The 116,919-nt window shown below is 40.6% G+C and overlaps 1 protein-coding gene, 1 long non-coding RNA gene and 1 other non-coding gene across 3 annotated transcripts; 1 reads left to right on the top strand and 2 right to left on the bottom strand.

The window, feature by feature from the left end:
- The first annotated feature begins 1,426 nt into the window (after positions 1–1,426).
- On the top strand, positions 1,427–65,520 carry FER1L6 (fer-1 like family member 6). Its single transcript, XM_048940253.1, has 41 exons — positions 1,427–1,527; positions 5,983–6,065; positions 9,304–9,430; positions 10,391–10,445; positions 10,520–10,651; positions 10,969–11,031; positions 14,818–14,896; positions 15,922–16,078; positions 17,176–17,362; positions 20,518–20,710; positions 21,674–22,020; positions 24,090–24,198; positions 25,489–25,669; positions 28,927–29,047; positions 29,591–29,691; positions 30,360–30,450; positions 31,209–31,325; positions 32,253–32,405; positions 33,670–33,856; positions 34,636–34,760; positions 36,431–36,565; positions 37,133–37,282; positions 40,717–40,827; positions 41,995–42,156; positions 43,519–43,702; positions 43,916–44,097; positions 45,644–45,766; positions 45,872–45,911; positions 46,705–46,820; positions 47,717–47,848; positions 48,877–49,002; positions 50,096–50,223; positions 52,037–52,207; positions 53,012–53,172; positions 53,848–53,990; positions 54,573–54,661; positions 56,894–56,992; positions 59,614–59,855; positions 60,189–60,352; positions 62,031–62,131; positions 64,805–65,520. Exons 1-41 carry the CDS (start codon positions 1,493–1,495, stop codon positions 64,989–64,991), a joined length of 5,589 nt encoding a protein of 1,862 aa, XP_048796210.1. The 5' UTR covers positions 1,427–1,492; the 3' UTR covers positions 64,992–65,520.
- Positions 65,521–90,084: 24,564 nt separating this feature from the next.
- TRNAS-GCU (transfer RNA serine (anticodon GCU)) lies at positions 90,085–90,166 on the bottom strand. Its single transcript has one exon. It is a non-coding gene; the product is annotated as a tRNA-Ser (tRNA).
- An 18,424-nt stretch (positions 90,167–108,590) lies between these two features.
- Positions 108,591–109,569, bottom strand: LOC125691220 (uncharacterized). Its single transcript, XR_007376043.1, has 2 exons — positions 109,472–109,569; positions 108,591–108,879 (listed from the first exon to the last, which is right to left on the bottom strand). It is a non-coding gene; the product is annotated as an uncharacterized LOC125691220 (long non-coding RNA).
- Positions 109,570–116,919: the final 7,350 nt, after the last annotated feature.

Here is a 116,919-nt window from a genome sequence, read left to right as displayed (position 1 = left end):
GCTTTTTAGAGATGCAGGATTGTATGAGATAGCTGATTTAGGAAGCATTTTTCCTCCTAGCCATGCTTTGCCCATCTGCTCAAGTCAAGTGAGTCTGACTGCTGCCACTGGAAGACAAGGCAGATTCCTGACTAAAAGCTTGAACCTCATTGAACCAAAAAAGATAAAATAACAGGCCTGCAGAGGCAGCCATTTCCCTAAATCATCCAAGAGAAGCGAGAGGATGTAGCTCCCTTCCAGTAATTAAAGGGAGTGTATAAACTGGAGGGGGAAGAACTGTTTACATGGGTTGATAGTGATAGGACAAGGAGGAATTGTTTTAAACTAAGACAGGGGAAGTTTAGGGTAGATATTAGGAGGAAGTTTTTCACGCAGAGGGTGGTGAGGCACTGGAACAGGTTGCCCAAGGAGGCTGTGGATGCCCCATCCCTGGAGGCATTCAAGGCCAGGCTGGATGTGGCTCTGGGCAGCCTGGTCTGCTGGTTGGCGATCCTACACATAGCAGGGGGTTGAAACTAGATGATCTTTGAGATCCTTTTCAACCCAGGCCATTCTATAATTCTATACAATATGAACCCGGCCAATCATTTGCATCAAACTGCACAAAGCTCTTTAATTTGTCTGCTGCATTTTGCACTCCCATAAAACTGTAGTTGCTTCAAATGCTATGGATACTTCATCACAGCAGTGAACTTAGGTATGTATCTTCAGATGAGTCAAATGCAGTTTCAAATGTGCCCTTGAAGAGAGGTACAGCTTCATGCCAATAGCCCTTCATCTCTGTGGGTCAGTTCTGTCTCATTTGCATCAGGAAAAGTTAAGAACAGTGTGAAAATGGAACTTATGGAACTGCAGAACAAAACAGGTCTTGTGCATCTTTAACGTGTTCTCTGTAAGGACTGGAGCACGGTCAAGAGGAAGTGTTGAAGAAACATAGTTACAAGTTACATATACAAGATTGGAGGAAGGAAATATGAGTAATTTGTTAAGGTTAGTAACTAAAATTGGCATGCATTATTAACTGGGGAGGTGGGAGGAGAACAGGGAGACACAATCCACAGCCCTGTATGTTGGGCTGCAGTAAAAAGATGAGAAAATCACAGGTGAAAAGAGTAGGAAAATGGAGAAAATGAAGTTCTTATTTAATTACAGCAGAGTATAAATTCGCAGAAAGTTCAAACAAGACTAGTGTTCCAGAGGGTGATAACTCAGTCTGGAAGCCAGCCCCTTCCATGGTCTCTTGGTGAGGTGAAGAGGCTGACGTTCTTCTAGCTCAGAGCTGCTGGAGGAGAGCAGTGTGTGGCTTGCTGGCTTCTCCTGCAGATCTCCCCAGAGCAAGAGTTAATGTTTGCATAGGGAAAAGGCTTTGTTCCGGTTCAGTGTTTACCAACTGGAGCGACCAGGCACAAAGTAGATGAGTCTTAGTTAAAAATATAAGCTTGGAGAACCTGTTCACAATGTAAGAGGCAACATTTGGAAGTAAAAAACCAGGATGGAGGCCACAGCAGTGGCACCTCAGGCTCACAGGTATGTCTGATACTCTGGGGGGACTTTTCCAGGGGTTGATTTTAATTCGGCTGGTTGCTTTTGAAGTATTCTTCCAGAAGAAAAAGAAAATACACAAATCCTCTTTTTCAGGTTTATCTGCTCATGTCAAAAGTGATTATTATTGCCTCTCTTTTTATAATCCATACTGTCTTGTGTCTCATCACTTCTACATGCATGAGGTCAGGGTAGTGTTTTACTGGAAGATGAAACTAAGTTTAAACTTACTGCAGAAAAAAATCAAAGAAAATTCAGTGTATGGTAAAGTTACTTGTACTCTTATGCTGTCAAATCTGAAGTGTTCTTTTCTGTGATCTTTCCCTTAAATTATGTTGCAAATAGCAATTATGGGATATCTGAGAGAACATCATGCGGTGCACGATGTGAACACGAAGCCTCTGTGATAACAGGACAGCTTAAATGAAAAAGAAGGGGCATGAAAGGATGTTTTTGAAAAATTGACAAGCTCAAAAGCTGGAAGCTGTAATGGGTAAATGTTGATGAGAGGGGAATACAATTTGTGAGTATTTCAAGAAGTATGATAATGAAGTCAGAACCCCAATGGACCTGTGGCAATGATAGAGGGAAATGAACTCATAAATCGAACACATTCTTGCTATAATCAAATGCTATTGAGCAGTTGGTGAACCACTCTTACATACTACTTATGCTGGGGAAACTTCAATTAATTGCGGTCAGACTAAGACTCCTGTTGTCACTGTACATGTGCAGAAGAAAAAAGACTATCCTTACTCCAGATTTTCACAATCCCCATGCAGAGATAACTGAGAGATCCTATCTATCTATTTATTTATTTATTTATTTATTAAATTAAGCAATGTTCTCAATTAGCTGAGATGGCAAATTTCTAATTGCTTCTTTTTAAGGTAATTATAACAGGAAAATTCCAAGGTAAGCATGTCTGTAACCTGTAGAAACTAATTTCTTCTCTGTGGAAATGAATTTGTTCCACTGTACCTTAAATCTTGTTGGTTCCAAGAAAGAACAAAATCCTCCTCTGTCTTAATGCATTGTGTAACATATGGGGACTGAACCTTCACTGCAGTCTGTCAGTGCTACCTTCAGCCTCACCACATTCCAAAGACGGATGAAAGACTTTTTCTGCACCCCAACTAATCTGCACCCTACATGCATCCCAATTCACCAGATTCTCACACTGCCATATTTGTTCCTTACTGACAGCCAGGAGATTTCCTTCAGGGCACTGGAGAAACTTTTTCACGATATATGTCCCTCAATATGGCTTTTAAATATTATCAGCTTCCCATTCTGGTTTGCTGCAAATTTTCTTCACAATTAAATGCACATTGAGTTTGCAGGTAATTTACGGTGTTTGAGCACTGACTGGCATCAGATTTGCCCAGCTTGTGGGTGCTGTTTGTCTGAGCTGGCTGGACTGTATTTCTCCCAGGAAACCTATTTTTATTTATACAGCAATTTAGGCAAACAAATCCTTTGATGATAGGGGAATAAAATGTTGCCATTGTAATAAATGGTTTGCTTTCACTCTTACCACTGGCATTACTAGCAGAAAATTCTCAAGTGGTATAGATTTTTTCTCCCCTGAAATATGAGGCATATTTGTTTCCTTGGAAAAACTGTAATATGAAATCATGCCCATGGAGATATCTTCTTGAACTAATGCTACCAGTAATTGGGAAAATGATGGAGAACAGTCAGTTGTTAGATACCACTGCTCACAGATTCGTGTGGGTTCCAGTGAATGCTTCAGTTTTAAAAAAGAGATGTAGAGAACTATATTTTGAAAATATAAAAGCATGTGATTTCAACATTTCAAGATGAAATGTTTTGGCTATGCTAATATGTGTTCTTTGTAACTTTTCACAGTGCCTGCAAACAGAACCGTTTATTCCACTCTAAGTACAAAGAATGTGAACACTGAGCAAAGCTGAGTGTGTGGGCAGGGGAGATCTGAAAGAATATGACTTACATTTTCACCATGAAGTAAAGCAAAATGAATTATTAGCAGCAACTTTGGATTTCTGATTATACGTTAGAGTGGTACGATTAATTCAAAATAAGTCTATAGGGTTTTATCTAATAAAAATAACTTCCCAAATCTGTTTTTGTTCTATTATTTTGCTCCCTTCTTTCCTCCCTCTTCCCTTCCCCCACTTCCCCCTCCCCCCCATCTTATTTTTGGTCTCAGTTTTGGCCCTCAAAGTGCAGAGTCCATTATTGCCCACTCCTGTCCCAAGCTCTGTTCAGTTTATCATTAAAGAGGAACTCCTGTGTGTGGCTCCTATATTCTTGTAACTGTTTTGCCAAACCTTGATTGGCTCCACGATGTGATGCATGCAGACTGTAAGGGTCATTATTAAACACTGGCTTAAACCTCTCGAAAACCAGAAAAAATGAAATGATACACTCCAGTGCTCAGTGGTTTGATTGCTGCTCCCCAGTCTCCTCTCAAACACTGAATCATGTAGCTTAAAATCATCCTTTTTGTTAAGGGAAGAAAAGATAAGAAAACCATGAGATCAATAAAAACCAACCAGTCCTTTCCCAAAGTGTGAGAACAGCTGTGTCTCTCAGGGAACCAAATGCAGGATAGCAAGTATGTCCATCCCACTGCTCAGAACTTTGGGTTAAAAGGAGAAATCTGGCAGTTTTAGCACAAAAACCTTCCATGTTGCTGAGGACAGATTCTGTGCTAATCTCTCCTCAAAGACAGTGGGGTGAGGTCCCATATTCTGTTGGAACTTGATGATCTGGAATTGGAAGTAGATGATCTTTTGAAGTCCCTTTCAACCCAAGCCTTTCTGTGCATCGATGATCTTCCCCCCTTGGCTTTTCTCTGCAGTATATGCACTCCTACCTTGACTCTGGAGTATGAAGAATCAGAAGTTGGAGCAGGAGGTCAGGTTGGAAATGGAGATTGTTAAATTTCTTAGTTTTGTAGTCATACTTTGTTCTTTGCCTGTAAAATGATGGAACAGCCTCAATGCTCCATTCCAGGGCCAGTGCTCCTGGATCCACAGTGCAAACAAAGGAGATTTGATGGGATTATTCTATCTGGCCACCAAGAAGCATTCCTTGGAGTAGATATGAAAGGAATAAGAATCACAGAATCATAAAATCATTTAGGTTGGAAAAGACCATTAAGATCATCTAGTCTAACCATCAACCCGCCACAACCCTGCCTACTGAACTATGCCCCTCTGTGTGACATCTATTCTTTTCTTGAAAATCTTCAGGGATTGTGACTCCATCACCTCCCTTTTCAAGTACCTTGCCAAGAAGATTCTTTGTTGATGGGAAAGCACTGTATGACTTATAGAGATGTTTCCTTTTGTCTTCTTCTGTGAAACTAACTGCAAAACAAAGTTCTCTGTCTCTCTACTCGCTAAAAAGCTGTAGGAGCAATGGGAAGGTAAAATAGGAAAAGGCAGAACAGCACAAAGCTCTGAATAACCAACCTGGCTCCTTGCTGTTGCTTGAAGAATGCTTTAACTTAGTTCAGCAGCTGAACTGCTTGCTGCCACAGGGAGATTTGCAATGGGTCCCTAATGAATGTCTTATCATGTTTTCTCTGTTATGGCAGCCAGCCCAGGTCTGTGCTGGCCTGCCTGGATCTCACCCTATCAATGCCTGCTGCTCCCAGATAACTGTGCTAGGCTCCTGGCTGTGGTTAAAATAGAATGAATGCAAGAAGTAAGAAATCCTTAATGAAGGCAAAGCCACTTTAACCCATGATCGTAGAAATGACTGTAGAAAGCTTTGTTTTAAGTTGCTGAATTCCCTTATTCAGTATGGGGAGGAGTGGGAGGCAGAAAAGCCGCAAGCAGTGGTAGCTGGGGTTGGTGCTAGGCTAAACTGTCCCCATAAAACAGCTTGAGGAAGATCTCTTGTCCAGCTCTGCTTGTAGCTTTGCTGCTGGGGGGAATGAGAACTAATTAAATAAAAGGCAAAAGCTGTTGTGGTGAATATGCCACCAGCACTGTGCACATCCACACCAAAGAAGTTTAAATAAATGCTTTTATGTTTATCTTAATTCACTGTAAAATGGCTTTTGGACTGGAACCTAAAATCTGTAGGAAGTTTTTGTTTCTAGTATTGCCACAGGAGTGGGAATTATGTGTGGGCAAGTCAGTAGAACTGGAACCTTGAACTTCCTTTTTTCGCCTCTTCCTGCTGTCTTGGTTTGAAAAGAAGCTCTGGCTCTCTGTCAGCATGCTTGCCTGTACACTGCCAAATTTTTAAAATAAACTAAGTTAGATGAAGCATGAAACTGGAGAATTCTCTTGTTTGTTTTCAATAAAAGGCAAATCAGAATATAATGATATCACTTGGAAATCAAAATGCCCTCTCAGCAGGTCTTTGAATTAAATCAGAGTCCAGCACAGAAAAGGGCTGGAAGCTGTTACAATGATTGTTTTTCTTTAATTTTTTCAGAAAGGGGCTGTTTGGTGGCATGAAGCTGAAGAAGAAGAAAAAAGGCGAGAAAGGGTTGACTATTGCAAACAAAGACGCTCTGGGTAAGGCCTCATAAATCAGTACTGCAACTGGTGAGAGCAGGTTGGGGATCGTGTTATACCTCATTTCATGTGAACTCATTTGAATTGTGTCTTACAATTGCTGCCTTAGTTTTGATAAAATGGGCAGTAAATTCTTTATCACTCTTAGGTAAACAAAGAGATTACTCTTTTTGCATGAAGTATTTTGTTAAATCCACCTTCGGATCCTGCAAGTTCAAACTACTGTCTCTAATAGAGAACAAAAATAGGCAGGTGGCAGGATTTTAACAGTTTTTTCTGTTCTGGTGGAAACATCATTTCACAGTTCCTCCTGAAGATCTACTTCTAGAAACCTACAGAATGGTGCCTGGATAGGCTGGATAGATCAAGCAATTTTCCACTTATGTATATGGTGGAGTGGGTTTTGTTTGCTTCCTTCCTCTTTTGTTTTTGCTTTTGTATTTTATCTTTAACAGCTTTAAGTGCATTCATAAGACATGCAGAGTCTTTTGTTTCTTACCCTGGAACACATAATTGTTTTCCAAGCTAAGGAGATGCTCTCCAGCATTCCTACCACTGCCATTTTCCTCCTCTCCCCATAGTCCTCTCATTCAGCTCCACAAAAACTCACATTTCAGCCACAAAAAATTCTTTGCTTTCTGTGATGTTATGTTACAGTTTCATGCCTCAAATTTAATGAGACATTTAAAATGTGGACTCCTTAGTGTTTAGTGCAGCCTGTGAATTACAGTGCTGCCATAAACCAGCCATGTGTATCTTGGCTCACTGTTGGGCAGAAACAGGAACACTTATTTTGTGTCATAAATACTATTTAGCTAAAGGGCACTGTTTTAAACAAAATACTCTCTTCTGGTCCTTACAGCAAGGAAACTCCACTTCGGAGAAGAGAGACCAACACCATTAAACTTCTCAGTAATGACAGTTATGTTAGAGTTTATTTACCTTATGCTCTATAAAATATGCTGTGCTCTACGAGATAAACTACATGGTAACTTTAGTTTACTGTGTAATCACTTGTATCTATATAACTGCTTATTTCAAATGATTATGTCTTTGAGATATTGGATGGATCAGGGTCCTTATGCTGCTTCTTCATATATATCATTACTGTTTTGTGGAAGAGTTGAAACTAGCAAAGATGCAGATATTACCATCTCTTTCTTGTGTTAAATGGGAATTTGGGCTTAGGAGACCTAGCAGAGAAGTGTGCAATGAGGGAGTGTGGTGATTCATTAAACCACTTGCTGTATGTACACAAGGGAATAATTCCTGCTGTTATGTGCAACATATATACAGTTATTGAGTAAAAAAGGATATTGATTCAGATACTAAAATGTCAAGAGAATGGAACTGTAAAGCAAAAGTGTTTCAAAGAGTTTACATCTCAACAGAAGCGTGGACCTTGCAGAGAGTGGCCCAGGCAGGACGTCACACTGGCACACGCCTGTTCCCAGCTGTGGGGTGGAGGGGAAGATTTTTCTGCTTTAGCCTACAAAGCAAACAGCACGGAGTACTACAAGCCCCTAATCAAACAGCATGCTCTAGAGTAAATAGGATTTGGGGAGTAGTCATGGGGACTTGGTACTACAGATGCAAAACTCTGGACAGACACCTTTCACTCAAGCACTGTAAATCAAGTCATGTCTACATGGATACAGACAACTCACTCTCCCTGTTCCGGACAGAATAAACAAGAGCCAGAGGGGCAGTCAGAGAACATATATAGTATATGAGATTGCCCCATCAAGAGACTGGGTATGTCAGCTCAAGCACAGAGCTGCATAACAGGGCAGTAGGGCACCCAGGCTGGCTTCTCTGCTGGCTCATGTCTGATCACCTTCCAGCACAACCAAAAGTCCTGTCTCTTTACCTGTCTGGTGGTTTGCTGGGAACAGGGGCTTGTGGAATCCAGCTGCAGAAGGACCACATTCACACCTGATAAGTGCGCTAATTAGAAAGTGAGTTTTACTGTATGGTGGATGGTCCTTTGCTATCATCAGCAATTTCTAAGTACTACTCAAATCACCATACCTTTGCAAAGGGATGAGGAAGCAGTATTAAAATCCTTTACAGAATCAAATAATTGCCTCAGTTGGAAAGTACCTCAAAGATCACCCAATTCCAACCCCCTTGCCATGGCAGGCTGCCACTCCCCAGATCAGGCTGCCCAGGGCCCCATACAACCTGGCCTCAAATGCCTCCAGGGATGGGGCACCACAGCTTCTCTGGGCAATCTTTATCTAGTTTTGCAGTTGGGATACAGTGCCACAGAACTCTTGCAAAAGATACATTTGGATGTATTTCCTTTCATTTGATGCAAGGATTTCTCCACAAGGTTGTCTAAGCCTCTAAGCCTCTAAGCTGAGCAAGTCAGTTTAACTTTTGTGGATGCCATCTGACATTTAGACCAGAAATAGCTCAAGTCCAGAGTCACTGAACATTTCTTGCTTATCTGTATATATTAGAACCAATGACAGGCAACCAATAACTAAACTTTCACCTAAACTGGACAGGTCCCTTCCCAAGGCGGATGCTGAATACAAACACACTCAGCAAGGGGCAAAGATGCTGGCAGAACTTCTGTTGGGCCAGGAGGACTAAGCAGAGCAGTATGAGAAAGGCCAAACTGTCCAAATGTAGATACGTACCTCTGAGCTGGTTACTAGGACTCAGGAGAGTGAGGAAGAAAAATAGGCACTTCTGAAAGCAATTTGTCTCGTCTGAGCAGAGCTGTCTACAAGAGATACAGTGAATCATGTTCAACTCTTTTTTTGTCCTTGATCTACCACTCGTCATCTCTGCAGCAGGTAAAGGTGAGCAATGATTTCAAAACTAGGCTCCAAATTGGTAACTTAGAGGGAAATGGAGGGTGTTGGATTGAATGATAGATTCATTGCTGCAAATACAGGCAAGTAACGGTGATTATCTGTCCCACCATCTTTCTAGTAGATGAGAGATGAGGCAGTCAGGTGCCACTGGTATATGTGCCTGTTGTGAATGCACACGGTGTGATGAGAAGAGCTGTACCCTCAGTTTATGTGTAGTATAATTTTTTTGCACAGAACCTGCTGTTGTCATCAGTGCTGCTCAGTACGAATCCTCATTGTGACCACTGTGATACCCAAATAAATAAAATATGCACATCATACTGATGAATTCACTGCTCTTCTCCAAGTTAGCTTTTTTCTGGCAGAAATCAGAGACTGGGTTTATTTTCTTGATTGTTTTTACTCACCAGGTGATCAAGATGAAAGTGAAAATCTTCAACCTGACACTCTTGGAAGACAAGAAGAGGGAGAGCAAGACCTGATGAACAGCAATGCATTGTCCAGTGCTTTTGGATCCTTAACCCCAGAGAGGAAAAGGTTCTCGTTGGCATATTTTATGTCCCTTAAAACACCTTTTCCATCTTTCTCAGGAATGGTATTGGCATAGGACAATACATCTGTTGACAGAAAATCCATTTACTGACAGCGGTGATCCCTTCACTCCTTCCACAAGACAGAGTGGATGTGCTTGTCAGCAAAATATTATCAGCTCAAGGCAGATTGTCACCAGATGCTGTCTAGTTCAGGGAGAGATTGAAACGGATACTAGAGGGCCTGAACTCTGCTGCTAATGAAAATGAGCTAAATTGGCCAGCAGTCTCTATAACCAGGTGTTTTATGTAGTTGTTTTTCAAGAGGGGGAGGAAAGGAATCAAGTTTGATGGGATCAATGGGTGAGATCATTTGCTTGAATAGCAGGTAGCTGTTATGGGCTGTTCAGATGCTAAGCATTTCCCTATTACCAAATGCATGAAAGACAGAGAGATCTAAGTGGGATGTCATGTAAATCCAGGTATGAAATTTTATAGTATTCAAGGAGTCTGCCACTTGAACTAGAGAAGAAATGTGCCATCCTATTTTCATGTCTTATGAAAAGCAATAGGAAAAAGGAATAGACCAGTTGCCCTGTGGCACAGTTCTGCATGAAACTAGTGTTGCACCTTGCATGTTCTAATGAGAGGCACGAGCAGAGCAGTGCTTGTACCCATCTTCCAACAGGAGAGGAGGGGATATGTTGATTTCCATGTGCATGGCCCTTGCCCATGGACAGCTGCAGTGGTTCAGATTGTGATGCAGCTGCCATCTGATCACAGGTCTGAGCCCTTGGAGCCACACATGTCCTTCTGATGGTGCTTGAATGACTGCTGGTGAAATCAAGTCTAACAAAGCTACGTGCCAAAAACAATAACAGCTTAGTGACAAAAACTCTTTGCAACATGCATCCAAGTAGTAGGTCTAGCCAGAGATGCCTAATGAACTATTTTGTGGTTGATACAGGGCAAAGCTGGTGCCCAGAATTCATGAAGAGGAGATGAAAACCCAGAATTACCAGGTGAGCAGGGGGTGGCAGCCTTTACACACCTTTACGTGAGCTGGGAAAATATGTGTTGTCCTTGCTCCCCACAGATTGCCATCACGATCACTGAGGCCAGGCAGCTGGTGGGTGAGAACATCGACCCCATAGTAATCATTGAGATCGGTGATGAGAAGAAGCAAACAACAGTGAAAGAAGGCACAAATGCTCCCTTCTACAATGAGGTTGGTGCTTTCTTTTGAGGAAGACATTTTCTTCAATGGCTCTGAGATATCTCCACTTGGTGGCTTGAACTGGAATGGACAAGTTGGTAGAATCTGCATATCTGAGCAGGAATGTCTGTTCAGTAGCAAAGGGGTCTGGGCTTTCCCTTTTGTCCTGGGAACAAGGAAAGCTCTTTGCCATGCCCACCACCACCTCTCCAACTCCCAGATTTTATTCTCAAGGCTCTGTGGGGTAACTGAAAAAGCTAATCCATGATGCTGACAGTGCTGCTACCAGCACAAAGAGGATTCTGACCTGCTGTCCCCTTCTCCCACAGTACTTTGTGTTTGATTTCGTTGGACCACAGGTGTTCCTGTTCGACAAAATAATCAACATCTCTGTAAGTACCTAGGAAAGCCCAGTACAGTAATAGTATCTGTGTCATTTTGGCTCTGAATGTTTCTTCCTAATGCAATTAAAAAGAGAAATAACGTTTGGTACCAAGGGTGCTATGAAAGCAATAGAAAGTGTTGGAAGAGGAAAGGAGAATGGAGAGGAAAAGTAGGAAAGGCAGCTGGCAATTATTTGAATGAAAGCAAAGCTAAACTTAAAGGAAGATGAGGTGTGGATTTTCAGGGACACACATTGCTGGCTTGGCACTCTGTGAGACAGAAAGATAAACTTCACCTTAGAAACTTTACAAGATCATAGAATCATAGAATCATAGAATCATAGAGGTTGGAAGGGACCTCTGGAGATGAAGGCCAACCCCCTGCTAAAAGCAGCTTACCTACATCAATTTGAGTAGGAAAACATCCAGAACCTTACATGCTCTGTTGGTTTTTTTTGTTTGTTTTTGTTTTTTCCCCATTTCTACTACCAGAAGTCCTACCACTTGGGATGAACAGTGAGTTGTTGTCCTAGTCCCAAATCACTGATTTTCCTAAAGTGCCTTGTCCATTTCAAGAAGTACACCAGGAAATGGTGTGTTAGCTATGCTTGACAAAGTCAGGCGATGCTCAGGAGCTACAGGAAAGCACAAGAGCAAAACCTTCTTGAGATGTTCAAAATGTTCTTGCTTTGCAGAGCTCATTATGAAATGACTTTTCCCGCTACGAAAACCAAAAATTTTCATTTAAAAATGACCATCTGGACATCTGGAATCCCAGTGCTGGTAGTAAATTGAAAGAATCCTAAGCTCAGATCCACTCAATCACTTACACACCTCAAATACATGAAATTCATACCTATGCAGGATATCTGCAGATCTGACCTTCACATATCCCCAAGGACAGAGTTTATTACAGGCTGACATTGTTTCCTCTTCTGTTTGGGAGTAGATATTGTATAACTGTTAAGATTATATCACAGCATGTGGCCTTCATAAGTTCTTCTGATGTGATAGCATATAAGGGCAATACTGACACATCAAATATTGTGAACTACAGCATTTTGGGAATGTATAGTAATTTTTCTACAAGGTATAGTCAGTCTTCTGGAACTCATATTCTTTACATACTACTTACATATCTCCAGTGATGGACAGGAATATGCCAGCTTTCTGAGTGTGTTGATATGTGGGGGATGTGACAGCATTAACTGGTGTCAATCTGCATAGCTTCATAGGGCTCAGAAAACATTTTGATATAAACCTGGTGAAGGTGAAATTAAAGAAGGCATCCTAGATAAAAATGCCATTTTAAAAAGAGAATATTAACATAGTACAATGCTCACTGATGCTACTGAAATGAGAAATTCATTACTTTTCAGCACAGTTTCAAAGAATGCGACATGTTGGGATAGAAATAAATAAGAAAGGAAATATACACTGGGAGAGATGGAAAGCTTCAAGGCACTTGCTTAGCATGAATATGACTTAAAGAAAAACAAAGATTAGTAGCTGCCATTATCAGCAATCACTCATGCAGTGAATCCACATAATCTGTGAAAACAAATTCACATTCACATGCATCTGGAAGCTCAAGGAAAGCAAAAAAGATTAGTGCTATTTTTTTGAGTTCAGCCTTTCAGCTGCATTCAGACTCTGAATTTGAGAAGAAAATGAGATTTTCCATTTCCGAGCACCTACTAGTGAACAAATACTTTTCTCCTTTCATATTTTCCAGTACATTTTAGAAACCTTGCAGTAATGTTACGGTGCGATTGAGATGCCCCTTATGCTGCAATACTGAAATACTCCTCAGTTTAACACTCTTTATACTTGTCCTCATTCAGAAAATCTAAAGAAAATTGTCTCTAGTCTGGAAAGATACAAACCTTTAATGTGAAGTGCAGATGTGATGCTCCCTTCCAGGGAAGGCGAGGCGTTTGCTATAAACTTAATGCTTGCATACTTTGCTATCATAAAAAAAACCCCTATGCTTGAAAAAGTACCAGGAGAAATACAGAGCACTTAACAGAAGCATTAAGGTATTCCCTCAGCGGTTAGAAGTGCCATAGAGGGCATTCATCCAAGGACAATCATGTTTCACACAGCAAACCTCCAGATAGAGTAGTGAGGGTTACACATCTGCTGTTTGAATACCTTGCCATACCCTGGAAAGAAAATACAAAGAGCAGTGAGACAACATCATGTCAGACTTAGGCACACCCCCTCCTCTTGTTTCCAAAGTCATAAAGCAACTTCAATGTCTTGATCACGGAAAGCCTACGTCCTACTTCCCCATTCCACCTACCCTTCCTGGTGGGACAGTAGATATGGGCAAGCTTCTGTTCCCATGCAGTTCTTCCAAAACTATAATCTTGTCACATGGCAAGATGAAACCCACCAGTTTTCATGGCTTACTCCTCCATGGGTACCTTAGTCCAGCCTTGTCAGAGCAAGGCTGCAGCACTGTGATGGGACCTGGTGGCATAAGGGATTGAGAAAAGCAGCACCTGTGCATGAAGCACTGGCTTCACATCGACCCCTCTCCTACACAAAGTTCAATTAGTTTTTAAGCTTTAATCATAGGGTTGAATAAAATTTCTCCTTTGTCTTTTGATTTTTCTGTCCTACTTCAACACCTTCCATGATGAAGTGAGGTTTTACCAAGGACAGGTGAATGTGATCCCAAAATCACAGTGGCACACTAAAGGGTAACACAGAAAATGAAGTCACATGATAAATCCAATGAAAAATCGCTGAAGTCCAGTGTCCCTGACATAGATGTGCAACTCCAAAGTCAAAGTATGAAGTCTTTCAAATTCCTAAAATGCTCTCAGATATGTGAATATTTATCTCCAAATTCTCAATTTCACTTTTGTGAAACTAAGCCCAGGGATTAATTTGCAGTTGGGCCAAGATTTTCTAGATGACTCAGGCTGTTTTCAGAAAGCATTTCACAATTGAGGAGTGAATTCTAACCTTGTCAGCTATTCTGGTGAGAGGCATATTTTTTAAAAAATGCACTTCCAGAGCCAGTCTTCCCTTAGAATATGTTACTAGCATCTGCCTTGCCTGTAAGATGGAGCACACAGACGTATTTGAAAACCAAACACAAAAGTACAGAGATGTAGGAATTATCTGACAAAGGAAAGTTATTAATCAAATTTGAGTTCAACTGAACTAAATGAAATGCATTACTTGCCAGGAAGGCTAAGGAGACAGACTCACTGGGACCTGCTGCCATCTCATTTACATCCACATCACTTCTCTGACTTCATTAATATGGTGGGGGTTAAATAAGGACTGAGTCTCTTTGTTTAATACATGTTGAACTGCTGCAAAGGCACACTTTAATTCTTTCTCCTGTGGGTGTACTTGGTTCATATGGCAATTCATAGCTGAACTGCCATATGACACAGTTTCTGCAGCCTAATGTGGAACCAGCTGTGCCCCATGTGTCTATCCTTATTATGATTTATTTAAATTTACTGAGATAAGTAATGTAACTACATCTACTCTGAAGACATATCCATCTGATTCCTCATCTGGGAATAAACCTTCTTACACATCCTGGGATGAACCTGGGTGATTCCAAATGAATGCAACTGAATTGATTTCAAAATCTGCACAAGGCATGAGGGAAGAAATTCCAAATGCTCCCTGTATCTGCAGCTATAAGCAATCATCTTCATGTGCTGCTGACTGTCACTGTTTACTACCTCTAAACCAAATGTGATCTTTAAATTGCTTGTATGTTGATAGAAAAAAAGAGGCAGTAACACTGCATTTTCATGACAGGTGATGCACCATAAACTGATTGGGAGTGTGCTGATAGGCTCCTTTAAGGTAGATCTGGGGATGGTGTATGCTCAGCCAGGTAAGTGGATTCCTGCCTGTTAAACCTGTTAAATCAGTTGGAAGGAAGGAAGGGGGAGGTGTGTTGCTTTTCCACTTATATGCTTGAGGTGTATATCAAGGGACAAACTCAGCTGGATTTCTGGAAGGTTTGTCTTCCTATATGGATGACAGATAACCAGACAAAGCTGGTTCTCTGGAAGGAAGAAAGTTCAGCACTGATAACATCTTGACGATCTGTCCTTTGCTAGAGTCAGCATTTAATTATGGGGTCAGAGTGGGCAGCTCAGTGTTTACAAAATCTGAACCTACCTGTTCGTTACCACCTGTGATGGCAAAAGGGGTGGGGAGGTGGGGAGAGAGGAGAAAGTGTGGAAAAAATCGTGAGGAGAGCACATGGTAAAAGGAGAGGCAGACCAGAAAGGGGGAGAGAAGAAGGAAGTGGCAAAGAGCTGACCATAGCTCCACTCCATCTTCAGAGATGTCCAGAACTTACTGAAATTTGTAGTTAAGGAATGATTACCATTTTTGTCCTGTTTTTACAGCCAGCTACAAAGTATATGTCTTTTTCTCTTCCACAATTACTCAGGGACCTCTTTAAAGTCCTTTCTAACCTAAGCCATTCTATGACCTGATCTCTCCTAAATGGATGCATTTAGACCACTTGCTGTAGGTGTTACACAGATACAGCATCTAGAGATGTAACAGCAGAGCCATTCAGGCCACCCTCTTGCTGCAGGAGAGTACTGAAATCTTCAGACAGTTCTCAACAGAAATCAGGTCATTCTTAAAGCTTCAGCCTTAGTTCAGCTGCTGAAACCTTACCTAGCCTTCCCCTGGTCTTCAGTCATTGATCCTAGTAAACACTGATGAAAATAACCTTGTTCCCAGTGAGACCTACATCAATTCTCTTGTCTTCCTTTTTGGTCACATAACGTTTTATATCCTCAAATCCAGCTGAAAACACAAATGATTGCAGTGCCCTTGATGCAAATGGAAAGGAGCAAGTTTTGCATGTTTTGGTGTTTAAGTTTGTCCATCTTACAGGTCATCAATTTTGCGACAAGTGGGCGCTTCTCACAGATCCTGCTGATATTAGGACAGGAACCAAGGGATACCTGAAGTGTGACATCAGTGTGACTGGGAAAGGCGATACGATACAAGCCACACAAAAAACAGCTGATACTGAGGAGCAGATTGAAAAGTACTGCCAATAGTTTCTTTCTTACTGCATCCTTCTTTACTAAGTACCTGAAAAGTCCTCTGCTCTCTTTTCACTTCTGTCATTGCTAATACAGGGTTAATAGCTGAAGTTATCATATGCCTGGCTGTTCTGATGTACTGAAAGAGAGAAGTTTTTATAATCCTCTCAAATAAATTGTAGTCATAGTCACTTATCTGTAGCTGACAGAGCTGACCAGAACCTGTGGCTAAGTGCCAGATTATCCTTGATAGAAGATTCATTGATTTGATCAGTTGAAATATTTTTGAAAAGCAATGAAATAAGAAGAAAAGGCATGAGAAGCTATTACTTCTTATCTATCAGATATGTGCATATTGTATTTTCCACATTCTTAAATAAACTCACATGCACTCTCCATGTAAAATACAGAAATTAAGGTGGTAACAAGCTGCCAGTATACTTTAGATTTTACAAAAGCAATGTTAATACTGACATATAGGACCAAGCTCATGAAGGGCCACCAAGATATGGAATTGGATTGCATAATCTACAAGGAGAGCTGGGAAGATTCATTAGTTGAGCCTTATGAAAACGAAGGGGGATCTTACTGCTGTCTCCAGCTGTATAATGAAGAGGACAAAACTGGATTATTTTCAGAGTAGAAGAATTAGAGGCTTTGGATACAAGTTAGAACAAGGGAATTGCTGAACATAAATAAATAAATTTATATATTTTGTACCATGAAGGTGGTTAAATGTAGCAGAGGCCAAGAGAGAGCAGGTGGAAATACTCAGAATTTATCAGACACAGTGCTGAGCAACCTGATCCAGCTAGACCTGTTCTGAGAAGGGTGTTGAAATAGGTAATATCCAGAGGTCACCTACAGATGATGTTTTCTGTGCTTTTAGAAGCACATATATGTCACACAGATATGTTTGCTGAATAATGGTGTATTATTTTCTCATAGTAACCAGAAAATGCTGTGGTTCTGGAGATCCAGAAACAAATTTATACCCCCTTTTTTATTTATACTCAGAATGCAGGCTAACTTGGGATAACAATTTTGGAAAAAAAAAATCACTTTCAATTTTAAAGAAGTGTCTTCTCTTTCCTTTCAGGAATCTCTTGATCCCCAAAGGATTTCCATCTGAAAGACCATGGGCCAGGTTTTATGTGAGAATTTACAAAGCAGAAGGACTTCCAAAGATGAACTCTAGCATCATGGCAAATGTCACGAAAGCGTTCATAGGCGACAGTAAGGACCTTGTGGATCCCTATGTGGTGGTCATGTTTGCAGGTCAAATGGTAATTGGGATCCTCTTGATCACAAATGTAGGCCTTCTTTCTTGCTAGCTGTATAGTAAGCAGGCAGTAGAGCAGATGTCCTTTAATTTTTTGTTGTGTAAAATAAGGAAAACACAGATTTATTTCAAAGAAGGAAATTTTTCAGTTCTTAAATTATTCAGGAAAAAAGAGTAAAATAAACTCTTGATGTCAGCAGAAGAAATAGTATCATTCTCGCAGCAGTAGGTTGGAGTCAGGCAGCAGTAGGGGAAAGCAAATTCTGCAGATTTTTTACAAAAGCATCAAGTTACAAAACAGCAAATTGTGCAGTGTGGTATTAAGTCAGTCCAATATTCTGATCTCCTTAAAGTGAAAAAAATGAAACAGGATTGAAATCAGTAAAGTAGGTTTAAACTGGATTAAATTGAGGGATCCAGTTCCCCTGTTACAACCATGACGGATCATGTCAAGGAGCTTGTTTTGATTATTGACGTTTTGATTATTGACCTAAACAATGAAAGAACCTAACTGAAAATGATGTGAAAGCAGCAATACTTTCTGTGTGCAAGGAATCCCTGGGGAGAGAGAGGAGGAGTATATTTTATCCTCTAAAGGTTTTAGGCATGAGAATGAGGACTTTTGTGCTGAGTTCATGTTTTGCTGTGAATCCAAATGGTGAAAGTCTGAAACTAGTATGGGTTAAAATGATTGGTCAGATGTGTGCGGTTAGTTCAGGGTTAATAGAGATCTGAAGAAAACACAGGAATGGGTCATCAATGTGAGTCTGCATGCTAGCATGTCAAATATGGGTGTAGCTCATTTGGACTTCCTTCCTTAGTTGTTTTCATCAAATGTGAAAACAGAAGGCTTGTTGCTGCTGTGATATGGTCCTGCCATCTTTTACAGGCTAGGAGAAGCTCTAGTTTATATCTGTAGCACACAGATATGTGCCTAGAGCATGAGCCACAGTAATCATATTTTAAACTAGATAAATCACCTCAATTAAGGTAATACCACTGATACATACAGCCTGGCAGCAGTAATGAATTTAAGCTTTTATGAGATAAAATGAGTGGCATTACCACCACCAAGATATTTCAAAAGCCATTTTAAGATGTGCATTTTATAGCATAAACATAAATGTCTGGCTTCACAGATATGTTTTGGGCATAAGGGTCCCAAGAATTAGGAAAGGGAAGGAAGGGAAGAGAAAGAATTAAGAATTAAAGAAAGGAAGAATTAAGAAAAGGAAAGTCTAGAAGGGCATATCTGGAAGAAGACTGAGGTATTAAACAATTTTTTTGCCTCAGTTTTCACTAGCAACTACTCTACACACTGCCCTCAAGCAGATGGTACAGAAGGTGGGAACTAGGGGCACAATGCCTCTCCCACTGTGAAGATCAGGTTTATGAGTGCCTGGGAACCTGAACATCCAAAAGTCTATAGGTACTGATGAGATACATCCCAGTGTCTTGAGGGTATTGGTTCATGTAATCACCAAGACATTCTTGATGATATCTGAAAACTCATAAGCAGTCAGGTGAAGTCCTTGGTGACTGGAAAAAAGGCCAAGAAGATGACCCAGGGAACCACTGACCTATTTGTTTCAACTCACCTCAGTGCCAGGGAAGATCAAGATTCTAGGAGGATAACTCCTGGAAGCTGTGCTAAGGCACATGGAAGTGAGGGAGGTGATATGGGATAATCAGCATGACTTGAACAAGGGCAGGTCCCGCATGACTTGCTGCTTTTTTTGATGGTGTAACCATGTTGGTGGACAAGGGAAGAGCCACTGACATCCTCTGTCTGGACTTCGGTAAGGCCTTTGACATGGTCCCTCATAATGTCATTCTCTCCAAATTGGAAAGATATGAATTTGATGTGTAGACTGTTTGATGGATGAAGAACTGGTTGAGAGATTGTACCCAGAGAGTGTTGGTCAATGGCTCAATGTCTGAACAGAGATTGATGCTGAGTGGTGTCCCTCAGGGATTAGTACTGGCACTGGTGTTCTTTAACATCTTCATCAACAACATTGACAGTGGGATCAAGTGTACCCTCAACAAGTTTGCTGATGACACAAAGCTGTGTGGTGTGGTCAACATATCCAAAGAATGGGGTGACATCCAGAGGGGCCTAGACAGGCTTGAGCATTGAACCAAGGAGACCCTCATAAGGTTCAACAAATTCAAGTGAATTGTTGTGTCCTTGCACCCGGGTTGTAGCAACCCCCACTATCAGTATAAGCTGGGGAATGAGAGGATAGACCACAGCTCTGATGAAAAGGACTTGGGGGTACTGGTGGATGGGAAGCTGGACATGAGCCAGCAATGTGCCCTTGTAGCACAGAAGATCAACTGTATCCTGGACTGCATCAACAGAAACGTGACCAGCAGGTCAAGGGAGGTGATCCTGCCCCTCTGTTCTGCACTAGTGAGGCCTCACCTGGAGTACTGCATCCAGATGTGGAATCCTCAACACATGAGAGACATAGACCTGTTGGAGTGTGTCCATAGGAGGGTAAAAACAATCTAAGGGTGGAACACCTTCCCTTTGAGAACAGAGAGCTGTGGCTGTTCAATCTGGAGAAGACTCCAGGTAGAGCTGATAGCAAATTTTCAGTATCTAAAGGGGAGCTGTAAGAAAAAAGTGGACAGACTCTTTAGCAGTGTCTGCTGTGGCAGGATGAGGGAAAATTATTTCAAATGAGAAGAGGGGAGATTTAGACTGCATGTAAGGAAGAATTTTTTTTATGATAAGGGTAGTGAACACTGGAAGTGCCTTAAGAGTGGTGGATGCCCCACCCTTGGAGCCACTCAAGGTCAGGCTGGACCAGGCTCTGAGCAACCTGATCTAGCTGTAGGGTCCCTGCAGGGGAGTTGGACTAGATTGCCTTTAAAGGTCTCTTCTAACTCAGAAGATTCCATAATTCTATGAATTAGATTTCATTCTAAGGTGTGCTGTGTGCAGCTAAGAATCCTTAAGCCATAATGTGGTCTGTTATTAGATACTGAGGGAAGAAAAAAGCTAATAGAAAAAGCAGAAGTAATTTCAACACAGGATATTAGTGCTTAAAAATTAACTGGTGAAATGTTGATGAGTGCAATTAAAATACTCATTGCTGTTCTCAAGAGTCTAATCCCTGCAGAGTTACATATGCTGGACTTTCATTTCAGGGTCGGACAACTGTGCAAAAGAATTGTGCAGATCCTGTATGGCATGAACAGATTATCTTCAAGGAAATGTTCCCCCCACTTTGCCGAAGAGTCAAAATCCAGGTCTGGGATGAGGGCAGCATGAACGATGTGGCCTTAGCCACCCACTTCATTGACTTGAAGAAAATATCCAATGAACAAGATGGTGACAAAGGTAAAGGAAAAACGGCTATTCCAGAATATGCCCTTATGGTAAAATCCAGTTGTTTGAGATCTGAGCACTGATTAATTCCATTTAGGGATTCCCAGTGTTCAAGTAAACATCCATGTCTTTTGTTGTTCTCAAAGTCCTTTTCTTTGTTTAATTCAAAGTTCTAGGTGTATGGTAGTGTGCTACTTCCTTACTTGGCATTAATTGGTACCTTCTTTGTGACTGGCAAGAATTTTTTCCAGACCATTAGGGATAAGCTGATGTAAGTTTACAGTTTGTACCAGTATCTCTTCGGCAATGAAAGCAAAAAGTGCACATCATAGGCAGAACAGGCTTCTATCCTGGAAGAGAAACGTGTTTTTGTTAGCACTCAGATGGGTGCTACCACAGCTCAAAGCGGGATCATAAACAACTATGTAAACCCTCATGTATGTGAAACTCACTGCCTTGAGTCTTTTCACAGATGACTGAGCACATGTCTCCAGCCTAATTTATACTGTGTTATCACAGTATGGAACACAGTCAGTTGTCTTTGGCAATTCAAATTTGTACCTGACTCTTTCAACCAAAGTCATATGATAAATCATATAAGGTGAGAAGTGACGTGTGCCTGTGAACAGCAAGGCGAGAAAGCCTCTGCTACCATGTCCCAGTCCTCATCCTTTGGGAGCGAGGTATTTTCTTCCAAGAAGTTTGATAGGTCCTATGTTCCCAGCACATGAAGCATGAATATCTGCTGATAAAGAACTTCAGATTAACAGAGTCCCTGGTTGAGTATTAACAGCAGCTACTGGGTGCCTAAGATTTGCCCTACAAAACAATGATCTATAGAAATTGGTCCATACCTGCATAGAAATGGACCCAGGCTTGGCTTTTGGAGCATGAGAGGCAAACTTCATTGAACAGACTGCCAGGAATGTGTGCTAATGCCTAATGGAGATGCCATAAAATGTGCTTTATTCCCAGGGTTCTTGCCTACCTTTGGGCCTGCCTGGATCAATCTCTATGGCTCAGCCAGGAATAACAGCCTCATGGATGACCACCAGGATCTTAATGAAGGTTTTGGAGAAGGGGCATCTTTCAGGGGGCGTCTCTTCATTGAGATTGCTGTGGAGATACTTTCAGGAGGAGCTCGTGAGTCAAAACTTTCAAGAATCATCAAGGATATCAAGTTGCCAGCTAAAGATAAAGATAAAGCAGCCAAAGGAAAAGACAAAACTGACAAAACAGGAGAGGATGGAAAGTCAGCTTCTCCTTCAGATAAGACGAACTCAACTGAAGTGGAAGTTGAGCCATTTGATGTGCCTTCAGAGGTTGGTGTGATATTAAGAGAGTGATTGACACATACCCCTGAACTTCTGAGGATGGCTTTGATTTCTACAGTTACATTTAGATCGTGTAGTACTGCTGTTATATGCTCCCCTCTTGCTGCCCCCATAGTCTTGCTATCTTCTGATAATAAAGCAATTCAAATGGAACATTAATGTGTATCCGAAACTCAGAGAAAAGTACTGCTTAGGACTCAGTTTCCATAAAACTTACCTTCTGTATTATAAGTTCTTCTGCACTGTCTATATCTATGTATTCCTATTAGAAACATATGAGGTAAAAGCTGCTAAATGACACAAGTCAAGGAGTGTGTTGTCAGAGAAGTTGGATGGATAACTGCAGGCCAACATGTAAGTCTGGGCCCTGGTCTTGCTTTATGTACCTATCTAGCCTTAAATTGCCGTGGCCCCTCTGTTCTTCTCTGAAGACTGTAAAAGCAATGACATGAGAAGAAATTTATTTTCGTATAGATTTTCCTCCACACAGAAGAAATCCATTACTGTAAGAGGCTCAAACAGTGTGGCTTTAGCTGCTAGCTAAATACTCCAGGTAGAGGAACAAGCCCTGCGGTATCACAAATAAATATTAATTGCAGTAATAAGGATTTCTTTCTAGCAACTGTGTCTCAATTTCCAGTATGCAATGAGTAAGAAGTAGCAACGTAACGCAGTGCTGCTAGATATTCTTTTGTTTCAGCAATATTTCATGCTATAATAGACAAAGTAATTGTATTTCATCTCTCTGAAAAGAAAAGCGGAAAAAGGAGCCGTTACAAATAAGTTGGAAAATGTCTCATAGAGCCTCTGGGACAACAGAGGCAAATTACCTGGCTCCATGGGTGAACTTTGCTGACTGATTCCAACAGCAAGAAGACATTAAACATTTGTTATTTGCTTTCTTTGTAATGGGAGGTAAATGTGTGTCACAGTCTCTGAGCCTCAGCGTTAGTAGGCACACTTTGCTCCGGGTTCATACCGAAAACAATCAAGGTGCAGAGAAGCTTCTCTGGAGCTGCAATCTGCATGTGAAGTTGTGTTTGGTTTGAAATGCTGCTAATTCTTTTGTTGGAAACATACACCCTGTTGCTGTGGATAGCAAAGAGTTATTTTCAAAAAGAAGAGACTGTGGGCTATGTCAAAAGCTGTTTCTGCTTTGCAAAAGGCAGGGAAACTAACATTCATATATATATGATTTTTTAATCATTTCCTCACTCTGTTCAAAAAGATCCTCATTCTGATCTTGCCTGATGGGCTTCAATAACTGATATTCATTTGAGGAGATCAGTAGTGTTTGTACTGGGGAGATTGTGGCAGTCAGTATATGAACCTGGGAGAAGAGAACGTAAGCCATAAAATTCAATTCATTTGAGTTTAGTCTTGACTTGAGGTTAATAGCTTGCTTTGTTGACGTCCCAAGGGGACTCAGCTGGCTTTCCTTGAAAGGATCTTGAATGAGTTTATATAGAATAAAACTGAGTCTCAAAACTTCTCAAGAAGTGACATTTTTTAGTGCCTGCTTCTGTGTCATGATTGTTTGGTTCCTGTGCTTCCCTTTATGTGAAAAGCTGACAACACAGTTACCAGTGTCTGTGCTGTGATGCTAGGGAAGGCAAATAACCCACCAGGTCAACACCTTGATAATGCAAACACAAGAGCAGTAGGTTGAAGTCACTCCTGAGGAACAGAGCTGGGCAAGCAGCAAAAAGTGCCCTTGAATTACCAGAAACTTACAGGTGGAATGGTGGTTTAAGTGTATGTGGAAATAAAGGAACTGTGTAAGAGACTATTGGTGAAGAAGGACATGAAGTGAGAAGAAATTACTTTTATGTGACCAACTAATATTACTGGACACTGTTGATACAACCAAAGTTATTCATGTTTTTCTCTTTTTCCAGTAAGAGCAGAGTGGTATTACTTCTCACTGACAATCTCAGGCTGCTAGATCTACAACAGTTAACACAGCTGCTGGATACTTGTGAAGTCTCTGTGCTGCAAAAGAAGAGTAGAAAGTAAAATAAATATCATTTTTTTTCTGCCTCCTTCTTCTCCAACAGATCTATGGAGAAAAATCTGAAGAGTTCCTCCTCTTCGGGACATTTTTTGAAGCCACAATGATTGATAGGAAGATTGGAGACAAGCCAATAACCTTTGAGGTTTCTGTTGGTAAGTGTGTTAAGTCTTCTCTAAAGAAGAGAGGATTTCTCACCTGCATGTGGACACTATGTGCTACAGAGTGCTGTATCTCAAGTATCACCCTCAGAACAAGGCTTACAAGTTGGAATTAAACCCTGATTATCAGGGCAGTACATGGGTAGTGCCATGCTCATTCCAGACTTAGAGTCTTATTGCAAAGTAGCACCCTGACACTTGCCATCTTTGTGCCTGTGTACCTTGGTGTGCTCAGCAGTAAGGATAATTGTGCAGGGAGAGATTGCTCTCACTAATAGAGCAATCAATGAGTGATATTGATTCATGCTGAAACTTAGCAGGAAGCAGTGCTAGGAATAACAAGAAACTCATTTTGTATAATTGGTTGAGAAATGATACTGATTTTTGTATTCTTGTTTGAATTACTGCTAAAGATGAGTCTGGTTCTGATCTCAGGATATGAACATCTGCCAGATACATGTGCAGTTGAAATTTGGATCCAAATTTGGCAAATGATCTTTAGTTACATGAAGGGCTGAATCCAGAATCCAGACAGGGATGCTGTGTGGGGTGACTCAGCACATCCCTCTCCTTCAGTGAATCTGTTCTGCCTTTCTTTAAGCTGTAATTACCACTTTCATGGATACACAACTTTCCCAGTGCTGATAACTGCCTTTTAAGGAAAAATCTTATCGGAGAAGATGATTGTGTTACTGGCAGAGTATTCTAGTGTCAAGCATGAGGCTGTGGCCTCAAGGTGTTGTTCTTACTAAAGGTCCCTTTGCAACCCTTACTTAACAAAAATTGCTTGGCTGAAAATGAGCTATAACGCTTCTGAGATCAGGTTCTGTAATTATCATCCACATGTTGCAAAAGAGACATACAGTTACTATTTGAGACAAATATACTCAGGGTCCTGGGTCTAGAAATATTAGTGACAGTATTGATTTTGTTCTGAGTTTCTTTAGTAAAAGAATTCCAAAAGAAAATTGTCGTCCTTCTGCGGTGTTCCTGTGGGTTAGGTGTTAGCAGGCAGAGGATCTCTCAGTGATGGGCCTTGGTATTCTAGATGCCTATTGGGTAGGGTTGGTAATGGAAGCATGGTTCTGGAATCTGAACAGACATTGGGATGAACATAATCAGTCAGGACCTTTCTATGCTTTGGTATGTCAGGAGCAGATAATGATAAGAGTGGAGGGACAAAGAAGTTTCACTAGTATGAATATTCTTCCTCGTTTTTAAACCTCATTCAGGTTTACCATCTCCTTGCTAGTCATCTCCTCACTTGTAATCCTGTGTCTCTAGGTAACTTTGGCAAAGTTACTGATGCAGTGTCAGCAGGAGCTGGAGGGAAAAAGAAGGCACGTGATGAAGAAATGGAAGAAAGCCTACTACATGATAAGGACGATGAAATGTGTCATAAGCTTGGAATACCTCTGGCATCCACCACACACCCTGAGAGGCCACTAATCACAGGTGGGAACAGGTGAGGATCTGTGTTTTAAGGCCTCATCGTACACAAACTTTGTTCCTCTTTTATAATCCTGTGGGACTAATTAATAAACTATAACAGCATTAAAATGATTCTGTGGAATTAAGGCTTTCAAAGAAGATCTTTGTGCATCTTTGATTACATCTTTCATGATAATAAATTTGCCAGGCTTCACTGCAGTGGTCTGTATCCAATTTTTCAGTATTTTCTGATCTTGGCTTCATGGGTTCTTCAACTTCTGGTGATTTTTAAAAGAGCTGTGTTATGCCAATTATACTTCAGAAAGCCATAAGAAAGAATTTATCTTCTTCAGTGCTGTCTCTGGTTTAGGATGCATATCATGATCGCAAGAAGCACCTATCGTGCCATCTCCAGCAGTAGAATAACACATCGGAAATATTGACATGTGGTCAAGACAGAAATAGTTTCCCAAAACACTTTTGAGAGCTAATAGTGATAAATGTAGATTAAAATAGCAGGTAGTAACAAAAGAAGAATGGAATGGTCCTCTTAAAAAGAAAAAAGAAAAAAAAAAAAAAGAAGAAGGATGGAGCAATGGGTAAATATATGCAGAATTCTTCTTGTTTATGAACAGAAATGAAAATGTTTAATTCATTTCAAGGATGCCAATAAAAAGTATTATTTTCTTTGTTACTTTGGTAGGTAGAACAATCCATGAGACTGGTGTATGCCAAGACTAGATGGTATCTCCATGTGTAGAAAGCCATGCACTGACAAGTTTACAGATAAAAGGACCAGGTGGGAAATTTGAACCTGGATCTGTTTGGTTTCTGGGCTTCCCTAGAGTTGAGAAGTGCTTTAATACTTTCCTTTGATTGGAAGTTCAGACAAATTAAATAAGATGTAGTGGAACAAAACAAATAAGAAAATATAGGAAAATATCGTAGCAGAATTTTTGTTTCTGTAGCTAATGAATAAATTAAAATTGCAGACAATTTTTTGATATAAAGATAGTTGTCTCTCCTTGTTAAAAAGACTGCAGATTTTTCTACATGCCAGGTTATTTATCCTCCATGAAAGACTTTGGGACTTTTAGTTTTCCCTTAACAAGAATTTAAAGAATTGTTGAAAAAGAATGAATAATTCTTCAAATATGCTATTTTCTTTAGGCAGTATTAACCAAGTTTCTCTCATTAAAAGTCTCTGTTTCTCAAATTTATATAAAATGCAGCACTTTTTTCCCCTTCTGTTCTATCTAAAGCAGTTTGGCCAGCCAAACAGATACTAAATACTGACTTTATGTCTGTCACCTTTTGCTGGAATTTTACTGATCTCATCATTGAATGTTTTTAGCATTAATCAGTATTTAATGGGATATCCAATATTTTAAATAAATTCTGTGTCTTAGAATCATAAATGAACAATAAATGAACAATAATCATAAATGAGCGAAAAAACGATAGCAAATGTGTGCTTTGGAGAACAAACCACTCTCTAAGCATGAAGAACAATAAGACTTATAATGTAGACATCACAAAATTGCCAGGAATTTTCTACACTTCTGTTAAAACGTGTGAGATGGGTACACTGAAAAATCAGTTCCCTCAAATTCTCATTGAACAGGTAATAGACAAGAGAGTTTTAATTTCCATATGAGTGATTTCATGCACATATAATTTTCTTAATAAATTCCATGAAAGGACTCGTGAGCTCTGAGAATTTCTGGTTGAGAAGTTCTGACATTGAGTGATAGTTGAAATTTTGTTTCTATTCAATATCCCATAGGACAGTAAAATTGTAGAGGTCATCTTCACATTTTTTGAACAAAAAGCTCATACACAAAACTGCTAGGGTTATGTAGAATGTAGAGTTTATGGATAGGGTTATCAGGAGTGACAGGTGATTTGGTTCCTGTGGTTAGGTTTAATGCTTAAACTCGTGGGTGCAATTCTTTCTGAAATGGTATCTGAGGCACCCACAGAAGTAAATGTGGGAGACCCAGACCATTCTGGGCCTACAGGAGCATGCCTAAGTTTGGGCAACTGAGAGTCTGGGGTTCTGGATTTCAAGCACAGGTGGTCAGAATTTTCTAAAAATTTGGTTGTGCTCATATGGATGGAAGAAGTCAAGTCTTCCTACCAAGTACAATCTCCTTTCTGGGTACCACAGCCTCTCCCAAAGGAGAGGAAATGGAAAATGCAACCATTTATTTTCTGCCAGTTACTGAACACGGTGAAGAGCAGAGGGCTCTGGAGATTTTGTTCTTTATTATGTGGAGAATTAAATTTGGTGGAAAAATTCTTCAGGGTCACAAGATGAGTACACACCTGAAAATAACTCTTTGTTACAGCCTTTTCTAACTGCAGAGAATGTATTGGTGGCACTGGATTGAAGCCAGTCCCAAAAGAACATAAATCAATTTACAGAGTTTTATTTCCATTAAAAAGCTCTTTGCTGTCCTATTGTTAATTGCTAAAGTGATGAGGCCTCTGGTGTAATGTCCAGTATGGCTAAATGTGATGTTTCATAGCACTATAACATTATATAAAGTGAGGACAATGTGCTCATCAGATACGTAGCTTTGGCATTGTGGCTACCACAACTCTAATCAAAACACCAGGCACTGTGCAGGGCATGTGTTAGTTTGCAGAGACCCTATTTGTGCTGGTAACTTGCTCATCTTTTAGTACAAGACACTCTTTTAAGTAACCACCAAAAGAATGTAGCTCTACAAAAGAAAAGAAAGCCAATACCACAACTTGGCCCTAAGATTGAAAGTGGGAAAAGAGGGAGCTCTATCACTGAGTTATGAGCTAGGTATCGCCTTTACTAAGGATTTGCCAAGATATGTCAATATTCAATAGCTATTCATTCTGAAGAAACTGTCCCATGAAATGAAAATGGCATTGAGTCCCTGCCATGCCTTTCCTGCCAGGCAGTGCACAGTTTTTATTTTTGCCCTTGGTTTTGCTGTACGTTGCACCCACAAATGTAACAATGAAACTGTGGCTTCCCACCGTTATCCAAGTTTTTCAGACCTCTGCATGCCTCTTTGCCTGGCTTTTCTCTCACTCTGGAAAGTACTGAAGTTAGAGCCATTAACTTCAAGTTTTTCTTTTCAGGGATCTCACAGGTAGCGTGTGATCTTGTGAGTAAGTGGTACTTTGTTTGTTCTTCCTACCTATTTACTGCATAGCTCATGAGAGGAAACCAAATAGCTTCTCATTCCATCGCCTTGCCCTGAACTCCTTTCTCACTTTTATGTTCCACCCTGTACTTTACTTCTACAGGAACTATCAGTACTTGCCATATGATGAGAGGAAGCCCTGCATCTGTGTCAGGAGTTACTGGGGTGACCAGACCTTTCGTCTGTACTCTTCTAACACTCTTGAAAATATGGCAGATCACCTGGTAAGTAGCAACCAAATTCCCAGGCTTAGGTGTTCAGCAGAGCATGACAGTGAGATGTCACTTCCCCCAGAACAGGCCTCTGCAATTTACCCTAGCTGTGTTTCTTGCCATTCAGCCATTTATCTTAGGCAGTGAGGACTGACTGCAATTCTCAGTGGCAGTGGATGTGAGAGTAGACTTGTGCCCAATAATTTTTGAGAAGTTAACTCCAGCATCTTGCTAAATTTAAGCAGCAAGGCTGCAAACATAGCAAAGGAGAACTATAGATTTTCCTCCTAAATAGTGGATAGTTTCCCACCAACAGTCAAAGAGTGGAAACAGATCAGCTTCCAGCAGTAGAAGCAGGTTGTGGAGGCTGGGGAAAGGTCAAAGCAAGCCATGCTGTGCACCAAGCTTGTTGTACATCAAAGGTCCTGTTTTATCACGTTACAAACTCACCTCTCTCATTCTTGCTAGTGGTACAGTGAATAATGATGTCACAAGAACAGCAGAATGACAAAGAACCCTATTTTGCATAACAACATTTTCATGTATTTTTCTTAGGAGGAATCATTACTGCAGGTAAAGGATTTGATCAAGATTTCAGAGATTGAAGCTGAGGAGAAAATGAGGATGACCCTAAGTGATTTCATCAGTCAGAGCAGGTAAGTACATTTACTAAAGGAATATTGAAAATTGGCCTTATATGTTGGCCACAAATTCAAGACTAGACAAGGAGACTGATGATAATAATAGCAAAAATAGTACAATAAACTTGCTGGGACGTATATATTTGTTTGGCAAAGGGCTTCCCAAATTGTAGTTTCTATTTACACAAAGAAAAGATTTTATTGCTACAGTCAATATTCAGTATTTACAGGAGACTACTCCAGTCACATACATATTATTTTGGCCTTGTGGACATGATAAAACATGTGGGAATAAACAAAACTTACTACAGTGTGTGATAGATTTTCTGCAAAAATGTGCAAAGTTAAGATAAAAACAAAGGATTTCACATGTTGGGATAAATCCTCCAGTGGGTTCTGTGTCAGACAGTATGATTTGACTCAAAATAGATATAAACCTTAACTTATTAATTCTGTGAGGTCTGGTGAAGAGCCTGGAGACTCTATTCTTTGAATCCTGTAGGCACTTGTTATTTATTTTAGACAGAATTTCAGTGTCTCTGTCTTCTGAATCATGCACTGCAGCAGGCAGGGAGCATTTCATTAACATCTATGCTAGCAACTCATGTAAAAAAAACAAACAAACAACCCAACTCAAACCAAAGAAACACACATTCAAAACAACTGTTATTGTTGTGTCCTAGGGCCTTCATGAGCGTTGTTGAAAAGAAGCCCAAAGGGTTGAACTACACTACTTTGGACAAAAAAAGACTCATGCTGTTCAGGCAAGAGCTGGTACGAGTATTTTTACTACAAGCACTGATGCAATGATGCTAACTGGAAGCTCATGGGTTCTATGAATATTAATTTCTATTTGATTTCAACCACAGAGGAGTGCTTTATAATTAACATGAATATATAGTCTTAGAACATTTTTTTTTAATAAAGCTTGTTCCCACTGTGCTTTGTTGTAAGACAGCCTGAAATAATTCAGGGCATGTTTTTAAATACAAATAAGACATCATAATAATGAATTGACTTTTCTTTACTCTTTAAATGGGATGATGCTGAGTTCGGTAGAATAATACTAATCAACATTGCTGTTGGATTTTTAATTATTGTGGTGGGGCTGAGCTTCAACACTAGTAGAGCCTGGCATTTGTTATACCTGGACATCTACAAACAGGCATCAGCTTCGGCGTGTTCTTGTGTGTTCTTTCCATCCGTTCTACATGTGTTGTTTTGGTCATTTCTACATTTAAAATTTTCCTTTACATTTACCCTCCCTTGGGTGTTAGAGGGACGTTAGTATAAGTGAACATCTGGATTAGGCTAAGCAGAGCACAAGAATCACCTATGTGTTTTTCCAGATTGAATCTATTGCCTATGAAGACGTACTTAGAGCCATATTTTGGCAAAGTACATACATAAAATAAGCTCTATCTTTGTGTCTATCTTGTCTTTCTGAATTGCATCTAAGACTGTTTTTGTCGTCTGTGTCCTGTTCAAAATACTTTATGAATAAAAACACATGTTGTCATTCCTGATTGCAGGAAGCAATGTCCAGTGATGCCAAAGGAATTGTTCAGCAACAGAAAAAGATGTCATTGGATGAAATGATACGTGCAACTCAGATCTTTATAGATAAAATACGATTCTTGGTTGATGAGGTAATCCATACAGAAACTGAGATAAATTTAAAATTTAATTTTTGTAATCCAATGTTATTAACAAATCCTCATCTGACCAAAGAGTCCTCCTTTGGATGATTGACCTTAATTCTGTTTTGCAATTCATGGAGCTGTTAATAAGCTGGAGTAGGAAACACTGAGTTAAGTGGTATTGAGAAGATTTGGTACACTGATTTCATTGTTTTAAAAAATGGCCATCCCATTTGTGCCCTTTCCTGGTAGAGACAGCCTGCTTTCTGATCCAAGTTCATGTCTCCACTTGTATGGCATAGTGATTTGAACTCAATGGTCTCCATATTATACTTGACTGTGCAGATACTGTTTAGACATACTAATAAGCCTTAGAATAATAGAAGGACAGCTGCATTTGGTCAGGCCAAATCCAGCCAGTCGAGCATTCTTTCTGCATGCTGTCAATGCTAGTAAGCCAAACAGGACTATGGATATTCCAGAGCTCATAGAATCATAGAGCCATGGAATTTCTCAGCTTGGTAAAGGCTTTAAAGATCATCAAGTCCAACCGCAACCTAACCATACTACCCTAACAGGGCTTGTGTTTGGCTTTGGACCTCTTTTTTTGTCTTGTAAGATGAAGTTGATGACATTCCCATGAAAGGCACTTTCAGCTTAAACAGTTATGGGTTAGTGGCTTCCTGCAGTTTTAGTTTCCTCTGGAATGATCTGCAGAGTGGGTGCTCCTTAGACACCCTGCAAAGCTCTCTACTTTTAGGTCTGCTTATGAGTGAAAATACAGCTTGCAAAGCATGAAGTGACAGCCTTGTTTATTCAGGGTATACACAAGAGAGGTAGGGGATCTGCACTGGGTAGAGTATTTTGACAAAAAATAATAGCGGTGGCTCACAGACAGAAGTCCAATTTAGTTCACTATTCCATGTTGTGTAACAGCCACAGAATACAGTGCCTGATGTGTTCATCTGGATGCTCAGCAACAACAAGAGAGTCGCATATGCAAGAATCCCTGCAAAATCCATACTTTATTCCCCGGAGAAAGATCAGAAAGGCAAGGACTGTGGGAAGATCAAAACCCATTTCCTAAAAGTAAGTCTGGGGTATCCTTTGATCATAGCTAATGGCTGAGGAGACTTTGGTATTCAGGTTTCACCCAGGGAGCCTGTATTTTACTTGTTTATTTTTGTAATATACTAAAAACGTATACATGTTTATACATGCCTTCTGTTAATATTTACTTACGTTTATGCTTGCCCTTCTTTAAGCACTGCATTATTTCCAAGCTTTTGGTGTCAGAGTAATTCACCATTACTACTTGTCAGACTGATTTTACAGCACTGTTTATCTGTAGCTATATGCATAAATAGACACTTCTTGGCTGGCAAAGACATCACAATGCAGTGCATGGAAGTTAGGAAGAGAATGGTGAGAGCCCAGCAGGCATGCAACTTAGTAGAAGGGAACTAGGTATTCTGAGCTAAAAGAGCAGTTGCTGTTGAAAATATGACTAACTTTGTGCAATATATATATATATGAGTATATATATATAATTATTCTGGAATTACTCATCTTGAAGGGAAGTCAGAGTGGATATTATACATCTACAAAAGCTGTGTGCCTAATAATGTCCAACAGTGGAATATTATGCAGTGGAATTGTTACTATGGCCAGAAGGAGAAGTCTGAACACAGAAGGCAATAGGGATGCAGTACAATTATTTTTTTGTGCTTGTTTTTTTTTTTTTTTTTTCTCCAACTGGGGCAGCTGGGAACACACCTATAAAGCATAGCTAAAAAGCAGCTGGATAGAAATATCTAAGCTCCTGATAGTTGTCACAGGAATTTGTTAAACACAATACTATTTGCCTACATAAACAAGCAAACAAAAAACGAAGTACTATAATTCACCTTGCAGCTCCTACAATATCAAGAACGACCTTAGGAATAGATAATAATAAATACTGAGCAAAGCTAGATGTAGTGAGTAAGGTAAGGAAATAGTCCTTGCTTGTCAAGACTAGTAATGTTTTATGCTGGAATATGCGTTCTGATTTGCCCAGTGAGATAATATTTTTATGAAGACATGGGAATATCTACTGGAGGCCAGCAAAACTACATGTAATGTGAAGTGGGCTGAAATTTGGGAAAAGTAGGTTATCAACTAGCACTAGTGTGCTTACAGCTATTCTGCACAAACGCGGTAGTAACCAGTACATCTTCTACAAAGTTTCAAGCAACTACTTCTTTCTTCCCTAGGAATCACAGAAATTACTTGTGCTAAATGGGTCTTAGGGCCATTCATAGTGAAGAAATGCCATTTTTTTAATTTTTAATTTTTAATTTTTATTTTTAAGCTACCTGGCAAGCGCCCATTGGGCTGGACAGTGCAGGCAAAAGTGGACATCTACCTATGGCTTGGACCTGCCAGCTACACCCAAAACATCATGGATAATTTACCTGTAGGATATGAGACTGAAATACCATCCAGTGCCAGCTCAGGGCACAGCATGGTGCCCTCCCCTGCCTGCCTGCGGTATAAAAGTGAGACACTTTTTATTCTCCCTAACAGTAGTGAAAGAGGTCTTGTAAAGAAACAGGTGGTCCCCAAAAGCTCTGATTCAGAGGGATGGAAGACCTCTATTTAAAGCAACTGCTCTGAATTAATCTCAGCTCAACAAGTTTTGGTTAAAAAAAACACTTGTTTTATTGCTGCCTCCTTGGTTCTACCACTTCCAATTTGCAAGTGTCAGGGAAAGAAAGGACCTATTTCCTAACACTTTCTATTCCCTGTACTATCAGTCTGTTTCCTTGCAGTGAGGAAGCATCCCTTAGTTAATAGAATCGTAGAATTATAAAAGTTGAAAAAGACCTTTAAGATCATCTAGTCCATCCCTACCATGCCCACTGATCCATGTCCCTCAGTGCCACTTCTTCACATTTCCTGAACACCTCTAGGGATGGTGACTCCACCACCTTCCTGGGAAGTCTGTTCCAATGTCTCACTACTCTTTCCGAGAATAATTGTTTTCCAAATATCCAGCCTGAACCTCCCCTGGGGCGACTTGAAACCATTACCTCTCATGCAACCACAGTTACATAGGAGGAAAGACAGATCCCCACCTCGCTACAACCTCCTTTCAGGGAGTTGTAGACAAGGATCCTTTTCAGAAGGATCTGCCTTTTCCCACCCTCTTCTACATGGACTGCATTTCTGAGGGTGCTGGCTGAAATAGTCGCATGGCAAGTGCTGGATCTTCCCCTATGTGCTGCCTCATTTTCATGATGCTGATGTTGCTGGTTTTTTTTTTGCAATGATGCAGCCGTGCACCTCTTCCAGCTGAGAGCCCACATGTATCAGGCGAGGGGGCTCATCGCAGCTGACAGCACCGGACTTTCTGATCCTTTTGCAAAAGTTACTTTCATGTCACACTGCCAAACCACAAAGGTGAGTTGCAAAGTCCTCTGTAGTAAATGAAAACTCTTTAGTTGGATGGTTATTTTTTGTTCAGTTAAGGTACAAAAAGGAAAAATCTTGGTTTTGCAAAGAGATGCCTAGCAAGAAAAGTTAGATGTCTGCCATTAAAAGACAGTTTCTGAGAGTTCACTTTAAGCAAAGCAAAAGCATAGGTGTACTCACTGCTCAAACATGAGGTGCAGTAATACTTGTTTATTTTAGCTCCTTCAGACATCAGATTGTCTGGAGTTACTGGGCCTTTGCAGCAAGCAAACATCTTTTTCTGTATATTTTCACTTTGAGCCTTTGTCATTGCTTGATATGAGTATGAAAAAATATCTTTCCTTACAGATTTAGTGTAATAATTAATCAAACAGTGAAGAAGACCTTTGTATGACTTCCGTAGCCATGTGTGGCTTAAATGCTGCAAAGATGTGCCCATAGGAAGTGATCCCACTTATTCCTCAGGCATTTTGGGGTGCAAGTGGTTGCCCATGGACATCTGAAGAAGCATCTAAAGAGAAGTGGGAACTTCTTCACAGCTTCAGCTAGAAGAGTTGAAGTACAACCTTGAAAATGATCAAGGTCCTAGAACGTAAGGAGTGACTTTCAGAAGTCCTAAGCCCTCTACATCTGTCTTAAAGTAGGGCCTGGAGTTCTGAAACCTGTGACACAACCAGAATTTACCTCAGCAAATATGGTATCTCTGGGATAGAAATGTTTAAAATCTTCTTCTCGTTTGAATTCTTCCCCCAAAAAATTCCTCAGAAGACTGACAAGAAGTAATTAGCAGGTGCCATAAATACTTCTATTGAATGCAAGAGTGCAGGCTGATCACCAGAAGGCAAGCAGAGTAGTGCAAGTATAAAAGGGCATCTATTTCCCCTGTGGTCTTTTGAGTTTGCTGACCCTGTGCTAGATGGGAAGACCTTGGCCTAGAAGATAACCAATGTTCATTTCCTGAACCAAGATGACTGACCTAAAGTTCTCTGACACCTTCTCTTAGGAAGAAAGTGCTGTAGCACATGCTTAAGGGAGAGGGAAGTAAAAAGCTTTCTGTGCTTTAAGCACCTGTTTGTGCTCCTCTTGCCTCAAGGATATAAATTGATTTTTTCCTGTAATGTGATTCTAACTTCTAATAGAAGCTTATGAGTGAAGTCAGTGAGGTTAGTGTTTATATGCAACGAGTTCAGGAAAGTAGAAGTTGGCCAAGGGAAGCAGTAGTTTACAGGCACAGAATCGTTATTTATTCACTGCTTGAATAAAATATTGTAGCCAATAAATTAACTTGCATGTATTTAGAAGACTTTCAGCCAAGGATCAATAAAATGGAGTCAAGAGCCTTTTTTCCATCTAAAAGAGCAATAGCAGGATATGAATAGTTCTGTGGTTGGCATTTTTTTTTTCCTCTTTAAATATTGTCTTTGTTAAATACATTTCCCTCTAAGCCAGTTAAAACATTTCAAGTGATGAAATGCTATAAGCATCCCTGTAAGTCAAATTACTACAAATTAAAAATTATTATTATCTGTGATTAAAGTGTTACATGTTATTACATTGAAGCAAAACAAGGTTGAAAAAGGTGCACCCTGCAGAAGTGAAAGCTGTTCTCAGTTTTGATGTAATGTATAAGTTACTGAACAGTTCTTCTTTTTCATTAGATCATTTCTCAGACATTGTCCCCTACTTGGAACCAGATGCTGCTCTTCAATGGCATTGTGCTTCATGGGGATGGGGAGGAAATCGCTCAGTTCCCTCCAGAGATCGTCATTGAGCTGTATGATGACGATGCAGTGGTAAACCTGAACTTCTTCTTAGGAAGAAACCCAGACTGTTCCATCTTTCTGTCAGTGTAAAGGCAAAGCTGCGCCACTGTAAAGACATTAAAAGGCAAATTGTCAAATAACGTGGTTAACCTTGCTGAATGGAGCTCAGTGCTACAATAGTTTGCAGTTTAACATGCGAAAACAGCCCTGAGACTCAACTTTATGCCCTTGCAAAGCTATGACTTCGTTTTTCCCAAGGGAGGACTGCTTCCAAAAACTGGTTTAGAGCAATAAGAAGAATCTTCTTCTCTACTGTCCTTGCACACATCTGTAAATATTGTAACTGTGTCTGTGGAAATGTGAGTTTATCTCTGGCCATGCAACTCTGGCACAGTCTCACTGGCTAAATGTAGCTGAGAAACCTTGGATGCCTTGAAGAGCTATTGACTACTCAGCACCACCCATACCCCCATTGTCATAGCTGCCTTGAATTTTCACTGCTGTTTACTTCAAGAGGAAAGCATTATTTTTACGAACATTAATGTCTATATCATTTTCATTTCATGTGTCTTTGACACCTGTATTTCCTTTTTCTAGGGTAAAGCAGAATATATTGGGTCTACAGTGGCTGCGCCAGTGGTGAGACTTGCTGACCACAAGTATGAACCACCTAAGCTCTCTTACCACCCAGTGTACTGTGGGAGTCTTTCTGGAGGAGACATTCTTGCTGCATTTGAGCTCTTAGAGGTAAACTAGACTTCCTGGACCATTGGATTTTATACCATGGGAATTAGGGGAAAGCAGCTGGAAAAGCAGTTCATAAGCAGTCTTTATCACTCCCTCTGTCATGCCAGGAAACAGGGGACACTGCCCATGTACAGTGACCAACTCCTCCTGTGCTCTGTGCATCATTTGCCTCTCAGTTGCCCTGCCCTAAACTGGACTCCAACGAGAGAAACAAATATTAAACTATCACCACCATTGCAATTACCAGCTCTTTGGAGAAATGTGTGGCACTGACTTAACAGCTTGAAAACACTCTCAGTATTGCTCTCTCACTTAGAAGAAGAAAGCAGTGAACAACAATAATTGGATAAGGGAAACTGAGTTTCCTGATTCTCGTACATAGTGGGAGAAATGTTACACTGTTTTCCCAATAAGTCGGAATAACACTGGGGCTGGCCCAGCAAATACACAAGTGTGGTGTAACATGCCTGGGATTTCAGGCCCCAGAGTATTTGCAGAGCCACTGATTACATCAAACTTTTCTCTGCTATGAACCTATGACAGTTGAATCTCAAATCGGAAATGGGAAAGATGTGAAGCTCTGCGATACTTTAACAGATATTCCCAGGATAAAACAGGCTTTTAAGCATGATGGGCTGATTGTGTTCTTCATGAAAGCCTGTGATATGATACCACTGAGACCATATCCTCATTATGATGGGTACCTAGAGGTAGCCTAGTGCCCTGGCAATAATTTTCCCTCTTTTTTATTGAAATCCATTTATTTGTGAACACAGAGAGTACTGTGTTTTGTTTTGCTATCTTTCGGGACATGAAAAGCAGTACTGCACAGGGGACATATCCGACTATACCTCTAGGACATCTCCAGAGAGCAGAGAAGAATCATAAGCAAAGACCCTATAGTCCTCATATTATTCTTTACTGTGACAGCTTTCCCAAGCATCTCACATGGCAGGTATCAGCAATATGAGCATTAAAGAAATTTTCAGGAAAAAGAACATATAAACATCTGCCAGGTTCCAAAGCACTTCCAGAACTGTTGTGCCAGTGGTTCCTTCCTGTATCTGATTACACTCTGTCTGAGCATGGAAATGAATAACTCTAATCATCAACTCATTTTCTTCATCCAAACCCAGAATCCTTCTTGTGACATATTGCACTCCATAACTGATTTGTGGTTGATTCAGTTGAAAGAGTGGAGTATGAAAAGTGAGCACTCAAAATGAAAGTTGTTATGCTAGAAGGCTCACTTGGTTCTTGTGATATAACATCTTGTCATTAAAAAAAAAATTAGCCATAACTCAAAGCTCTCTGTGTTCTACCAACTGAATTCCCCTGAAATTAATGGATTTTCACTATGTAATACAGAAGTAGTCTCAACTCTACTATAGGTTGTTAGATCCTTCAAAAAAAACTTCAATACCTTGCAATACAATGCAGAGTTGTTCATTTAACTCCAATATTTAAACAGAACAAAAGAAGATCCAAGGATTCTTGGTTTGATGTCGGTCTTATTTCATCAAATGTCATGATGTAGGCAGGCTTTGCAGTCCTCAAATGCATGGGATGGTTTAATGAATTTAATAAAACTCTATGAGGAAATTCTGCTCTTTAAAAGTGAGATCTCTGATGTAGTGCTTGATCCAGTAGTTGGCAACACTGTCCGTAGCAAGGGGTTTGGAACTTAATGATCTTTGAGATCCCTTCCAACCCAAGCCATTCTCTAATTCTCTGATTTTCTGATGTCTCTAGTCTTCCAGTCCTAAGTTGTATCTTTGAAAGTTAGTCCTTTCTCATAGCTACACAAATAGCTAAGCATTTTCTAGTTTAATGAAAACGATAATAAATTGAGCAGTTTAGAAATTACATTTTCATTAGACACTGTATATACATGAGCATACTTTTCTTGATCACTTGTCATCAGTACACAAGTCAAATAGCACAATGAAAGAGGGGCAAATTATATATAGGGGCATAGTATCTGATATATGTTCTAGTACATGTGGTCTTTGCCTCTCTTATTCGTTTACTGTGTTTTTCATAGTACTATATGGATCAATAACCTATTGTCAAACAATTTTTGGAATGCTAGGTGTCAATTTATTGAGAATGAAAAACTGGAGCAACTGTAATTAAAGCCAAACAGCTGTCTTTCTAGCCAGGCAGGTATTGTTCACAAATTTGTGTGTTTCTGTTTGGCTTTTTAAACGTCAGCACAGAGGTGACTGATATAAACCAGATATATTGGAAGAAAACAAGGCCTATATCTCTGGTCTTAAGCTCCATGAAATCTACACAGTGATTTGCTTTGGACTCTTACAGTTAAGAGTAAGAATCCATAGCCATAGCCATAAGCATGTTAACATGAATTATTGCTTTTATGTTATTACTAGCTTATGCTGCAAGTGCTATAGAGTCATAGAATATAGAATGGCTTGGGTTGAAAAGGACCTCAAAGATCATCTAGTTCCAACCCCCTGCTACAGGCAGGGACCCTCTGGACCAGGTTGCTCAAAGCCCCATCCAACCTGGCCTTGAATGCTTCCAGGAAGGGGGGATCCACAGCCTTGCTGAGCAACCTGTTCCAGTGCTTTCTGGGCAACCTGTTCCTATACTACAAGACATGCTTTCCACCAATCTCCTCTTTCACCTATGAGGTTCTGGGGAACAAATAATTTCTCCCTTAGGCATATTAAACTCCCAAGCAACAGTATATATCTCTACACGCAGATGGCCAGGTTAAAACAAGCAGAAGACTTCAAATTTACAGGTCTTTTGAGAACTATTTCTCAGATGCTTCACCTTTCAACAGCGACAAGTTAGCCTGGGAGTGATGAAGCTCTCCAGAGAGTGTGTTTATCCCAGAAGCCGTATGTAGTTTACAAGTTCTAAAAAGCTGACAGCATGCTGTGGTGCAGTACTATTACATTTAAGTATAATGCTGAAGAGCGCTAGCATTATCTCTGGCTGGCAAATGTATAGCTTAGCTCATGTGGACTGTCTGTACACCAACCTTTTTCAGCTAGAATAAGATCTATACTTTTCCTGTGAAAGTCTTCTAGGCAGTTTTGTGCAAAAATTTTATGACATAGAGTTACCATGCTTTGCATTTTTAGTAAATAGAATTACCATACTTGGATGGATGCATGTCTTTAGGGCAGACTACGTCTTGCTATGACAGCAGAGAGTATTATTTCCAGCAAGGTGCATAACCCCAATCTATTGAACACACTCCCTGCCAAGTGTTTTAGCATCACAGCAGGACAGATAGCAATCCAAGTCACATTGCTCTTTCCTCACAACCAGTCTGTTTTGCAACATGTTGTGCAAAACTGCATCAGATAGATGTGTTCAACATACTAAACACGGATGCTTCTGATACCGTTTTCATTCTTCCGAAACTTGGCCTGATACATGACTGCTGAATTTTTCAGATTCCTGACTCTGATCCAGACAGACTTCCTCCTGTGGATCCACCAGATGTTAGCCAGATCTATCCAGTTCCAGCCAACATTCGACCTGTTTTAAGCAAGTACAGAGTAGAGGTGAGTCACTTAGAACATATCCATTTGCAAATCTCAGCTTCTTTTATTCTATTACTGAACTGTAAAGTTTTAATTACCTGTGATGATGACTTTAAAATTCTAATCTATAGGAATGACATGAATGGTTCCCATATTTCAATCAAGTACAGTCTTCTGCCTGCTTGTAAATGATTGCACCTTAAAATCAGGGAAATTACATATGGATCTGGATAGTTTGCCACCAGAACAGACTTGTGGTTGAACTGTGCATTTAGTAGAATATGAATCACGAATTCATATTCTAGCAAGGACATGACAACACCAGATAAAGATAACTGTTTTTGTCAAGATCTCATGATCTATATCCTACAGTGGTAGAAATGGCCACAGAGACATTGCATTTCAACTCGGAACCCCTGGCAGTAGAGTAGAATCTCACTGGTCCTCACCCTCTGTCACTGAAATAGCTTTAATGGGCCTGGTGAGACTTACACATATCTCCAGCCCTGCTAGTGTTCAATCTGTCCACAAAGTCCCTCATGGTCCCTTTTGGTCCCAATAATCTTTTCAGTGTCATAAGACTCATGGCTTCCCTCGCCAACTGTAATGAAAACATCCCTCGTTGCCCAGCCCTATCTTTCAGGTTCCTCCTGTGTGTCCTGTATAGTCCCACTTTTCCTGCAGACCCCTCATTCACAGATCCAGTCTCCTTTTTGTCTTCCAGATCAGAATCGTAGTTCTTTGAAAGAAGCTTCTTGGAGGCTTCATGCTATCTACTGCAGATGTAATGGCCAGCTCAGCTGGCAAACCTCTGTTAATCACCTCTGCTCATATTGGGAATTTTTACTTCTCCAAGAGCTCAGACACCTCAAACAAACCAAGACTCTGCTGTTCAGACTGATAGTCCCTTTGCCCTTCTGAAAGTATGACATCACCATTCATGATCAGTTGCTGTTGGTAATAAATCCTTCATAATAATCCAATATTACTGCCTGCATTAACTTTAATTTCCACCATAAACATGATGGATAATAGTTATGAGATTTAGGTTACGGAGTTTTCTTGTTTGTTGTTTTCTTTTCTAACCAGCATTCCCAAGTGGATACAGGGGGATGGGATCCCAGCAGTGACTTCCTACTGATTGGGGGATCTCATTGGGCAACTGATGTTCTTCTCTGCCCACCACAGGTCCTGTTCTGGGGTGTTCGAGAACTTAAGAAAGTCCAGCTTCTCTCTGTTGATCGTCCCCAAGTTTTCATTGAGTGTGCAGGAAGAGGAGTGAAATCCTCTGTCATCCAGAGCTACAAGAAAAATCCCAATTTCAATGTCCTTGCGGACTGGTTTGAAGTGGTGCGTACAGTATGCTGCTTCTCAACTATCCACTCTCTCTAGGCAAGGTGTTAATTACTAATTTCCCTCTTTTCCTGTCAAATTATTTCCTCTGTCTCTTGCATAAATACTAAGGCACACGAGTTCTCAGGGAAAAAGATAATGATTTGAAGGTGTTTTAAAAAGACTGCTGCTACAAATGTGTGATAAAAGAAAAAGATATTACTCGTTATGTCTCAAGTAGGCAAGGAAATACTTTGCAATCAGGTTTTTACTGATAGAATGGATCTTGTTGGCAGGTAATGGCTGCTTTTAGAACGTTTTTCCTCCTTATCTCCCATTTTTTCAGGGTACAGCTCTGTTTGTTTGTTTGTTTGTTTGTTTTTTGTTTTGTTTTGTTTTGTTTTTTTTAATTTATTTCAGTTCATTTAATTGCCCCAGTGTCTTACTGGACTATTCATAGGATTGTTCATTTCTTGCTCATGAACTCTGGACCTTTTCACATTATAACCTTTGTTGCTATGGTCTGGTGATTTAATTATGGCGTATTTCCTGAGTTGTAAGAGCTGGTAGTTTCAGTAGGAAAAGGTCAACATCAGAAAAAATATTGTGTCCAATTTGTTCTGCTTGGCAGCATTAACAAAGGTGAAAGTTTATTTATAAGTCAGAAGAATATAAAAACATTACCTTGGATATTGAAGTACAATTACTGCAGCATTTTTACCTTCCATTGTATATCACATGTCCCAAAGAGCTGTTTTCCCTGTTGTAACTCATTCTGTAAAACATGCAACCACAGTGTTCCCATCTCATGGTTGGGCAGGCTAAGACAAGCAGGTTTAATAGCTTTGGGCAAAGCAGTGGTGGCATTAGGACTCACAGTCTCCAGTACTATGTTCATTCACTTAGAACATTCCTGATTCTCCTCATTTAACCTTACAAGATATGCTTGCTTATGACAGCATGCAACTGGACTATGTAAGAAAGTTCATATGGCTTACTCTGTATTCTAAGGACAAGGATTTCATAGAATCATATAATTGATTGGGGGAAAAAAAACCTGAGATCATCTAGTCCAATCATCAACCCACCATCACCATATCCATTAAGTCATGTCCCTCAGTACTGCATCTACCCTGTTCTTGAGCGCCTCTGGGGACAGTGACTTCATCATCTCCCTGGAACTTTACATCAGATATTGCAGAAACCTGTGGCTAGAATTATGTTGCTTGTGCTACATGCATTTTGTCTTTGAGTTACTAAATAGATGTGGTGGAGAAAGGAGGGAAAAGTGTCAACCTCACTGAGGTGCATCACAAATATGTGACAGGTGAGCTATATTCTCTAGCACGTCTCATACTGCTGTCTGTCCTTCTCCACTAGGAACTGCCAGAAAACGAACTCTTGCATCCCCCACTAAGCATCTGCGTAGTTGACTGGAGAGCTTTTGGGAGGAGCACTCTTGTTGGAACACACACCATCAATTGCCTTAAGCAATTCCTATTTAAGCCCCAGTTGGATCTTCAAGCCACACCAAGCAGACTTGATATTACAGAAACAGAGAAAGGTAAACGAACAAACCAGATCCCAAATAGAAAGACTAAGCAGTGTTTTGTGAAAATAGTGAAGCAGCTGCTCAGAGGCTTCACACCAGGTACATACTTAGGTTTGTTTTATTGAGTTTAGCATAGAGGCAAACACTGAATGATTTGTCCATCATCATATGTGATGATAGCATTTCTAGCAGAATCTTACCTAAGCTGCAAAGTTTTAATTTCAGCTTCACCTGAGTCATCCCAGCCTCCTGACTTATCCCAGGAACCTTGTTTAGCTGATCACATCTACGCTGAGGTGGAGCAGGGTAAATGTACGGTGATAGAGCTAGAACCAGGTCCTGCAACACCTCCTGCTGCTGAACCAGAGCACTCCATCTCTGAACCAAAGAAAGACAGAAAACAGAAGGTAAGTATCTCTGAGACTGCCAGCTGTCTGCTGCAGTCTTGCAGACTTCATCCCTTCCTTATAAAATGGTAATGTCTTGTTTGAACTCAGGATTAGCCAGATCCTTAGATGTTGTAGCAGTAGAATGGTATTTTCGAGATAACAACTTACTAGAAATTCTGGGTTCTAACGTTAGCACCCACCCTTCTGACTGGACCTTAATAGGACTGGTTATCAATGCTGCTTTGACTCCGTGTAATTTAATTCATTCCATTAATAGATACTGCCTTTCTTCCCTTTTGTGCTCATCCCATGGTACTGTTACAGTAGGATTTTTGCTTCTGGTCTTGAATGATCTACTTAATTACAAAATTGTCACTATGAACAACTGTTTCTATGTTGATGGTGTGTAAGCATGGATGAAAGTCACATTGTGTTAGATGTTGTATACAAATAGAGAGGAAAGTCTGTTTTCAAAACATTTTACAGTTGAAGTATGAAGCTGTAGTGTGTGGATATAAAGAGACAGTTATGAAATCTAGAAAAGCACAAAGAAGCAAGGCAGTTATTGCCAGCACGGCCCGTGCTGTACAGTATGTGCACTGTACTATATTATTATAACGTTATATTACTGTACAGTATATAACGTGAACATTATATTTTGTTCATGCGCACATATTCTTCATTTCTCTGCAGTTTTTGCCACCACAGTCACTGGTTTATTAGCAAAACTAAAAACAGAGGCCACAGGAATGAATTTCCTTTCACATGTTATTTCTGCAGCTGCACAAAGCATGTTTCTTCAAACCATGATGATTCAGTGAGATGCTTCCATAAGCCTTCATAGTTAGGAGGTCAAAAAAAATGAAGGAGTTTCTCATACCTACATGTACACCCCCCCTGAATCTTTCATTTCTTACAGATCAATTTTAATGTATTATAACAAATATAGTAAGAAAGGATTCCTAGAGGGAAATCTGTAAATTAACTCTCCATTTCATATTAGATATTATCCCTACTTTCTATGCATGATCCTACTCCTGCAACCAAATAAACAGTTCTCCATGAGGGTGTGGGATGAAGCTACTTGAGAAGGCCGTAGGCTTCTTAAACAACAATGAAGCTACTAAGATTTGCTGCATGTTTTTAATTTTTAGCTTGTTTGTTCGCTTTTAATGAAGAAAACAGCTGATCTGATCTTCAAAAGGCAGCGAAGAGTTCTTAGAATATTTAGGAACATGAAATTTGTACCTGCATGTTTATATCCTTTAAAATGTTATTACTTATGACTCTGTATTCTTACCTGTTTTATGGATTGATTCTTTCACAGAATCTCTAATATTCAAAATTTTGTCATCATAAGTAGGTAACACAGGGATTGCTTTATTAATACGATGACCATCATGAAGTGTCTTGGAATAAAAGACAGAGATGCTAATTCATACTGCATTTTACGTGGCTCTTGGAGGTGGAGATTTTTTCCCATATGCATCTGTTCATTCTTGATGTCATGTATAAGGGATTAACTTGAATCCATTCTAGAGTTCAATTGTGAATTCTTCGGTAGGACAGGAAAAAATCCTTGCGGCGGTCAACAAAGAGGAAAAAAAGAACAATTGCAGATGAATCAGCTGAGAATGTTATTGACTGGTGGTCAAAATACTATGCATCCATGCTCAAAATGCAAAAAGTAAGTCATGCAGTAAGCCCTAACTCATAACGTAAAACTAGATGAATATGATATTGCATTCATACTGAGGAGTTTGTCCATTGTCTTTTCTTTTTCCTTGAAAAGATGAAAGAAATTTTTCCCAGTGAGGGGAAAGCTGAAGACTGTAAGTAAATTCTTTGCATTTTTCTATTATTTTGTATTTCTAAAACTGTTCTTATCTGTTGCTTTACTGCTAACCTTTAATGTCTGATAACAGAAGTCTGCTGGTATAGGGGATTCTTTCCTCTACAGATGATCAAATGGTGAGTAGGTTAAAATTTCACAAATAGTGTTGGTTAAACATGAGTTTTTTGTTGTTCCAGTACTATGCTCAAAGATTTTTAATGTCAAAATTATAATGATAGAAAATGAACATCATCCTAATCTTATACTGCATTTGTAACAGAAAAGGAGCTTCTCTCAATTTTGAATCCAATTAAGGATCAATAATATAGGAACAGATTCTGCTGATAGAGTCCATGATCATATTTGTAACTTTCATAATTGTTAAATTTTAGTTGTTGATCATGTTCAGGAGAAATTATTTTGCACAAAATTCCTAAAAGAATTGGCCAGAAATAGGCACTAAATGTTATATGAAAGATGTTAAGATCTGTGAGGAGTGAGAGAAAAAGCAACAGTGTTCTGGGAGGTGGCCAGCATGGAAGCAGTTGTGTAGGGCATCATCATTCTTTGTCCACCAAGCTAATCATGAAGATAGTCAGCCACAGACAGTACAAATTGCCACATCTCTGTCTGCAGTACTGGGAAAAGAGGGGATCTTCTGCTTCATAGCAGAAGGATGAATGAGGAACGAGCAAGGGGGGAATCTTCAAAACGTATTTTGCGTTTTTATCTGGAGAACTTGATATGCATTACTGAGCAGAAACCTACATGATGTCATGAAATCTCTGCAGGTAAGCAAACTTCAGACTATATTGCGCTGACCCTAGAAGAGGAGCCAAACAAAAAGAAGGATAAGACATTCAAAAGGAAACAGCAAGAAACAACTCCAAACCTAGCAACACTGCAGGTGAGAGAGAAATAAGGTTGCTATTCAGTCTGTTTGAATTCACTTAACCCCAGGGACAGAGTTTACCCAAACAAATTTATTTCAGACACTTTGACATCGATATAACACATGCAATAATAGTGTATTACAACCTATTAAGGATGACTTAAAAAAGAGTGTAGAAAACATTACTGCAACTGCCAGTGCACCTTCCCTGCTGAGGTGGTAATGTCTAGCTTGCGTTGGTTGGGTAAGGACAGAAGGAATTCAAAGAAAAAGATATAAGTCACAAAGAGATGAGGAGATATGAAAAGGTTAGGACACTTTGGATTACATTCTAGCTGAATAAAGGGAAATTTGAAACTGCTGTTTCCAAATTTTGGGAGATAATTAAGCTAACCCCTTCTCTTTCACACTGAATAATGCTTCATAAACTACAGGATAGGAGGAAAAGAATGTTTTTTTTAAACAGTTTGATCTTGTCACCTGTCCTGAAGCTCTGTCCCCATGGCACTTTATTGTTGTCTACTTTGCTCTCATGTGATACTGAACAGCAGTTAAAAAGCATCAGTACATCAAAGGCACACTGCAGAGAGTAAGCAGTGCATCCACACTGTTTTTCCCCTACATCAGTACTTATAAAATGTTCATTGTGGCTCTTCAAGAGCCACTTCAACCCACTGCATTAATGTGCTGTTTTCAGTCCTTCAGAAAGACTTTGATTGAGGACAAAACTGTTCCTGTTTCAAGTTGGGAATTAACTTTTTTTTCCCTCAAGGAGTTTTGCAAAAACTTTGGTGTTATTACAATCTGTAGTTTGAATCAAAATGGATTTTAAATCATCCTGTAATAAAAAAAGTTGCTATAAATATATTCACTGCACCACAAAAAAAATAAGCATTCTTTTATTTTCAAAGATTTATGAAGGAGACTTGGAGAGTGAATTTAATAACTTTGAGGATTGGGTGAAAACTTTCCAGCTCTTAAGAGGAAAATCTAATGATGAAGTTCATGCCGACTCTGAAGACAGAATAATAGGAAAATTTAAGGTGAGCTCTCATGTTAAATAGGTAATAATTTAGAGACTGTATGTTTTCATGTGCATTTTGGACGTATCAGAAATGCAAGAAAGGAGTAATTGTAGTCTGTTATAAGTAGAATCATCTCTTTTATTGGATCCAGTCATATTTTTCCTTTTCCAATAGATGAAAGTAGCATCCAGGACCAAGTGTTCACTGATGATTTGAAACAAGGAATACAAAATGTTTTAAATCATAGGAGAGGACAAGAGACATTTTATGTCGTTCAGATTCCATTTATGCAACTTCTGTTACTACACTGCCAGTCACATCTCCTTATATGTTATTTTGAATAGTTTAACTGGAGGCCCTTTTATATGCTCCATGTGAAATCAATTGCATGGTCTCATCCAGAGCACCATTAGGCAATCTGAAAATGCAGTTCAAAGCCTGAATAATATCAGTAGAATTCCAAGCACTTCGTACTTCAGAGGAATTGATTAAACTCACTGATACTTTTGTTACTTTGCAATGCAAATTTCTGTTCAAATGACTTACCAATTGCTTTCAGGCTGTATGAGCTACTTAGCAGCATGACTTAATATTGATTTATATAAGTTGTAACGTGGCTTCAAAAACATATAGCAAGCTGGGTTCCAGTCACACTGCTGTGAAACTGTCTCACTGTAATTATCATTTTGCAAATATGTAGACAAGATCAAAATCTTGTATATACAGTATTAATACTAAGAAAAACAGACCTAGAGCATCCCGAGGTCTTTAAATAATACAATGGACATCTAAGAGCATGCATGTATTTCTTGCAGTCATCTAGGTAAAATGAGTACGATGTTATAGAGGAAAAGCATTTTAACAGATGATGTTCAGCGCACTGAATCCTGTGTTCCTTTGGAGTGGTTCCACAAAACATGATGTGTGTATGTATGTGCTGCAGAATGTGCTGCATGATGTTTTGCTTGCATTTGAAGGGTCATTTCTGCATTGCACTTGATCTGTTTGGAGGATAGATAAGGACAGTGTATTACCTGTATTACCAGGGCTCCTTCTGCATATACCCAAGTCATGAGGATGGCAGCTTGCTGGACGGAGGGCAGCCCCACATCCTGCAAGGGATACCACCAAACCATTCCGTCAATGTCCTTATCAGGGTGTATATTGTGGCAGTAAGTAGATAGCTGCTCTTTTAACCCAGAAGTAACTGGGATGCTGCTTTTCAACTTGATTTAGCTCCAGTGTTTTGCTCTGAAGCTTCTGAAAGTCCTCATCCACGTGGTAGTTTTTTATTGTTATTTTAGACAACATTTCATGCTGTAGAAAAGAGTGTTCAAAATAGGAAACTTTCCACATTCCTCGTGATGAATCACAAGACAGAAGAATCACTTTATTTGTTACAACTGAAAGGGCGGGGGGTAAAAGTAACATATAATAGACAAGTTCTTCTAGACACGTTATGCGAATTTGGTAAGTCTCAATCAGTAGAGTTGTGTCAAAATCACACAAATGTAAATATAGCCTTCTCAGTGAAGAGGAAAATAACATTTTGTAAGAGCTGTGTGTTGGGTGTAGTCAGAGTGGTAGATATTATAGAAAAAGTATGGGAAAGAGAAAGACATAAAAATACAGATGACAAGATAATGAGGGAGTGCAATGTGAGAAATGAAACAGAAAGAGCTGGTATTTAAGAGCTGCAGGTGACCAAGGAAGGAAAGTATGCCATACAACAAGACAGTGACAAAACTGAAGAGTAAGAAGTGATTGCGTTATTTCCTTGATATAAAGAGGACTTGTATTGCACTGTCCAAGGATCTCATCCACTCTTTTTGGGAAACCTTTTCTGAATCCAGCCTGCACTACTGCAGCCAGCTTCTTCCTCAGCACTGACTCTCTTGCCTATCTCTTTTCCCATCTTAGATATACTTAGAGATTATAGAATCATAGAATCATAGAATCACAAGGTTGGAAACGACCTGTAAGATCATCTAGTAACATCTACTGTAACATCATCTAGTCCAACCATCTCCTTATCACCATTGCCACCACAAGCACTATACTTCCACCTGCTCCATCTTTGGAAATCCTCCTCTCATCCAAATTTTCTTTTCCCAACTTGAAATACTAAATAACAAACTAATTAACAAACTAAGGCTCCTGAATCCCCAGAGCATGTGCGGACCAGGCAGGGAACCCACAGAGTTGTGCTGTGACCATATTATGTTTAGAAAAGCTTCCTGAGGTTGTAGTCTTTCTTCCTAACAGGCATTTAACCTCAGCCCAGCTGATCCAGATGGCAAGTCAGATCCCTACATTGTGCTGAGACTGGGCAACACAGAAATTAAAGACAGAGAAAACTACATTCCCAAGCAGCTGAACCCAGTGTTTGGAAGGTCGGTGAAGGCTTCTTTTCATTTTCATTGGAGGTTTCTCTTTTGTCCTTTGTCTTGCTATAACCATTACAAAGTGTTTGTTGTATGCTGATGTCGGCCTGTTTGACAGTTCTACTAATTAAAATGTTGAAAATTTATGTCACCCTGTATAATTACAAATTATTTCATTTTCATCACAATCAATTCATCTTGAAATGCAATCTGTGAAAGGTTTCTTGAAGTGATGTATAAGAGGAAGTGAAGCAACAAATAATCTTGTCTCAGCAAATTAATACAAAGTTTAAAGGGAAATAAATATGCACAGAAGAGTGTGATTTCAAAATCTGTTTCCATTTCAGGTTGAACAGAATGCTAAATAAATGTCATCATTAAAGGACTAGTTTTAACATGCCCCGGTCTTCTGAATGGGGGTTCAGACTCTCAGAAAACATCAAATTAGTATTATCAAGGTGTTATACTTACTTAATGTTGTTAATTCCAATAGCCATCATTTTATTACAGTAAGTTTCCTTGTTTTAAGATGAATTAAAATGTTTTGAGTTGGGATGGAGGTGATCTAGAAGAACATTAAGACAGAGAAACTGTACTCCGTTGTACTGAAAGCCTAATTAGTCACACTAGGGTCGAGTCTACAACAGCAGAGACTTGAAGTAAAAGAGAAAGAAGACAAGAAAAGAGTGATCCCTCCACTGCACACCATCTCAGTCTCTGTGACTGAAGCTCTCCTTTAGTAGAGGTATAATCTTCAGGGTTTAGCAAAATAAAGGCTGAGCCTTCATTTTGCTAAACGCTGAAGATTATAGATGCATATAGATAGAAGGGAAATCACTACTATATTTGCTTAGATAAGAACTGGCTAATTCACTTGAATAATACTTGCTGCTGCTACCAGAAGCTGTAGTGGAGTGACTGCCCAGCAAGTGTTCTACAGCAGTAGTATCAGTCATGGTAATCATCTTTCACCATCGTTAACAGTCCTGGTCAGCAGAGCATCACCAACTCCAGAGCAACCCCAGAGCTTTCCTGAACTTCTCTTTCCTTCCAAAATTGCTCTGTTGTTGCTACAGATTAGACTTTGGTCACTTCGAGAAGAAACTTTGAGATAAAATTTGACAGCAATCAGTTTTTCTTCAGAGGAATCTGGAGCCAGTGATGTGCTGATGCGGATATCCTATCTTCCAACAATTTATCAAACCCCTCTTAAGTATACTTCCAGCTTATCAAAATATCTCACAACAATTATTATTATCCCTTAAAATTTGCACTCAATGAAAAGAGACTTCTTGTTTTTGCTTTTTTCCTTTCTTCCTTTTTTTAATTCTTGTGAAGCTTTTACCTGATCGTTTTGTGCCCCCAAATCCTATATTCAATATTTAATCCAGCAGGTATGGAATAAAACAGAAAAGACTCATGTATTCCTTTAAAGCCTTCTGAAGATTCTGAAAAGTGTATAAAAACTGTCACATATACAGTTTCTTTAGCTCCATAATTTCTATGTGTTCATCTATGATAGATTAAAGAAAAATCTTTGCAACAGTTCCACTACTTGCCATTGTTCTGTCTATTATAGGTGAGAACAATCTTAGAACAGCACAGGAGGTGGTAGGGGAGTGGAATAAAAGTATTTTTCCAGTATATTCAGACATTTCATTAAAACAAAAAATACAAGCAAAAAAAAATCCGTTTTTTATTAGAAGAGAAAATTTGCAAGTTGAACAAACTATCCACACATTATTTACATTATATTCATTAAGTTACCTTTTTAGATATCAAAACTAATTTGACTTCATGTTCTGCCCAATTTTTGCCATAGGTCATTTGAAATCCAGGCTACATTTCCCAAGGATTCCTTGCTTACAGTTCTGATCTATGACCATGACTTTGTGGGAACTGATGATCTGATTGGAGAAACTAAAATTGATTTGGAAAATCGTTTCTACAGCAGGCATAGAGCTACCTGTGGGTTACAAAGTCGCTATGAAATGTAAGTACCTCTTCAGATAGCCACAGAGAGCAGCATGTGGTAAATTAATGTTTTGAAGGAGAAATTCCAGATGTGGCCAAAAATTAAAATTTCTCCAGGACAAAAGTCACAGGAGGTATTTTAATTAAGTTCCACCACAGAGCTTAGCAGTAGCTCTACGTACCTGTCAGCCTAAGCAGGAAGTGAGTAGTTTAAAATTAACAACACTGTTTGTTCACCAAGTGTTTTAGGTAATAAACAGCTTCTGTATGGCGTATCTGCTTCATAAATTGCCTTTGGACAGGCATATAGGGCCACTGTAGTGAAAATGACTCACAAGGCAGTGACACTGAGCTCCTGATCCCAATCACGCAGCTGGACTCTCAAGGTTGTTGTTGTGTGCAAAGATTAATCAGTATGGAGAAAAACAAACTAAAATAACCCCATTGCCCTGGGGTGGGGCATTTGCCTTAGAGATGAGAATTTGGGGTTCTTGTTCCACGATCGTTTCACTATTTTATCTACAAAATGTGGAAAATGTAAAAAAAAAAAAAGAGACTGAAACCCAAGCCCTTGCTAGCTGTAGTATGAAGTATTTCTTTATGTCCTTGTTCCAGGCCCCAGACAATCTCAGCTTCTCCCTCTGCACAAGGGAGCAACAGAATGCATCTTCCTTAAATGTCATTCTGGAGATAAACATGTACATTTGAATCCTTCAGGTAGAACAAAGAATAATCTCTAGTCCTTCCCTTCTCTTCTCTTGGCTGCCCATTTTTCTGAGGGAAAATCTCAGCTATTTCTCTCAATTCTGTTCCCTCCTTGCAGAGAAGGGTACAATGCATGGCGAGATGCAACCAAGCCAAGTGAGATCCTCACTAAGCTGTGTAAGGACAACAGAATAAATGGGCCTTTCATGCGGCCAGGAGAGATACAAGTAGGAACAAAAGTCTTCAAGGGACAGACAGTCTTCACTGAAGATGAGAATGGTAATGAAGTACTTTATCATTCTTTGACTAATATAGTAAACCTATAGCTAGGAACTTCTTGTGCTATGTATCTATGTACTGTCCTTAGAGTAAGGAAAAGAGGAGTGAGGATGAAGACAAGCTGGAACCAAAGGAAGTAGTCTTGGAGATAGTAGAGAACATTCTCCTCACTTCTCCGTGTTTATTCATCTTGGAGCAAATTCCTTTTGGCATCAGAAAAAATATAGCTCACTCCTCCAGTGGAATGCTGTTCATGCAGCACTGTTAGAGAGAGAAGTGCTGGTCCATTTTCAGTTTGTTGGCCTGAGAGAGTTTCCAAGATTGCTGCTTGTTTTCCTCACTGGAACATGAACAAATGTGACTCCCTGATCTAGATCAAAATCTGGTTCAGTAAAATGAGAATCAGAACAATCAAAGGTATAATTTCTTGTGAAATGATTTGCTGTATGCATAAAAAAACTGTTGCCTAAGTTCTACTGTTCTATCTATCACAGTGAGTACGCTCATTTACAAGAGTTAAATGCGCTTTAAGACTCTCCTTAACTGAGGTACATAAAATCTTCCTTTTAATTTGACTTTCAATGACCATATTTAATACTTAATGGAACATGTTACACAGGGGTTTGGCATGCTAATTTTGTTCTGGTTGTTCTTTTTGTTTTACTTTTCCTATAGAGGAGCCAGTTGAATCGTATGAACATCTTTCCTTAAAGGTTTTACGTTCTTGGGAAGAAATCCCTGAAGTTGGATACAAACTGGTCCCAGAGCATATTGAAACTCGGCCTCTCTACCATAAGGATAAGCCAGGCATGGAACAGGTAGAGCAGTTCAGAGATGGTAGGGTGATGGTAGACCCAGGAGAAGTTTTTCTTTCCTCCAGGTACTGTGACTTCAATTTTTATCTGCAAACTTGCAGAGAAAGCATTCAGGTGTTGTACCATACATGAGAATTTGTAAGTATCAACCTGGAAATTGTTACACATCTGTATACAGTGAGCTACCCAAATATCCAGTATTGTACATTGTACAGTATCACAATGTATAACTGCAGAGCTTACTTATTTTAAATTTAGCTTTAGTTTGTTAATCTAACACAAGCGCTGTTCGTGTTTGGTATTTGGTTCTTTTTAAATTTTCATTATGCACTATTTTTGTGTGGATTTTACCTGAAGTCACCAATGTTTGAACTCAATTCCAACTTCACCAAACTACTGAGCAGTTGCTAGAATGTACGTATGAAAAAAATACATTGTGTAGATAGCTTATGGATGAGATCGTTACAGAGTATGAACGGCTTGGTGACTAGAGAGGGAGCAGTGGTTTTATAATACAGAATTACACTAAAAACCTTCAGAAGTCTCAATAGATAGAGTTACAGAAATGTTTTTCTTTTTTTCAAGGGTCGTTTACAGATGTGGGTTGACATGTTTCCAAAACATATGCCTCTGCCAGGACCCCCCGTGGACATTTCACCAAGAAAACCCAAAGGGTAATAGTCTACGCTTTCCTCCAAACATGGTGGCATAAGTCTTCAGAGACTGAGTCTTAAGTTTCTGGAAAGAACTAGCAGAAGAACTATCATAACAAATTTCTGCGATCCTGAGAGAAGTTTTTGTAGATTCACATAACTGTAGTCAAAGAAGTATGCTTAATTTTGTCTCTTTTATTAAATGAGTCAAAGAACTGCTGGTGATTTTTACATCCAAGGCTACCACACCTCTTCTAGAAAGACATCCCTCTTTTCACATTGAAATTTCAGGAGCCTACAGGCAATAATTTTGTAATTCTCTTCCATTTGCAAAACGGAAAGAAGTAATTCTGTTTTCAGCACTTCCTCCAGTTATGTAATGTGCTTAGCAACTGAGTGAGATCGTTACTGTGATGCAGTACTGTACCTATTGGATTTTCAGTACTTGGTTCAAAGAGATGATCAAGAAACACTTAAAGCAGCATTAGACAGAACTGGAACAGCAGTTTCTCAAATTTCAGATGGACACTAACACTACTGCTTTATATTCAGTATTACATATAGCTCTTCAAGCTTGTTTTATGCTTGGAAGTGAAAAATAAAAAATGACCAACAGAGTTCTCAGGTCACCCTATGTCACTTTTATTCCTATACTTTAGCAAAGCCTTTCTTGGGAATTTTCTGTCTGAAGCAGCAGCGGATACGACTCATGCTTCATTTATGTTTGAACAAGGAACAATTTAATAAAGACTTGCTTTTTTCCTTTTCTTTTTATAAAAGCTAATACTTGACCAAAACAAGAATATCTGTAACAATTAGTTACAGACCAGAGTTCTTCAGACCGTAACTTTCTATAATTCTCCTTAACAAGAGGTTTTTTTTCCAAGGAAAAGGAGATTTTAAACAAATAATACATACAAAAACAAACTGCTGCTGCCTTTTCTGTAGTCTACAAGAGCTATAGAAAAATACTGTCAAGTCATTAACTATGAGGAAAAAAAGTAAACATGCAAACATGAGTTACACCTTTTGCTTAGATCTGTCTTCTTGCTGCAGCAAAAGGGGCTCCAGGCTCCACAGGTCCTCAAACCATTTGTGAAAACATTCCACGTTAGTTAGTTAGTTAGAATCATGGAATTATTAAGGTTGGAAAAGATCTCTAAGACCACCCAGTCCAACCATCAACCCATCCCCACCATGCCCAGTGAACCATGTCTTTCAGTGTCACATCTCCTCAGTTCTTGAACACCACCAGGGACGGTGACTCTGCAAAGTTTCTCATGTGAGACTGAGTTAATTTCCAAGGCAGCATATCATAATAAAAAATATCATTTGTTATCCCATCCCAAACGTAATTTTTTATTATTCTACAGCCCATAAAATAAGCATACTCAAATTTTTGAACATGATTTTTTTTAATGTCACCTGCAGTATCTGAATTTCAGTTCAAACTTCTAGAGCTTTGGATGACTGCCAGAAGTGTTTGCATATAGGGAGTGGAAAGGATTGCAAAGATTTCATTCTTTTTGCTTTTGCTTTTGAAGATTATGGTTGGGCTTACTTAAGTGAAAATATGTCTAAACAGTACTTTTTTTCCTGTTAAATGCACTGAATTGCACCTAATATAATCATTTTAGCCATTTCTTCTGGAGAGCACCTCTTATGGAGCTGTTTTTTGGAGATACAGTTTTGAAGGCTGCCGTGATGACATCATTCAGATCAGCTTCACCTGTTTCACTGCAGCAGTTTTGTAAAGAAAACTGCAAAGGAACAAACACATAAAAAGCAAGGAATTTTCCATCGCCCCAAAGCTGGCTGTGATGCTGCTGTCATTCAGCATGCTCCACTCAGAGGGTGGTGAGGCACTGGAAAAGGTTGCCCAGAGAGGTTGTGGATGCTCCATCCCTGGAGGCATTCAAGGCCAGGCTGGATGTGGATCTGGGCAGCCTGGTCTGGTGATTGGCAACTCTGCCCACAACAGAGGGCTTGAAGGTAGATGATCATTGTGCTCCTTTTCAGCCCAGGCTATTCTATGATTCTATGATCCATATTCTATTACTTTACTCTCTTGTAAACAGAAGGGACCCAAGGCTGGTGCTATTTTAAGAGTTTTGCACAAATGCAACATTTCTCACTTTATAAAAGCATGATTTGATAGAGGCTTACATTAGTGTCCAACCAGTAGTCATACAAAGGCCTATGAAAACAATGACCATGATCTTAGTTATGCAAAATGTTTCTTTTCTTTTTCAGCTATGAACTGAGGGTAATCATTTGGAATACAGAAGATGTAATTCTAGAAGATGAAAATATCTTTACAGGGCAAAAATCAAGCGATATCTATGTAAAAGGGTAAGTTCTTTAGAACTTGTCTTCAAAAGGGCAAATAATTTTTGATTCAAAAATCAGTTACAAAAGTTATTGTGTGGGGCTATCTGAGGAGCTATTTCTTTAATAGTTCCAACTATTTCACTTTGCTCCAAACTCCTTTCTGAACTGGTCATTTGTACCGAATACTTTTTAACTATTTTTCTCACTTAAAATCAACTGTAAGAAAGGACACTTGTCCTTCCTTCCCATGTGGGAAGAAATCACATATGAAGAATACCAAACCCACACCAGAAACCAATCACAAAATCTGAACTGCAAGGAATTACACTCAAGCAGAGAGGTATGAAATAACTAGAGAAAAGGGAATTAGAGTCCTCAGAGAGAAAAACAGCTGAAATATACCAGACTATTTCTTTGTGAAATATTTTCTAATCTCATTTTAGGTTAGACATTAGGAAGAAATTCTGTACTCAGAGGGCAGTGAGGCACTGGCACAACTGCCCAGAGAAGCTGTGGATGCCCCAACCCTGGAGGCATTCAGGGCCAGGCTGGATGGGGTCCTGGGCAGCATGGTCTGATGGGGGGCAGCCCTACCCATGGCGGGGGGTTTGAGCTAGATGATCTTTAAGGTCCCTTCCAACCAAAGCCATTCTGTGATTCTACATGGGGATGGTGTGTGGATAAATGACCATGGCCATATTCAAGAGAACCTCACACGAGCTCTTTCTGCACTCAATCTCCTCCCTGCTGCAAACAAAATGCCTGTTGCAGCTTCAGAGCCCATAGTGGGATGATCAGTAAAAGGGGAGAATTCAGTTAAATGAGAATAAACCAAACCACTCAAACTAGTTATTTCTTGAGAATGAAATAGGTTACTTCTTAAAATTCCTTTCCTGTTCTGGAGTACTTCCTATTGCAGACCTGGAAAAATCTGTATTTGTAGGGCTATAGAAAAAATAATGTTCCTAAAAATTTATTCCTGTGTTGCCAAAGACCAGAAGCAAAAAGCTGGAGGAGGGAACACTGGGACTGATGGACTCGGGAAAGGAGGATATTTTCCCCTTTGCGGGTACTGGAAATCACAGGCAAATGCAAAGTAAGAAGAAGGACAAAGCAGATCTTACTGCTTTTTAGGACGTATGTACATGTTTTACCAGGGAAAGCTGTTATCTCTGACCATGCTGTGTGGTAGCTGTCTCTTTGAGATAGTGCCTTTAGCTCAGGTGAAGTGTATATAAGCATAGCTATGTGGTCCCAGTAAGAAGCAAGTAAGGCTATTGTGCACACTGGCTGAGCAAATCTTTCCTTTCAGTTCCATGAGAGAAGCTGTTATTCCAGTGTTTGCTCAGATGTTGCCACCTCTGAACTGAACACGTTCAGAGATGTAGCAGAATAGCTCTGAGAGCATAACATTCAATGCGAGCTAAAAACCGAGGAAATAAATGGGCAGCCAGCCCTTGTACTGAGTTGTGTGATAGTATGAGGACATTGCTATCACTGCCAGAGCTGTCTGCTTTTCTGCCTCATTGAAAAAGACGCATATCTCACTATGCTCAGAGAGTGCACTTGGCACTGAATATGTCACCAGGCAAGGATTTGCCCTGGAGCAGTGTGGTGATCATCCCTGTACTGAGCTCTTGTGAGACTGCAAATCAAGTACTGTGCTCAGTTTTGGGCCCTTCACTGCAAGAAAGACATTGAAGCCCTGGAGTGTGTCCAAGAAGGCAGCAAAGCTGTGAAGGGTGTGGAGCACAGATCTTATGGGGAGCGACTGAGGGAACTGGGATTGTTCAGTCATAGAAGAGGAGGCTCAGGGAGACCTTACTGCTCTCTACAACTTCCTGAAAGGAGGCTGTGCTGAGGACGGGGTTGGCCTCTTCTCCCAAGTAACAGCAATAGGATGAGGGGGAATGGCCTCAAGTTGAGCCAAAGGAGGTTCAGGTTAGATATTAGGGAAAATTTCTTCTCAGAAAGAGCGGCCAGGCACTGCCCAGGGAGTCACCGTCCCTGGAGGTGTTCAAGAATCATGCTAATGTGGCACCAATGGTTTAGTGGGCAATATTGGTGGTAGGTGGCTGGTTGGACTAGATGATCTTAGTGGTATTTTCCAACCGTTCTAATTCTATGATTCTATATGCATGCTGTAATATAAGACAAGAGAAAAAGACAAGAAAAGTTGAGGAGACTTCTCCAGCCACATTTCTGCAGTGCTCGTACCCTCAGACAGAAATGGCAAACAGTACAGACTCTAGTACTGTTCTCTTCATTGACACAGAATCTATTAGGATGACACATGAATATGGGGTGATCAGTAATGAATAAAGAAATGATGCCGTGTTTGCCTGCAAATATATAATATAAACATAAAATATAAATAAATAAATTGCCCACTGGCATTGTGGAGCTTGATCTTAATAAAATTTACCTTTTCAGTCTTCACTTTTGACCATGTGCAAAGGCTTGGAGGTAGCTATAGTTCCTGAGCTAGGGCTCTTACTGTGTGTGTGACAGTCCTGGACAGGGTGTTATTTCCTGCTGATTAGGGAAGATTTAGTAAATTATTATGCCTTTTACCAAATGACAACAATGGCGATTCAAGCTCCCCTGGTGATGGCAATGTAATCCTCCATGTGCTTCCATAGGTGGATAAAGGGCCTGGAAGAGGACAAACAGGAGACAGATGTACATTACAACTCCTTGACAGGAGAGGGCAACTTCAACTGGCGCTTTGTGTTCCCATTCCACTATCTCCCAGCAGAAAAACAAATGGTTGTTAGTAAAAGAGAAAACATATTTTCCTTGGAAAAGACAGAGCGCAAAATTCCTGCTGAGCTTGTGCTTCAGGTGTGGGACTTTGAAAGGCTCTCTTCAGATGATTTCCTGGGTAAGTATGCAGTGAAACTGTCTGAATTTCACCTGAGTGTTCTCTATACCTGTGTTGTATAAAGGTACATACAAGAAGGTGTCTGAGACCATACTATTTCATATCTTTCTCTGAGGCACCAAATTAGCACCTTATCCATTTCTTGTAGAGCAAATGATTAGGAACTCTGATGAGGCACTGTAGAAGAAATATAAATCAATCACTGGTAGTACAGAACGGTCCTCACTTCTCCGGGTACTGGGCCAAGATGCTGCACTGCTTCGTGTACCTTCTGTTTGAATGCATTTGTATATTTATGATCCCCAAGTGCTATTACATCACTTCTCCCTCCAGGCACTCTTGAACTGAACCTGAATGGGTTCCCTCGGGCAGCAAAGACAGCCAAGAGCTGTGATGTAGGCATGGTTGTGGCAGCATGTGAAGAAAACAAGATCTCCATCTTTCAGCAGAAGCGTGTCAGAGGCTGGTGGCCTTTCATCAAAGCTGGGGAGCTCACGGTAGGTAGTTCACTGCCCATATACAGCTCTTCTCTGAAGGTGATATGCTCTGCTAAGACCCTGACAGAGACAGATACTAATTATGAACATGTCATCTGAAGAACAACCGTCACTGCCAATACACAACATCTCCTCATGTGCTTCAGTGTTCTCCCCAGAGGTTTGGTTCAGATAATCCCAGTGCAACCAGAACACTCTGTATTTTTACTTTGCTTTTCTCCACTGCTCATCTCCCAGCACACTTGATGGGTAGAGCAGCAAATCAGGTGTTTCTGTGAGCACAAGAGTGAAAGATCTAAGGAAGCTCTAAACTCCATAGCATAAGTTATGGCTGATTCTAAGAACACAACTAACTCAAATTATATAGGTGTTTGAGTTGGAAGGGACCTTTAAAGGTCTTCTCATCCAAATGCACCGCAATGAGCAGGGACATCTACAGCTCAATCAGGTTGCTCACCTTTCTACTGCGGGGTGGAGCAGATATGGTATTTTATTAGTGCTAGTATTTTGTGGATTGCTCAACAAGTTATAATGGTTTGTCTTAATGAAAACAAACAATAGAACATCAGCTATATTCCCTTATGGCTTTTCTGAATCATGGGAATTATCAGTAAATTGGTGCTGAGCAAAGCTTTCCTTCTGTCATAGCTGTAAGTATCATCTTCTGACAACACACAAAGAAAACTGATTTTCATTCCAGCTGTTGGAATCTTCTGATCTTTCTATCACCTGAGCAAAGCTCTAGGACTGCATGACATTTTCTGCATGCAGATTTCATTTCTAGATATCTTATTTTTGTGACGTGGGAACTCACTGCTTAATCACTCACGACTGCCTATATTATATTATATTATATAATTATATTATATTATAATTATAATTATATCCCCATTGTTATATATGTTATATTATATCCCCATTGTTGGACTGTGCCTTCTCCACCCAAGTCATTCATTTTCCAGTGGAGCCATTTAACTCTTCAGGGACATGTGATATCTGCTGTGAACAGAGAAGGCTCTAGGGAGACCTGATAGAAGCCTCTCAATGTCTAGAGTTGGAATATAAGAAAGAAAGGGTCTGACTTTCTAGCAGAGCCTGTTGTGATAAGTCAAGGAAAAATGGCTTCAGACTAAAAGAGGAGAGACTTAGATTGGATGTAAAGAAAAGGTTTTTTACAAGACGTGTGGTGCAGTACAGGAACACGTTGTCCAGAGAGGTGTAGGATGCTCCATCCCTGAAGACATTCAAGGTAAGGCTGGATGTGACTCTGAGCACCCTGATCTAGCTGTAAGTGTCTCTATTTGTTGCAGGAAAGATGGACTAGATGACCTTTAAAGGTTCCTTCCAACTCTAATAATTCCATGATTCCTTGACAAATTTTGCAACAAGTCTTCTCAGATGAATTACATTATAATTTAGAAAGCAAAAAAGGTATTTATGGGTCTGGGAGAAAGCATCCTACCTCTCCCCCTCATGGTCCTGTAGCATAAATCAGGGATTTTGTGCCTGGCTTTTCCTTTGTGTTTTTTTCTTTAAATGCAAAGACTTCCTCTTCTTTTCTTTAATCAACTTCCTTCATCCTCATCTGGTTCCATAATTTCTCCACTAGCCAATTCCTGCTGAGATTTAATTATAATTACCCAGTAACAGATGCTTATGTATGATCTCCCTGATGCAGGGCAAAGTGGAAGCTGAGTTTCACTTAGTGACAGCAGAAGAAGCTGAGAAGAATCCGGTAGGCAAAGCACGAAAGGAGCCGGAGCCCTTGGAAAAACCCAAGTGAGTGGGAATGGACTCATTAAAAAGCTGTGCAGGGGCATTCAGCAGGACTGGGGAGGAGCAGCTCTCCTTGCTCTTCTCTTTCCCACTATAACCTTGTGCAAGCCATTTGGCTGACTTGTTCATCGTTGCACTCTCTCATGACAAGGCTGGCTGCTGGTGCTCTGAGCTGGCAACACGTTCCAGGTGAACTGAATTGTCTTCCTTTGGAAGCCAAAATCAATCACACTGCTGCCTGTTCGTCCTCAGCTGCAGTTCACACACAGGCTTGTTCCATAGCTGACCTAATGTATGATAACCTCTTCAGCCACTGCCTGTCCATACCTGATACCTGACCACCAATTAAAGTCAGAGGGATATTTATTACATGAAGAGGATAAATATAACCCATTAATATTTCAAGTGCTGTAAAACAATTGTATTAAATAGTTATGTCTGTTTTTTGTTTTTTTAATCTGACCATTATGAGTCAGAGCCTTAATATTAGGAAATGAATACTCTGCACAAATTTGAAATTGCTAAATATTAGTTAAAAGCTGACCTCTGCCTGCACCCGTCTCTTTTGCATAAATTAATCACATGTACAACATTAAAATCAGGCCATACTGGAATCTTTTCACTCTAACAAAAAATACATCTCTATTTTTTTTTTCCTTCACAGTCAAAATAATGAAGATGCTTATTTTTTATCACAATGCTTTTAATGAGGACATTTCAAGTGGTTTAACAGAAGCAGATGATCTAAAAGATTTTATCTTACACTTTTTGCCACATTAAAAAAGTATTTAATCAGCTGAGGGTTTTGCATGTAGGAAAAAAATATGCTCTATCATCTCAAGTCCTTTGTTCTGTAATAATAAGGAAGTAGATGTTACATAAAGCTTCTAAAGATCAATAGCAAATCATAAAGGTAATCATTGCAAATTCTGTTTGTTTTTTGTTTGTTTGAAATACATCAGGAAACATTAAAAATGAGAAAATGGCATAAAGGCATAATTGCCAACAGCCACATAAAGGATATAAATTTAGTTTGAAAATTAGAAGCATCAGAGAATCATTGAGAACGATCTTTGGAAAGCCTTTAATCAATCATTTCATTCAATATCTTTCTTTACCCAAAGGCAGAAAGGGTGGACAAAGATTAAATGTCTGGAGACTAAAACAAATGAGAAATAAAGTGCATGGTTTTTAGTAGTGGGTGTGATTTCCTACTGGCAAAACCACTATCAGGTTGTCCATCTCTCCATCTCTGCCAGAGGATGCTTTTTGGGTAAATACTCTCTGTTATAACACATGCTGCTCTAACTGGTACCAAATTCTGTTGCCTGTGTTGTAAGGAAAACAAATTAAACAAGCCAGTCTGTTTTTTTTCCCCTAAAGGTTAAGAAAAGCCCTCTAGTTGGAACATGTGAAATAATGACTCTATTGCATACACTTTTTTGCAATTCCTTTTAACCCAGAGGGCTTATTTTTTTAATATTTATTTCCTGGCCATTTCCACTCTCACTATAAAACAGTCTTCAGTGAAAATGTATTCAGTTGGCCTTTGAGATTTCCTGAATTTCTGTCAGATTTACATTCTGAATAGTGAATTCTCCTGATGACTAAGTTATTGTTTAAATTCCTTAGGCAGCTTTCTGATTTAAAATATGTCCACTAATTTTTGTAACCCTCAGTCTTTATTTTATTCTCCTTTATTTTATTCTCCTGTATTTTATTTTATACCATCTGCACTATTATAGTGGTATTTTATAACATAGAAAATTTGCACCCAATTTTGCTATTGTTGGTGCTGCTCAGCACTACTGCATTCTACTACTGCTGCTCTACACTACTGCAGATCATCCCATCACACCTGCTCATAGATGTTGGCTCAGCTCATTGCAAGGGTAAGGCTGCTGAAGTCAGAGGTGTAATGACCTCCCAAGCTATGTGATGTGCCAGAAGAGAGATTACAGCAACATATTTCCTAAGGGGAACGCTGCTTCCCTGGCTATGCAGCCAGCTGAAGAAAGTGGTTACGGAGCAGAATGAACAATATTTGGAAGGAACGGAGGATTGCAGAGCACAGATATGCCTCACCATAAAGTGGCTAGTCTTCCCCATATACAATCTACCTAGATTTTGGATTTCCTCTCATCTCATTTTCAGGAGGCCTGTTTTAAAACCCTGACAACATGTCGCTTGGTGCAGTATGCTAGACTGAGCTGACTGCCTGTTATGGCACTGTGACTATCACCACACAGACTTTTTGTAGTGACTCATTACTCCTTTTGCAATGCTAAATTCTTTACAACAAATAGAGAGCTTTCATACCCAAGTTTAAGATGCTTGCATTTTTCTTTAGGATTTCTCACAATCTTCTCTCTAATTCTGAGCCCAACATCTTGCCCTAAATTGGAAAAGTTAGGAATGGGGAACTGGAATTTCATTCTTAGCAGTGTAGAACTTGAAGCCGGGGGCAGGTGGATGACCCAAGAGAATGTGAAAATCATAGCAATTCTCTCTAAACCTTTTAGTGGACTGCCAGGAGCTAAAGGTCTAAAGGTCTTTTTTAGAGTGAGATATATGTTTTGTAATGGGGTAACTTTGAAAATAACTGTATCTTTATATACAATTAATGTACTGCCTTTACGAAAGCTTTTGTTTCTTTTTTTCTTTCTTTTTCCTTAGCCGACCAGACACATCCTTCTCTTGGTTTGTCAATCCTTTCAAGTGTTTGTACCACCTGATCTGGAGAAATTACAAGAAGTACATCATCATCTGCATAATTCTGCTTATTCTCATCGTCTTCTTGGTGCTCTTCATCTACACATTGCCAGGTGCACTCAGTCGTAGGCTAGTTGGAGGAGGAACATAGGATTACAGCTCTCATGGTAACCAATTGTATACAAGCGCTTCAGTTAAAAATAAAAATCAGGCAGAGTTAGTGAACCTGAAATACATCTCGCTCCTTGTAAACAGAAACCATAACATAACTAATCCTCTGAGAAACTGGAACTATCTTAGAATATTTTCACATCTTTGGCTGCTCGTTCAGACTCTGCCTTACTGTATGTACATCATCATTAACATCCTGCTGTAGCTTCAGTGGCGGTGATAACTTCATTCTGCACCTAAAAATGAGTTTAGAAGTGAATTTTTTTAAAATGTTATGCAGAAACTGATTTGTCAATCATGTGTTTATTACAGAAAAAATGATTAAATATTGAGAGAAAAATCTGTGCTCTAACAAATGTACAGTTCTGTTGTTGCACATTTTTGGAATTAATTATTTGCAGTGGTTTTCAATGATTTTACAAAGGTATGACTATTTTGAGCTAAAAGCTTTATTAAAAAATCAGAAGTTCAATTGGCTCATTTGGTGTTCTAATGAGAATTCAACCTGCATCTCTCAAGAGGAGCTCTGTGCTCTACAAACATATCTCACAGTTATAAACGCAGCAAGTGGCAGTGATGGGAGGAGGCAGAAGAAGAGACGGAAAGAACTTCTTTCATCTGCAGTCTGAAAGTGCTGAAGATTGCTGCAGGGGAGGTATCAGAAGATGTAGGCTTTAATGCAGGCACTGCAGTACCAAATAATCCTCATGGTGGAGGGGAAAGGAGAGTCCTGATGTTGGAACAGAGGGAATGGGGAATGAAAAAAGGAAAGGCTGAAGAGCGGAACAAGTCATAGAGGATTAGAGAAAACAAGGAGTAAAATCTTACAGGACAGTCAATATGAAAATCTTCATCCTACTTAAAAATAAAGATACTGCAGCTGTGATGCATGAGCTGTCATGCCTGATAACTTAATGATCCCACCTGGCCTCAACATGGGAGAACATGAAGTAGGCATAAAAACTTCATCCAGCCTCACCTGTGGTTACTTGTGCAGACAACTTTTGAGAAAACACCATTCATCATATTCCACTTGTACAAAGTGTGAGCACTTTGAAAGGACTTCACCTTTAGCAAATTTTAAAGTATAAAAATTGCTGTGAAAGTGTCTCTTCCTCTTTCTTTCCCCTGATATAGAGGAAGATGGAAATGGAGGCAGATGGAAATGCAGGCTGAAAGCTTCCCAGCTTGGCCAGCAGGATGTGGGTTCTTCTATATCTCATATTCTAAGTACACCATGACTATAACTGAATTATTTAGGTAGGTGAGTATGACATTGCACTTAGACACTGGTCATGGCACTGAGCTTGCCAAAGTTCAGGAAGCAGTTTAATGGTTGAATCTGCACCAGATAAACACAGTAGTGCAAGAAAAGGATGTGGAAATGTGCTGCATACCTTGAGTCCATTGTCACCTCACAGTCATCTACACAAATTTTGCAGTTGATCTTGTATGAAAGAGAAAAGGAAATCTTATTTCTCCCACCATATAAAAGTACTATGAATTTTGGAATAACAGTTTAAAAGCTCCCACAAGAGAAAATAAAATTATTTTGATGTAGAAGATGAGAGATGAATTGCAACAGCTGGAATATGTTATGACAGTCATAAAGGCAGTGATTCTGATTTTCCTCCGGTGTGCCAGGATAACAGGCCTGATTCTGCATGGCAGCTTCTGTGTCCATGTGTTCTTACTCTGCTTGTTTTTCCTTACTGTGTTACTGTGACTGGGAAGCCCTGCCCTTGCCAGAGGGTCATAGAACCGTTAAGGTTGGAAAAACCACTAAGATCATCTAGTCTAACCATCAACTCATCCCTATCATACCACCAAACCATGTCTCTAACTACCACATCTATGTGGTTTTGAACTCCTCCAGGGACAGCCTGTGCCGATACCTCATCACTCTTTCAGACAGTAAATTTTTCCTAATATCCAATCTGAGCCTCTCCTGGCTCAACTTGAGGCCACTATCTCTCATCCTATCACTGTCACTTGGAAAAAGCAGCCAACCCCCACCTCGCTACAGCCTGCTTTCAGGGAGCTGTAGAGAGCAATAAGGTCTCAGTTCCCTCAGCCACTCCCATAAGATTTGTGCTCCAGACTCTACAACACTTCATTGCCCTTCTCTGGACACACTCCAGAGCCTCGATTACTTTCTTGAAATCAGGGGCCCAAAACTGAACACAGTATTCCTGCTGCATGGATCCAGAACCAGGCACCAGTGCTGGGCCCAGCACCAAGCACAGTGGCAACACTTATTATGAGATGCCTGAAATGACAACTCCCTGTAAGTTCTGGTCAGAGTCTGGATGAGCAGTGACCTTGTAAATAACCTGTCCCCCTTCTTCCCTTGCATCCCCTAGCAATTAGCCATCTCTTTCACCCCTGGTGCCCCTGGTGTCTTCAATCCTCTGCAGCACAGCTGCTCCTGACCCCTTGCACTGCTGAATACCCATCCAGAGAGCCCTGCAGTCGGGGCTAAATATGGCACCACTCATTCAAAAAGCCAGGAACTCCTCCACAGGTCTTAAACTGCTCAGGCTCAGTCTTATAAGAACACTCAGTGCACGTAGGCTGAGCTAGATAACGTTGTCTCACCAGGCAAAGAGAAATTAAATATGTTTTCATTACCTTCCAGATGACTGCAAGGTAGCTGGAGAAGTCGCGCTGTCAGTGGGCATTAAAGAGACAAAACATGGCTCTGCTCTGTGTTGAACCACTCAAATAGAAGCCAGATGTTATAGTTCTGCATCTTATGTGAGCTATGGTGGCATGGCTTCGTGATTAACGGACAGTGGGGTTTATACTGAGGATTATTGTTATTACCAAGGTCTGCTATCGGTCTCATATAATAAGAGCTCCTTGTTCTGAGTAGTTATCTCAGCATTGGTCTGCGATTACACTGGCTTAAGTTTGAGACCAGCTGGCACAACTTGGAGCTTTATCAACTGGTTGCTGATCAGAAATAGCTTATTAAATAGCTGAATGCTTCCACTGGTAAATATAAGAACTGAGAATAAAAGAATGAATCCTAAAATTACTTGGAAATAATAGCCTACCACTGCTGATCTAAAAAGGCATGTCTTGCTTAGAGACACTTGTCTTGCAGCAATAAACACTGCTTTTTGCTTCCACAAATCTATTCAGGTCGGAGTAGATGTTGCTTTTCTGGTGGGCAAACCTGAAAAATGAAGATACAAATGCCTGTACTGCTGAAGACAGATTCAATTTTGTGATCTAATCATTTTTGAGTGCCTAATTTCAAGTACCTTGGGGATGATTTTTAGACACAAACTCACTACTTGCTGACATTTCAGGAGCAGAGTAGGAAGAGAGTCTTGTGATTAAGTTTTTGTGGAGCAAGCTTTCTGTTGGTCATCTCTTTCGGCTCTAGGCTCAATCTACAAGTAATTAAAATTTTACATTAAAAAAAATTGTACAAATTTACAAATGGTGCCATCAAGTGTCCAACAGCACAATGGCAAAAACAGTGAGAGGAAAATAGGCCTCTGGATGGATCACTTGTTCTGGTGATACAGCTTAAAAACATCCAAGGAAAATAAATGGAAAGCCTGCTTTTCAGGAGAAAAACAAAGCAGAACCTAATCAAGATATAATGTGAAAGAGGAATCTAGTCGTATTCATAAGTACATTAGAATGAAATCTTTGTAAATACCATTATTGCCTAAGTCAGAAAGAAGAAGCATTGCTGCCATTGCAGAGCAGAGATGTGGAACCAGTCACTTCAGTGGAACAAGAGGAAAGTGACAGAAAATCACTAACAGATATTTGCCATCAGGTCCTCCCCTAAAAGGGAAAGATACTGGAAAAGAAACTTCAACACCAAATGGTGAGGCTTCAAAGGAAATATCTATGAATTTATACTTCTGTCATCTCCATTGCCTTGGTTAGGGAACATACGGTGGCATGGTAATACTACAAGCAAGTAAGCAGATGAAATGTCTCAGAAGCAGCAGAATCATTGAGCTTGGCCAGTGAAAGCAGAGAGTCAACAGCATGCTACCACAGGGGGTCTTCCTCAGCCTTGTCTGATTTCCAGCTGTAAAAGCAGAAAAGAGCTCCTAGCATAGGTCTGACTATATGATGGCAGGTAGGTGATGGTGAAAGGTGGCTCTTTGGGTGTTGACAACTTCTGATCATTTTGCATTCTTACAGAGTTAATTAGAATAAAAAAAATTCTTAAGTCTTACAGTCCACAGCAGAGCAACTCCCAAAGAATAAACTTGCTCTTTCTGATTCTTACTAGGGAAGACTGCAACACAGACCAACTTTTACCTGCGTAAGCAAAAGCTACCCAAGCCTAGCTGCAGAACACCACCTGTTTATGTGTGCTTATCTGGAAAATAAAATAGTGTTAAACGATTGCTGAACTTGCTGAAAGTTAAGGATAGGACCATGTGCAGCACCCATTACCAGCTATTCCCAACTCAAAATACTCTTTTCAATCAAAAAACCTTCAGAAAAAAACTTTTTTTTTTTCTTTTCTTTTTTTTCTGCTGGTGCTGTGGCTGCTTTCTTTGAGCCACAGCTTTCACCAGTGTATTGGTCAGCATCTGGATTGCACGCCCATGGCTGAGTGTAGCAGATGGCATCTGCAAAATGCTCCCAAATGCTAGAAACAGGTGGTTCAGCCCCTCAGTTCAGAGGATTTGATACCAATTGAAAACAAATCACTCCATCAATTAGCCCATATATCTGGAATGTTTCATGGAGATTAAGGCTTTCAGGATAAATCAGGTTTTGCCAGAGTCAGAGCAGTCCTTTCCAACACAAGAGCATAACCATGTCTCAGGTGAGTTGCTGGGCTTTGAACTCTCTGTGCAGAAAACCACCACAAATAGATACTACACCATTTCCTGGCTCTGCCACTGACTCTCCCCCTTCGCCTTTCATAGAATCAAGAATCATTGATATTGGAAAAGACCACTTAGATCACCTAGTCCAAACATCAATCCATGTACACAGAATCAGGTTTTCAGGCAGACCACAAAAAGGATCAAGAACTGTTAGATCTATACAACTTTCCATGTAGAGACACCTAACTATAAACAGCTTACTCACTCTTGGTGGGATTACCATATGAAGAGCAGCCATTCATACCCAGGTAGCATTAATGCATAATGGATATAGGATTCATGCTTTGGCAAAGCCATTTCTTCTGCTAAGCAAAGCAAGGGGGAAAAGCTAAGCTGAAAAACAGACTGTATACATATTTATCATTCAGTTATCATTGTTCTGAGACAACAAATTCAAAAGCTCTCATGCATCATGGCGGAGGTAATTCTTCATGTTTTTTAAATTCAGTATGAAATAGCCTGAGATCTCGAGACCTCCTGGGTTTTGGTGAGGTGAGTGTTTTTCCTGTTTAGTTTTAGGATTTTCTTTTTTCCTTTAATGTTCCTGAAAGTTGAAATTCTGGACAAATTTAAGAGACTTTTTAAAGACAAATTTCTGTCCTACTGAAAAAATATTTAAAGACACTATGACTGATGTTCACAGAACCATAGCTCCAGAGACTCAATACATGGGCATCACCCTACCATTACTCCTACTCCCTGGAGGTCTCTCTCCAGTTTTCATTCCTATATCTCAGGCCAGCCCTGGTACCTTACAGCAAGTACAAGGTCTCCTCCACATCCAACCAGTTCTCACTAAAGAAAAATGTGGTCACCATCTCCCAGGATATGGTAAGGACATATGTGAAATAGGAGGGCATTACCCACGCTTTCAAATATTATTCCACAACTAAAGGTACCCTATAGGTCTTTCATACTCTTCCATCCATGTAAGTTATCATAGCATCACAGAATCATTCAGGCTGGAAAAGATCTCTAAGATCAACTAGTCCAAAAGTCAACCCATCGCCACCCACAAAGCTGTTCCCTTCAGTGCCACATCTCCACATTTCTTGAAATATTACATGTTAAGATAAGAGACTGCATGGAATATTATAAATCCAATCTCAATACCAGTGCAAGGTTTGTGTCACTTTTTTTTTTCTTTCCATAAAGCCCAAAAATATCTTTTCAATATTGCAGTTGCTGTTGCTTCTGAGGTGCCAGTGAGGGTTTGTTCAAAAGGTTACTTATTTGGGTCATGAAATCAATGGGATCAGTGGGAACTTGCAGAGGGTTTGTCCTGCTCTGCATACAGAACAATGCTCTGCTTCGTCCCCAGCCAGTTTAGGGCATTGCACCAGGCAGATTAGCTTCTGTACTGACTAATGAGTACATTAAAATGACTTTTACATTTGCAAGTAACAAGTGCCCTGATAAGATGATAGAAGAATTTGTTTCCTCCATACATTAGTCACTGTAATTGCCTGGAGAAGCTCCTCACTGTGCTGTGTGTTGCTGTGAGCTCCAAAGGGGATATTTATGAGCTTGGCTGAATAGACTGGTTTGTCTACAGCTCCAAAGTGCAGGGTGCTGCTTCCTTGCAGACAAATTGATACTTTTTGTATCAGTGATTTTTGACTGGGGAAAAGTTCAACCCAAGACCAAGCTCCAGACTCCCAGACTTTTGGCTCAGGACAAACCCGTTCCCTTCCATTTTCTAATTAAGTTCCCATCTCAAAAGCAAACAGATAGCAACTTTCCACATCTTTTTGCTTGAGAAAAGATTATTATAATAATCTTCCAGCCTGTGTCTTTTTTTGAGGACTGCTGTAAGCAGACATGGAGGCCTATTAGAGCTACATTAATTAGTGGAGAGCGTGCATGAGCTTCCTGGATGCCTCTCTGCTGTGACTCAGAGATAACAGACGCTGCCTTCATTAAGAGCAACCTGGAAAGATCTCAGGCTGCTCCCCTCTCTCCTGCTGCTCAGCTAGCCCTGGCTAAGCCCTCCATGATTATACTGAAAGCTAATTAATGAACTAATTCCAGCATCCTACCCTTCCACATTTAACTGCTCATCAGAGCACAGAACTTCTCCATATTGCAAATTCTTGAAAGGGCTGTGTGTAACCTATTGGTTTAGGAAGACTGCCCAGTAGTGTCTCTTGCCTCTGCTCTGCTCGTGGCAGCCATTCTTTCTGCCGGAGGGAAGGGTAGGCTGGCAAAGAGGAAGAAAAGCATCTCCAGTTTCCATGTTTGTCCCCAGCCTGCATTAGCTGTTTCTCACCAGGCACTGCAAGCATGTCAATGCAACGTTAAGACATCTTCCCAAAATGGCTCTTCAGAAAATTATGTACAGAATTTGGCTTCCATTTGTAGATGCTCACTGCCTGCCAGGACTGACCTTGCATACTGAAGACAATGTGCATGCTTAAGGGATAGGAATTTATTCGCTCCTCCTGTTATTTGAGCTTCGCACATGCTTGAAGAGTTTCCTCTCTGAAAAGTGAAGCTGGGATACTTTATCACAGTTGTACTTTTATTTCTACAGCATCTGTGTTGGGGAGAGAAAAGACGGAAATATTCAACTCCTTTATTGACTCCACAGGTTTTGATAAGGACCTTTTGGGTTTTTAAGAACAAAGATTAAGCAGACAGCTAAAAAAAAATCATGTCCTATCAAGTCTGCAAATATCTAGATAGGTCACTCAGAAGATAATGCCCCCTATTTATTTCCATGGAAACTACAACAGATACAAAGAGCAGAATAGCACTATGTGATAGCGCAAATTCTCAGTTTCAGAATGCTATTTTTCAACATAATCACCACCATTAGCTGTGCATTTTCACCAGGGATGAACAAGCACCTGCATGCTGCACTTATAATGGTCTGCAGTAGCAGAGATGATCTGCAGCTGTCACTGCTTTAATATACCATCCGTCACTGAGCTCACATCCACTGTTTGGTGTCCATAAATGTGCAGCAAGTGTCAATAAATGCCAATGGGTGTTTTTTTTTCCATGGAGGAGTTCAGTGACACACCTTTGCTTCGTACACATTTCCATGTCAGACGCCATTTTGTCAGGTTGCCCCTCTGCTGCCACCTGTCACATGGCAACAAGATGCAATGGGACAGTGGTGGGAAAGTTCAATCTCTACTGCCATACCATCAACATCAGACTCTGACATCATGGACCAACATCATAATAACAGGGGCACAATTTTGGAGCAGCCCTCATAGGTTTGTGATGCAAATTTCAATATAGGCCCCTACAATTCCACTGCCTGCTGAGCCCTGCAGATCCTCAATCACATCCCAAAACTTATGGCTTATTTCCAAGAACATCACTTTTCCCCAAGCAAATAAAATTACACCAGGCAAATTATTTCCCAGCAAGAGTTTGGTGACCTGAGGGGTTCTTTCTATTGCAGCCAAAGGGGTAGGCTGCACCTGCACCTGGAGTGATGAAGAATTTGATTTACAGCTGGACCAAGATGTCCTATGGGATGCATGATGGAGGATGCTGATGCTGCTGAGATCCCTCAGTGCTGATCAGGATCAACATCTGTAGGAGTCCACCCCACATGACCTATTCTTATCTTTTCTCTGTGGGATTACATGCTATGGTTGAGACAAATCCAAGAGAGACCCAGCTTCCCCCGAAAGTGAGTTAAATAAATCATGATCTGTATCTCAGGAAACAAACAAACAAACAAACAAACAAACAAAAAAAACCCAACAACATACAGCGCTTCTGAGGAGACAAAGCAAATTTGTCAGTGAAAAAATGCTATTTTAACCTGGGGCAGTCTGTGAGTACTTTGTACATGAGAGCTCTTTGTACAGAGAGCTCTTTGACTGCCTTATAATTATATTAACTAAGAGCTTTAACTAGGCTCTTATGAATATGCATGGCTGTGATCTCCTTCTTAACCCATCAAAATGCTTTTCATCCCAGGGTCTTAGGAATCCTTGTGAGTTGGTTGTGCTTGCTGCTGCATACCTCTCTGAAAGGCAGGCATATGGAGCATGGCTTGAACACCCTGTGTGCAGCTGTCAGGCATCTGCTGAGCTGCGAGCAGCCAGCATGTATCCTGCTCATGCCTTACAGAGCTCTTCTGTTGAGATTTGCTTAGAGAAGTTTCTGAAGCAGAGTTTCTGAAGCACTGCTAATCATAGAATCATAGAACTATAAAGGTTGGAAAAGGCCACTAAGTTCAGCTAGTCCAATCATCAACTCACCTCCCAGAAATTAAGAATGTGACCAAATGAACAGGGTGGAGAAGATTCTGGCACATCATTTGATGCTTTTCACCAAATCTACCTGATCTGCCTCATTCGGTGATTGGCAACCTTGCCCACAGTATGGGGGTGGAACTGGATGGGCTTTAAGGTCTGTGTCATTCTGTGATTCTATGATCTGACATTTAACCATAATCTGTGCTGTATTTGCACTGATCACTTCTTGTTGTTGACTGCAGTGGTGCAGCCTCGTGCCAGGAGTCTGTCTCATCATCTCTCTGAATGTTTATATATTGGCTTGCCAACACCCAACAGATGAAGCATGAAGTGGCTGCTTCCATTAAATAGCAAAATTTGTCTCATTTACCCAGAGTGTTACTGTCTCTTCCTTTTTCTTAATTTCCTGCTAGTAAAATAAGTAATTCATAGTTATATGCAGGGTTTTTATTTTCTTTTTTTCCTTTTTTTTTTTTGAGCAAGTCCTTTAGAATAGAAGTTGCAGTTACCAGCCTACAGGATCCTCTAAATCAACTCAGATTAATAAGGATGTTGATAATGCAAATGTGTCGCTGCATGTTGGCAAACTGCAGCACTGAACTCTGTCATTCTGGCATCCTAAAGCAAAGCCTATGCAAACATTTCTCTAAAAAATAAATACTATAAATCTTACTAATTCAAGACAACGTATGTAAGTAAAGACATCATCTAGTTTTCAGACCAGTCAGCTCAAAAGGAGAATTTCAGAAAGCTTATAGGCACGCATGAGCTTCTTCTGACTGGCAGAGCACAGAGGGTCGTTGTTGGTGGTGCAGAGTCCGGTTGGAGGCCTATAACTAGCGGTGTTCCTCAGGGGTCTGTGCTGGGTCCGGTCTTGTTCAACATCTTCATCAATGACCTTGATGAGGGGATAATGGCCACCCTCAGCAAGTTTGCCGATGATACGAAGTTGGGAGGATTGGCTGACACGCCTGAAGGCTGTGCTGCCATTCAGCAAGACCTGGATAGGCTGGAGAGCTGGGCAGAAAGAAACCGGATGAGGTTTAACAAAAGCAAGTGTAGAGTCTTGCATCTGGGGAGGAATAATTGCATGCACCAGTACAGGTTGGGGGATGACCTGCTGGAGGGGAGCTCTGCGGAAAGGGACCTGGGTGTCCTGGTGGACGACAGGTTGGCCATGAGCCAGCAGTGTGCCCTTGTGGCCAAAAAGGCCAATGGCTTACTGGGGTGCATTAAAAAGAGCGTGGCCAGCAGGTCAAAGGAGGTGATCCTCCCCCTCTACTCTGCCCTAGTAAGACCTCATCTGGAGTACTGCGTCCAGTTCTGGGCTCCCCAGTACAAAAAAGACAGGGATCTCTTGGAAAGAGTCCAGCGGAGGGCCACGAAGATGGTGAAGGGCCTGGAGCATCTCTCCTATGAGGAAAGGCTGAGTGAACTGGGTCTGTTCAGCCTTGAGAAAAGGAGACTGAGAGGGGACCTGATCCAGGTCTATAAATATCTAAGGTGTGGGGGGCAGAATGGCGAGGCCGGACTCTTTTCAGTGGTGAGTGGAGACAGGACAAGGGGAAACGGCCGGAAACTGCAGCATAGGAAGTTCCGCACAAACATGCGCAAGAACTTCTTTACAGTGAGGTGACGGAGCACTGGAACAGGCTGCCCAGGGAGGTGGTGGAGTCTCCTTCTCTGGAGACGTTCAAGACCTGCCTGGATGCCTACCTGTGCTACCTGGTGTAGGGAACCTGCTTTGGCAGGGGGGTTGGACTCGATGATCTCTGGAGGTCCCTTCCAACCCCTACAATTCTGTGATTCTGTGATTCTGTGATTCTGTGATTCTGTGATTCTTCAGCTCTGCAATAGAAGCAGGAAGCTTCCAAGGCAGGTAATGGAAGAGAAAAGCTGTTAGTTTGATTAGGTATCAGCCCATCTCTGAAGGAAAGGTGGTTGGGACCTATCAAGTAGAAGGATATTAATGGAACAGAGAGAAAGGTGCTGAGGCAGTTATCTCTTGAGGCAATATTGTGTGGAAAAAGGGGAACATGGAGAAGTTATCAGGAAGAGAAATTGTATGCCATAAAAAGCCATTGCTACAAAGCCATTGGTTTTAGGGCAGAATAAAGTTACAGAAATTAAATTAAATTACAGAAATTAAATTAATTTAATTTCTCATATTTGGCAGAAGTCTTGTAAGCTTCCTTAATTCAGTTTTTGAACAAACAAGCAAAGAGAGTTTGTATTTTTGGAAGGTTTTAAAAAGCCTTCACATAGCTTACCTTAGCAGAAATGCAGGGTAAATGCAGCACACTTTCCCACTTCTTGAATATCCAGCTCATATATTAAAAAAACAGCCTCCATAACCCCTCATGTTCTCTTCAGGGAAGACTTGTAGATCTACTTTGAAGATCTGAAGAGCATGCAGCCAGGATGGTATCTTGTGCCCAATGTCGCCATGCTCCATCCTTAGTGGAACCATATCTAATAACACATTAGTTCTGTACAGTCACACTCATACCTGCAAGATAGTTTAAGGGCCAAAATTTTGTCCAGGTAGGAAAGGCCATCCCCAGCAAGGTGCTGACTGAGATGGCCATAGGAGATGGAGATGGGATTTCTGGGTAATTTCAGGGAACATACTTGATGTATGGAAATCCACTTTTTGCAAGCTAACTTTTGGGAAAATGGAGAAATGTGATGTTGGGACATAGATTTTTGAAGGAAGATGTTCTCTAATCTCTGCATACAAATGGGCTGCTCCTGGGCACAGGAAGAATGGCTGCGTTGTTGGGGAGTTGGATATCCTGTGTTTTCTGAGCATGTTCACAAAGACAGCCACAGTTCAGCAGAAAGTTGCACTGAAAATAAGAAAAAGCAGGGAAAAGTCACTGCTGACAAGAGGGGAAAATGAGGCATTTAGTGGTTGAGAGAAACTCAGAAACCTGGAAGATGCTCAACCACTCTTTGTACAGCTGAAGGGATGTAGTTTTCCCTTGTTCTAACACTGACCCATTCATTTATTGCAGTGTAGAAAATAAAATCAAATGTCACCTGCAAGAAAGCCTCAAGAACAAAGGAGGGAGCAGAGTTCAGCATCAGAATCCTCCACCTGAGCTATGAGACAGAGCTATCTAATGCCTTAGAAGGGCCTCTTCTGCCATGTAACTACCAATAGGACTAGAGGGAATGGCCTCAAGCTGTGCCAGGGAGGTTCATGTTGGTTATCAGGAAAAGATTCTTCTCAGAAAGAGTGGTGAGGCATTGGAAAAGGCTGTCCAGGGGACTGGTGGAATCACTGTCCCTGGAGGTGTTCTAGAAATGTTGAGATGTTGTACTGAGGAGTACAGTTTAGTGGAAAAGATTGGTGATGGTTGGACTCGATGATCTTGGGGGTCTTCTCCAACTTTGGTGATTCTATTATTCTATGATTCTGTACTCTCCATCCCTCCTCTCAGCTTTCCCAATTTATTCTGCTTGTTCACTGTAATCAGTGTTAGATGGGGTGGAAATTGTTTTTTAGAACAGGTCTTCATTCAATATGACATGCCTTCTCTATTAAACATAGACAAATTGGAAGCTTTCTGGGAGAATTAATTCAAACTCTTGCAGACTGCCATTAAGACAGGCTGCCTCCCATAAATAAAAACCTGTCCAACCAATATGTATGGAAATTGACTCATTTGGAGGCTGCTTCCTGCCTCATCTCCAGGTCTCTAATGAAAGAAAGACTTAGATAGACCTATTCATGCAGAACTTAAAAGTAGCCTAAGATGGCAAAGAATAGTCAGAGGTGTGAGAGCCACTGAACACAGACAGCAGAAGATGGGAATCATGGACAGACACATTTGAGTCTTCAGAGGCAGTGAAGATGCATTGATTCTCACATAGAGAAAACTTGTCTTTCAGAAGAACAGCAAAGACAAAGCCTCTGACAGAAGACAATACTTTCTTTTTATTTTTGTCTTTCTTTTACCTTTTCCTCTTCTTCTTCCTCTTCCTCTTCTTCTCTTTTTCTTTTTTCTTTCTTATTCTTTTTTTCTTCCTTTTCCTTTTCCTTTTCCTTTTCCTTTTCCTTTTCCTTTTCCTTTTCCTTTTCCTTTTCCTTTTCCTTTTCCTTTTCCTTCTCCTTCTCCTTCTCCTTCTCCTTCTCCTTCTCCTTCTCCTTCTCCTTCTCCTTCTCCTTCTCCTTCTCCTTTTCCATTTTCTTTTTACCTTTTTCTTTCTGTTTTCTTCTTGAGTAGCAAGAATTATGTTGCAACAGGATTTACCTTTCTGCTTCTTGAAGAAAACAACTGTGTAGCCTTGCAGCATCCTGACGAGACTGAATGCTATGAAATTGGGCACTCAGATATGACTCACAGCTGAGAACAACACCAGCACAATGGGACAAAGCCATGCAAGGCAGTGGGGCTCTAGGTTGCATGTCATTATCTTCAGAGCAGAAGTGGCAATCAGCAAATCGTGTGCCTGGTCACCCCCTGATATTGTGCCTGAAAACAAGCACAAACTGTATTGCCCCAGTTAGAGACAGGTGCACTCTGTGGCTTTGAGACTACCCTGCTGCTGAAGTGCCCCTATATGCTCTCTGAATATCATCCTCAGGACCATTTAACCTTTTTTGTACTGTACTGAGCAGTCTGCTTGAATTTCATACATCATTCATGCCAGAGATATCTGCAGTGGCACCAATCCGTGCAGTCTTTCCCAGATAATAAAGCCCACATCTGATCCATCTGAAGCAGTTACAAAGCTCTTTCTGTTCACAGACCACTCACAGCCCAGAGAAGCAGTGGGAGGATTGAAGCAGCATGTGTTTATATCCACTATTATGTGCTCACCTTGGGAATCACTGCACCATTTTCAAAATATACAATTAGTTTAAAGTTGAAATATGCAATTAGTTGAAAGTTGTTCCCTGTGACATGTCTGCTAATGAACATTTAAATAACAACTCTGCAGCCAAAGTACTGCAGCTGTGAATCTCTCCAAAGACTACCGCATTTCTGAAAAATAAGAACATTTTCTTTCAGATGGTGGAAAAAATACTGTAGGTTCCTCTCCTGAATGGATGCTCAGCATGGCTGCAGTCTGAGAGTTGTTTTTTTGTCCTTAACTACTATGGGCTTTTCCAAACTTCCACAGCATCCCCCACCACACAGGCATTAGGTAATCAGCATATGAAACTTAATTAACATTAATTCGCTCTGTTAAGAAAACATAATGCAGATTTTCCCTTTTCCAGTGACTTTTCTGCTCAGTATCCTGCCCCCAGGTAGTGACTAGAGTTATGAAAACCCCTTCAGCTGCTTTCCAACAGCCCACTGGTCAATAAATAAAAATCACCAGTGAGCCTCTGCGACACAAGTGTGGGTTGGTGTGGGAGTGAACAAAGATTGGCCAACTCCATCTGCAGCAGTAGTGCTTGTAGTTCTTAGTCTCTGTGGAGAGATAAAGCTCAGAAGGACAGTGGGTTGCCTACAGCGTATGTACAATAAATGCATCTTACAACATGTGATTTAGTAAAGCAGAAGAAATGCCCATCATAAAATGGCACTAGAGCTGCAGGACCAGCTGGGAGGACAAGGGAGTTCCTTTACATTTGTGTGTCTCCACATCTATCTCCAAAAAGTATACGAAAGTGGAAGATATTAGAGCAGACGGCCCCATATAACAACAGTCTGATTCACCGAGGCTGCCTTCTTATTACAGGGAGGAACCAGCAAGTGAAATTCAAATATATCAAATAGAGATGGGAGATAAGGAAAGAGTTTGGCCATAGCTGATGCCCTGGGAAACATGGGGAACAAGTCTGGCCAAGGCTGAGACTTCAGGCAATCTGTAGGGTCAGATACAGACTAGCACCATGCAGGGAGGTGATGCCTGAACTTGTATTTGAGCTCTCCAGTTGCTGCAAATACCTTAGAGCTCTTTGATGAATGTCAGGAACAATTCTGGATGGGGAGAGTCTGAGGTTGGCTTTCTTTATCTTGTTTTACTGTTCTGTAATCTTGTCCCATGTTTAAGTGCAGATACCTGACTGGTGTATGGTGGTGGATGCCCCATCTCTGGATACATTAATTTAAGTTTAGGCTGGACAGGGCTGTATTTGGATAACTGTTCCAATACAGAAATCTCTTATATTCCTGCCTGGTGTTCAGAGCATTGCTGTTTTTCAAAATTTCAAAATTTCAAAATTTCAAAAGCAGAAAAAATCATGGCAAAAACTTCAGAAAACAAGCATGCTTTTCCAGTCTGTTAATTAGTGTTTCTAAAACTAATTGGCTGAGGAGTTAGTTCATGCTGCAAATAGGTGTTTAACTGAAATAAAGCCCATTTCATAATGAAATCAGTCCAGAAGAACCTCAGCAGCAAGCAGATCCCATTCGGGAAATCTAATAGTGTCTGAACAGCCTTCTCTTCCTGGGGGTACCAACAAGATACAGAAGGTGTAGGAGCTTTATACTATGTTATGGCAGCAGAAGCAGTTGACATAGTGACACTGGCACGCTGAGATTGAATAGATATCAAAGGCTTGTGCTTCATCTCAGTCTCCCTACAGTCTCCCTCTCATCTCACTACAGTCCATGGTAAAAAATCCTTCCTCATCTTCACTGTAGGCCCCTCTTAGGTACTGGAAGGTCAATACCTTAGTAAGGTCTCCACAAAGTCTTTGCTGTTCTAAACTCAGCAAGCCCAACTCTCTCCACCTGTCTTCATAGGAGAGGAGCTCCAGCCCTCTGGTCATCTTTGTGGCCCTCCCCTAGACATGCTTTAAGAGGTTCATACCTTTCTTATGCCTCAGACCTCAAAGATGAACACAGTACTCTATTATATCTTAAGTGGATTTATGGAATATTAAATGCTGAATCCAAGTGGAAGAGATGCCAGGAGAAAACCTTCCAAAAGGATTCAGAGAGAACATGGATATTTCAAAAACTAAGTGAAATGCAAAAATGTTGCATTGTTGGATAAAAAATTGCTGAATTCATTTAAAATTCCTTTCTTTTTCTTTTTATCTTTGTAATGTAGCTCCATCCGAGGTAAATCAGCTATAAAGCCAAGGGAACCATATTGGCATTGCACTTTGACTAATCATGATAGTGAAGCATTTTGAACAGTCTTCTTCTATTTCAGTGCATTCTTTTGTTTAATAAGACTAGTCCTTTTTTAGTGAGAGTTTTATACAGTGTACTGCAGTTTATTTATTTGTATCAGTGCAACATGAAAACATTCCAGAGACCAGAAGAGATGAATTGTGCAACAGCAGCTGGTTTCTGCTGGCTGGAAGGAATGAATGTACTGGTTGTAAAATGGATATTCTGTTTTCTAGAAGGAAATTTAAAGTGGATATTAAAAGGATAGACCAGAATAGAAAAGAGAGAAATACAGAGGACTCAGGTACAGGCTGTCCAGAGGAGCTGTGGATGCCCCATCCCTGGAGGTATTCAAGGCCAGGTTGCATGGGGACTGGGCAGCCTGAGCTGGTGGGTGGCAAGCAGCCCATAGCAGGTGGTTGGGACTAGGTAATCTCTAAACCTATACTGGGTAAATCTCCAATCTAAGCCACTCTATGATTCTATTACTAAACAAGAGATATTGCATCAAGCAGGCCCTGGAAATGACCCAGCATGGCAGCATCTTAAAGCCAAGTGGGCAAGGTCAGTGAAGGGGACTGTGAAAATGCTGCATCCCAGCACCATCAGTGAAAATACCTACCCCATCACCTGGTAGTGAGCCCAACACCTAAATTCTCAGTTTGATGTAGGAATCATATTGCATAAAAGCCAGCATGGTAAATAAGAGTGATACAGATGCTAAGCCACTACAAGGTATGTGACAGGGAGGAGGGAAAAGTTAAATTCACCTTTATCTATCAATCTTTTCCCAGAGTTAGTGCTTCAGTTATGACTATAGTTTATCATAATCTTCTCAAACAGTGAAAGACTTTGTGTCCCATCACTCACTAAATGGAACAATGCCACAGTGACAGCACTTCAGCTGGGGAAAGCTGATGTATATAAATTCTGTTTATTACTTTTCCATAGTCAAAAGTCAGGTGTAAGCTTCTGCTTTTGCTCAGTTTCTCAATTTACAAAGCAATCTTTCATTTTTCATCTTTCATAAGAAAAACCTGTTTCTGTGGGCTTGCGTATTTCTTATTATTCTTATTATTCGTTTTGCATATGTAAATTCCATTATGCTTAAATGAGAAAGAAATACACTGTCTCACTGTTCCTTGCTCCCCCCCTTGCCAATAGAAGATGATGGAAGTTCAGTCAGACCCCTGGTTGCTGTTGCTGGGATACAGTCAGCAGGTAAGTGTGAAAAGAGGCAAAATAAAAGATGTTATTGCAACTAGCAAGAGGCGAAGTGTTACAGATGCAAAATTTCTCAGAAAAGAGCCAGAAGGTTAGAGGAAAATGACTTTATTTAGGGATCACCTATATAAAGACATTTAAATATAATGAACTGATGTTGAGATTATTTTAAATTTCAAGGAAAACATGGTAAAAAGAGAGGCTGGGTCTGAAGACTGGAGGACTATCAGACATGTACAGAAATGACCCTTGTCTGGTGCCTGGAGGCTCAGCCAGTGAGGACCTGAGCAAGAAGTGACAGTACTTGCATAAAAAACATTGCTTTGTTTTGGCATTCAGCTTTATCTGATCTAGCAACAAATGAATGTAACCACTGTCCAGTCCCAGCTGTGCGATTGGTCTTTTGGTGATGGCAATCAGCTGCCTCCCTTTACACCAGCAGAAGTGGATTCCACTTGGAGCTCTGTTTCCTCCACAGAAAATGAAAGTAATGGAAATAGAACTCTTTCTGTTCTTGAAAATCCAATGTAATTCCTGCTCCCAAGTGTTCCCGAATATTCCCGAGTGCCATCTGCCGGCACCTCCTCGTAACCCTCACAACAGCTCTCCCATCCTGCACAGTCCCTAAGTGTCCCTTTGTGCACACACATGCTGTGGCCCACAGTGAGTTTGGTTGCCCCATCACTGGGTCAGAAGCAGTTCAGCTGGAGGGCGTACAAATGTCAGGAGGATAAATCTTCAAATGTATGTAAATGGGGTTTTATGTTCAGCTTTGTCAACCCTGATCATCTACTAGGAAATTTCAGCCCACCCCCCCCCCCCCCTCCCCAATCTCAGGGTGAAGGCAATTTATGAATATATCTGGCTAATGAGTCACAGGCATTTCCTAGACAGGCCTTTATCTTCTATTTCACTCTAGGCCATCTACTTAGGCATCCATTCTGCATCCAGTGCCCCACTGCTCCCATCCTTTCTCCTCACATTCTTCCATCTCACTACATTTATATAACCAAGTACTTTGCACTTTTAGGAAATAAAGCTTTGTTGCCTCTATTCTTATCTGATGGCTCAGTAGCCTGGGCAGGTTGCTGCAGGGCACTCTATGTAGGTTTGGAAATGCAGAAAAATGGTAGAAAAAATGTAAGTTCTGAGAGGTCTGGGTAACCGGATAAACTTTGGGAGAGGCAATAACACGTAATGGCAGCCTGCATTGCCTAGAGGGTTGTAGATATCAAATATCCTTGAGAATTTGGGTAGCAGGGAATTATTACCCTATGGAAGTATTGCAGTGAGGATTCAAATCCATGAAACTCAAATGACTGGAGAGAGTGGGAACAGAAGCAACATTTTTCAGTATTTTCTCTCATAGTGGTAGGACACAGTACGAGAAGAAAAGAAGTCTGGGTTTTTTTTCAGTTAATGTACCAGCATAGAAGAGCCCTGCTTTTCATCATATCCTTGTCATGTTCATGTTTAAATGGTTACGGATCTGCATGAGTGGTAAAGTCACCTATGTAAGTAAATGAGTGTAATCTTGTCCCGTTTCTTTCTATTCTCAGCACTGTCTAGATAGATGTCTGTCTAGGTATTTTAAAAGTAGATAAAGCACAATGCTTCATAGCTAATGAGGTTCAGAGTATTTCAAAGGCACTGTCAAACACAGTAGCAGCTGATGAAAACAAAATTTTCCCTCATAAATCACACTAGTAAATTGTTCAGTGCATTAGAGAACTATGCCAGTGTGTATTTTACATCGCTAATAGCCTGTGCGCAGAAATTTGGCATTTACAACAATGCAGACAGTAGAGAATACATATAAAACTCATCAGCAATACATTTGGATCTTTCATCAGAATTCTTTGAGGAAATGTGGCACAAGTAATCTGTTACTGAAGTCAAGATTTCTCCATGAGATTGGATTGAATACCAGGAACTGCAAGGCATGTCCATTTTTCACAGATGTGTTTCTGAAAATAGCCAGTACAGAAATATCAATTATTTCTAGGCAGAACATGGCACATCTTTCCTTCCACTTGTATTCAACAGATAAGGTTTAGAGAAGTTCCTGAACTTTTTCCTTCCTATCACATTTATTTATTTTTTTAACAGAATTTAATCGGCTGAAATTAAGAGAAGAATAAAAGATTGAAAAACAAGAAAATGTGCATATATAAAAAGTCCCTTGGAAATGGATATGATTTCATCCATCCACAGCTGAAACAGAGTTAATGCTGCCCCTGCACAGGAAGAGGCAAGAGGATATATCAGGTAATCTCTTGAGCTCTCTTTCATGCCTACCTTTAATGATTCTGTATTGGATTCTTTTTCTGTGAATGTTTTTCTCCTTCTATAGTGAATAAAACAACCACATTGGTTCTAATACCTGTGGTGTACTCGTATTGTAGAAGAGTGGTGCAATTGAAATCTGGAGAATTACTTCTGCTGGCAGGAAGCACGGGGATCTATGGAATCCTCCAGAGTGACACCATATTAGAAGTGTGGCTGCAGCGTTTATGGGATTCATGGCAGAAAACAGCCACATGATGGAGAATAGCCCCAGGAGCAGCCTCCTAACTGTGGATATGTAGTAGAGTAGTTTTGCATACAGTTTCAGTTTAAGGCTTCATCCAAATTAATCAAAAACAGTGAGTATCTTTTCACAGATTGAGTAGGCTTTGGGTTTTTGCTTTGGGTATTTTGGCTCCATCAGAACTTTTTTATCTCAATAATTAATTTAGCCAAATGGATATTATTCTTCAAACATACTCATCCTCCCATTCCATTAAAATTATTTCAGAGAGGTCTTTTTTTTTTTTTTAAATCAGGAAGGAGTGATTACATTTTATCTCTCTGTTTCTCTAGTTAAATCAAAATGGCCCTTTGAGGCATGACTGCATAGTTCTAGTGCTACTATCAGGAGGGGCTCAAATGGAATTTGAGATTAACTATTCTGGGAAGACACATATCCCAGTGGCTGCATGGGCAAGGTTGGGATGACCATAAGTCATCCCAGCCTCACATAGCAGGCGGTGCGGAGATGAGGTGTCTTAGAGAGTTACAAGTCACTTTCTGTACTGCTTAATTAAGAGACGTGGCTTAGGTCTCATTTACTGAAAAAGGTAATAAGTGAAAAGCACTCAATTTTATCACACAAAATTATAAAATAATAAATTAAAAAGGAATATGTCAGATTCATACTACTAGATAGAGCTCCTATCCTACAAAAGCTATTTTCCAAAACAGGCAGCAGGACTGAAGGCTGATACTGGTAATGTGAATAATGGTGAGGAAGCTTCATTTTTCACCTGGGATTGATGATGGCATAACCTTGGAAAAGCCTGTCTCACTTCAGAGATTACACCATAATATGATGGGTGGGAAGATGTGGCTTTCAGTAGTCACAACAAATAAATTTATTGTACAGTAGTTCATTTTTCCTGTTATTCATCCTCCTTAGCCAAAGCTTATTCGCTCTAAAACTCACTGTAATTCTGAGGAATGCCAGGACCACAAAAATCATAGAATCATAGAATAGCTTGGGTTGGAAGGCACCCCGGGGATCATCAAGTTCCAACCCCCCTATCACAGCAGGGTCCTTTCCTCTTGCTTCCTCATCCTCTTTCACAAGTCCTGGGTGACAAAAGGTCATAGTCAACAACTTTGTAGAACTTTTAAGTTACAACGTTAGCTGAATCCATAAGAACTACAAGTTACACCCCAGAAATACTAGTTTCTTTTGTACCCTGCAGCTGATTCAGAACCTGTACAGATGTACATCACAGGCCAGCAAACAGACTCCTTGATGTATTAGAAGTAACCTCAGAGAACAGTGGCATTTATCACAGTGGATGAAAATCAACTCTTAAAATACAGTTATAAATTGTCAAGCCAGTTGTCACTGAATAATCTTTATGATCAAAGGAGAACAATAGGGGTAGTCAGTCTATCTCATGCTGCAGTAGACATAATGAATTGTATGTTACTTTTCTCTACAGCCTCAAAAGGAAACATGGAAACCGAACTCAAAAGGAAACTAGTCCAAATGGAGATGTGTGAAGTTGGGTGCAATGATTCCTTACTCAGTCCTCGTTAAGAATTGCTCTCTCAGGTGGCCCATAATGACAGGGATAGTACATGCAACCAGTTAAGACTAAATGTTTAAAGCCTGGTTAAGACCCAGTGAGACATCTAAAGTCTTCAACAAATACTGAACTACAGTCCTTATTTTTACTTTTTGCCTCAGATATGTCTGCTTCGGAAAAATGAGATGCCAACTTACAGATACTGCTGAAATGTTTTGAGAAACATGAACGATACAAGTTACAAGGTCTTATAATTATTTATTTCACCTATGGATGTCACAACAATTGTCTCCCCTGAGGACTGCAGGTACAGACAGTAGACTAGACAGGAAAGGAAAGGAAGAAGAAAGGAGGTTGGAGGTGCTTTGGCAATGAGGTCCCTATTTAGGGTGCTGTGGGAAGAGGATGCTTGTCAAGCCTTGGCACAAGCAGAGTTTACTCTCATATGCAGCTGTTGCTCACTCAGGAAACTTTAGAAGGCCAGGACAAAGGTGAAGCAAGGTGATGATCGTACTGTCTCCATGGGGTTGGCTCCCTCACAGCCCCAGGGCAGCACTCCACCAGTTATAGCTCAGACACAGAAAATAGTTAAGAAGTTTGTGCTCAACTGTCCACAACATAAAATCCCCTCCCTCTTGCTCCTGAGCATATAGAAATATGCATTCATATTGTTTTTTTTAACATATGCACAGAACAAAATCACTTTCCAACCTGTAGTGCTCTTCCTACAGCTTCATCTCCATATTTTCTATTAGCTGGATGAAAGCTCTTCAAACTCACTGAAAGAAATTTGTTCCTTATTTTCATACATTTGTTTACACCAGAGATGCATCTAGAATTCCTTACCTTTGCCATAGAAAAGACATTAAGAAGAACAAAATCATTTTGTTCAAATAGAAAGGAATACAGGGAAAATACTCATTGCTGGAATATGCACAGAAGGTCATTACTGGCATTACAACAACAACTTTTTAAGTCTTATAATTAGTTTTTAATTGCACAAACACAGAAGGCAATTCCATCTTTTACTGCATAGTTTATGACCAGAAACCATTTGCCAAACAGACATCATAACAGCAAAAACTTGCACTCGCTTCAAAATTGATAGTTACAATATGTACCCTGCTGGTTATACCAGCTACCCACAGGTGATCTGGAGGAAAGCTATTTGACCAAAATTAGCAAGTGTTATAGAACACGCTGGTAAAATAAACTCTCTTAGCCCAATATTTCTTCAAGTAAGTTCAGTGAAGAAAGTAAGAACTGAATAAGGAGATAGACTTAATTAAGTTGAGGCTAAAAATATCCAGACTGGGAGCTTCCCTTTGAAAATATGATTTGTGGGATTCAGACTTTCCTTCTTAATTCTCTGGCAGAAAATTTCAGATTTATAATTTTTCTTTCCAGGTTGGAATGAAAAGTCAAAAATGTTAGCTTTTTTCAGTAATGGAAAGCACCTGAGGAGGTCATAGGATAGAAATAATTGGGTGCATCTTCTCAGACCTTGATTTTAGAGCTACTGGATAATTCTCAGGCCCTTCTTGATGATGAATAAATTGGAAACAGAAAAACAAAGAAATGGGAAGGGGCTTAAGGAGAAAGCCAAGGAGAATGAGAGATGTCTATAGCAGAGGCAAAATGGAAATCAGTCACCTACATACTGGTGCATACCAAAACATGTTACTGAAGATGAAAAGACTTGGGGGGACCTTACCCTTGAGGGCCTCAGATCTTTACTGGCTGATACTCTACTGTCAGCATCTGTTTCAGCAGAGTGAGGAAATATTACTACTAGGAAGAGAAAGAAGTAGTATCAGATATCTCTGTAGATACGAAGATATAGAACAGAAGTCCAAAACAGAAATCTGCTTTCAGAAGACACTCTCTCAAAGGGCCAATAGACATAAAACTCCAACCAGGCTTTGCTCTGCCTGGGACTGCCAAGACAAAGGTCACGAATTATTAGGTCAAAAAGATCAATGAGATACTTCGACATGACTGTCAAACCCTGTAGGTTGAAATAAACCAGGATCCACTGGGACAGAGGATTTATAATCACTGAGAAGTACTGGAAGTTCACATAGGCCAAGCATTCTTAGGATGAACTACTACTTTGTTGGGATTCATGTGATCAAAGATAGAGAAGAGTATGTCAGAGACACTCATCTGGCTTACCTCAACAGTGATGACAATTTGGCATATCAGGGTGTCCACTATCACAGAATCATAGAATATGGAATCACAGAATCATGGAATGTCTTGGGTTGGAAGTGACCTTAAAAACCACTCACTTCCACCCTATCTGCCATTGGCAAGGCAGCCCTCCACCAGAACAGGCTTCACAGGGCCCCATCCAATCTGGCCTTGACTGCCTCCAGGGTTGGGGCATCCACAGCTTCTCTGGGCACTCTGTGCCAGTGCCTCACAGCCCTCTGAGTAAAGAATTTCCTCCTTACATCTAACCTAAATTTCTCCTCTTTTAATTTAAAACAATTTCTTCTTGTCCTATCAAGATCAGATCATGTAAAATTTTGTTTTCCATCTTCTTAAGCTCCCTTTAGATGCTGAAAGGCTATAAGCAGATTTCCACATTTCCACATGGATTTCCTTCTCCAATCTGAATTAGCCCAACTCACCCAATCTTTCTTCGTAGGAGATGAGCTCCAGCTCTCCTAATCATCTTTGTGTCCCTCCTCTGGACCCACTCCAACAGCTCGTGCTGGGGCCCCAGGCCTGCAGTATTGCAGGTGGGGTCTCACAAGGGCAGAGCAACGGGGGACAATCTCACACTACTGGCCACCCTTCTTTTGAAGCAGTCCAGGATACTGTTGGCCTTCCAGGCTGCAAGGGCACACTCATATCCAGCTTTTCATCCACTAGGACCTCCAGATCCTTCTCTGCAGTGCTGCTCTCAGTGTGTTGTTCTCCCAGACTGTACTCATATCAGAGATTGCCCCCGTGCAAAACCTTGCACTTGGGTGACGGGTCTCTTTGGATGACACTCCTTACGAAGTCCTGTTGCACTAGCTGTAACACAATGCTTGCTGTTGTCTACAAACGTGCTGAGGGTGCACTCAATCCCACTGCCTCGGTTGTTCATAAGGATGTAAAAGAGCATTAGTTCCATGATGGACCCTGGGAACACCATTTGTCACCAGCCTCCACCTGTTGACCACAACCCTCTGGCTGCAATCATCCAACCAGTTCCTTTTCCACTGGATAGTCCAGCCTCCAAATCCATATCTCTCCAATACACAGATAAGAATATCATGTGGGACCACGTCAAAGGCCTTGCGGAATTCCAGGTAGATGACATCAGTTGCTGTTCCTTTGTCCACTGATTCTGTCATGCAGAGGTGAGGCTCATCAGCTTCTATTTCCCCAGGTCTTCCTTTCTATCCCTCTTAAAAATGGGAGTAATGTTTCCCTTTTTCCAGTCTTTGGGGACTTCACCTGACAGCCATGACTTTTCAGATGTGAGGCAGAGTGTCTTGGCAACCACATCAGCCTGCACAACCCTGGGATGCATGACGTCAGGCCCCATAGACTTGTACACATTCAGTTTCATAAAGATTTGCCTGCCGACGAGGATGGGATTCGAACCCATGCGTGCAGAGCACAATGGATTAGCAGTCCATCGCCTTAACCACTCGGCCACCTCGTCTGCTATTGTCACTCTAAAGTCTACATCTAAAATCCAGTACATACATCATATTTTAAATTGTGCATTTTTTCTTTCATTGACACTATCAGGAGCTCACGATGAGAAGCTCAGGTGGAGATTTGTGCACTGCAGCCATCAAACCTTTGGTATGATTAATCTTTCCCTATCAAATAACAGAAGTACTTTTGTCTCAAAAGTCTACACTCAGTTTGTTTAAAACTAATTGTCTACAAAAGCTTTGATGGCTTGCTTGTTGGCTTGCCTGTAGTGTACAGTAACTGAAAACACTTCATTCCTCTAGCAATGCCTTGAGCTTTGTTTGTTAACAGTGCCCATAAATTTCAGCACTGAGAGTACATCAAAGCTATTTGTGAAGAGCCCCTTGGGAATGACTGATGGATCATTCTGGCTGTTGTTTGTCTACTTCTGCCTATTCCCATCTCTGACATAATCTGGTTACTTTGAGAATTGATCCCTCCCTTCCTCACCAGAGGCAACTGGCTGCAAGCATTAGTGGAGAAGCGGAAGGAATGTTTCAGAGCTCTGAAGAAACTGAGAGAAGCATCATGTTTTACGATAGGCATCAAATTACTTTATAAGAGTATCTGACCTCTGAGTAACCTCCTGAACTGCGGGAGCAAAGGGAGCATCAATACCCTACTCAGAGAAGAGACAGTAGTTCACTTTGCATATCAGCTTCATTTTTCCATGAAAGAGGATACTCTGTGGGAAGACGAGATTTCCACATGTTTGTCAGGCTTCTTCTGAATCTAAGGAAACAGAAAGACTGGAAGAATATGGTAATTTGCCTTCACCTTAGTGTTTCGAACAAGAATCTGCTGCAGCCACCTGCTTGTCTCCAAGACTTTCTGTCTTGCCTGGCAACTATTATTTTTAAATCAGCTGAATTTCTCCTTGAGGAGTTACTACTGCTACTCTCACCCCTCCAGTTCCATCCTACTCTGAATTACTTTTCCTTCTATGATGCAGTCTTATTGCATCACAGGATACATGTCACTAGGCTACAGACACACTGCAATTTGCTGCTTGCTATTTTTCTTCCCCCAGTCCTTACCTCAGATCTCATTTTAAAGACAATCTTCATATTTGATAAGTGTGGAAAGTGCAATCCAAAGTGATGCAATCCAAAGTGTAATTGATCTTGACTTACTTAAGGAAAGTTACATCTCTTTCTTAAGGAAAAACATAGCTGTTCAATGCGTCAGCTTGCAAATTTTGATAGCTTTTGAAGTGATTTATTCCTTAAGTAATGCTTCCTTAGCACACTGAGAAAAGGTATTTTGAATGTTACCAGTCTTTTATTTACATGGCCCTCAGTCCTTCGCGCCACACACATGACCCAGCATCTCATGGTGCTATGTTAATAAGGAATGCACACAAGTATTTCTAGCACACATCAACAGCTGGTTTGTTTCATTTGAACATTTTTAAAGAAATTTGCTTCCCTCTAATTACTACCCATAAGCATATGAACCAACAACCAAGACATGGGGCTGTACTCTGGTATGGATCCCCTGTGCCACGCTTTCCATCATACAGCACTCAAAACTGATCCAGGAGTTTAACAAAGTTGGGGGCACTATATATTATGTCCTATTATTAGTGCATACATCTCCCATGAAATGCTACCTCCTTTGTTTTTACAAGACTGGTTTCGTTGTATTTCCTTTCTAATGCACCCTCCACAACAGCACCTCTGAGGTCCACTTTTCAGAATCAAGCCCCAGAATGGAGCAAGATGTGAATGTAGATAGATCAGGACCAAAACCTCACTCTGGAAAGAGATGTCAGAGTGCCTGCATGTGACCTGTACTCAGTTTTACTTATTTCCAGATGTGAACCTCATACACTCAGAGTTATTATTTATTTTTACCAGTGCTTAATGTAGTCTAATCTAGGTATTGCAAGACAAATAATAAATGCTAAAAGAAGTTTTTCACAGGGGTTCAGGACAAACCAAGCACTAATCCTTTAATTCCCCCAACTCTGATGTTTCCTTATCATTACATCTGATGTCTACCTATCATCTGTAATGGAAGACAGAAATAAGTGTTCACTATAGCATTCAAATATTTTTCAGTTCATCACTACTGTTCAATACTGTGGTGAACAGGGAGTCATAAAAAGGCTCTTGAGCTCAAAAAGTCTTTTGTTGGTCAATGGGCTTTATGCTATTTAAGTACTATTCTTAAACTGGTCCTTGGGAGGGGACTTCCTTACCAGCTGTTTAATCTATCCCATCATTTGTGATGTGGCATGTGTTTTGCATATTATAAAAAAAAAAGACCACATTTTGGAAAGAAATATATAATAAAGCTAGTCTGCATACAGAGATCTTGGCTTCACAAAGGCATTGGGCATGCTTGTCTCCAAGGAAGGTTGAGCCCAGTCTCAGGAATTCACTACTGCTCCAACTGGGGCAGCCCAGAGCAAACAACTATTTACTGTGTAAACGTTTGATTTAGACTTTCTTAGTCCAGAGAGGCCTTCCTTAGCTTGAGAGAAGCCCACAGGCTGTGAGGAGTGTTGCCAAACCTCTGTGACTGGCTCAGCTCATCTTCAGGGTCTTCCCTGAAGACAGCTACATACCAAATGGTTCACAGATTCATAGAATCATTAAGGTTGGAAAAGATCTCTAAGATCATCTAGTCCAATCATCAACACTTCTTCACTATAGCCACTAAAACATGTCCCTCAGTGCCATTTCCACACGTTTCTTGAACACTTCCAGAGACAGTGACTCCACCACCTCACTGGGCAGCCTGTTCCAGTGCTCTACCACTTTTTCTGAGAAAAAAATTTCTCTAGTATCCAGTTTCCCCAAGACAGAATCAAGGAGGGTGTAGAAGGCTTGAAAAGCAGTGCAGTACCTTTCTCAGGTCTCCATCTTGCTGCACTGCTCCTATGTGAGGAGCTGGAATTCTACTTTGGCTGCTCATTGGCAGTGCTATCCATGCCAGTGAGGTTATGTGGGCAGTATCAAATGTTTCCCTGAGATATGCAGAGGTCATGTAATTCCTGGCTTGCAGTAACACCGTGGTTGTGCAGTGTGCTGGAAGATATTTCAAGGACACCCAGATATACACTGCTTTTTCCTTACACAGCATGGAGAAGAATGGATGAGCCAGATCCTTATAGGAGTATCAAGAGGTCTACGGCATTCCACTCTGCACCGACCAGGGGTGATCAGATCCTTTTCTCCCATGATGAGTGAAACATCCTCAAGTCTGCAAACCCCTTAGGCCCTTTTGATATGCTGCACAGGTGAGGACGTGACTTGTATTTACTAGCTGTCATGGTCTCCATCCCTCACATGGCAGCCCAGGGAAAGGGAGGATGGAGGAATCCTCTCTATCAAATGATTTGATGATAACCACTTCCTCAGACCTTTTACGTAGCTAGCTATTCTGTAGGGATCATAGAAGTAGGAAGCAATTATTTTTCACTATAATTTTCCCAGACTACAAGAATTATCTCAACATAACTTCGAAACCTAAAAGCCACCTGTTTGATTGCCACTTTACTTCCTTTAATGAATGCTGGGGTCACATGAAACAGACATTTAAATAATGCAGGTGAGATAGCTCTAACTCATACAGCAAGTTAGAGCAAGAGAGAGGGCAAAGATGATATTTGATCTATTTGTTGAATAAAGGTGTTTTTTTTGTTTGTTTGTTTGTTTGTTTTCATAGTATCTTTTAAACTTCAGAAACATCTGAAGAATCAAACAAACCAAAGAGAAGAAGATGATCTTGGGCTGGATTAGTGAGAGATCAGGTTCTGATTTGGGAGTTTGAGAGAGTGGGTCAGCACATTATTTATCACGCCTGCTTGTGGGTGATGTAATATCCTGGAGTTAGCAACACACTAAAGCACAGATCCAAGAACACATAAACCATAGGTGAGACTTGACACAAATTGGTTTAAGCTCCTGCTATGAAAACAAATGGTGTAGCTGTATCCTGCAAGTCCTAGGATCCTCCGGACAGCGACAGGAAGACAAGCAGAAATGACAAGATAGGACAAGAGGTAACGGCTTCAAATTGCAGCAGGGGAGGTTCAGATTGGATACATAGAAAAAATTGTTCTCAGAAAGAGTGGTGAGGCATTGGTGCATGCTGCCTGGGAGAGTAGCAGAGTTACCATTCCTGGAGGTGTTCACGAAACGTGGAGATGTGGCACTGAGGGACATGGCTCAGTGGGCACGGTGTAATGGACTGATAGTTGGGCTAGATGATCTTAGCAGTCTTTGCCAACCTTAATGATTCTGTGACTCTATGACAGGAGCACATTCATAGATGCTTGTGATTGTGATCCTGCACCTCCAAAGGTGCTTTCATGTTCATTCAGTGGTCGCAAGTTCAGGTCTCATTTGCAGTGAAACATATGTCCTATGTGTGTGCATGGGCTGTGCAGTTGAATTAAGGTTAAAACTGTGCATGCTTTGTCTGTGTGAGAGTTTCTGAAAGTAAAACTAATGTGCATAATCTGGAGAAAAAATCCAAGTCAAAGAAAAGCTCTTAAAATCCTTGAATAAGTGAATTCTGTTTCAGAGCATGATTACTACTAAATTATTTTTATCCTCTGGGTACCTTTTGACCTAATAAACAGTACTTCTGTCAATCAGCATGAACTTGTAGCAGTAGTTTTATGGATTTTAACTCTTGCATTTTGGAGGGTGTGTGAGTTACAGTACATACCTATGTTCAGCTCTCCAATTCGTGGACAGGTCTTTGCAAAATACACAGAATGTTATTTTTGCAGATGAGTTGATCTGATCTGAAGCAGAAATTCCAATGCAACTGAAGGTTCGGATATTTAAGTAGTTAAGGAGCTTTCCCAAGGTAGCATGGCCAAAATTCCTCCGAATAAACACTGACTACATTTACCCATGCCTCCACCTGAACTTCTCATATGAGTAACCACTGGAGTCAGTGGAGAGGTCTAGGAATATTTAATATTCCATTCATCTCTTGTACAATGGTATTTAAAATAGATAGGATAATTCATTCTCCATGAGCTCTTGTCTTCACTGTCTACCAAGAGAGACTGAGATGCAAGGATCTTCTGTGGGCGTGCAAAGTTAAACAATTTTAACAACAATTCTTAACACTTGGCTATTAATTGTCTGTGGAGCCATTAGCTCTTCCCTCTTGGAAAGTTACATGACTTTTATAGCTCATTATTAAAGTTGGCCTGCATTGCTTTGCAGTGAAATTTGACCTACTGTCTCCTCTCTGGGGCATTACCTCTCACTGTGGTGACTCAGGCAAGCAGTACAGTTCAGCAGACCAGAGGTGATTTGGTACATCTCAGCTGCTTGGATATTGTCTGAGCAGAAGGTGCTTCTAACAAGTCCAGCCCTTCTCTACAGCTGTCATGTAATTGTATGGTAACTTTTTTCCAAATATCCAGACAGAAATTATTTACTCTTCTTTTAGAAAATCTGTCAGTCTGCAATGAAGATAGATTTCTAAACAGACAAACACTCATTTTTCCATGTTTTTCCCCCTCAGCACTGCAAGTCTATTGTTAATTATACAACTTAGCATTAAAGAACCATTTAAAATTCCTCTGCTAGCATAGGCTTTGTTTGATTGCACTGTCACATGGAGCCCAACAGGGCACCTTGGCCAGAGACAAATATCCACATTTGAAACAACATTGCAATTCCTGACCTTGCAAGTTGTGGAATGCTGAGAGCTTGAAAATCTACTTGAATAATGAGATGAGAATTTATTTCCCAATAAGAATATGCCTTCAGCCTATGTTATGTTTATTCCACACTATAGATCAGCAGCAGATAGTTAGAGAGAGATTTTGTGTCATCTGTAAGCCAAAAATCAGTCATCAGCAACCACGTGGTCTGTGCCAGACCACTGAACACCAAGCAATAACTAAATGCAAAGATGTGACTGAACTGCATAACACTGACCCACCAAGAGCAAAGTTAGACAGTGTTTACAACACGTTACCTGCAGAGTAATGTCTTTTTATTCTCTTTGATGGGATCTGTCTCCAACATAGCACATTGGTCCATGTCCCAGATCCATCAGTAATACAGAAGAGTCAAACATGCAATAGATCAAGATGTGCTGTTTACACCCTACTGGAGGAAACAATGAAGATGAGTAAGTTGGAAAATGTGCAGATACACTGATCTATTAGTATATAACACTAATTTAAGATATAGTTGGTGTATAATATTAATAAAGGATATCTCCAGGTTGTGAACTCCAAGTCAGTGAGGACACATGTATGAAAAGTGAGGAGCAAAAGTGAAAAGCTTGCATAAAACAAGAAGCGCAAATATCTGTTTAATGAGTCAGAAGCAATCTAGAAGTAACTTGCAATCATTTAAGTTTTCTGCAGCCACTGTCTCTCATGGCTTTACAGTGTATTTTTGTGAAAAAACCTAATGCTGAAGTAGGTCATATTTAGCAATGAAGGAAACTCATTTTTTTTCTTTAAAGTCTTTCCTTAGTGCAGAACTTAGCTTTCATTCTAATCCTTAGTGTGGAACTGAGACTCTCCTGCCTCTCCCGGAGTCTTAACAGAACCAGGTGCCTTTCCAGAAGCCTTGATTTACTCAAATACAAACTGTTTGTCCAAGTGCCCCAAGGTAAAAGTCTGAGCTTCCACACTCAGAATGTCACAACAAATTTTTTAACAGCTTTTAGCAGCCAGTTTTACTGGCTTTATTTCTATGTATTTAAATTACAAATTACCAGATGACAAATGAATGTATTTCTACTGGCTTTTGTTGATTACTGCATAGTCTTGTGGGTTTTTAAACACATCCCTGGTCATGGAATGTTTAGCAAAATTAGCCTGATTTCACTCTTCAACCTGAAAATACTTTTCTATTTCTTTGGTACTTTGGTACATCAGAGCATTTGTTGTCAGGGGCTTTTCTTTCTATTGTTTGCATCTGAAACAAGGTAGAAGGTAAATTCTTACTGATAATTTTGCCTGGTCCAAAGACCCTTTGAATGGGAGTTTGTGTAACTCTGTTAGTGGAAGATGTTCCTGTCTAGGGCCGGAGACTAGGATTAGATAATCTCTAAAGGTTCTTTCCAACCCAAACCATACCATGATTCTATGATCACCTGGACCTTATGTCTCCATTGGCTGTGCTGCTCCAAGCTGCCTAAGGAGAGCTGACCCAAACCTTTGCTGCCTCAGGATAAGAGCTCATATGAGTGTGTGTTGGGCCAGCGTCAGGAGCAAATCCCTTCTTTGCTATCATCACTCAGGTTAAGCAAGCAAACCTTCCTGTTGCTGATGCACAGGCCTTACTTCACTAAGCTACCCTTCATACAAAAATATCTCATAGAGCCTTTGCGTAAACAGCTTGTCTCTTTGCTTTGAAGGGGGTTAGATTTCACTGGGGAAACAAGCCAGGCTGTAAACTGAGACAGAGCTCTTCCTTTGCCAAAACTTGAGTTACAAAAAGTAGAACAAGTGTATTCCCAGGCCCTGATGCATTGCTGTCATTTCCCTGTTTGAGAGTCCTCCTCCAGCAGGATGCAGCACAACACAGGATCAGAGACAGGACTGCACGGTGTATTGCAGCTTCAATAATAGTCCTACTGAGCTGTCTGGAGCAGCCCAGAGATGCCACAAGATTAGAAGTGAAAGCATGAAGCTTCTCTCATGAAGACAGGATTGGTCCTTACCTGCAGCACTGTGCAACTGTGCCCTGCAGAGCTGTGATTTTCTAGGTAACACAGGGAATGCTCCATGAAATGACATTTCCTCAGAATTACAAAGGGTTAAGCGGTTATCAGCTGAACTGTTTCCATATTAAACTCTTTCTCAACTGCTAATGCTAGAAGTCGAAGAAACAGAAATAAACGACATGCAAAAAGAAATCCTGATTTGCCTTCTCTCTGCTTTTTGAGTAATGAAATTTATCCTTCAAGCTTTTCTGCAAGGAATAGGTACTAGGAGTTTAGACTATGTCAAATAGGACCACCCAACTCAGGAACTAGCAATATGTGGAAGAAGACAGCAGAAGATGAAAGTTTGGAAGAGTCAATCTTTTCAGACATCTTTCTAAATCAGAACTGAAACCAAATGGACTAATTTGAAGCACTCTAGATACAGTCCATCTTTGCCTTCTAATATATTTAACCTTTTGTTGAATGAAATGAAGGAGAAAGCATTCCTCTCTGAGGTCGAAGCACAGGAGTAGGTGGTCAGGCTGTCATACTCATCCCTGCTTGCAGACTTTCTGGGTGAGGCTAGGCAGTTCTTTGAGAACAGACTGCAGGATCTGCATCATTTTTGTTGTTTTTCACAGTCACTTTTTTGCATATAAAAAATTGTGCTAATTCCATTAAATTTTACTGTGGGCTTTCAAAAAACTTTGTTTGAACTAGTCAACCATTAAATATTTCTTTACAGTCTGCCTGCAAGTACAGCACTTCTGCAGTAACCATGGGAATGGATGCTCAATAACATCTCAGAATCCTTTAACTTGGTAAAAATGAGTTCCCTTGGCTCCGTCTTAGAAGCACTGAATATCCAGCAGAGGATATGCTTATTCAGACAGTGGATTACAACAGCATGCCATGACGCTGAAAAAAGGCCTCTTCTCTTACATGAAGCCAAAATGATAGGACAGAGTCATGCTGCATGTTTCCTCTAGTTTGGCAAAGCTTTATGTGTTTGTAGGACTGAATGTATTCACACAATCAACAAGAGAATAAAATTGCCAAAGCTGCAGAGAACCTGCTGATCTGACATGAAACCAAGTGAATAAAATTTCTGAGCAGTCTTAATATAAAAGCCATTCACACCATTCACATCCTCCTTTCAAACATATGAGTCACCTGCGGGCATACTGCACGTCCTATTATTTTCTTTTAGCTGTCTGTCTCGTAAGGGTTATAGTTATTAAGTTGGTTGATTCTTTAGTAGTTAACAGTTTGAAGCTCTCTGTATGTCTCAGCAGACATCATGACTCAGAAAACAACTCACTTCTCTGAACAGACTGTTGAGATGAAGGCACTCTATCAGACATTCAATGAGCCCTTGAAACATCAATTCCTGCTTTTCCTGACCATTTTTCTCATCTGAACCTCAGAGCATGATTATGTGATGACAAGGGAGGATAGATGAGCAGCTGAGAGGCAGCACAGAGGCTAGATGAGTCAACTAAGATCCATTCATCCATCTCACCAAAGTTGGAATTGCACTGCTTGGCTTCGACAGAGTCTTGGTCTGACAAGTTTCGGCCTTTGGGCTGCCTTCCTTCCTCCTTTAAGTATGGAAGTAGCTACATGGCTGCCTTAGAGAAGCAAATGAACTTCTAGATACGAAGCCTTGGTTTCATTATGCTTAATAAAGTATCTTTGCAAGATAATTAGGCCAATGAAGTAGTTCAAATCAGGTTAGCATCTGGATTAGAATCCAAAAAAAATCAAACTACACGTTTACCAGAGGCTCCAGGTATGTGAAAGAACCATGGGTCTGCTAAAACAGTAGCCACCTGTGTGGTTAAGTACCTCTATCTGCCAGTGCCTTAGACAACCACCTGCAAAATGGCATTAGTATTAGTACTTCCCTGGGTAAAGGCTTGCAAACACAAATTCATAAGAATTTCAAAACATACCTGAGAAGCAAATAGGAATGTTGCAGGTCTGACCTGTGGTTTTGTTTCTCATTTGTTTTTATTTACCTTACTATGACCCTAAAGTAAGGTCTTCAATTGTAATTCTGAAGCTTAACAGATTTGCTTTTTGTTCAATCTGTTGTTTGTACATTGTATCCAAATTGTACCTAGGAAAATCATGAGCATTATGTCTAGTAGTCAAGTGAATAATGCTAGCGTGCTATTTGTGCATGATTTTCATGTCAAGAGATCAGTTAATTAACAGCTAATTCAATAAGACGCCAGTGAGAATTCGTATTTTGCAGAAATGCATGGTGCCACAAAGCATTCCCAGGTGAGCTGGAAGTGAACAGCTGCATTTTAAATGCCTTTGTTTGGTCCAAAATAATCAGCCGCTGATGTAATCCTTTTAAGGCTCTTAATAAGTATTTCAGCATCTTTTCCTCTGCTTTCTGCTCTTGAGCCTGTACATTTTGTTGTGCTTGTGCTTTCAACTTGTCATGCAATCATGGAAAAAGAAAGTCTGTTAAAAACAAAAAGAAGGGTGAAAACATTGTACATATAAAAGCCTCTGGAAATAACATTCCCAGAATAACACCACCTGGGAACCTGGATGAACACCATGATATTTGGCAGATTCTCTGCACCTCAAACCAGGAAGTTGATCCTTTACAGACAAGAGGTGGTAGCCAAAGAGAGAGTAACATTCATCCACTAACACACCACTGTAGCACACAGCTGAAAAGCTGAACTCACAAAGAATGAAAAACATCCAGATTTTGTCCTACACATCACTGTGGCATTTGGAGCTGGCTAGTGGAGGAAAGCACATATATTCTGAATTCAAAAACTCAAAATTATTTTTTATACACTCCTCAAACAGGAGAAGTAAGATCATTGTCAAATACAGCACTATATCTGCATCAAAAAGAACGAAACCTTTCCAAATTCCTGTTTCCTTTATCCTTTTCTCATACATCAAAGCATGAGTTTTGTGTGCTGCACTGCTTTGAAGGAAAGGAAATTCAAAACATGTATCTAATCCTCTGTAAATATGGAACAGTGAATACTTATGTGCAAATCTTAAGATTTCTTGTATTGGCTCCAGAGGAAAAAATGTCCTTGCAGGAACAAAATGTCAAACCACTGTTGTAGCCACAGGAGATAAATCCATTCTCTGTCCTTGAGAGCAAAGCCTACTTTCCACATAGTCATCTTTAACACACTTCCACAGATGCTTCACGGCATCACTATGTATTTTAGCCATTTTAGCCATGTATTAGCCATTTCCTACAGTTAAATGCGTTTTCTGCCTTTATCTCATCTGCATAGTAATGAGAAGAGGATAATCTAGTTCCCATCCTCCCCTCCCAAAGAAAATGAATCCAATGAAGTCAAGTACTCTTTTGGTACTAATAGGGTAATAGGGAGCCATAGAGTCATATGATCTTAAAATGGCTTGGGTGGAAGGGATCTCAAAGATCATCTAGTTCTAACCCTCTGCTGTGGGTAGGGTTGCCAACCACTATATTAGGCACTAGATCAGCATGCCCAGGGTCCCATTCAACCTGGCCTTACACCTTCAAATGCATTGCAGCTCAGATCAGGAATGCAATTTAGGAACAAATCTCTCAGTCCTGTTGGCTTATTGTGTTTCAGTCTGTGCCCCATTGAGCTTGCTGGAGAGAATCTGGGCTTCTTTCAGCTGAAACAAAATGTAAGTTGTGCTCCAAGAGCATCTCAAGTGCTCCTGATGCTGATGAGTGTTCAGTTTTCAGATAAGCTATCCTGTAATAACTACCTGGAATAACTGTAATGTGTTTTAATCAGTGCTGTGATGATCTTTTGGTCAGAAACTTCATCCAAATAACTGTGCTAATTAGCCCATTACTACCTGAATATATCTGTTTCTTTTTGGAGCCTGTTTTCATGTTTGACCTCCTCTAAGAATCCCAGCTGTGAAGTTGAATTCGTTGTTAGCCAGTACATCCTTTTCTTTGGTTCAAATCCATTACCTACTAAGTTAATTGGATTCTTCCTGTGGCTTATGTTGTGAAAAGTAATGAGCACTCTTTTCACGTTTCCCTTATTGTTCATACTTTTACAGACCTCTGCCGCATTTCTTCCCTGTTGCATTCATTTAAGACCAAGGAGCCCTTTAAATTCAAACCAGAGCTAGGAAATCATCCTTATTCCCCTCCTCAGTTCTGTTTCAGGTCATACTGTATCCTGTTGGAGATGGGATGACCTGAGCCACAGACACTGTACCACATACTGATGTATTGCAGATATGCATGAGTAATCAGTCAGTCAGTAGAAAACCTCACTCAGTATTTATTTGCTACACTGATAGCTCTGGCAGCACCATGGCACTTTGAAATTGGATTTCAAGAGAATAGTGGAAAAAAAGGACTTAAAATTTAAAATGTGAAAGAGGTAGAGGCATAAAAGGACTATCAGTGTCATGTGATGTTAGATTAAATGAGCTAGGGAAAGCCACAAAAGAGTTGGAATATAAAGTATTGAATTTGCAGCCTCTGAGGAATTATCTCAGTTTGAGTGACTACTATATGCCAAAGTTATAAGCAACTAAGTTTGTTTATCTGTTAGGAAAAAAAAAAAAAGGAGAATGAGCTCTCCATGTTACATAAAATAACTTCTACTTAGGGCAGGTCTTTTTTGACTCTGAAATGCTGAATTCTCTGTTGGAAAAAGAGACAGGCCTTAAACCTGCCCTCCAACCTGACCAACATGATTGACACCAACATGCTGCAGCAGCAAGAATATTATACAGGTGGCCAGACCAGGGAAATGATCTTTTCCAAACCAGCCTATTTTCACAAAGTACAGATCTTACATCTTTAAAGCAAACACAGACTTTACATTCAAGAGACGCACAGAAAGAACAGATTTTAGGAATTTTCACATTTTCAGTTCTGAACTCCTTACAGAAGAGAAGCTTACTATTTAGACATGAAATGGACAAAATAGATTTAGAATCATATTTTCATAGAATCATTAAGATCATCCAGTTCAACCAAAACCCATCCCCACCATGTCCACTGAACCATGTCCCTCAGTGACACATCTACATGTTTCTTGAATACCTCCAGGGATGGTGACTCAACCAGTGCCCTGAGCAGCCTGTTCCAATGCCTCACCACACTTTCTGAAAAGACATTTTTCCTAATATCTAATCTGTGTTTTCTTGTGCTCTGCCACTGGTGATTCACCCTTCTTGCTTTACAATGGTTTTCAAGCATTATCAACAACACCCTGAAGCGGCTTCAGAAGTTACTACATGAGGTTGACTATAAAGAAATATGTACATGAACCTTTTAATACATCACATTTAGCATCACAATACAATCACAGCCATTGCAGCTCTAAAGCTGAAATGCCATTTCACAGCTAAGAATACTAATCATCCATCAGAACTTCCTGAGGAACTCTATACTTCTTGCTGAATATTTCCCTGATTCTGCAGACTTTCAAAATACCTAGAAAAAAAAATTATTTCTTTTTAAATCCTCACCTGCACTTCCATTCTTGTCAGTACGGTCTGTTTACGAAGCACTCTGTATGGCTGGTAAGGTCAGAGGGAGAAAACAATGTAAGGAAAGACAGCACCTCTCCTTATGGAAAAAGTCTGAGGGAATTTGTCTTGTTTAGATTGGAAAAGGAAAGGCTAAGGAGGAGACCTCATTGCAGTCTTCCGGGACTTGAAGGGAGCTTATAAGGAGGAGGGGGATCGACCTCTTACATGGTCTGATAGTGATAAGATGAAGGAGAATGGTTTTTAACTAATAGAGGAAAAATTTGATTAGATGTTAGGAAGAAATTATTTACTCGGAGGGTGATGGGGAACTGGCATGGGCTGCCCAAAGCAGCTGTGGATGCCTCATCCCTGAAGGAGTTCAAGGCCACATTGGATGGAGCCCTGGGCAGCCTAAGCTAATGGTGGGCAGCCCTGCCCATGGCAGGGGGTTATGGCTGAGTGGGCTTAGAGGTCCTCTCCAAACTAAGCCATTCTGCAAGCCTATGACTCCATTACAGTAATTAAAGATGAATCTGCTCTAGGAGATAATTACCCAGTACTTGCTGTGTGAGCAGAGCAAGAATGGGGCATGATATGCCCCCACTTGTTTTTAATTTGGTCATCACATTACAGCAGGGCTCCAAAACGGAGCCTCTTGAGGCCATTCTCAGGGATTACAAATACCAACTGCTTTCACAATTAGCTATGCAGAAGCAAAGTAGGATTAGGTGGTAGAAGTATTAGTGCACAATTTCTCTTTATAGCAGGCTGTAATTTTTCTGTTAATTGTTTTTCCAAAACAGAGTCTTCAAAAGAATTCAGTAGGCCACTTTTCCCAGCTGTATGCCAGGATACTGGCTCAGCAATAACAACACAGAAACCATCTCCTATTTTGCTGCCACAGCCCCAGGAGAAGCCTTCTCCCCATTCCACATCCAGTCAAGCCTAACGTCAGGATGTGCGCAAGTGACCGAAATCTGTCATGTCACAGCTCAGTCCCAAAAGTCCTTGCATTTCTCTCGTCTCTCCTGCCTCTTTCTAGTTTAAGTGGCTGGATAGCCAAACCAGCTCAAAATCAAACATTTCTGTGAAGCTTAAAACATGAAAATAAAATCTCTGATGCAGAGTCACAGAATGGTAAGGGCTGTTAGTGGGAAGCAAGCCTACAGAGCCACAATCTCATCATCTCCAATACAGGGAAAGGGAACTGGAGCCTCCCATCCACAGTTCAGCTCCTGAAAATTTTAGGCACATTAAAATGCAAACGAAATGATCTATTTTTATAAAACTATCCTATGGAGGATAGAGCTAAGCCTAGTTTGCAAGCCAGTAAGACAAGTGGATGCATCAATGTGATCTGGCTGATGTCTAGTGGCCCAACAGCACAAACGTAGCATTTGTGCCCGCTGCCTCTTGTGCTGCCAAGGACAATGGAAAATGCTCAGAGCTCTTGGTGAAGAGGTAAGTGGAAAAAGTATTGGAAAGAGATAGCACCAGGAGTCACCATGCTGCTCAGGCCCTTTTTTACAGGGCCCCACATAACTTGTGAGTAGAGGGATGGTAGGCAGCCTGAGTTTGCTGAGCTCTCTCCTCTTTGCTTTCCAGCCTGAGTAAGCACAGTCAGAAACAGTCATTGAGCTGCACAGCTGAAAGGAATATGCTTCTCTGCATTAAAAGTTACCTCAGTACAGCTTTTTTACTGGTGCCTGGCTGCCACGAAGCCCCAGAGGCAGCCTCCAGCTGGCAGCTTCGTAGTGTGGCAATACCTCAAGAGAAACCACTGCCCCAAAGGAAATCCTGTCCTGTTAATGCCTGAGCTGTGTGCATTATTGCCATCATTGCTGTTACATATCGTTATAATCACAGAGTGAACTGAGATATCTCCTCTCCCAGGTTTGTGGCATGGATGATATTCATAATGGTAGGAGGAGCTCTCCTGTACATTGCCCTAGATGTGAAACATTAAATGATTTAAATGAGGGAAATCAGCCTCTTAAATTAATTAAGGCTTCAAAAGCTAACTAATTTACTATCTTTCCTTGGAAAAGAATGAAGAAAAAAAAAAAAAGGTGGTATTATCAGCTCACTTACTTTTCCCTCCTGCAGCACCATCTCTCAAACCAGCAGCTCGCTCAGGGCATTGTAGAGAAGGTGGGGAAAATGAGAGAATTGCTCTCAGCAGGAACAGCTGTACCCACAGTGCTAAAGGCAACCTCTCCCCAGCTGAGATGAGCTGGGTTTGGTGGCAGTGCTGATGCTTTCAGGGAGCCCTTATCCTTTCATACTTCCCTTGTCTCATCTTCCACCATTCACAGAATCACAGAATAGTTTGGGTTGGAAGGAGCCTCAATACAGCCCCAGCTCCTGTCCTGGGCTGCCTGTCCCCCACCAGCTCAGGCTGTCCAGAGCCTCATCCAGCCTGGTTCTGAGCACTTCCAGGGATGGAGCATCCACAGTTCTCTGGGCAGCCTGTGCCAGTGCCTCACTGCCCTCTGAGCAAAGAATTTTTGCCTAACATCAAATGTGAGAGACCAGGAGCTGTATCTCTCCTTCAAGATTCTTTTTCTTAATCTAAGCAAGGTAAGACCACAGAAAAAAACTGGGGACAAATTTATTTTTGAAGTAAACACCCTTTCCCACATTAGTCCATTGATGATGATTTCCTACATCATGTCTTGAGTTTATTCATGTTAATAAAACCTGAGAGCTAAGACATTGTGTGAAAAAAACAATTTATTCTTAACGCCTTTTAACATTCAGTGCAATGACAAGATATTTCCTCCCCTCCTAGCAGGGTTATATTCCCAATATCCTCATTAACAAGATTTGAGAGAGAGAAAATAAGAAGCCTCAGGAGCTACAAGAGGGGGGAGGATAGGAGAGTACAAAGGAGGCTCCAGCTGAGGAGCTGAGAATAGCAGGAGTTCAGCTCAGGTTAAAAATATCCTCATTTTTGGAGACAGAATCCAGGTGTGGAGTGAACTCCAGGTCCTGTCACTCAGCTCAGACACAAGAATATGCAGTGGGGGGATGAGAGAAGGGATGATGAACAAATAGAGTTATAAAAACAGTGCATCATGGCATCAGAAAACAACAGCATTCCAGTTCCCATGATGAGGAAACCCAGCTAGCTGGACTCACCCATAAAATAATCAGACAGGCCAATGCTTTTAATATCCTGCAAAATAATCAGTCAGGCCAGTGCTTTTTATATCCAGCAGCTTTAATAGCACTGGAACATCAAATGCGCCTTTGCCAAGAATTAATCTCTGCTTTCCAAGCTCCTACCAGCTCCCCATGTCAGCTGTGAGCTGCTGGACTCACTGCAGGTTTCCTTCTAGGCACGGGGGGGGGGGGGGGGAGTGATGCTGGTCCCACTCTCGTAGCTAGGCTGAAGGAGAAATGGAAGGACACAGATCTTGTCTGAGGGCAGAAGGTAAGGGGAAATTTCCTGTAAGCATCTCAGCTGACTTCAGCTTCCCTGCTCTGGTGTTATTATTTCCATTTCTTCCTTGGGCAAGAGGAACAGAGCCAGGAGTAATTATGGTGGGTCCTAATTGCAGGGTGATGAATAATAATGGAAAAGAAAAACAGGAAGAGAATTCAGCTTTGCTAAAATCACCTTTGGGAAGATGAATAAGTGAAATCAAAATACTTCATCTGCATAACACACCTGGTTTCTCTCATGGCAACCACTCTCCTGGGCACAATGCCATGTCAGTGCTCAACTCCACTGCTTTAATAGTGCTTCCCTAGCAACTCTGCCAGGTGACACCGAGGCATAAGAATGAGGAGAGCAGCCGAGCTCAACTACAGCAGATGGGAGAAAGCCCAACAGCGCAGAAGAGTTCTGCTTGCTGCTATTTCTCTGTTGTATGGAAAAAGCATGAGCAGATCCCACTTCTGAGCTCTTGCTCTGAACATGTATAGCTGAGAATAAGCAGGGAGAAAAGGCTGCCCTGCTGATCCAGACCTGGGAAATGAGAGAGGATGGTCCTGTGCCTCCCCTTATTCACTGGATAAAAACTTCTAGGGCTGGAGAAAGACCAAAGACCAAAGGGAGAAGTGGACACAGAGCTCCTTCACAGGCCACATGAGGGTGACTTCTGGAACTCTCACCCATACTGCCATACCAGGACTCAGCTGAATGACATGGCGATCACTGTGGCTATGGGACACAAAATCCTCTGCATGGACATATTCTGCAGACCTGGCAACACTGCTAATGACTCAGCACCACAGATGGACAAAATTGATATTCAAACACCAATATGGAGATTCTTATGATCTTCTGGGTGTACCTTTTGTTGGTTTTGAATTTCTGGGGTTTACAGTACCCTGTGGCAAAGGGAAGCCTTTCAATAAGCACAAAAACAATAATAAGCTCCTGAGAAAGTGAGTAGGAAGCAGACATGGTGCTAAGACTTGTCCAGCACCTCCAAGAACCGGGATGTTGAGCATGAAGGGAGGCAGTGATGCCACAGTCTGGCTGTGTGTCCAGCTCCATTGTGCTGCTGTTCAAGTTATGAGTCAGTCTGTGAGCAGAATGATGCCAATAAAAGCTTGGGAGCAGCCTGCATTGCAAATAACAAGGAATTAACCTGATGCATCACTTCTCATTTTTATGACATCTTAAATGCGCAACAAAATTCTTGTTTCTCTTGCTTCCTTGCACCCAACAATTCCCTTCCCAGGCATGGGTGTCATGTTTTGGATTCCTCAACTCTATAAGGAAACCAGGACTGTGAGAAGTGATGATGTCCCAGGCAGTACACGCATGCTGCTCAGTGCTCACTCTCTCACTGGGAAGCTGATGGCTCAAACCCAGCAGGTCTCTGAGGAACTAGCACTGGCATCTTTATTGCAGTGGTGATATGGGCTGACTTGTCTTCTCTCCAGTCTCTGAAACTTACTGGCACTTACTGTGTTCTCACCAATTATCCTTCCAAACTGTCCAAATTTATCTGCTCTAAACTGTAACCTCCAGCCATGGACTGTGATCATGGCAATTTATTTGTACAAGGCCTATATCAAAGCCCTTATTTTAAACTTCTATTTTTCACCTCATGGTAAATCTTCTTCCTATTTACAGCTATTTGAGGGATTATCAGTGGAGCTCATGCTATCAGTTCTGAAGTGTGCCAGAACAGTCCTGAATGAAGTACCTCAACCAGCTTCCAACATACCTGAACAATGACCCTGATCATAGGAGTAAGAGTGCTGGAACTTGTCTCCTTCCTCATAAAATTAAGCCTGATTGTCTTGTAGCATCATACAGAATGTATTTAATAGTTCAGTCCTTTAAAGCACAAGAACAGCTAGTGTAAATCATTTCCAAAGTGAACAATCCAATGAAGAAACTACTTGTTCTCTAGCTGAAACCTCTGGTATATCTCAAATCTCTCCCTTCATCTTCTCCCCAGTCACTACTGAAGGCATACTGGTCCCTGCAGGCTCTTCAGAAGGAAAATAAGGTCAGTGTTAAAAAGCCAGAGAATTTTGTCCTGTTTTCTTCACTTTTTGAAGCTGCAGTGTCTGAAAAAAGTAAAGCATCATGAAGATCAGCACTCAGTAGGCTGACCTTCCTTTTTCTCCGTTTCTAAATGGTCTATGTACATTTTGACCATTACTATTATTATTTTTTTAATCCTAAAGGAGCATGGGCTATTACAGGTTCTATGAAAGTTGGAATTTACTAGTGGCTACATTGAGGACCTGTTTCCATTCCAGTTTCCATCCCGGGACATCCTTTGTTCCATCTTATTTCCTATGAAGAAATCCGTGTAACTGTTTGAAATGCTGTTATGGCATATGCACAGTTTCTGGGCCACCCTGGCTACTGCTGTGGTAAGTGAAGCAGGACAGCCCTCCTTTCTGCGCTTGGCAAGAATAGTGCTGGAAAACAGCACGGAAAGGAAAGGCAGAGAGAATCTCACTGATCATTCCTGAGCACCACACTGAGTTGTTCCAACCCTCGGTAGTCCAACACTAAGAGATTTAAAGGCATGTCAGCCCATATGACTTTAAATCCATAGGGCGTTAAAGCTTTCATCCACATTTTCACTCCAAGATTGCTCTGCTTGTTTCTTGAAAGCCTGCAATGGGTGTAGGATGCTTTGGTGCCTACCAGGGTTGAAAAGTTTGGAGGAATCAGGTGGCATTCTATGTGCTCATCTCAGGAGCTTTCATTCTGTTTGAAGTGCGATGACTCAGCTGTGATCCACTTTTGCCTGCAAGTGAAAAGCATCAGAAAGCATCTTTCATAAGACTAAAAGTGAAGAAGGTATAGTTTTAAAGAATATACATATGCAAGTAAGCAGGAATATAGGCCAACAGTACTAATAATTATAAATTAACAGTATACTTGACACAGTGTTAGGAGGGGAAGAGGGAAAGCCTAAGGGTAGTCCATTAATTTACCTTAGTAAAATACCCATAGCTGCAATAATTAATTATCCTTTTCTCTGACTTAAGGAAGGATAGATTTTTGGGCAGAAAATCTGTAGTCCAGGCTTTGCACTGCCAGATCACCCAACAACTTCCTCATTAAAAATGTGTCTTGCTCCTCATTCAGTACTTTCCATCCTTTTTACTTTCAATGTATGTTACAAACTCAGCAACTGTTAGGCAAATTTTGGCTTAGACAAGACTACAGTCCCCAGTGAAAACAGGTAGTGTGTTGTACAGAGTTATAACACAGGAAAAGATGCTGTCTGCCTCTGTCTCCCTTTCCGCTTTTCTCTTCCTCCCAAGAAGTGCAGAGGGGTGCTGCACAAATGGGATGTACCCACTTGAAGCAGATATCAACCACAGCACAGTCTCTTGATGAGCAGTCAGTTTCTAATGAGGTTTTTTTTCATAGAATAGAGTGGCTTGGGTTGGAAGGGACATCAAAGTTCCAACTCCCTTCTGCAGGCAGGGTTGCCAACAGCTAGATCAAGTGCTAGATCAGGGGCAGGGCCCTATCCAACTTGGCCTTGAACACCTCCAAAGTATTTTCTACCAGACCCATCATTTAGGTAGGGCAAGCAAGAGACTACCAGGCCAGCCCCACACCACGTCACCTTCCATCTCTGAGAGATACTGTGTTTGGAAAAGCCAGAAGGTTGAAGACCTGTCCAGGGTGCTCATGGAGTGATTTGCCCAGAAAGATGGCTTCCATCAGTCTCTTTCAGGTATATTTTTTGGTTCACCAACTAATTAATAAGCTAGCAATCTCTTCCATGAATGTATATATGTTTTCACTCTGTCTACTCTGATAGCAGATATTCCTATTATTGAGACAGGTGCTTTAATCTTGTCCTAGCTCTTGTTCAGCTGTCTCTATAAAGCAGTTCGAAAGCTTTGTGGTAGAAACAGGTACAACTTGTACTCCTGCATAGTCCCTCAGCATACACTGTCAATATTTCTTTCTCACAAGGGGATCGAGAAATCCTATCTAAGAAAATCTTGATAAAGTATTTTTATCCATAAGAATAAGAATTTCAGTCCTCAGGCTGTATACTTTGTGTCTGTTGCTACATGTTCAGTGTCCCTTGAGCCTGGTTGCCTTGGCATCTGTAACAAACATTGACTTATGACATTGTAGAATGCATTGAATTTCCAACAGTTGTGCAACAATTTGTGGTTCATTTCATGTCAGCCAGACCTTACTTTTCTCCCATATGCAGGCTGGTTGAAGTGAGAATTGACAGAATCAATATCTGCTGGAGAGGCAGAGAAGTTAATAGAAGAGTTAAAAGTGCAGGGATTTTGAAGACAGCAGAGAGTTGTTCTGTTTTCCAGCCAATTGCCTAGGTTTCCATTGCATTTGAGTTATACTCCACAAACGTGCATCTGCAAAACCAGCTAAGCAAATTTTGTTCCTACATTTTCTTTGGCTGCGGAAGGAAAAGTGACCAACTGGTTATAAAATAATGCATCTGTGTATCTCTTCTGAGATATATGCCTAGATGTATGCCAGTATTGAATTAAAAGTGATTAAACAGCATCCAGCCTAGAAAGAATGCTAAAGCTACAACTCACCCAACAGGAAGTGCTCAGATTCTCCCTGCACTCTAGCACGCTCAGGGCAAATTCCTGCTCCTCCAAGCAGGGAGGTGAGCCCGAGGTAAAGAGCTAGAAGCTGCTAATGGAGAACATGCCTGGGTAGAATAAAGATGAAAGTTGCATAGATAGGTATCCTGAGTAAGATAAATCAGAATGAGAGAAAGAAAACCTTTTATTTTAATGTTTATTTTAATATTACAATTTATTTAAATAATGTATGAATATAGGCTTTGCTAATATACATATGCACATACATGAACAAAAACACACATGTATATACACGCAAATAAGTGTGAATACTCATGTGATTCCCTATATTGCTGAGTAAGATTTAGCAACCAAAAAAAAAAAACTCTTTGCAGAAGTAGTTACAGTGGATTAGCAGTACCATAACAATAAACTGCTGAGGTTAAAGTTGCTGGCTCAGACTCATGTAGTCCAAGGTATGAAAAGAACCAGTAGGAGACTCATTTTCCTTCCAAGGAAGCAGTAAATTTAAAGAAAAACTGAGCCAAAAGTACAGAGAAGAGCCTTAGGAAATTTTCTAGGTGTGCCAAAATATTACCCCTGAATCTCAGAGGGAGTGTTTACAAGGAAATAACTGTTGTCCTTTCCAGACAAAACCATAAAAATCACAGAACCATTAAGGTTGGAAAAGACCTTTAAGATCACCTAGTCCAACCATCAACCCATCATCGCCATGCCCACTGAACCACATCCCTCAGTGCCACATCTACATGACTTTTGAACACTTCCAGGGATGTTGAGTCCACCACCTCCCTGGGCAGCCCATTTCAAGCCTGACCCCACTTTCTTAGAAGTTTTTCTTAATGTCTGACCTCAATCTCCCCTGCTACAACTTGAGGCCATTCCCTCTCATCCTATGGCTGTTATGTGGGAGAAGAGGCTGAGCCCCACCTCACCACAACCTCCTTTAAGAGAGTTGTAGACAATGACAAGGTCTCCCTTGAACCTCCTCTTCTATGACTAAACAATCCCAATTCCGTCAGCCGATCGCCATAAGATCTGCGCTCCTTCACAGCTTCATTGCCCTTCTCTGAACGTGCTCCAGGGCCTCAGTGTCTTTCTTGCAGTGAATGGTCCAAAACTCTTAGAATCATAGAATCCTTAGAGTTGGAAGGAACCTCTGAGGGACATCTGGTCCAGCTCCCCAGCAATGAACAGGGACATGCACAGCAAGATCAGGTTTCTTAGGGCCTTATCCAGCTTTGCCTTGAAAGTCTCCAAGAACGGGGCATCAACCACAACACTAGGTAACCTCTTCCAGTTCCTCATCACCCTCGTTCTTCTCACTGATGACACATTTCTGGATCTGCAGAATGCAGTGCCTTAGATGCCCATTACCCATCTCACCCTATATACCCATAAAAAATTGCTAAGGATGTTCTGTAGGTTTAAACAGTTTGTTTCATCACTAAGCCCTATAGTCAGTGCTGCATGCCTGGCTATCCTAGGCTAACTGCAACACTTTCAATGATTTTGTACACAAGTCTTCTTCCAGCAGTGTGATAGGATCAACATAAGGAAAATATGCAGAAATGACAGTGAGTGCAGAGGAAGCACAAATTCTTTCTGTAAGTGCAGTTTCCAGTGTTTGCAAGGACAAGTCACATCTTCCCAAAAAACTGACACTGAAGTGTTCACTCCAGGGTAGCTGTCTACACACACAGAACAGGCAAATGCTGAATACTGAAAGGAGTATATTTGTTTTGCCAAATAACAAAAGGGGAGAAATGTTCCCAGCTGATCAAAAAGCAGAAAATATAGTAGCAAGCATCAGACTCTTTTTCAAGCTACTACTTTTGCTGTTGCATCAGGAGACAGGAAGGATTTTCCCACATTTTAAAACTCATTCATAGAATCATAGAATCTTTGAATGACTTGGGTTGGAAAGGACTCCAAGTATCATCAAGTTCCAACCCCCCTGCTACAGGCAGGGCCACCAAGCTCCAGATCTGGTACTAGAGCAGGTTGCCCAGGGCCCCATGCAACCTGGTCTTGAACACCTCCAGCATCCACTGGGCAGCCTGTGCCACCCCCTCACCACTCACTCTGTGAAGAACTTCCTGTTGACATCCAATCTAAACATTCCCCCCTTGTGCTTAACCTGTTCACAATGTAAATGAGAAGGCAAAAGTATGATTTGATTAGACCAAGCCAGAACAAAATATAAAGCCTGATGAATCAAACACCCTTCACTAGAGGAAATCTCCAGTGCTTTTATAGGTGGAAGCCCCACAGTTTGTATACATCAAATTTCAAATCAAAGTATACTTGCCTGAGTGGGTGGATAAAAAAATTTATCGTGTATGTAGATTACTCCAAAAGTAACGCCTCCTATTTATTTGGAAATCACAACAAATAGGAAGAGCTCATTAACAGTATTTGGTAAAGCAAATTCTCAACTACAAAACAGTATTTTCCCACGTAGTCAACACAATTAGATATGCATTTTTGCCAGCAATGAACAAGAACCTGTATGCTGTGTTCATAAAGATCTACATGGCTGTCCTGAATGTGGTTTGTCATTCGTGTCACTGTCACCACTGTAGAAATGCAGCAATCACTGCCTCACTGTGTTTCTGCACCAAGGAATTCAGTTACACACTATCACAACATATGCACTTCTATGCCAGGTGCTATTCTGTCAGTCTGCCCCTCTGTTGCCACCTGTCACACAGCAACAAAACGTAATGGAATACTGATGGAAAGTTTCAGTCTTTACTGTCAAACCACCAACATTTTTACCTGATGTTTTGGGCCAACATAACAAAACAGGAGGCATTACTTTCAGAGCAGCCAATGTATTTTGGGGACAGTATCTAATAACCACATAACAAGCAGGTTAACAGAAATCATTAGTACCTATTTATAATTTACACAGAAACTGCGTGTTTGTTGGACTATCACTAGTTTAATTTGTGATTAATCGAGCAAGTACAGAGTTACAGTTACCTGAATCTTACACGTTTTTGGTGCTGAAGTGTAATGCCCCAGGGACAGGGTATTTATGGCAATTTGAGTGACACCAAAACCTTGCAAATGAAGAAACACAAACTTTAAAACATATCTGTGACACCTTTGTTCTTTACAGCATAGCTAGCGTCCCATTCCGCACAGAAATCAGTTTTTCTATGCAGGTGAGGATTTAGTGTCATCTTTATTACCCCTCTACTCAAGTTGTTTTATAGCAATGCATATCCTTATTGATCCATGAAGAAAATATTGAACAAGATGACCAACAGGTTGATGTTCAGACTGGATGACCTTAATGGTCTTTTTCAACCTCTACAATTCTATGACTTTAAGACATACTTTCATACTTCAGAAAATAGTTTCACATTTTTTCCCCCCTATCTTTCTCCAGTTTGTAATATATATCTTAATATTTGGTACTAAGTGATTCTGAAATCACTTCGCAATGTGAACAATTATACTCTAAAGAAAAGCTTCTCCTACATGGTTGTATAAGAGAACACTGACAACATTAATATGATGGGATTTGGAACTTGATTTACATTTCAGATTTTAAATGGTGAATCCTCTCCCCAGCTGGGTAAATAAATATTTGTAGAATAGAAACTATGCAAATCTTTTTTTTCCCTTCAGAGGCATTTTGAAAATAAACTACTGCTGTTACCTTTATAAAACCCAATTTTTACCTTGACATTAATATCTGGCTGTGCATCCAGTTCACAGTATTTCAGCCCCTGTTAATACTGACCATAGGGAGGTATATAATAGAAATTTGTTAGTATGCTCAAGATTATTTTCAGCTCAGCATGGAGTAGAATGTCTCACTACTCATTAAGTAAAACCCTGCTGGTTTTTAGTCTTAATTAGTAGATGATAAAACATTCAAATCCTGAGGAGAAAGATGAAATAAAATCACTAAATATTATAGTTGATTACTTTTCCATTCTTCACCAATCATTTTTTTACATCATTTCCTATTTAAAAAAGAAAAACATTACAAGTATGGTATGCTTAATGATCAAGCTGAGCTCACGTGTTAGTCTCACTGATTCACTCCCAGAATTTCATGGAAACACCAGGTGCACACATCTCTGCAAGAGCCACATTGTGATACAGAGAGTTTATTTACTGATTTGAAGAACTACTTCATAAAATTAACTGTAGAGGCAAAAAAGGCAATAAATCAGCAGTACAACTGCATACTTCTAGTGTCAAATGATTGATCAGTGAGCCAAATAGGATCTAGCTACCAAGGAAATACTTGATGGGGTCAAAATAAGAACAGCAACAGTGCTAAATAAAGTGCAAGTCAGCTTTGATTCATATCCTCATATCCTAAATACACTCAGGTTGTAAATAGAACAAGGGAGGGGAGAAAGATCTGAAGTACTTTCTGTATCTGTGCACTCATGCCCATACACTGGCACAAACAAAAGGTCACTTTACCAGATGTCCTTACATGTGCAGCTGCTTGTGTCCTACCACTGCTAAGAGCCTGAATGCATGCTAATAATAACCACACAATCTAATGTTTCTAGTGAGGCATGGAGTGAAAGTGTTAAGTACAATAAAATAAAGACCAGAAGACAAGGGAAAAAAAAAAAAATGAGCCTATCCAGCCAAATTCAAGAGTTGGCACTCTATTCAATATTGGCTGCAGCAGGCAGTCAAACCGAAGTGCTCACTTATGATAAATAGGTGAAATGCTCCCAATAGACAGCTGCCAGCATCTTTGTTCCTATGGAATGCTTCATATTTGATTTCCCATTGTACAGGCAGCCCATCCTCCTGGGACAAGGCAAAAATGTTTTAAGTTAAAGGAGAGGAGATTTAGATTAGATAAGAAAATTCTCCCTGAGATGGTGGCAGTGAGGCACTAGCACAGGCTGCTCTGAGTGATGGATAGCTGTATAACCAATGAACGCACAGATGTTATAATTACAGAATATACCAGAGAGTTTAGCTGAGCAGGTGATTATACACAAGAGAATAGATAGAGTGCTTGCCCTCATCCTGGGCTCACTGCAAAACTCCAAAAAAGGGATCTCCAGAAGAGATCCTTCCCCACTGGCAGTCAGCTCTTAAATGGCTCTAGGAGAGGTGCAGCCAGGCTCCATCCCTTCCAGCAGCCCAGGTGAATTGCCTTCACCTGTGCTCCCAGGGCTGAGTCATTGCTCGTCTCAGGTGATCAGTCAGAGGTTCAGGCCGTGATTCAGCAGTTCCCCTACAATATCCCATCCCTGGAGGTGTTCAAGGCCAGGTTAGATGGAGCCCTGGGCAACCTTATCTAAGGCCTAATTGGCAACCCTGCTTGTAGCTAGGGGGTTGGAACTGGATTGTCTTTGAGGTCCCTTCCTACCCAAGCCATTCTATGATTCTTCGACTCTGTGATGGGTGTGCAGTGAGACTGCCAAGGTGAGGGATTTCCTGAAATGCTGGAGAAAACGGATGATATTGTTGAGAGCTTCCTCAGGTATCCAAGATGGAGAAGCTGTTTTGCTCTAGCAGTGTTCCCAGTTTACCCCACTA

The sequence above is a fragment of the Lagopus muta genome, chromosome 3 (assembly GCF_023343835.1).
Source record: "Lagopus muta isolate bLagMut1 chromosome 3, bLagMut1 primary, whole genome shotgun sequence".
Taxonomy (NCBI): domain Eukaryota; kingdom Metazoa; phylum Chordata; class Aves; order Galliformes; family Phasianidae; genus Lagopus; species Lagopus muta.
Note: the sequence above shows the minus strand (reverse complement) of the source record. Positions and strands in the feature narration are given on the sequence as shown.

Excerpts from the sequence above, each read along its gene's own strand:
- FER1L6 (XM_048940253.1), top strand. The coding sequence starts at position 1,493 with ATGGAGGCCACAGCAGTGGCACCTCAGGCTCACAG. Across the intron at positions 32,406-33,669 it reads TCAAAACCCATTTCCTAAAA|CTACCTGGCAAGCGCCCATT; the intron begins GTAAGTCTGGGG and ends TTTATTTTTAAG. Across the intron at positions 60,353-62,030 it reads TCAAAGCTGGGGAGCTCACG|GGCAAAGTGGAAGCTGAGTT; the intron begins GTAGGTAGTTCA and ends TCCCTGATGCAG.